This window comes from Urocitellus parryii, chromosome 1 (assembly GCF_045843805.1).
Source record: "Urocitellus parryii isolate mUroPar1 chromosome 1, mUroPar1.hap1, whole genome shotgun sequence".
Classification (NCBI taxonomy): Eukaryota; Metazoa; Chordata; class Mammalia; order Rodentia; family Sciuridae; genus Urocitellus; species Urocitellus parryii.
The window spans coordinates 165,026,859-165,171,037 of NC_135531.1; the positions used below are offsets into that span (position 1 = coordinate 165,026,859).

The 144,179-nt window shown below is 41.5% G+C and overlaps 3 protein-coding genes and 1 pseudogene across 3 annotated transcripts; all 4 read left to right on the forward strand.

Annotated features, from left to right (window-relative positions):
• Positions 1–3,442: 3,442 nt before the first annotated feature.
• On the forward strand, positions 3,443–22,479 carry LOC144256693 (zinc finger protein 124-like). The gene is made up of 5 exons (XM_077802107.1): positions 3,443–3,513; positions 6,290–6,429; positions 21,025–21,151; positions 21,412–21,472; positions 22,044–22,479. The coding sequence occupies exons 2-5, from the start codon at positions 6,382–6,384 to the stop codon at positions 22,417–22,419; spliced, it is 612 nt and encodes a 203-aa protein (XP_077658233.1). The 5' UTR covers positions 3,443–3,513; positions 6,290–6,381; the 3' UTR covers positions 22,420–22,479.
• An 18,056-nt stretch (positions 22,480–40,535) lies between these two features.
• Positions 40,536–62,604, forward strand: LOC113177262 (uncharacterized). Its single transcript, XM_077802102.1, has 5 exons — positions 40,536–40,697; positions 43,727–43,866; positions 58,368–58,494; positions 58,920–58,980; positions 59,545–62,604. Exons 2-5 carry the CDS (start codon positions 43,819–43,821, stop codon positions 61,343–61,345), a joined length of 2,037 nt encoding a protein of 678 aa, XP_077658228.1. The 5' UTR covers positions 40,536–40,697; positions 43,727–43,818; the 3' UTR covers positions 61,346–62,604.
• Positions 62,605–70,772: 8,168 nt separating this feature from the next.
• LOC113177261 (uncharacterized) lies at positions 70,773–91,510 on the forward strand. The gene is made up of 6 exons (XM_077798026.1): positions 70,773–70,910; positions 72,962–73,082; positions 77,331–77,450; positions 88,062–88,188; positions 88,452–88,512; positions 89,296–91,510. The coding sequence occupies exons 3-6, from the start codon at positions 77,421–77,423 to the stop codon at positions 90,629–90,631; spliced, it is 1,554 nt and encodes a 517-aa protein (XP_077654152.1). The 5' UTR covers positions 70,773–70,910; positions 72,962–73,082; positions 77,331–77,420; the 3' UTR covers positions 90,632–91,510.
• A 14,099-nt stretch (positions 91,511–105,609) lies between these two features.
• Positions 105,610–106,697, forward strand: LOC113177260 (poly(rC)-binding protein 2 pseudogene; annotated as a pseudogene).
• Positions 106,698–144,179: the final 37,482 nt, after the last annotated feature.

Sequence of the window (144,179 nt, forward strand, 5' to 3'; positions counted from 1 at the left end):
CTTTCAGCAAACATTCTTTCTCAACTGCCATGGAAGTCTAGAAAACGGAATACAACTTAGAAATACATCCCCAGATGGGAAAGTGATTAAAGTAAACTCAATAAGAAGTACAATATAGGGCTGGGGCTATAGCTTACTGGTAGAGCACTTGTCTCGCACATGTAAGGCACTAGGTTCAATCCTCAGCATCATATAAAAATAAATAAATAAAGGTATTAAATCCATCTACTACTAGAAAAATAAAAAAGAAGTACAATATATTAATAAACCTATAGGTAAAGAATTAGAATATATGAATGGAAGTATCACAGTGACATTCATTGGAGACATTCTCATAAAGAAAAGCCCAGACCCCAGTGAATTGTACTATAGTTGAATAAATTAATACCAATGCTTCAATGTTACCTCCAAAAAATAGAGAAGACAATAAAATATTGAGTATTGTGGCTGGGGTGAACTTTTGGGAGATGTTGGTTAAATCATAGAAAACTTCGGTTAGATGGGGAAATTCAAAAGATCTGTTGAGGTGATGACAGGTGATAAGGATGCAATTTTCTTTCTTTCTTTTTTTTTTGGTGCTGCCTTTTTATTTATTTATTTATTTTTATTGGTTAATTTTTTTTTCTTGAAAATCACCTAGAGAGTAGATTTTAGTGTTCTTAGCACAGAATTAACTATGTGAAGTAATGTATGGTTAATAAGATTGTTTTAGCAATATTATAATATGATGGTATTATGTTTCATCATATTTTATATTGAAAATACACATTTTGGCATTCAATAATTTTTTAATGGAAGAGAAAATTTACATATGTATTGTTTGCATAAAGTACTACCCAGATAACATGCAATAATCTTTCTTAAAGAAAACTATAAGCCTTTATCTATTATAAATGTAGATATATATCTTCAAAAGTACGGGCAAGTTGAATGAAGACATAATAACTATAAGAAATCAAGCAAGATTATCTCATAAACACAAATGTGATTTAGAGAAGAAAAGCAATATAACAAACTACCATAATGCCATAATGTAAACCAATTAATTTGACAGAGACTAACTGGATTTGTCTGACTATAGACCAATCCAGGCTTCCTCCAGGATAAAATCTGTAGCACTTGAGAGCTACAGGAGGGCTTCTTACACAAGCTAAAAGGCATCCATAGAATCAAATAGGTGACAGTGCCACCGAAGGTAAAAGCTGGGTGTTGTCTCAGGGAATGATGAGACAAAAGAGTGCTGACTTTGCTGTTTGTATTCATTATTTAACTGGAGGTTTGGATATTGAACAATGAATAGAAATTATATTGAAAGCATATGTAAAAATTTCTAAGGCATTCATACACACGTGAGTACACAACAATAGATTCAAACAGCTCAGCAAAGCTGCAATTGACAAGACAAACACAAAAATAGAAGCTTTTTATAATGGAAACAGTCTGAAAAATGAAAATAAGAAGCAATTCTATTCAAAATTGTACAAAAAATACATAGAAATAAATTTTACAACAGAGTGTTAAAACAGAAAGTTGAAAGTAATCAAAGAAGAGTTGAATAAATGGAAAGGTATCTAATATTCAAGCACAAAAAGTTCAACACTCTTAAGATTACATTTTCCTTATTTATTGCATCCAATAAAATACAACAAATATGACAGTGTATCATTGTGCATCTTGGATCTGAGCTATATCCCCATTCGAGCCGGGAATATAGCTCAGTTGGTAGAGTTGGTAGAGGGCTTGTTATAACACCCTGGGTTCAATCCCTAGCACCACCAAAAAAAAAAAGGTCCACGTGCTTGTCTTCTTACCAGATCCCTCCATCTCCATGAGCACAAAGACTAAGTTGCTGAAGGAGATACCATGGGGAGGAGAACCAAGGTGCCCCCTCAACAGCCAGTTCTCCCCCAGAAGCAGAGATGCCTGGTCAACACCTAGAACAGAGGTCTGAGTGGGCCCCACTGCACCAAGATTGCTGACCAGCCCACTCATGAGCTGGTAAGTTGTGGAGTGATTAGCAGCCTGACACATAGACCTAGTGCAGATGGGAGACCAGGGTTCAACAACACGTCCACTGGGAGTTACCTTGTTGTAGGGGACAGATGAGGCAAGGCACCAAAGATAGCAGGAAACAGTTTTATTTGGCTGCAGCCAGGTTCAGAGGGCACAGCTTTTGCTGTAATCAATCAATCCCCGTGAACCCTGAGTTCAGGAAGTTTCAGAGTTTAATATCCAGCATGTAAGGGGAGGGGCTCAGAAGCTCACAGTCTGCAGAAGTTCACATAAAAGCAGCTTTTTTCTTTCACTGTTCTAGGCAAGTTAACCTTTCAAGGACAACACCTGAGAAGGGGGAAGCTTCTTCTCTCCTTTCTTTCCTCCCCCTGTCAGCTGTTACCATGGAGCCCAACTGGTAACTTTCTTATCTTAGAAATGTAAACATCTCTATGAAGCCCAGCTCAAGGCCAGAGGCACATTTCTACAAACTACTATACTGGATGTTTATGAAAAACTAGTAAGGGGGTGTCTAGCACCTGGAGTGCTGGTATCTTCTGGGCCAGTGGCCAAGTAAAACAGGGCTACACAAAAATAGGAAGTTTAACTACATTGGACTCTTGCAGAGACTCCTTTGCTGACAGTACTAAAATCAGCCATGGTGAAGATTTCTGGAAAGGCCCAGTTAAGACTTTTCTGTGGAGAAAGGGGGTGCTACTACAGTATCAAAAAGACAAGTAGTTAATTAATAGTGACACCTCATTATACTGTTTGCATAGTTCATCAATGATATTTTACATATACTGCATTAAAGACATTACAACCAACCTCACCTGTGACTTTCTCTCTTGTCTTTTGAATCATCTTGTTTTTGCTGGGCTGGAACCCAGGGCCTCAATTTGCCAGAAAAGTACTGTATGGCTGAGCTGTGCCCGGTAGTTTCACCTGTTTCTTTGAACATTTTCACGTGGCCTTCAGAAAAGTCAAAGGTACTTATTGAGCACTTCATTTCAGTTGAACAGGCCTCCTTTCCAGGGCTCAGGCCCACCCTGAACCCAGGGCAGGAAGGTCATGTGACTTAAGGTCTTAACACGCTCCTCCGTGGCTCCCGTGTGCACAGCACCGAATTCTACATACCGCCGTCCCCGTGGGTCTTGTTCAGACGCCGTGGGCTGCCCCAGGTGCGCACAGGCGTTACCTGCGGGGTCAGGCCCCAGCCCGGGAGGAGGTGCTGCCTGAAAAGGGCTGGGCCTATTTCATCAGGGATTGGTTACTTTAGCTGTCCAATCAGGCGCGCAGCCAGGGCAAGGGCGGGCTTCCGCAGTCTCCCGCTTTCCTCGCTGGGCCACCCGGGTCCTTCTTCCTCAGGTCGCGGGTCTTGGGCACGGATTCTGGGCGACTCTGCGAAGCCAGAGAGCCCCACGAGCTCGGGTGGCCGAAGTTCCTTCGTGAGGACGGCGGGTGACCCCGGAGACCCAAACGGAGAGTGTGCGGCCAGGGCTGGCGGGACCCGACGGGCGGGTGAGCGTCGGAACGGGTCGAGTCCCGGCCGGCGGCTGGCCCTGGGGCCTGTCCCCTGGTTCCGCGGGGTGGGCTGGGAGGAGGGTCCCCGGTCAGCTGCAGAGCGTGTTAACGAGCCCCCTCGGATGGCCCTGGACCCCGGACCCTTGGTCCCTCGGGACGGACTGGGAGCTGGTCCTCAGGGTTCGCTGCGGAGGATGGCATTGTCCACGCTGGCGGGTGGCCCTGGGCCCTTTCCCCTGGTCCCGCGGGGAGGGCTGGCCTTCGGGTCCCTCGGTCAGCCCCAGAGCGTGGCCTCAGTGGCCAGGACCCTCATGTGCCTCCTGGTGGGTGCTTGGGTGAGAGTGAGAACCAAGGTCCCGCAGGAGGGAACATTCGACGCTGGGGAGAGAAGAGCACAGTGACCTTCCAGAACCAAATGTCCAGCTGCTTAGGTTCCCTCATTCCTAGGGAGCCACCTGGGCTGCATCCGCTGTGAGAGTGTCCCTGGGCTTGGGGATGTGTTTAGCCACCAAGCGGGGTTCCTGGAGAACTGGGGGGTGACAGGCTGCTTCCCTGCGCTGGTGCTTGTTGTTTCCTTTATCACATCTCGCTGCCAAGAAATTCCAGTTTGTCCCCAAGTATGTAAGAAGCTCATTCCTTGATTGAATTCCTTGATTTTATGTTATTGGTTAACGTTTAATTGGATACAGTAATGTGATGTAAAGAAGAAGAGAGTTCTTGAAATAATTTTTTTAATGCTCAGTTTAGTGGGAATCAAAACACCTGTATAACCCGCCCAAAGAGAGGTGAATGGGCCCTGGCCAGGCTGCCTCTCCCTGCTCTCCCCTACCTGTGCCTGGAGGGGAGCACAGTTCCAATTTTTTTTCTGTCATTCCTTGTACTTGAGCCATCTGTGAGGAGGCAGAATTTTAGTTGGTGCTTCTTATTTGAGTTTTCAATAACTTAATGTTGAAAGCACAAAATGAGGGGTGCAGACCTCAAAGATTCAGGAAGCTGTTTATTCCTCTTCAGGACCTCAGGCACCTGGGGACTTATTTTCTGAATATGTGAATGGCCATCAGTTACAGAGGGGATTTTGGTTTTATAGGGTACAGTTGTGCTGATTTCACCATTGGAACTTGTGAGTGTGCTGTTTGGACAGTCAGGGCTAGTTATGTAGGTGAAAACTTTTAACTTGGGAGGGCAGCTGTAAAAGGTTGAGACTCATTGTTACTAAGAGAGATAGGAGTCCAGATTGTGAGGGATGACTATTTCTTTTTCTGGAATTTGTTGTCTCCCAGAGATTCAGTATTTCTCTCCTTCCTTTGGGGCCCATGTTATCAGGAAAGGATTTACTGGAAGGTTAATGGAGGGCTAGTTTCCCCTCACTCCTACTGAGCTGCCTTGTGTCTCCACTTTTCTTTGAGGGCTATTTTGTAGGATTATTATTTTCCATAACTCTTCAAATGTTACTATTAGTACTCTATCACTGTGGTGCTGTAATGTGAATTGTTGGTTTCTCTGCCTCAGTTGCTTAGACTCGTATTACTATCTGTAGGCCTCCTGGTTCCCTTCCCTGTTCCTGCTTCAGGAACATCACTTGTTTCCAGTTTAATTTTTTAATTTTACGTTCTTGACCATTTCATTCTCTTTTAAAATTTGGTCCTCAAGTGCCCACACTTCATACGTTTTGTACATGTTGGGAAATCATTGTTAGGTTATAGATTGTGGATTAATTCAAATTACTAGAAAATTTCAGCGCAGTGTATATACACATGTGTATTCATCCCTTATACTATCTATCCTTGTTTACTTCCATGTGGCAATATATTGCTTTTTGCTGAATACCATTTATGAGAACATTTTTCTCTGTATTTCCATGTTCCTCTGGGCACAGAGTCACAAGCATTTGTGAGAAATTACATATCTGGTGTCCAAGGCAGCCAACCCTGAGTTCAGAGAACCCATATTCATTGAAAAGGTGTTTAGTCATTTTCTCATGTTTAATTCATTTGTGAAGTTAGTTTTTGTTTTGTCTTAACATACCCTCTACATGAATTCTTTTTTTTTTTTTTTTTGTAAAGACTGCAGACATTTCCTCTGAGGGAGGGCAGCCTTCTTTGACCCTATTGCAGTTTGATGGAGGAGTCTCTTTTTTAATAGATGTGAGTTTATCACTTTCTTCCTTTGGAAATTTTTTTATCTTCTTACATAAGAAAAACCTGTAGGATGGGGACATGTTGGGCTCCCAGAGGTAAATCCTTAGGTGGACCCTCCTGGCCGTGGAGTTCCAACCCCTCTGTGGTACATTTCAGCAGTCAAAGTCTGGCGCCCAGATAAGTTTTGTAAGCTTGGAAGTATGTATATACCTCTGCAAGTGGGTTTTCATTGAACTGTGGATGAAGCGGGCACCTTTCCTCAACTAGTTCATGTGATTGCTTTTCCTTTTAAATTATTTTTATTGCCATATAATTAGGTTTTCATGTATTTAATAACTATATTCCTTTGTTGTCTTTTCATTTTCTTGGCTGGAAATGAGTTGACTGAGAGTTAAAGTGTGAGGAGGCCTTGGCATACAGCCCCGACCTCTTCCCCAAGATGGATGCCTGTATCCCTCCTTTCCAGTATGTTGTGACCTGGCACCCACCATCTCCTGTCACTCAGAGTCCCAGGGTATACATATGTGGCTGGGGTGAGAGAAGGGTCTTGTGGAGTCCTGGCCAGTGAGGAGGCAGCTGGTAGGAGGGGGTGGCCTTCCACAGTCTAACAGGACTTTCTCTCTCACCCTGTGCAGCTCAGAATCCATCTCCAGGACTGTGTCTTCTCTGCTGTGTGAGGCCCAAGTGGCTCTGGCTCAGGTCTGTCTCCCTGTGAACTGCAGGTGCTATGAGGTCCACAGGAAGGATGTCAGGACTCCGCAGAAGGCAGGAAATGGTGAGTGTGTGGGGCCAGGACTGCTCAGGGAGGTGGGCTGTTTAGAACTGGTGGGAACCAGCTGTGGCTGGACTCTGGCCTCCTACTGTCAGTTCCAGAGTCGGCCAACCCAGATCTGAGCCATGGTGTGGGCTGGTGCAGGTGACAGAACCCTCTCTGCACATCCAGACCCCAGCCCTAGGCCCTCAGTGTGCAGTGAAGGCAGAGAGCCTCAGGGATCCTGCCTCAGGTGTGGGGCTCCTTCCTATGTGGAGGATTCTGGTCTGAGGGGGTCCATGTCCCTCCTTCTTCTGAAGAGTCATCTGGTTTTCCCCCACCTAGCCATTGTTAGGACGCTCATTAGATCCTTTAAATTCGAGCTCTTCACATTTTCAGACTTTGACTCCCCATCAAGTTCCCAGAATTATCCCCTCTTTGCTCCTTATACTGCATTCAGTGGGCACAGCCTCGTAGATTTGTTTATGTTTCTGAATTTGCCATGTAGTGAAAGCAGAGAAGAGTTACCTGGAACTCCACTATTAAAACTCTGTGCCTCTCTTCCTTTACCTTCCCTAGGCATAGACACCTTATCAGAATAACTTGTGCAGAGGTTTCCATTGGACCCTCCAGGGTCCTGTGTCCTCAGCCACTGTCCTTTCCTGTGGCTGCCACCTTGTCGCAGCCTGTGGAGGCTGCCCAGTGTCCTGCAAAGGGTAGGCAATTTCAGGCCCTGGGTCAGCACAGCCTGAGGTGTGGGATGCAGCCTCTCAGGGGAGCAGCTGGAGGTCCTGGAGCTGAGGAATCTCCTGGAATAGGCCTCATCTAGAGAGCTGCCATCTTGGGACATTGTTTTACCCACTCCCTGTTCCCATTTCTCTGATATCAGTGGACAGTTAGCCTGTAGATGCTGGTGCTGAGGGGCCAGGTCAGCAGTGATTCTTGCCCTTGCATTCTATCACAGTTGTGAAGGAGGAAAATTCTCCCAGAGCATAGGACCACCCACCCCAGTGCAGTGCTGTGCAAACCTGAAAAGCCTGGAGTCATGGTCTGGGTCTCCTGGGAGGGTGATCATGGAGTGTTTCAGTGAGCAGGACCAGGTAGGAGGATGCCCAGCTCACAGGGACCTTACCTGCTCCTTGAGCCTGACATGTCTGCTCCCTCAGCACAAGCCCTTTATTTATCAATTTGAAATGATCTGTCCCCTTATATGACAGCCAGATTTCCTTAAATGTGAATGTATTTATTTAGAGCTGAGCAAGGTAGAATATTTTAAAAGAGGTAAAAAAGAAGTAAATTTAAAAAGAGAACAGATTTTTTTTTTGTATATATAAAAATTCTTAAGTTACTTTTCTGATTTGTTTAGAACATGTAGAACATTTCTGAGACCTCACTTTTTTTTTTTTTTTTTAAATTTGATTTCAAATGGAGTTACATGTGGTAGGTTCATGAATGCTACTTTAGTGGCTGGGGTTGTGGCTTAGTGGCAGAGTGCTTGCCTAGCATGTGTGAAGCACTTGGTTTCTCAACACTGCATATAAATAAATTTTAAAAAGGTTCATTGACATCTAAAAAAATTTAAAAAAATAAAAGAATGCTACTTTAGAAAATGAAAAATCCGTGTGTCATTGTTGCTGTAGAAAATGTTTCATTTTCACAAAAGGTGTGGTAGGTAAATTTATACTGCGTGGATTCATGAGAATATTAGTTCCCTTGTATAATGTAGAACTTGTCACAGTGGATAACTGCTCTTTGCTTCCTGTTACCTGAACTTGGAAGATTACTACTAAATTTCACGGGACAAATATGGCAAAGTATGGTCATTTGTTTATGAATTGATGTAGTGTCATGGAAATTGTTATTAAATGTCATCTCTGTTGGCTGAACAAAACAGGTTTTCATGAGATTATTATAATTCATGAGCATCTTTCATGATCTTATCCGATTCCAAATGCCCCCTCCTAATGCCACCCAATGGGTGTTCACCTTTCACCTTGTGAATCTTGGGGTTGAAATAGACCTTCAATCTATAATATTACCTGATGGTATTCTCTACAAGGTATTGGAGACTCCTGGACATTTTGGCTACTCTTAGATATTTGTCTACTATTTCCACTTGTAGAAATAGTCTTCTGAATTTCCTCAACAAAGACATCCTGGTCTTGGATTTCACGGAATTTAAGAAATGAAGCTAGAGAATCAATTGAGCTGCTTCTCCATGGTTTAATAAAATTGCATGCAATTCATTTCTCCTTTTTTCATTATTGCTTAGTTGTAATTTTGCGAGGGTGCTGAATCCAGCCATCAGTGGTCCACGCAGGTTCCCTGGCTTGGCTGCCAGAAACTGTTAACATTGCAATATGTCATATAGGCTACACCTTGAGGAATGAGTTGGAAGTGTTACCTGCTTCCTCTTAGAGGGGATTAAGGGTAGTTTTCTTTGCCTCCTTAGTGTGGTGCAGAATCCACCATGACACCCCTGGGCCATGCCTTTCCTCTGATGACAGTTATTATCACTTCATTAACTTGTTCATGTTGTGTATTTCTCTTTTTGTGTGAGTTATGGTAGATTGTTTTTCTCCTGGAGTTGGTCCAGTTCATCTGAATTCTCAAATTGTGTCCGACAGTTATTCATAATATTCCTTTATGGTTCTTTTACTCTCCCTGAAAAATGGTGTCTTTCATTTCTACTGAGTAAGTTTTGTTTCTGTTTTCTTAGTTGTGCTATATCTGTTGCAAGCATGTCCACGAAACACCTGCTTTTTATTTTTTATTTTTTAATAGTTATAGATGGACAGCATGCCTTTATGCATGGGCTCTCTCTCACCTAGTGAGGAGGTCCATGGAATAGGTAGAGGAGAGTGTGGCTGCGGAGTTGGGAATCAAGACCTCCAGAGATCTCACAGGAAGCAGGTCTGATTTTATTGTGTAGTTACCATGTATATATACATGGCCAATAGTTAAGCAGATTTTAGGCAGCCACCAATACAATTTCTGGCCAACTGTCCTTGTAGCAACCAATTGAGGAGTGGCCGTAGAGCAGCACTGGGACCACAACATGTGACCTCATGCTCACACTACTCTGCCTAAGGAGTGAGCAGACTGCCTCTCAGGTGCCCTTAACATATGCCGTATATACAGTACTCCATGCACCTGTTCCCATACCTTTATTTGTTTAGTTTTTTATGCAGTGCTAAGGATTGAACCCAGTGCCTCACACATGCTAGGCAAGTGCTCTGCCTTTGAGCTACAGCCTCAGCGCTGAAGAGCTTGCTTTTGAGTCGATTCTCTATTGATTCCTATCACAGTTTCATTGATGTCTTTAATTATATGCTAGCATCAGATGTAGGTTCCCCTTGCTGTTTGTTCTTTAGTTCCTGAAGTGGAAGGATGAAGGGTTGATTTTTATTCTTTTGTAATGTAAGCCTTCAGCACCTCTAATTCTCCCTAAGCCCTGCCTGTGCTCTGTTCCACAAAGTTTCCTAAGATGCAGTTTCAGTTCTTTTCCTTTGAAATATTCAGACTGATCCTGAGACACCCTTGACCCATGTGTTGTTTAGAACTTTGGGATTTGACCTGCAGATATCTGGAGGTCACCCAGCTGTGTTTCTGTTACTGACGCCATAGTAATTCCAGTGTTCCTGGTGCCATGTTGGGATTTGGTAGCCTTCTGCACTAACGCCTGTCGTGGCTGAAGGTGGCTGGTCGTGGAGACTTCCCTGTGATATTGAGAAGGATGTGTGCTGGGCTGCTGTTGGCTAAGTGCCCTAGAGGTACCTGTGGTGGGTGTGCTGTTGAGCTAGACTGACACCACGACAGCTCTTCTGTGTGCTCCAGCTGTCACTCACTGTCAGACGATTGCCGCTGACTCCTTCTGTCACTGGATTTCACCGCGTGTCCATGTGAGTCTCTCAGTTGTTCTTCAGGTGTTTTGACCTGTTGTCGTACATCTTAAAAGATTCAGGCATTTGGTTTTAAGTCTTATTAGTGAGTCTTGTGTCCATGTTTTCTCAGTAGTGGTTTAACTCAAGCATGTTTTTCCTATTGGTGAGATGTACTTTGCTCTTTATATGTATTCCTTATTTTGTTGCTTTTGCAAATTGGGTATTTGAATATTATAATCGTTTCTCCTCTGAAATCAGTTTTTCCCTCTATTCATAGTTTGCCCTTGTTTGTTGAAGACTGTAGCCATTGTGTGTAGTGACTTTCCAGAGTATTTTTGGAGACAGTAGTTTAGTTGCTCAGTGTACTCAGAGGGTCTCTCTTAGCTTGTGTTGAGCTTGAGTTTTAATGGAGTTCCATGAGGAAATAGCTGGAAAGAAAACAAGAAACAGCAAGAGCTCAGCTCCTCCAGGGACTGTGGATAGTGGAGCTGGGGCTGCTGCTTTAACACATGGTCATGCTGTTTAAAACCCCTTCAGCCTCAGTTCTCTGCAGACCTGAGCCTGGAGAGCAGCCTGTGGTGAGCATATGGGTCTTGGTCCTCTCTGAAAAGGATTTCTCTTGGCCTGGGTGGGCTTCCACCCTGGTATACCAGGGTGCTGTGAACACTCATTTCTTCTTTTTTTCTGTAGTAGGGATTGAATACAGGGACAATCTACTACTGAGCTACATTCTCCAATCTTTTTTTTATTTTGAAGCAGGTTCTTGCTATGTACCCCTGCATAGACTGCGACATGTTATCCTCCCACCTCAGCTTCCTACATCCCTGCGATTTTAGCCACAGTGCCCATCTGAATACTCTAGATTTTTGTTTTTCTTTTTGGATATCAGGGATTGAACATGGTAGTGCCAAACCAGTGAGCAACATCCTCAGCTCTTTTTATTTTTTAGAGACAGGTTCTCTCTAAGTTACTTAGGACTTAGCCAAGTTCTAAGGCTGGCGTTGACTTGTGATCTTCCTACGTCAGCTTCCTAAATCACTAAGATTTGAGCTGTTCACCACCACACCTTGCCTGAATAGTGTAATTTCTGAGAATATATTTTATTGTACCTTTCTCTCTCACACTTCACATTGTGATTTTTTTGTTTTGTTTAAACAACCACATGTAGGATTGATTTTTTTTTTTTTTTTTGGGGGGGGGTACTGGAGATTGAACTCAGGGTCAGTCAACCATTGAGCCACATTGTATTTTGTATTTTATTAGAGACAGAGTCTCACTGAGTTCCTGAGCACCTCACCATTGCTGAGGCTGGCTCTGAACCTGTGATCCTCCTATCTCAGCCTTCCAAGGTGCTGAGTGAGGGAAGCAGTGGCAGTGGCTGTGGCAGCAATGGTGGTCATCAGGGCAATAATTCCATCGCTGATGAGGCTAATTGCACATCTTGTCTGGTATAGGATCTCATTCAGAAGGTTTTTCATCTCCATGTCCAATGGACTCCTCCACTGTCTGGACAGGTTCACTGGAAGCCAGATTTCTGGGGGCACTCTGAAGAAAAATATACGTTTAGCTTTCATAGCAGGGGTTAGACAATTTATTGACTGCACAAGGGATCTCTGTATGAGTGATATTTATGCCATCAGTATCATTGATTATTACCATGGCAAAAGGTGGCATAACACAAGCTTGTGCATAGTGGGTATGGGTATCATTTGGGATGAAGGTAAATCCATGGCTAGGACCTTGGTTCAACATCGACCCATTCATCCAGCCGTCTGCTGCCCATTTGATGGGTCTAGAAGCCAGTAATATTGGTGTGATATCCATCATGCCATATTGAATTTTGCATAACAGTTAGTAACAGATTGTCCCATGTAGCAGTTACTGCAGTAGCCCGTATGGCTTTTCGGCCTGTTAGATGAATTGCAGGGAGCTGTGCCCACCCAAGTGCACAGGTATTGTTCTTCCCTGGAGATGTTTCTCTTATCAAGTAGAAGAGGTCTAGATGTGATGCATTGGTTCCAGGGAGTGGTGTCATTATCTGAGGGGGACTTTCCAAAAAGCATCTTAGGACATGTTGGCAGTAAGTGTTTTTTTCATTTGCCATGGGGGAGTCTATGGCTCTAGGTAGCATTAACTATAACTCTAAGGTCAGTGAGAGACAGCCCAACATGTGACTTATTATAGTTATCTACAATAATTTCATTGGCAAAAGCAAAGCAAAGGGGGTTGTCCTGATTGTAGGTCTCATTATCAACTATGGAGAAACAAATGGGCAGAGCAGGCATGGAAATGCTGGTATTTCACTGCACAGTTAATTCAGGATTGATAAGATTAGAGTTATTGGAAAAAAGCGTAGGTAGGTCTCTTTCCCAGTTGGTCACCACTTTTAGTGGTGGCCTAGTGACCAAAGCCCAATTTACCTGACAGGAAGCTTCACTGTTAGCAGTGAACACTGTATACAATAGGACCACCATCATAGGCCCAGGGATGGGGTTGCCAGCAGGTGAAGGGGCCATTGTGGTGCCGTGGTCAACAAGACCTTTAATATCACCCCAGGTTACTTTACATGAGGTCCATTTGTGTTGTTGAGTCCTTTGCTTTCCTCCAGAGTTAGTTCCTTCATTTTCTTGGTTGGTAGTTCTGGGCGTCCAGGGCTGGACACTTCTGGCATGCACCCAGATGGGGTGAGGCGCCTATTCTGGAAAAACACCTGTAAACCCTTGACCCATGGTTAGGATGGGACCTGGACTATTCCATGCCCTTGTTATAAGATCCTTCCATGAGACCATAGGTAGATGCGGGGGGGCCCAGAAGGGGGGCCCAAAGCTTATGGGCTGCTGTTTCTATAGAAGATTTTGAAATGGTGAGAAAATTTAGAGTGAATAGGGTTTTGTTGGTAGCATCGTGTGGGGAGCTAGTGTAGTTTCCCCGCCTCTGCTTTTGGAGCATGGTCTTGAGTTCCCTGTGTATGTGTTCCACAATACCCTGAACCTAAGGATTATAGGGCAGGCCAGTTCCACATTTTATGTGCCAGGTAGAGCAAAATTTCGTGAAGATTTTGCTTGCATAGGCTGGGCCATTTTCAGTTTTTTTAGAGAAAGAAACTCTCATGATCCCAAAGCATTTAAGCAGATGGAAGATGATTTTTTTTCATGTTTTTTCCAGTAGAAGGTGTAGCCATAATAAAACCTGAGTAGGTATCAATGACTACGTGAACGTGTTTAAGGTTGCCAAAAGGCAAATACTGAGTTACAATCATCTGCCAAAAGGTGTTGGATTTGAGCCCTCAAGAGCTTACCCCTGTAGGTTGCAAGGATCTAATGGGGAGAAAAGGCACACAGTTTTTGCATCTCTGACTATCCTCTTTAGTCAGTTCTGAAAATAATCTAGAGGCTTTAGGCAGATTGGTGGAAATGTGTGTGTAACCCTTGAGTTTGCTCAGTTACAGTCAAGCCCAATGTCATCCCTTTTTGAATCTAGGGCAAATAGAAGGAGGTGCACGTGCTTTGCTAGGGCTATTTGGGCATTCTGGCTGGAGATGTCCTTTCCTCCATATCCCCAACAAGTGGAGCAACCTCTTTCTTTACTATTATTTTGTCCTTGCTTCAGTGCAACTGCCATGGCTGAGGCCAGCAGAGAGGCTTGAGCCGTTTTGTCTCCCAATGTCCTGGGTGGCCAAAATCCAGTCATCTGGGGTGTCATTGCACACTGGTGCGATGGCAGCCCTATGCTCCTTTTTAATCCTTCCCAGAGTAACTCTTTTGCTAGGGCTTCCCTAGCTCCTACATGGGATACCTTCCCTTCTACCACTTTTTTTACCCTACAGATAAACTGCGGCAAGTCTTTAGTGGCTTTCTGCCTTAGTCCCTGTATAGAAACTGTTCCTCCTCCAGCTGGTAACTTCCTGCAAGCTCTTAAGGCAGAGTTGCACCTGGTTGAAATAATTTGGCAGACCTGTAGCTTATACCACAAGGGAAGAGCAGATTCCCTCTCCCTGCAAGCATTTAGCTGGGAGGTTAACATCTGCGATGAGGTTGCAACCTACTTGCTGCTCATATTCATTATAGAAAAATGCCTTCCATTTTAGGTATGTGGATGGCTCAAGGGTGGCTCTTGCCAAGTCTTTCCAATCCTGTGGGCAGTCTACACTTAGGCTAAGGGTTTCAAGGACTTGTTCAGCAAAGGGACCCCTAGGTCTGTCTTCCTTCACTGCCTTCTTAAACTCCTTTAATATAGCTAGGACATGAGGATACCAGTGTAGTGGCCATTGAGGGGTGGGGTTCACATGGACTGGGAATGCAGTTGGTATCTCCTGTTCATAGGCACCCCATGCATGGTCCTATGTTCAACCTAAGACTGAGAATGGATTAGATTCTGACCTTGGAGGAGCGGCTACTGGCCAAGGTGGAAGGGGGCCTATAAGGCTCTCCCTTTTACCTTTTCTATCTGTAACTGTCCCATTAGATTTGACAAAGAGCAGTAAATTTTCTTTGGCTTAATCGTGTCTGGCCCCTTTTCTGTTTGTTGTGGTTCAAAGGACTTTGCATCAGAGCTTACCTGTGATTCTTCCTCCCTTTGTCTTGTTCTCCTTGTTCCCCTTCCTCTGATGCCATAACCAGACGGGTTACACCCTTTGTGCCGCAGAGATTGCTGTGTTGCTGTGACAATTGAAAAGGAATGAAGAGGCAGGGTATATCCCTGCCTAACTTCTGCTTGCCTTGCATTAACCATAATTCTTTCCCATATGCTTGGATCAAATACATCAGCTGCTTTCACCCAGGGATTGGTGTCAATTACCACATCCCCAAATTTGGGCTTCCTTTCTATTTAGTGTTAATCCTCTCATGCTAAGGAGGGTGCGCAGCAGCTGTGAGTCCTTAGTGGAGGTTGGTAAGTTGCCCATTTTTCCCTGTTTCCCTGGGGTCCAATACCTGCACTTACCTGCTTGCCTTAGGTCTCTCTGCAGGTGCCAAATGTGGGCTCTCTTGATCCAGCCAAAGCCCACCAAACACCTGAGGAGTGTGTGGTGACAGAGTTGAAAAGACCTCCAGAGACCAATTTCACAGAACTCGATCCACTTTATTATTGCATAGGCAAAGTTTTAATAATGATCCAATGAGCTACCAACATACTTATGAGGGGCAACCAATGGGCTAATAGGTCAGTGGCAGAAAAGCAGAAGGAAAGGAACATGCTGTGCATGGGGAGGACAATTATTATGGTGATGGGGCTGAGTTCAGTTAACTAACCATGGTATCTGGATTCAGTGTGCTGAACTCTGAGACCCCCCTCACATATGTAACATAGGCCGCTTTTCAACTCCTGGGCCCAACATATTTTATTTAGAGAAGTGTCTCCCTGAGTTGCTTAGTGCCTCGCCATTGCTGAGGTTGCTTTGAACTCCCGATCCTTCTCAGTCTCCCAAGCTCCTGGGATTACAAGTGTGCACCACCATGCCCACCTAGAAGTTGATTTTTGATTATTAGTTTATTTTCATTGAGTTTTGTATATGAATTTTTCACTGCTGACTTGGGGAACATATCTTGCTCATGGATACACGCAGTCTTTAGTGTACTGCTGCTATAAATATTGCAACACAGGATTTCGTGTGGATCTACATTGTGAACTTATTTGGGTTACCCCGACTTTGGGAAATGGCTTGGGTTCCAGGAGCCACCACTCTGACCTATTTGATGTGGTTGATCACTTCAGTCTGTGAAAGTTGAGGGGTCATGGGCCTGGTTTGTGTGAGACCTGTGTATATTTGAGTATGTGTTAAGAGCCCTGTGATTTATCAGGTATCCATCTACACCAATGTAACCGATTTTCTGGTAGGAGCAGCATCTGAAAAAACCCCATCCGATATCCTTGTCCACTTGCAGTAGACACTCTAGGAAGCAGGAATATAAATGAGATGTGCACTGTGTCAGGTGGTCAGTGTTGATGGGGAGAACCTCAGTGAAGGGTGCAGAGGCTGCACTTTCTCCTCCCGTCTTGGTGCCTGTGGCTGCTTTCTCTGCAGGTGATAGTCTGAGTCTGTGTTGTCTATGCCCACCTCCATCTGCTTGATTTTGTCCCACTGTGTGGGGCTTCGTGAGTTGGCTGAAGTCTGGAACACAGGGGTTTTTTTCCTGGCTTCCCAGGTAGCACTCCTCTTGCTGTGTTGTCTGGAAGTGGTGAGAGCAGGCATCCTTGACTTGTTTTTGTTTTCATGGAGACAGCCTTTCATCCTTCAGAGTAGCCTTCAGTGTAGGTTTTGTAGATCTCTGGCACTTTTTAAGGTGTTTCATTTTATTACAGTTAGGTTTGCATCCTTATGTCAGAAAGACTTTGAGCTTTGTTGGAAGGACTTGAGCTTTGTCAGCTGGTTTTTCTTCATTCTTTCAAGTTTTCAACTCCTTTCCAGATGCACAATGTGCAGGTATTTTCTACAGTTCCTTCCAGTGCCATTTCACCTGCTGAGGTGTTGTATGAAGGACAACATTTTCCTTTCTAATGCTGATTTACTTTTAAGTTGCACATGTGGATGAGGTGCAATGAGCTGGTTGCTCATCTGTTTCATTACATCTTAATCAGATCAGGTCACTAGCTCTTCCATTCCTAACATTTATCATTTCTTAGGGTCAGTGGACTGCTCCCCAGCTTTATTATGAAAACCACAGTGACATATTGTGCACTGTGGCCACCTACTGTGCTGGAGAGCAGAAGTGCTGGCTCCTCCTGAGTGGACTCTGGTACCTGATACCCAGCCCTGCTGTCCCCTCTCCTCTCTCCTCCTCATCTCTGCTGAATACCCTTGTACTTTCTGTGAAGCCAACTTGGAGCTTTGCTGTGTAAGAACACACAGTCGGTGTCTCTCTCTCTTCCTGACTTATTTCACTTAGGATGGTATTCAGTAGTCCTGGCTTCATTGCTGCAAATGAAAGGACTAAAAGCTATTTTTGGTGAAATTAGGTTTATCTATTATTTTCATGACTCAAATGGATGGTACTATATCCCAGAAACCATCCCCAAATCCAGTGTTGTGAGACATGTGGTCTGCATTTTCTTCTAAGAATTGGTGAGGTTCACGTCTTACTTCAGGACTTTGGTCCCCATGGATCTCATATATGCATGTGCTGTGAGGGGAGCATCTGACTTTAGGTGCTGCCATGAACATCCAGTTTCCCAGCCTTTCATTCTCCAGAGATCCTGGTCCCCTGGAATGACCCTGGCCCCTTGAGAGACATCATTTCCTTCTGTGTATCTTCATAGTCCTGGGTCCCCCTGTCCTCCTTCACTGCTCTGTGTGTCTGCCTTTAAACCAGTTCTACACTCCCTTTGTTACTCCTTTAAGCAGATTTTGAAATCACTTTACACTTTATTTTTCTTCTTCCATTATTGAGTTTCTTTCAATTCCACGTGAATCTTAGAGTAGTACTTCTTATTTTGTATTAAAATGTCATTGGTAATATGAAAAGCAGTGAATTGACCTCATGGTTGATTTTTAGGCAGATTTACAATTCTTTGAGCTCACAAAAGCTGGATATTCTTATGTGTATCATTTCTTTCAGAAATATTTTGTGGTTTTTGTTAAGTCTTCTTGGTAATTTCTAAATACTTTTACTCTTGATCTTCTGTGAAGGCTTTCAGGTTGCTCGTGTTTTAGTGGATGTAAGTGTGTGTTGTTTATTGTGGTGGTGTACATCTTGGCTTTATTTTTCAATTCCAGGTATTTGCATTTTCTTCTTCAGCGCATGCACAGTTTAGAATTTTCTACTTAGGAGATCATTTCATGGCTTTGTTTCTAAGAGCCTCAGCCCTTCCTCCTCCCTGACCTAGGCAGGAAGATTAGGGGGAGCTGGGCTCAGTGTTTCTTTTTCCCCACAAGTTTTTGCTGATAATGTCTTGGGTGACTCAGCCTTGGAGAAGTAGTTTCCTTTGAATGTAGGCTCAGGAAGATAGAGTTCTCTGGGTGTGCTGGAAGTGGCTCCTTTTCCTCCCTGTGGTGGCAGCAAAGGGCAGTTTTTTGTGATCTTGACTGTGTGAGCCTGGCAGCAGTTCAGGAAGTAAGACGTTGTGAATTTGTGAGGACCCCTAAGAATACACAGAAAAAGTCTCTGGGCTGCAGGTCATGGTAAATTTCAGGTGTGAGGAAATACCACTAGAGGGGCAGCCTCCCTGCTCTCCCCACTACCCACATCCTGACTGAGGGGCGCTGGGCCTGGAGTGGGTGTCAGTGCTCATTTGCTTGGCCTTCTCCTGGGCTTCTCTGCACCCAGAGGTGGTCCTTTCTCCATAGGCAGCTTTCACCTTCTGTCCCACATCTGGCTATTTCCCATTTGAGTCATATGTTGATTATTCTCACTCTGGGCCCTGGTGTGTGTGTGCATGTGCTCCATCTCTCTGTCTCTCTGTCTGTCTGTCTGTCTGTCTGTCTGTCTCTCTCTCTCTCTCTCTCTCTCTGTACCAGGGTTTGAACTTATGGTCGCTTAACCACTGAGCCACATCCCCAGCTTCTTCTAATATTTTATTTAGAGCCAGGTTGTTGCCCATTGGCTCAGGGCTTTGCTACGTTGCTGAGGCTGGCTTTGATCCTGCATTCGATTGTCCTGCCTCAGCCCCCTGAGCTGCGTGCTTGGCACCCTAACTCTCTGTGTCGCATATTGCAGGTGTCTCCCCTCTTGCAGATGTTTTCATCTTTTAATTCCTTTAATTTTAATGTCTGATTTTCTCATTCTTCATTACTGCTTATCTTGTTATGTGAAAATGTTTTCCCTATTCCTCTAGGAAAATATTTCCTGTAAGCTTCTGAAAGTGTTTTAGTTTTGTATTTCACATCAGAATCTGTAATGAATTTATATTTTGTCTATGGAATGGAGGGAAGTAATGTATGTTTTAAAAATTAGATACCAGTTTTTCTTGACTCCTCTTCTGAATTCCTTGTGAATGTCTCCACTTATATTCCTTACCTGTTATGTTATTACTCCCCTATATGAATTCCAAGGCACTGATTTTTTTCTTTTGTTCTCTCAGTTTATCGCTCTGCTAATTCTATGCTTTTTCCAATAGTATATCTTAGATGTTCTTTATTTATACTCACAATGTTTATGTGACACCAGACTATAAATAAAGAACATCTAAGATATTCTATTGGAAATTGCATAGGATTGGCAGAGAAATAATTGGATAATAAATGAGAAGAAATTATCAACTTAAAAATTCACTTTTTTTCTCACCATTGCACAAACACCAAAGTGTGTTTACACAGTCCTAGAAAGAATAGCCTATTACAGACCTAGGCTCTGTGGAGACGGTGCTTCCCAGGTACACCCTTGCACATCATCTTACTTTACAAGATACCAAAGGTGATCATGCATTATGTTTGTTTGTACCACCATCACTATAAGCACATCAGTTATCCCTTTACTAGTGATAACCATGTATATGTAGCCTATTATTAACCCCAAATGTCTTTGACCAAAACATAGTCATGTGGCACATGAGTATATATTGGAAAAGCCAACAGTCTGCTGTCTACCACATTTGGATAGGTGTTGCACATTTCTTATTTTCATTTGGCTTGGAAAAGTACTTTCTGGTGATTACTAGAAATTCTGTTTGTTAATGTCAGTAAAGGTATTTGACACTTATCCTACTGTATCTTGATATTAATCAGAAGAAATTATCAAACTGTTTATTGATCACTGTTGTTGCTTACTAGTTGGTTAAATTTGATGTTGAGTAAAGCACCTACAAATTCTACTTATTCTTTTGCTGTAGTCACACAGGATGAGCTCAATCCCCAATTACCATGTTGTGAGTACCTGGATGAAATGTGGTGTACTAGGGCAGTTCCTAGATTCTTTGCTCAGAGTGTTCTGTTTTGGTGGGAAGGACTTTGACTCTTTAGGTTCTAACATAAGAGTGGAACAAAATAATAGAATTTCCAAAGGAAAGTAAAGATTCAGTTTGCTGGGATCCTTTCCAAATTTTTAGTTCCCCCATCCATCAAAGATGCAACTTTGTCAGCAACCTTTTGTAAGGATAGACACTATCAGGACTAATACTGCCTCTCTTCCAACATGAGATAGTAGGGCTTCATTATTACTGGTGGTGTTAGACATGCACCCTATTAAGATGTTAGGGGTGTTCTGGGAACATACCTTATTATACCTTTGCCCCACAATGAGAAGGGTGTTTTTGCTCTGCTGATACTTTTATGGATCAGTTTAGATCTTATATTGGAATGCCTCTCTTTGAGGAAGTGAGTGTAGACAGAAAGCAGTTGGTTTTTTTTTTTTTTTTTGGTTGAAGACAGATATCATGCCTTATTTTATGTGTTTATTTTTGTGCCGTGCTAAGGCTTGAACCCAGTACCTCACAAATGCTATGCAAGTTCTCTGTCTCTGAGCTACAGTCCCAGCCCTGAGTACAAATATGGACTAAATACTTGGAGACCATAGAATCATGAGAACATCTCACATGTCTAGAATAGAGCCCTTATGTTTTCAGTCTCTCGTGGCCTGCCCTACATTTTTATTATTATTTTTTTAACTATTGATAGATCTTTATTTTATTATATGTGGTGCTGAGAATCGAACTCAGTGCCTCACACATACCAAGTAATGTGCTACTGCTGAGCCCCAGCCCAGCACCCCAGTTTTTAAAAATTTTTTAAAATTGTTGATAGACCTTTATTTTTTTCATTTATATGCTGCACCACTTTTTTTTTTTTTTTTTGGTGATATTTTAGACCTCAGTGTTCTTTGAAGATGTGGCTGTGAACTTCACCCAGGAGGAGTGGGCTTTGCTGGATCCTTCCCAGAAGAATCTCTACAGAGATGTGATGCAGGAAGTCCTTAGAAACCTGGCTTCTATAGGTAAGGATGATGTTTTATTACATATTGAAAGACAGAGCACCCGGGAGTCCCCCCACCCACCCACTCATGGATTTAGAAGGTGGAAAGGGAGTACTTTTAGGAAAAAATGGGGCCTAATGTCAGTGCACTGTACAGCATAAATACCATAATTCTTTTTTCCTCTTTTATTATTTTTATGTTTTAGTTATCCATATTATAAATCCCATAATCCATTCTGAAATTATGATGATTTTAATTACTTTTCTGGGTGTATGTTTTAGGATTCAGATTGGAGAACCAAAGTGCTGAAGATCAGAACACAAATCCTGGGATAGATCTAAGGTAACTTGTACTCATGAGAGGAAACAGAGAGCCCTGAAGGAATCCTAACATATCCTATAATTTTACAAACAAGCAAAGTAAGCAAGCATAGTATGAACTATATTTATTCTTTTTAAACCCAAAACATGAACTTTAATATAAGATACGCATTTAGTGTTTTGAAAATAATTGATTTTTTTGACAGAGCTAACAAAATGCATTTATAATACCACTGTTTTCATAGTAGCTAGGGAGAAACAGTCTCACAAAGTAGTCATGATATTGACTTTCAAACAGTTTAGACATGACAGAGAACCAGTACTTTCCCTGATATTAGTGTAAGTCCAATGCCTAAAAAATAAATATAATATTGTTAATTAGCCAACCATAAATTGTACTTGTAGTTGTTTTTTGTTTTTTTTTTTTTTGTTTGTTTTGTTTTACAGGAATCTTATGGTAGGCTCTGGAAAAATTTAAAAAGATATTTCAGGGAGATTCCAAATCTTAGTCTTAAAAGGACATTCCTGCTAGAAATTCCATGTGAAAGCAGTATGTGTGGACAGGTCTTCATATATAATGTTTTCCTAAACAGGGACATCATATCTCTCTCTGCAAACAAACCACATGAGGATGAGGAGTGTGGAGGAAAGCCATATGAATTTAAGCAGAACAGAAAATCCTTTATTTCTCTCACAAATGTTCAAAGACACGTGTCAGAGCACACTGTCAATGGATCGTATGGATGTTTGACCTGTGGAAAAGAGTTTATTTGTCCGAGGTGTATTGAAAAATCTCGACAATCTCATACTAGAGAGAAGATATATGGAGCCAAGCAATGTGGGAAAGCCTTCAGTACTTCAAATTATCTTCAGTTACATGCACAAACTCACATTGGAGAGGCGGCTTACAGATGTAAACAATGTGGAAATGCATTCATTAGTCTTAAAGTACATGAAGAATCTTACTAATTTACTAATCTTAAAGAAAGAATTTACTAATCTTAAAGTACATGAAGAATCTCATAATGGGGAGATTATGAGATGTAAACAATGTGGAAAAGCCTTCAGTTGTTCCAGTTCCCTTCAAAAACATGAACAAACTTATGCTGGAGAGAACCCTAATCAATGTGAACAAGATGGGAAAGCCTTTGTTATATCCTCTAAGCTATACACACCCGAACAAACACATAGAGGAAAGAAGCTATATGAATGTAAACAATGTGGAAAAGCCTTCACTAGTTCTTCTTATCTTCAGATTCATAAACGAACTCATACAGGAGAGAAGCTCAATGAATGTAAACAATGTGGTAAAGCCTACACTACTTCATCTTACCTTCAAAGACATGAACGAACTCATACAGGATTGAAGCCCTATGAATGTAAGCAGTGTGGCAAAGCCTTCACTCAGTCCAGTCACCTTCAAATACATAAAAGAACTCATGCAGTAAAGAAGCCCTATGAATGTATACAATGTGGAAAATCCTTCTGTAGTTTTTCTTACCTTCAAATACATGAACGAACTCATACTGGAGAGAAGCCCTATAAATGTGAACAATGTGGGAAAGCCTTCACTTTTTCCAGTCCCCTTAAAGTGCATGAACGAACTCATACTAGAGAGAAGCCCTATGAATGTAAACAATGTGGTAAAGCCTTTGCTACATCTGGTAACCTTCACTCACATGAACGAACTCATACAGGAAGAAAGCCCTGTGAATGTAAGCAATGTGGAAAAGCCTACAGTAGTTCTACTTGCCTTAAAATACATGAAAGGACTCATACTGGAGAGAAGCCCTATGATTGTAAGCAGTGTGGGAAAGCCTTTACCCAGTCCAGTCACCTTCTCTCACATGAACGAACTCATAGAGGAAAGAAGGCCAATGTGGGTAAACAATCTGGTAAAGCCTTCAGTTGTTCCACTTATCTTCCTGTGCATGAAAAGCCTCACACTGGAAATAAGCCCTATCAATGTAAATAGTATGGTAAAATTTTCATTTTTTTCCCTTTTCCTTTGAATACATGAACTATCTCTGTGGAGAAAGGCCCTATAAGTATAAATTGATGACCTTGGTTAAGCGTTCACTAGTTTGACTTATTATGAAAGATATGAAAAATCTCATACTGGGGAAAAACTTTATGGATATAAACAATGTGGGAAAGCCTTCACTTATACCTTTGGGCATAAAAATATTTATACAGGGGACGACCCTATGAATTTACATTCATGGTGTGTTAAATCCTTCACTGATTGTGCTTATTTTCATGTTGTGAATGAACTCATACTGGGGAGAGGCCTCAGTAATGTAAACAATGTGGTGCAACCTTTCCTTATTCCAATTCATTTTGAAAAACACTAGGGAACACACACTGGAGAGAGATTGTATGAATGTAAACAATCTGGAAAAACATTCAAGATTTCCACTCACCTTCAAGTGTATAAATGCACACATACTACAAAGAAACCTTATAAATATAAGCAATGAAGGAAAGGTTTCATATATTCTTATCAGATTCCAATCATAAATTCACACTGAATAGAAGCCTTATGAATGTCAACAATATGTGAAAGCCTTCAATTGATCTTCCTACCTTCAAATACAAGAACAAATGCTGGTTAGAAGCCCTTCAAGTATAAACAATGTAGAAAAGCCTTTATTTGTGGCAGTTACGACATGAAATAACTCACATAGGAACAAAGCTATACTAATATAACAAAGCTATACTAGTATAAACAATCAGAAATACCTTCTTTCCTTACTCCTAATAAGTATTAAATAAATGGTAATGTAGAAATGCCCTTTGAATGCAATAATTGTCACAAATCATTCAACTTTCCTGGTCATCTTCAAATACATGAGAGTATTCACACTACAGAAACTCTGAACATTAAAAATGTGGTAAATCAGTGCTCCCAGTTGCTTTAAAAGCCATTTCACACATAATGGAAAAGAAACCCTCTAAATATCTGATATTTACCTCCTATACTTGAAAGGTAATGGAGCAAAGAAATGTGTGAAAATGTTCAATTTCTTCAGGTCCTTTGAAGAACAATTGCACAGGGTGAGAAACTGAACCAGAAATCTGATAGAGTTTTCATAAATTCCAGTTTGATTTTTGTGTCAGATTTTCATTGCACTGATGAAAATACCAGAGAAAATTCAACTGAAGGGAGGGAAGATTTATTTTGGCTCATGGTTTTATAACATTCAGTCCATCATGGGCTGACTGCCTTGCTTTAGCCCCGAGGTCAAGCAGAACATGGGATGCAATGGTGAAGTGGGGTAGACCTACTTATCTCATGGCAGCTGGGAAGAAGAGAGAGAATATGAATTAAGTATATCACTAGTTACCTCACAGGTTTTATTGTGCAGACCTTAGTTGTGGTCTTTCTATTTTCTGTGGTGCTGCTTCCCTTGATACTGTAGTGTGCACTTGTGGTGGGGTTCACATCTTTGGTGCCTCATGGTCCAGGTACTGATTAGTAAAGGAATAGAAAACAATGATGATAGCTTCTAAGAAAACATGAGAGAGGCTACTTCCTTAAGTGTCGTGAGGGCAAAATCCCTAGTTAGCGTGTGGGTTTTCCTTAGCACTGCTGTCTACCAGCATTGCAAAGTTCTCATGAGAATAAGGTTTGATGACCTTGATGACCTTGGAGAAAATGACACTGCATTTTGTGCATTTCCTGAATATTGAGTTGGTGGCTTGCACTGTGGGTTATTGGATAGCTTAACTCTTTCATTTAACCACACAGAACATGACCACTATTGGGGATCAGATGAAGAGATTTCCTGTGTGACCTGCAAGTTTGCATGAATAACTACCCCAAATTTTTCAGAAGCACTTTATGTAGAGAGAAGAGTAGTTATGGGTAATCGGCTGTTCTAGCAACCTAATAACAAATGAAGTTGTTATTAGGGTCTGGCTAACCAAGACCCTTGAATACTACATGCTATGCATCCAGCTCAACAAGGGTGATAATCCCCTGGCATCAAGTACAGGATGTTCTTCAGTTGGTCTTCCCCAGTTCTTCCCTACCCCTCTTTGTTCGTTGTAAGTCTCAAGAATACATGTAGAATGTGGACTTAGAAGAAAGAAACGCAATCTCATGAGATGACAGGCCAAACTGTCTCTTGGAGAAGTATGGGAAGGCAAAAGTAAGAGGTGGCAGAATGGGAAGTGGAAAGAGACGGGGAGAGAACCCACTGACCATGTCCCTCCCTGGACTAGGGTCCAATACAATGGGATGGAGTCTTTAAAGGATTTGTCTCTTAAGGCCACATTAGAGTAAATGTCTCTGTTCTTATTTTCAATGAATCCCCAAAGGATAATTGAGAATAATATTAGGATGAGGTATTGGAGGAAAATTGTTGACATTCTCACATCTGGCAGGTAGGTGGAAGGAAGGCATGAATATTATTCACATATTTGACCTTGTGTTTTCAGTTTCCTGGTGTGGTCACTGAGGTTAAGGGAATGGGGAACAGTGTCTCAGAAAGCAAGATATGTTCAATTCCTGAATTCTAACTGCTAGTACTGTGGAATCTGCATAATATACTAACTTCCTTCCTATGTATTCAGAGGCAGACTATTATAAACAGAAATTGCATTAGGGGATGAGCAATTAGAAATTTATGTTGATTGACTAAATATGCTATATGGTCACATGATACATTTAATCGACATTTAAGTAATTTATTAATATGAAAATGAATCCTAAAGTTTGAAAGAGCTAACTACTAAAGAATAATAATACTTAAATTTACAAATTTGTAAATATGTCTCTGAAATTTGAGGATATTATGTTCTTAAAACATGAGCATGTTCCACCAGAGAAACAAGACAATAGATTACAATAGAATTCAAAGAGTTAAACCCACACACATTGTCATTTGCTCCTAGACAAGTGTGCCAAAAATATATTAGAGTAAGAACAGCCTTTAGTAAAAAAAAAAAAAAAAAATGTGCTGGGAAAACTTGTTATCCATTTGTAGAAGAATGAGACTGAATCCCTGTCCCTCACCTTGCACAAAATTCAATTCATGGATAAAAGGGCTATGAATTAGATAAGGTATGAATTCCTAGGAGAACACAGTCAACACTGCAACATGGTTTCAAGCAAGAATTTTCTCAGGAGAATTCCTGAATGTTGAGAACTAACTTGATGAATTAATAAATGGGATGACATCAAATTCAGAATTTTCTGCAAGGCAAAGCAAACAAAAATGTGGATAACCCATAGGAAGAGAATAAATTTTCTAAGAGAATAGTAGTATCCAGTATGCATAAAGAACTCCAGCATCTTATAATCAAAAATAACCCAATTAATAAAGAAGTGAATTAAGTAAACACTTATTAAAAGAAGAAATACATTTGACCATATTTATGTATGTATGTAGGGGTGTGTGTGTGTATATATATATATATATATATATACACACACACACATGCATATATAATGAGAAAAGATATATGTATTCAGATATAATACACACACACACATATATAATGATAAATTTACCATCTGTAGGAATTAGGGAAGTGAAAATCAAAACTACATTTCATGTCACTTTGTTTAGAATGCCAGTCATTTGAATACAAACAATAATAAATACTGGAGATATTGTGGAATGAAATTGATACATTCACACCCTTGGAGGGATTGCAACTGTGGAAATCAGTAGGAATTTCCTCAAAACACTAGGAATGAAAAACCACATGATATAGCTATATCATCACTTTGTATTTAACATAAAATATTGAAGTTAGGAATTTATAGTGATACATGCATGGCCAGATTTAAAGGAGCACAACTTAAAATATGAAAGTGGCCTCGATGTGTACCAGTAGATGTCTGGAGAAGAAAACATGGGGTAAATCCACAGTAGAAGCTCATTCAGTCATAAAGAAGGATGAAATTGTTATTTACAGGAGAATATATGAAGTGAAAAAAGTCAACTCAGAAAATCAAGGTTCATGTTTTCCCTCAAGTGTGGAAGCTACAAAGAAAGGAAATGTATAGAGGGAGCTCTTATGACAATCAGAGGGAGATCAGTAGAGGAAGGGACCAGGCACAAGGAGGAGGGAAGGATAAGGAAAAAGAAGAGATGCTGGGAGGGTAATGGCAAAGTTATATTGTTCTACTTTGTGCATGTGTGACTGCCTTATAACATCACAGCATTACATGTAAGTATCATGCACTAAGGAAAATGCAGGAAAAAAGAAAGGGTACAATCCAGCTAATCTGCAATCCCAGTGTCTGAAATTCTCTGCATCCTATTCCTCCCCTCCTGTTGGAGGCGACCCCAAGGAGGAGTTTCCCTCTCAGGGCCAGTGCCAACTGGGAATCACAGCATGCATGGGAAGGCAAGTAGAGAGTGAAGGTTGCAGGTTCCCTCTGGGGTACCTTCATCCTCAAATTTGGAAACAGTAGCCAGCTCCAGGAGAGTTGCTCCCTATGTGCATATCCTGACCTATGCTGGGTTATAATGTCCATCGGCTCCCCTACTGGACTGTGGCAACTCATGCTTGTGCTGTTATCATCCAGGCAGGTGTCCCAAGCCAGTCCTCACTACATAGGGCTCCTCATTGTTTCACAAGAGAAATTTTGAGAAAGTGGTGACACAAAATGATAACGTTGCTTTTAAGGAAATAAGAAATTATTTTATTCTGAGGCAAACTAAGAAATTAGTCTATTAGTTTTATCATGGCCTTGCTATTACACAGATTCATGTTACTGTTCATAATATGTTCCACCATGGAAGTGCTTTGATGAACTTTTATACCTGTGGAACAAAGACCATGAATCTGTAGGTTTAACAAATTCTTCACTGGGGTCCTTATGTAGGCAGGTAAGGAGACCTGCTTTATAGTTTTCAGAAATTATCTTGTAGAATTTGTAGCTTTAAGATTGATATAGGGAAGAGGTTGGCTAAGCTTAGTGATATATTTTCATAATATCACAAGTATGTTTGATGAGATTAAATAGTTGAAAATACACAGCTTTTTTTTTTTTTTTTTTGTATCGGGGATTGAGTTCAGGGGCACCCGACCACTGAGCCACATGCCCAGGCCTATTTTATATTTTATTTAGAGAAAGGGTCACACTGAGTTACTTAGCAACTCGCTTTTTGCTCAGGATCATTTTGAACTCATGATTCACTTGTCTCAGCCACCCAAGCTTGTGCCACCATGCCTGGCAAACACAGCTTTTGAAGGCATGAGATAGCCCAAAATACTTATGTTTCTTGTCATGTGCAATTTTCCTCCCTCCACAGTCATGAGGGTCTGCTTTATCAAGATCTTATACTGTGCAGCATCTCTAATACATATCCCGCTTCAGAGAAGTTCAGCTTTATAGTGGACCCTTTGGGCTAAGTATCAAAGTGTGCATACTGAGCTTGAAAGTCTCAATCATAGCATTTGATAGAGAGTCTGAGAGAAAGGAAGGTAGTCTTCAGGAAAAGGAAATAGTTCTAAAGCCTTCAAGGAAGCAATCCCTGCATGATGTTAGTGATACTAGCCATTGTGAGCTAGTACTCAGCTTTACTCATTTCCATCCTCTGCATCTGACAGCATTCCCCTCCAACATAAAATAGGTATAATATATCCAAAGTACACATGATCAAGATTATACTGTGAAGAAAATGGGTGAATGAATGGTTAGTCATCCAAACCAGGTCAGGATCTGTGAGACAGCATCTGGCAGTGAACCAATGGCCACAGGAGCCTTCTGTGGGAATAGGTGGTTTCTGACCTCAGGAGCAAATGAGACTTAGACAATAGGTCCCTCCTCAAGATATCTCTCTACTGTAGCACCTTGGAAATATTCTTCACCAAAACTTAATATATATAAAGAAAATTATTCTTTTCAGTTATAGTTGACAGTAGAGTGTGTTTGACATATTATATGTACGTGCAGTGTAACTTTCCATTCTTATAGTTGTACATGATGTGGAGTTACACTGTCATGTATTCATATATGAACATGGGAATGTCAAACCCCATTCATTCTACTGTCTTTGCCATTCCCATCTCTCCTCCCTTCCCTTCATTCTACTACTAAAACTGAGTTTAATAAAATAGTTGAACTCATGAATATTTTAGACCCTTTTTATATAGTTGTTTCCCTAACTATATAGTCTGATTAAAAGCACAAAGTAATATTTCTATAGAGTTGCAAGGTAACCAGAAAGTTTATTAGCCCTTAGTAAAACAGAATAAACAAAAACAACTTCATGGCCATTTGTGAAGCTTATTATTCTTCAATATTAAGAATACCATGCTTTTTTTTACCATGCACGGTGGCGCATGACTGTAATCTCAGTGCCTAGGCGTGTGGGGGCGAGGCTGGGGCAGGAGGATAGTGAGTTCAAAGCCAGCCTCAGCAATGGTGAGGTTCTAAGCAACTCAGTGAGACCCTGTCTATAAATAAAATACAAAATAGGGCTGGGGATGTGGCTCAGTGGTCAAGTGCCCTGAGTTCAATTCTGGGTACCTTCCCCAAAAAAGTATTCTGTTTTTGGCATACTAAAGCCTGTTCTTATTGTTTGTTTTGTTTTGGGTACCAGGGATTCAAACCAGGGATTCTCCTCCACTGAGCACATACCCAGTCCTTTTTATTTTGTATTTTGAGACAGTGTCTTGCTGAGTTGCACAGGGCCTTGCTGGATTGCTGAGGATTGCTTGGAACTTGTAATTCTCCTGCCTCAGCCTCCCAAGATGCTGGGATTACAGGTTTACACCACTGCACCCAACTTAAAGACTTTTTTAAAAAATTGAAATAGTTTTAAGTATCTCTAAACATAAAAGAAAACCAAAAATGATTAGAATATGCTGTATTAGTTTATGTTTGATTATGCTACTAGGTAAAATACTATGTAAATGAATACAGTAAATAGAAACATTAAAATAAGTAAACAACACCAGACATGGTGGTGCACACCTTTATCGCAATGGCTGTGGACACTGCTGAAGCAGGAGGACTTCAAGTTCAGAGCCAGGCTCAGGAACTTAATGGGGCACTGAGCAAGTCAGTGAGACTCTGTCTCTAAATGAAATTTAAAATATCATGGGTGATGTGCCTCAGTGGTTAAGCACCCTGATTCAATCCCTGGTACCACCCCAAAAAAAAAAAATTTCAATTTAAATACATCAGAAAGCTTTAAAATCCCTTTCACTAGTCTATAAGTTTGTGGTTTTCTGTATTTCATAACATTGATTTTTTTTATAACTGGAAACATCTGCTCTAATTTGTTGTGATTTCCTGACTTTGGACTAAAGTTCTGAGCAAAGAATGCTCCCAGCTCTATACTGGGCAACTTCCTGCTTCGCATCCTGAGAACTGTTGATGAAGTATTTTCCTAGGACATATCTGTCTGATCTCAGATTTTGTCAGCAACAGAAAATCAAAAATTAAGCCTTTCTTCAAAGCAAGTTCAAACCATGCCTATGTCTGCACTACTTTCAGAATTTGCTGCTGGCTTCCACACTTATTCTCCTGTGTTTTGAGTGTCTCCTGTAGAAGATACAGCATCTTTGTGCAGATTAAAAAAGTGTCCACCTTACAAACATATTTGGGATAAGGGATCTGAAGTCATAAAGTTAGGAGGTCTGAAAATTTGTGTCAGCCCTGGGAGTCAAGGGTTGTGGTTCATCAGAAAATTTAGTTTCACGATTGAATCATTTCAACTTCTTGGTATGTGTGCCTACACAGATGGAGTAATAAGTGATTTGGAATGTCTCTTCCTGCTGGTTCCTATATCATACCTGAAATGTACAGCTTAACTGAACTATGACCAATCCATGACTAAGCCTAACTTTGGTAACTCAGGAAATTAAATGAAACCACTTGTTAAACTAACTTCTTGTCCTTTGTTCTCTATAGAACCAGACCCTGTGGATACCATCTTAGGACACTGATTCTAAGCACCTGGAATTCCTGTTTTCCTGTTATCATCCTCAATATTGGCTCAAGTAACCAGCTTGTCTTACGTGGTTTTGTGAGATTGTGTTACAGTTTGACAAAACTTTCCTTGAGAAGATGCAGCCTTGAGACAGACCCTGCCTTGAAAGAAGAATGCAGGTGGCATTTCCTCCTAGGCTCCATCTGGTGAGACAGGAGCATTGACTGAGGGTGGAACTGACCACTCCCTTCCTTGGGCCACAGAGGATTGGGATGTGCACATGCCTTCCCGAGATACCTTCTTTAATTGTGGAAGTCCTGGTCCCCTCCTTCAGTCTCCTGTGCTGTTACTAACAGGGCTGTTCCACTTCACACTGGTGGGGCCAACTGATGAGGAAGGCAAGGTTGAGAGGCAGTAGTGACACAGCCAGCCTTGGTGCAGGTCTGAGTCAATGTCTTTATTGTCAGAAATGGTCCATACTTCAACTTAGGATGGACCACAGCCAGGGGGGGATACACACTCCTGAGAATACCTGCCTCAAAATCATCATTTCCCCTACTAAATTTGTGCTGTTGAAGTTAATAATAAAAAAAGAAAAACTAGGTTTATGATTTGATTGAGAAAACTCAGTGGTTTTCCTGGGGACACATTTTGGCATCTGAGTCATCAGCTTCCTTTTGAAAATAAGGGTTGGCTCACCAAGACTTGCCCAATAACACTTCAAATCTCTCCTCAATATATTCATCCCTCTGTGTTTCCAGATTAAAAACTAATTGTTGTGACCTTTGACCAGTGTTACTCACTTTATTCCATTAAAATCATGACTTCAACCCTTTAATGTCAGGTCTAAAATCCTATAACCATGCATCCACAATTCACTCTGTGAGTGTCTGTCAAAGTGACAGCCTCCAGGCTGAACTGCTTCCTGAGTGAAGGAGCATGAGTGATGAGTGAGCTCTGGATTAGAACACTACTTCTTAAAGTCTGACTTCTTAAACACTGACTATGATCCCAATCAGCATGTTTATCTGAACAATTTTAACAAGAGTCTTTAATGCACCTTGGTTTGAAACAACTGGATAGAAGAATGACTGTAGTTTTATCCCTGATGAAAAGTGGTTGCCCACGTGTGTGGCAATATCTCTGGTTATATAAAGTCTTTCATAAGAATGTAAAGAAAGTATTGATTTATTGTTCCAAGTGTAAAAAAAGAAGAAAGCCATCAAATATTTTCACACGATTCGTGCCTCTCCAAAAGGAGCATAAATAATGATGCTTGGATCTGATCCTGCCATGTCAGATTGGCTTTCTACAGGGTTTGGTGGGCCATGGCATAGCATCCTACTCTGCGTTCTTGTGTCAGAGAATCCTTCTGGAGTGGACACTGAAGCATTGGAAAGATACAGTGGCATCCCAGATGGGAATGCCATGTGAGTGCAAGATGGTGGATCATCGGCCTACCTGGGTGAGGTCTTCCATCGGCTTCAATGCACAGACCTGAAAGGAGGTCTGATAAGAAAAGTAATTGAATGGAGCATTTTTCTAAAAAATTTTGAAACTCTCAATTATATTTTACAACAAGCTGTAATCAGTTAAAGTAGATGAGGGGCCACAAAATTTTAGTGATTTTAGTGATCCTAGTCCTTCCTTTATCTGACCACTGAAGGCACTTTCCTGACCAAACAAAATGGGGTTTGTTCTAACCAGCCTAGTGGACTTCTAGATTCATAATTTTACCCAGTGATAGTTCATGAACATAAGCTCCCAGGTACAACACATTTTTTTAGTCATGAGGCTTCTTGTTTATTTAGTTTTATTAAGTTGTGCTACTGATGAAACCTAGTGCCTCACCTGTGCTAAGCAAGCACTCTACCACTGAGCTACAACCCCAGCCCCACAACACGTTTTTAACACAAAGATATCCCTGCATTTTCCTCTTTAGCATACTATCTTGTGTGTGTGTGTGTGTGTGTGTGTGTTTGTGTATGTAAATGGTGGTACCAGGGATTGAACTCAGGGGCACTCAACTGCTGAGTCACATCCCCAGCCCTATTTTGTATTTTATTTAGAGACAGGGTCTCACTGAGTTGCTTAGCACCTTACCTTGCTTTTTGCCGAGGGTGGATTTGAACTCATGATCCTCCTGCCTCAGCCTCGAAAGCTGCTGGATTGCAGGTGTGTGCCACTGCACCCAACACACCCAGTATATTTCTTTGCATGGAAATTATCTTTATCTTGGTGCAGTTTAAAAAATATAATTCATCCCTGATCAACCAAATCAGCAGCCAGGAGCATTGGCATTGCTCTATATCTCCTCCCCTCCTCCTCCAACCCCTCCACCTCTGCCTCCACTCCCCCTCCTCCAACTCCTCCTCCTAACCCCTCCCTCTCCCCTCCTCTACCCTTTCCTCCCCCTTCTCCATCCTCTTCCAATTCCTCCTCCCCTTCCTCCACCTCCACTCTCCCCTCCTTTTCCTCTTCTACCCCTCCTCCTACCCCTTCTTCCCCTGCTCCACTCAGTTCCTCCTTCTCCACTCCCTTCCTTCTCCCCTTCTTCCTCCTCTTCCAACTCCTTCCTCCTCCTTCCTCTTTCTTCTGCACCCCCTCCTTCTCCTGTACCCCAATTTTCCTTTAATAGAACAACCTGAATTAATTTCAGACAAGAAGCCTAAAAGAAACATAGAATAAAATGTTGAGTCCCAATACAATACTGACTCTAATTACATGGAAGGGGAAACTCTAAAATTATAGGCATTAAAGTTAAAACTCATTACTTACTTCCACTTAAATGCTACTGGATGTCTAACATGAAAACTCTGGTTTGTCACCTGACTTCCCAATCAGGAGGGTTGTGAGGACCCAAGAGAACAAGGAGTCAACCAGTATACACTCTGCAAAGAGAGTCACTGAAGAGGGAAGACACATGTGTTCAGCAAGAGCCTGACCCAACCTGGCAGATGGCACAACATGTAGAGGAAAGCTAAAGGAGCCAAGAAGGGCTGGTCATGGTGGCACTTACCTGTAATTCCAGTGGCTTAGGAGGCTGAGGCAGGAGGATTGCAAGTTCAAAGCCAGCCTCAGCAAAAGCAAGGTGCTAATAAACTCAGTGAGACCCTGTCTAAATAAAATACAAAACAGGGCTGGGGATGTGGCTCAGTGGTTGAGTGACCCTGAGTTCAATTTCCCAGTATCAAAAAGATAAAAAAAAAAAAAGCCAAGAGGCTTCTCACAACTTGCCAGTGAACCCTGAGGAATCTCACCTGACATTAACAATATAAGAACAAGGTCTGTTTTTTATGAACCTGATGTTAAGCACCTGGCAGTAATATATAACCAAAGCACAATCATATATGTACATTCAACAGGTAGTCAATATTTTTCTTTCTTCTTTTTAAAATTTTTTGTTTTAATTAGTTATATGTGACAGTAGAATGCATTTATGCACTTTGACATATCATGCATAGATGGGATATAATTTCTCATTTTTCTGATTGTACATGTTGCAGAATCATATTGGTCACACAGTCACATATATACATATAGTAATAATGTCTGATTCATTCTACTACCTTTTTAAAAATATATTTATTTTTTAGTTATAGGTGGACACAATATCTTTATTTTTATGTGGTGCTGAGGCTTGAACCTGGTGCCTCATGCATGGTAGGTGACCACTGTGCCTCTGAGCAGCAACCCCAGCCCTCATTCTACTATCTTTCCTATCCTCACATGCCCATCCCTCCCCTCCCATCATTTCCTGCTACATAATCTAAGATAATGTTATTCTTCCCTAGTGCCTCCTGCCTTACTGTGAATTAGCATCCACATATTAGAGAAAATATTTAGCCTTGGATTTTGTGGGATTGGCTTATTTCGCTTAGCATAATATTCTCCAACTTCAACCATTCACTCAAAAAAGACCAGAGACCCTACACCTAATAAAAAGTAGGCCTAAACCTTCACAATGTTGACTTCCTTAACAAAACTCCTAAAACACAAGAGGTAATATCAAGAATCAATAAATGAGATGGATTCAAACTAAAAAGTTTCTTCTCAGAAAGGAAACAATCAAAAAGTTGAAGCAAGAGCCTACATAGGGCTAGGGAGATAGCTCAGTTGGTAGAGTGCTTGTGTCACTTGCACAAGGCCCTAAGTTCAATCCTCAGCACCAAAAAAAAAAAAAAAAAAAAAAAAAAGAAAGAAAAATTGAAGACATAACCCTCAGAATGGGAGAAAATCTTTCCCACCCACAGAGAGCAAATTAATCTCTAGAGTATCTAAAGAACTCAAAAAATCTTAACACCAAAAAATCAAATAACCTAATCAATAAATGGGCTAATGAACTAAACAGACACTTCACAGTACAATATATGCAATCAATCAACAAACATGTAAAAACTGTTCAACATCTCTACCAATTACAGAATGCAAATCAAAACTAAGATTTCATCTCATTCCAGTCAGAATGGCATTCATCAAGAATACAAACAATAAAAAATGTTGCAAGGATGTGGGGGTGGTGAGGGCAGCAAGGTATACACTCATACATTCCTTGTGGGAATGAAAATTGGTGTAATTATTATGGAAAGCAGTTTGTAATTATTATGGAAAGCAGATTCCTCAGAAAACTTGAAATGGAACCACCATTGGATTCAGCTATCCCACTCCTCAGTTTATACCCTAAGGACTTAAAATCAGCATATTACCATGATGTAGCCACATCAGTGTTTATAGCAGGTCAACTCACAGTAGCTAAACTATGGAACCAATCTAGGTGCCCTTCAACACATGAATGGATTTAAAAATGTAGTTGTGTGTGTGTGTGTGTGTGTGTGTGTGTGTGTATATATATGTATATGATGAACTATTACTCAGCCTTAAAGAAGAATGAAATTATGGCATTTGTTGGTAAATGGATGGAATTGGAGAATATCATGCTAAGTAAGATAAGCCCATTCCCCCAAACCAAAGGCCCAGTGTTTTCTCTGATATGCAGATGTAATTCACAATGTGGGGGTAAGCTAGGGAAGAATAAAGTTACTTTAGGTAGAGGGGAATAAAGGAAGGGGAGAAGGTATGGGGGCAGGAAGGATAGTAGAAAGTATGAGACATTATTACCATATGTGTATATATGATTGTATGACTGGTGGGATTCTACATCATGTACAATCTGATGATCTATCAAAGTGCACTCTACTGTCATGTATTACTACTTAGGACAAATATTTTTAAAAAAGGTGTTTTACAGAATCCGATGACATTAGATTTCTATAGTTTAAGGGACACCTATGATTTTATTAAAATTATATGATGTGTACATGTTTCTCACGATTCTGAAAATCTTTCTAAAGCCTTAAATGGCTTCCACTCACAAATCAGTGGCATATGGCTCATCCCCGAAGCTTTCACGAGTTACTGTCTTCATTGTTTTCAGAGACTGGCCGATGGAACTGATTGCTTCTGTGCTGTCTGCAGACAATAGTGCTTTGTTGTGCTTTTTACTGTTGTCTTAGCATGATTCTTGCTCTACATGTGCCTCATGCACCAACATGAACCTCTGATGTTCCGCAGTGCTACATACCCTTCATGTTCCATGCCCTACCTGAGGAAGAACAAGGATGCGTGGTCACCTCTCCTAGGTTCACTTCCTTCAGCAGAAAGCAGCCAGATCATGCTGATGTGCAAATGTCTTGGAACAATCTGGGGGGATGCTGGGGATATAGTTCAGTTGGTAGATACAGCTCAGGTGCTTGCCTTGCATGCATAAGGCCCTGGACTCAATCCCTAGCACAACAGAAAACAATAGAATCCAGGACAGACTGTTAGGTGGCCAGTTGACCATGAATGGGTGAGCAGGAAGAGATCAAGAAGTGCGGCTGAGCCTCAGGAGCCTTATCTGAGTGGCAAACACCTGTAAGATGGGGGCCAGCTAGGTCAAAGCCTCCTCTAGCATTCATTGAGATAAACTATCATTTCTGGACCATGTCATCATTATTTCATGTAACCAAGCCTCCTGGCTCCTCCCTTATCTCCAAAACTAGGTCATAACGTATTAAAAGGTAATGAACTAATGAAAGGGCAGGAAATTGAGGCAAAAATAGGGAAATTCAATAAGAAACCCATTAGGGGATGGGGAAATTGAGACAAAACAATGAGACTCAATCTCCCTAAAAACTCCCAATTCTGAGCAGTACATCATCCTCTCTGGGAGGAAGTCCATGCAGCTCCTATGATGTAAGTCAAAAGGTGGCATGGACAGGACTCTGGAAACTTCCTGGACCTCCCAGTGAAACTGGAGAGCAGGAGGAGTGTGCTGTCCCTCTCCTTCCTGAGAGGACTCACTCTCTGTCTTCAGTGATCCTTTGCCACTTTCACGTGCATTCTAATGAGCTCACTTCTGTAACACTGAGAAACATGTCTGGAATCTTTCTGGCATGATTGAAAGTCTTGGGGTGAAGGGGGGCTCTTCATGCTGCCTCAATTGTGTGGAAGGCCTCATACCTGTAACATCACCATGGGGTGGGAAAGAGCTCCATGGTTCCAGAGCTGCTCCAGACACAGGCTGCACTGAGGGTGACATGAGCCGTGACTTGGCTCTGTCCGTCTGCCCACCCCTGGGGTACACAGCCTAAGTTGGTGTGGAGAGGGACTTTGCCACATCCTTTCTAGCTTGATTCCATGGGTACTTTAGTTTAAAGAGTTGTGGGGTGAAAATCCCTGTCATTGTCCTTGGGTGCACAGGAGGCCTGGGAGAAAGTGTCCCTGGCTCTGGCTCCAGCTTGCTCCCTGGTGGTAGAGGAAAGACCTGGCTGTCTTCCTGTCCCCAGGCATGCCAGCTAGGACATACCACAGTAGCAATAGAGGAGACCCTGAAATCTCCATGAGAGCAAGCTCACATCAGCCTGCTGGAGGAAGGCGCACCACAGGGAGGAAAGTGGAGGTGCCCCAGTACACAGCCAGCTCACCCCCAGAAGCAGAGCTGTCTGGTCAGCCATCCTAATGCTCACCTGAAGGAGCCCAGCTGAGCCTACCTGAGTCATAAACTAATGACTTTTGGAGTGATTTGTTTTGCAGCAGTAGGTAAGAAATACATAAAGAAATACATGCAGGTAAATTGAAAAGTTTCTCCGTTATGCAGGAGCTAATTAAAAATAAGAGAGGAGGGGTGGTAAAAAAAAAAAAAGGAAGAGAGAAAAAAGCACAGGAGAGGAAATATCAACAAAGTAGAGGAAACATGAATACAACAGACAAAGGGGACAGAGGAGGAGGAAGAAGGGATGGGAAAAGGAAGGAGCAGTGGAAGGGATCTTTCCTATATGCCTGGTCGGGGCATGGTGGATCCTGGCATCAGGCATATCCACAGGACACTAATGATTTTTTAAAAACTACACTGTAGATGAACTGAAGAGATCAGTGGAGTGGAGGGAGGGGTGAGGGGGCAGGGGGAAGTGCTGGGGACTGAACTGGTATAGGTTGATTTCATATCTTTATGAACATGTCAGGGCATATCCTGGTGTTGTATATAACTAAAAGAATAAATGTTTTTAAAAACAGAGAGGAGTGCCAGGGACCAAAGATAAACCCCAAAGGCAAGCTCACAGGACATACTTCCTCCAGCAGGCCCTGCCTGTTTACAGGTACCATCCAGTATAGTGGTTCTTTCAAATGATTAATCCATCAAGTGGATGAACCCACTGATGAAGTTGCAACTCTCAAAAAATAATCATTTTGATAGGAGCCGCGGACAGATGTGAATGGTGGAAACATGAGGTCAAGTGAATAATTCTCTAAAATGGGCCCACTGTTCTGCCCCTCCTCATGCTTTATTTTCCAAGAAGTAATTCATACACACTACTGCCTGGCCTCATATGTCACATTCTCCTCAACAAACTACCTGTTATCTGCAGGAGAAATGCAGGCCCAGAATAATGTCAATAAGATGAACTCAAGTTACTATGAGGGGGGACTTTTGTGACACTTTCCCAGATCAGATCCTAAAGCTCAGAGAGATATGGTTCATTCTCCTTAACTATAAAATTTGTAAGAACAGGTTCCAATCAGAACCAGTCACTGTGGACCAAAGTGACCTAGCACTGTCAAGACAGCGGGGAGCAAAAGTCTGATGTCATTTTATTGTCAGTCAAAAGTCAATATGTGTAACTTTGGAACTCTCCAGGAACTTCCCTGGGACCCCAATAAAACTGGAGGACTGGAAGTGCACAGGTCGCTCTCCTGAGAGGTCCCCCTGTCTCGAGAGAGAATGTCCCCTTTCTCCTTCCTATCCCTTCTAATAAACTCATGCCTATAATTCTGAGCAACTTGCCTGAGACCTTTGTTTTTCTAAAGAATTGGGGTCTGAAAGGGGAGGTCACACTGCCTCAGTTTCCTAGAAGGCCTCAGGCCTATAAAAATTTCACCTCCAAATGTTCCTGATGGGTGTCACATGTGAGCTCCTGGGGAACATCTCGTGTGCAATCCATATCAACATGAAAGGTGGCATATTCTGGACTGAAACGTACTGGAAGATCAGAATGCAGAGTAAATGTCAGAGCAGTCTCCACGAAAATACCCACTAATAAAAACCTACTGTATTGGGTTGATCACATGTTAAAAAAAAAAAAAAACACTGCACACATTCGTTGAGTAATTTATAATCAACTTCACCTGCTTGAACTTGGTCCCTGTGGCTTCAAGACCTGTGAACTATGCTTGTGGCACACATCAGGTCGCGACTGCAGGCTGCTGCCCTAGAAGCCGGACTCCCTTGGGCGTCCAAGCGGTCACAACAGTAGAGGTCAGGAAGGGTGCGCTCTGAACTGCTAAGGCAAAGCTCATGTCGCTTCAGGCAGGAGCAGCACATCTCTTCCTCTGCTTTGCTCCGTTCGTGACAACCATTTCTAAACTCTTCTGCCAGCTTCACAGCGAACGCGTCCCCACAGGGTCAGGTCTCAACGCAATCCCGAGGGTGAACCTGAAAAGAGATGGGTCAATACACCTGTCACTCTGGCCTCTGGCAGTCAGGGATTGGATGAGCTTAGCTGTCACTCACGACGGGGGCGTTGCCTAGATATTGTCCATCAGGGCGCTGGGGCGGAACTGTCCAGTCCAGCGCGCGAACGGACGGCAAGGGCGGGCTTCCGCAGTCTCGCGGGCTTTTCTTCTTCGTCTGCGGAGCTCCTTCCTCGCAGGCCCGCGTCCTCTGCTCCGGAAGCTCTGGAGGCTCTGCGTGGCCTGTGTCTCCCCGCTCGGGTTTTTAAAGATTCCTCGGGAGGTCAGCGAATCACTCAGCAGACCAGAGACGGTGGGTGTGCGGTCAAGACAGGCGGGACCCGATCAGCGCCCGGCGTGAGGTTCAGCTGCGGAGCGTGGGGCGGAGTCCGGGCTGGTGGGTGGCACAGGGCCCTGTCCTGGTGGGCTGGCGCGGGTCCCCGTTGGCGAGTGGCGCTGTCCCCTGTCTCCTGGGCCCGCGGAGTGGGCTAAGCGGCAGCGGGACCCTGGAGTCCAGCCTCTCCCTTTGGCGACCTCCGACCTCCATGGGGCAGTTCCCACAGCCTGCGGCTCCCAGGCACGCAGCGGCGGTGGTCTGTGGGAAGAACGCGCTTATCCGCGCGCCCGGTTCCCCGGGCGCAAGAAGCGGGTCCCAAATGCATTGCCATTCTAGAGCCTGGCTGCTCCTAGGGCGGCAGCAGTGCCTTCCAGGGGTCCCAGATGCAGCTGACTGCACCCTCTGGCGCGCACCTCCTGGACCGTCCGTTCTTAAGGCGACGTGCAGGTGACAGTGATTTAGTTGTGGTAGTTTCACCAAGTAATGGATGGCCTTTTTTTTTTACGAGGGTGAACATTTCTTTCCTAGGAGTGGAAAGCAGAGAGGAATGACCTGAACTTGAGATTAAGAAGCACTTATGACTCTTTATCTTCTCTAAGGACAGATGCCTCATAAATGCCTTTGGGCACAGGTATCTTTTGGCCACTTTACAGGATCCTGTGTCCCCAGCCACTATCCTGTTCTTTCATGGGGGTTGTCACAGAGTGTCTACAGCTGCTCCATGTCCTGCAAGATGCAGGGAATTTCAGGCCCTGGTCAGCTCCTCCTAGAGGACAGTTTGAGGTGTGGAGTGCAGCTTCTGAAGGGAGAAGCTGGAGGCCCTGGGGCTGAGGAATCGCTTGGAGAGGGATACTGTCTCCCCATAAGACCTGTTCCATTCTTTTTTTTTTTGTTCCACGTATTGAACCCAGGGGCACTTAATCTATGAGCCACATCCACAGCCTTTTTTAAATATTTGGAGACAAGAGTCTCACTTAGTTGCTGCTTAGGGCATCCCTAAGATGCTAAGGCTGGCTTTGAACTCACAATCCTCCTGCCTCAGCCTCCTGAGCTGCTGGGATTACAAGTATGTGCCACTGCACCTTGTCCATTCTTAGGGACCCGCTGGTCAGACAGTGGGATGCTGGTATGAAGGGAGAGGGACAGACATGATTCCTGTCCTCTGGATTCTAGAGTCATGAAGGGACAACAAGGATTCCAAAGCAGGGAAAACTGACCCCAGCAGTGTGGAGCAAAAACCTATAAACTTTTGGCCCAGCCTGTAATCCCAGCAAGCTTGGGAAGCTTAGGCAGGAGGATCACAGGTTTGAAACTGCTTTAGCAACACCCTGTCTCAAAATAAAAAATAAAATGAGCTGCAGATGAGTCTCAGTGATAACAACGACCACTACCACCCAAGAAACTACAAAGGCAACCTGAGGGGGTGGGAGGATGTGCCTGGTGACAGGTGGGCTGACCTGAAGCTGGAGTCTGACAGGTCAGTGTCCCCCTTCCCTGGGTTTGCTGCCTTGGAAAGACTTGCTCACTTCAATTACTCATTAGCTGCAAAATGCCATTTATTAGTAGACCTAAAAAAGATGAGAAAATATTTCTAGAGGGGGCAAGGAAGAAGGGTAATTCAGAAGAATAAGAAAAAGAAATATTTGGTCTAATATTCTGTCAAATAATGTGCCTGTAATTCTAGATACTCAGAAGGTTGAAACAGGATCACATAGTCCAGGCCAGCCTGAGCAAGTTAGACAGACCACGTGTTGAGAAAATAAAAGGGGGCTAGGGATGTGGCTCAGCGGTAGTGCGCTCGCCTGGCATGCGTGCGGCCCGGGTTCGATCCTCAGCACCATATACCAACGAAGATGTTGTGCAACGAAGATGTTGTGCAACGAAGATGTTGTGCAACGAAGATGTTGTGCAACGAAGATGTTGTGCAACGAAGATGTTGTGCAACGAAGATCTTGTGCAACGAAGATCTTGTGCAACGAAGATCTTGTGCAACGAAGATCTTGTGCAACGAAGATCTTGTGCAACGAAGATCTTGTGCATCGAAGATGTTGTGTCCGCCGAGAACTAAAAAAAATAAATAAATATTAAAAAATTCTCTCACTCTCTCTCTTAAAAAAAAAAAAAAAAAAACACGGCCTCTCTCTAAATAAAACTTTGTCTCAGTTTGACTGGCTTGTGTTTTTGTGCCCAACCGGGTTGCAAGATTGCAAGCCCGTGTGCACTGACAGCTCAGCAGGGGATCGCTCAGCAGGGGTGCCGCAGGCAGTGCTCGGCAGCAGGAGCGGGACTCAGCCGGCCCCGGGCAGTTTGCGGCACTTATGGGTGTGTGGAACCAGTCAGTTCTGCAAGCACCCACAGCTCCTGCAGAAAGGACTGCTTTCCTAGGGAGGGGCAAACAGGGTCAGGGAGAAGCTGGAGGGGAGAGCAGCGAGGAGGGGCCCAGGTCAGATCCCAGGTCAGAGAGTGTTTCCCCAGAAGTCAGCCTGTTCTCAAGAGGCACCAGGAAGAAGGGTTCTATGTTATTTCTAGCACCAGTGGGTCAGAGTCCAGGGTCCTGGAGGAAGGAGGGAAACTTGAGTTTGAGTACCAAGTATTTGTTCTGATTCCTGAAGAGGAAACTGTTCCCCTAATTGCTTATGAGGGGAAAAAAAGAGGGGAGGGATTTTCAGTATCAGAAGGTGTCTGCCATGCGTTAAAAAGATGGCAGTCGGCTGCCTTGGACACCAAGGCTGTAATTCCTCAAATATGTTTGTGACTTTGTGCCCAAAGGTGCAGAAGAACTTCGGGCCTGCTTTGGAAAGCCAGGACTCAGCTCTGCCTAAGTGGAAGTGTCCCCTGGTTGGGCAGGTCCCCTTGCAGGGAGGAAACCCTGCCTGAAAAGGGCTGTAGCCAAAACCCTGTCCTTCTGGCCTCATTTATCCAGGAGCCTGATACATCTCCTTTCACTCAGGCCCCAAAGTGTGCATATGTGGGCTGGGACAAGAGAGGGGTCTTCTGGAGCAGGTGGCTTTCTGTGGTCTCAGAGGCCTTCATCTCTCATGCTCTGCAGCTCAGAATCCATCTCCAGGACTGTGTCTTCTCTGCTGTGTGAGGCCCAAGTGGCTCTGGCTCAGGTCTATCTCCTTTTGACCTCCAGGTGCTATGAGGTCCACAGGAAGGAAGTCAGGACTCTCCAGAAGGCAGGAAATGGTGAGTGTGTGGGGCCAGGACTGTTCAGGGAGGTGGGCTGTTTAGAACTGGTGGTAACCAGCTGTGGCTGGATTCTGGCCTCCCACTGTCAGCTCCAGAGTCAGTCAGCCCAGACCTGAGTCTGATGCTGCTACAGCTCAGCCCTTGATGCCTTCAGGCCATGATGTGGGCTGGTGCAGGTGGGTTCCCAGTGTGCTGCCTGGTCTGCAGCCACTTTGGCAAAAACACTCTCTGTGCAGCTTGATGCCAGCCCAGCCCCTCAGTGTGCATTGAAGACAGTGGGCCTCAGGGGATCCTGCCTCAGGTGTGGGGCTCCTGTGTAGAGGATGCTGATCTGAGGAGTCCATGTCCATGCTCTTCACTAGGAGTCAACTTGCCCCCATCTCCCACACCTAATCCCTGCTAGAGCTTTTGATTGATCCTTATAATACCTACTTTGTCCTCACATTTCCAGACTCAACTTCCTGGTCCAGTTCAGACCATTATCCATTCTTTGCTCCTCACACTGCATTCAGTGGGCACAGCATCAAATATTTGTTTCTGTTTGTGAACATTTGCCAAGTGGTGAAAGCAGAGGACAGTCACCTGGAACTCCATTGTTACAACTCTTGCTATTTATTTCAGGGTGTGTGTGGGGGTACTAGGGATTGAACTCAGGGGCACTCAACAGCTGACCTATATCCCAGTTCTATTTTGTATTTTCATTAGAGACTGGGTCTCACTGAGTTGCTTAGTGCCTCACCAGTTGCTGAGGCTGGCTCTGAACTTGCGATCTTTCTGTGGGGATTACAGGAGTGCACCACCAGCTAGCCCCACTTCACAACTCTTTGGGTCTGTCTTCCTTTACCTTGCCCAGGCACAGAGGCTTAATGCCTTAAGGTAAAAGTTCCCTTTCGACTCTTCACAAGGTCCTGTGTACTAGGCCACTGCCCTTTCATGGGGCTGCCCCAAGGTGCCTATAGCTGACCTTTGTCCTACAGGGTACAGGCAATTTCAGGGTCAACTCCTCCTAGAGAACAGCCTGAGATGTGGGTTGCAGCTTCTCAGGGGAGAAGCTGGAGGCCCTGGGGCTGAGGAATCTCCTGGAATAGGCCTTATCTAGACAGCTGCCTCCTAGGGACACTGTCTCCCCCAAGCCCTGTTCCCATTCCTTGGAGACAGGTGGACAATCAGCCTGTGGATGCTGGTGCTGAGGGGCCAGATCAGCAGTGATTCCTGCCCTTGTAGTCTCTCACAGTTTTATAGGAGGAAAACTCTCCCAGAGCATAAGGACCACCCACCCCAGTGCAGTGCTGTGCAAACCTGAAAAGCCTCATAGACTGGAGTCATGGTCCAGGTCTCCTGGGAGGGTGATCATGGAGTGTTTCAGTGAGCAGGACCAGGCGGGACCTTACCCGCCTCTTGAGCCTGACACATCTATGCTCCCTCAGCACCAGCCCTTTCTGTGTTTTTCACTTTGAAATGATCTGCCCCCTTATTTAAGACCCAGTTTTAAATGTAGAATGTGTTTATTCAGAGCTCAGCAAAGTAAACTCTTCTAAAAGACTTAAAAAAAAGATTTCAAAAAAAGATAGTTTTTTTTTGTGTGTGTTTGAAAAAAATTCTTATTTACCTTTCTTCTTCCTCTTTCCACATGTAGAAAGTTTGTGAGACCTCACCTTTTTTTATAATTTGATTTCAAATGTAGTTATGTGTCTTAGGATCAAGAAGGCTACTAGAGAAAAAAAATATACAAATAAAAAAATCTGTCATTGTTGCTGCAGAAAATGATTGCATTTCCACAAAAGTTGTGGTAGATAAATTTGGACTACAAAGATTCGTGAGAATATTGGTTCCTTTGTATAATGAAGAACTCCTTACAGTGGACAGCTGCATTTTGCTTCCTGTTTTTTGAACTTGGAAGATAGAATAAATTTTATGGGACAAACATGGCAGTTACAAATCAATTCACTGTCATGGAAATTGTTTTTTTTTTTTTTTTTTTTTTTTTTTTTTTTTTTTAAAGAGAGAGTGAGAGAGAGGAGGGAGAGAGAGATTTTTTTTTTTTTAATATTTATTTTTTGGTTCTTGGCGGACACATCTTTGTTGGTATGTGGTGCTGAGGATCGAACCCGGGCCGCACGCATGCCAGGCAAGTGCGCTACCACTGAGCCACATCCCCAGCCCCGGAAATTGTTATTAAATGAAAATTCTGTTGTGTGAACAGAACAGATTTTCATGAGATTACTAATAATTCATGAGCATCTTTTATGATCTCATCTAATTCCAAGTCCCTCCCAGATGCCCCTTCCTAATGCCACCCACTGGGAGTTCACCTTGTACCTTGTGAATTTGGGGTTTACATGGATCTTCAGTCTATAATACTACCAGATATTTTTTTCTACAAACTGTTGGAGACTCCTGGACATTTTGGCTACTCTTAAATGTTTGTCCACTATTTCCACTTGTAGAAATAGTTTTCTGAAGTTCCTCAACAAACCAATCCTTGTCTTGGACTTCATAGAATTTAAGAAATGAAATTAAAGAAACAATCGAGCTGCTTCTCTGCAATTTGATCAAAGTACATGCAATTCATTTCTCCTTTTTATATTGATGCTTATTTTGTAATTTTGCCAGGGTGCTGAATCCATTCATCTGTGGTCCACGTAGGTTCCCTGGTCTGGCTGCCAGAAACTGTTCACATCACAGCATATCATATAGGCTACACCTTGAGGAATGAATTGGAAGTGTTACCTGCTTCCTCTTAGAGGGGATTAAGGGTAGTTTTCATTTCCTCCTTAGTGTGGTGCAGAATCCACCATGACACCCCTGGGCCATGCCTTTCCTCTGATGATGGTCATTATCATTTCATTAGCCTGCATGTTGTGTGTTCCTCCTCTGGTGTGAGTTGTGGTAGATTGTTTTCCTCCTGGAGTTGGTCCCATTCATCTAAGTTCTCAAATTGGGTCCAGACAGTTATTCATCATATTCCTTTATGGTTTTTTTTCTGCTGAGTAAGTTTTATGTCTCTTTTCTTAACTTAGCTGTGGTGTATCTGTTACAAGTATGTCCACAAAGAGCCTGCTTTTTTTTTTTTTTTAAAGAGAGAGTGAGAGAGGAGAGAGAGAGAGAGAGAGAATTTTTAATATTTATTTTTAGTTCTCGGCGGACACAACATCTTTGTTGGTATGTGGTGCTGAGGATCGAACCCGGGCCGCACGCATGCCAGGCGAGCGCGCTACCACTTGAGCCACATCCCCAGCCCAAGAGCCTGCTTTTGAGTTGATTCTCTTTTGATTTCCTCATCACAGTTTCATTGATGTCTTTAATTATATGATAGCATCAGATATAGGTTCTCCTTGCTGTTCGTTCTTTAGTTCCTGAAGTGGAAGGATGAAGGGTTGATTTTTATTCTTTTATAATGTAAACCTTCAGCACCTCTAATTCTCCCTAAGCCGTACCTGTGTTCTGTTTCACAAAGTTTTCTAAGATGCAGTTTCAGTTCTTTTCCTTTGAAAATTCAGACTGATCCTGAGACACCCTTGACCCATGTGTTGTTTAGAACTTTGGGATTTGACCTGCAGATATCTGGAGGTCCCCCAGCTGTGTTTCTGTTACTGACCCCATAGTAATTCCAGTGTTCCTGGTGCCATGTTGGGATTTGGTAGCCTTCTGCCCTAACGCCTGTCGTGGCTGAAGGTGGCTGGTCGTGGAGACTTCCCTGTGATGTTGAGAAGGATGTGTGCTGGGCTGCTGTTGGCTAAGTGCCCTAGAGGTACCTGTGGTGGGTGTGCTGCTGAGCTAGACACGACGACAGTTCTTCTGTGTGCTCCAGCTGTCACTCACTGTCAGACGATTGCCGCTGACTCCTTCTGTCACTGGATTTCACCGCGTGTCCATGTGAGTCTCTCAGTTGTTCATCAGGTGTTTTGACCTATTGTAGGTCGTACATCTTAAAAGATTCAGGCATTTGGTTTTAAGTCTTATTAGTGAGTCTAGTGTCCATGTTTTCTCAGTAGTGGTTTAACTCAAGCATTTTTTTCCCATTGGTGAGATGTACTTTGCTCTTTATGTGTATTCCTTATTTTGTTGCTTTTGCAAATTGGGTATTTGAATATTATAATCGTTTCTCCTCTGAAATCAGTTTTTCCCTCTATTCATAGTTTGCCCTTGTTTGTTAAAGACTGTAGCCATTGTGTGTAGTGACTTTCCAGAGTATTTTTGGAGACAGTAGTTTAGTTGCTCAGTGTACTCAGAGGGTCTCTCTTAGCTTGTGTTGAGCTTGAGTTTTAATGGAGTTCCATGAGGAAATAGCTGGAAAGAAAACAAGAAACAGCAAGAGCTCAGCTCCTCCAGGGACTGTGGATAGTGGAGCTGGGGCTGCTGCTTTAACACATGGTCATGCTGTTTAAAACCCCTTCAGCCTCAGTTCTCTGCAGACCTGAGCCTGGAGAGCAGCCTGTGGTGAGCATATGGGTCTTGGTCCTCTCTGAAAGGATTTCTCTTGGCCTGGGTGGGCTTCCACCCTGGTATACCAGGGTGCTGTGAACACTCATTTCTTCTTTTTTTCTGTAGTAGGGATTGAATACAGGGACAATCTAGTACTGAACTACATTCTCCAATCTTTTTTTATTTTTTATTTTTTTTAAATTTTAATATTTATGTTTTAGTTTTCGGCAGACACAACATCTTTGTTTGTATGTGGTGCTAAGGATCAAACCCGGGTCGCTCGCATGCCAGGCAAGCACGCTACCCGTTGAGCCACATCCCCAGCCCCTCTTTTTTTTAATTTTGAAGCAGGTTCTTGCTATGTACCCCTGCATAGACTGCGACATGTTATCCTCCCACCTCAGCTTCCTACATCCCTGCGATTTGAGCCACTGTGCCCATCTGAATACTCTAGATTTTTGTTTTTGTTTTTGGATATCAGGGATTGAACATGGTAGTGCCAAACCAGTGAGCAACATCCTCAGCTCTTTTTATTTTTTAGAGACAGGTTCTCGCTAAGTTGCTTAGGACTTAGCCAAGTTCTAAGGCTGGCGTTGACTTGTGATCTTCCTAATCAGCCTCCTAAATCACTAGGATTTGAGCTGTTCACCACCACACCTTGCCTGAATAGTGTAATTTCTGAGAATATATTTTATTGTACCTTTCTCTCTCACACTTCACATTGTGATTTTTTTGTTTTGTTTAAACAACCACATGTAGGATTGATTTTTTTTGGGGGGGGTACTGGCGATTGAACCTAGGGTCAGTCAACCACTGAGCCACATCCTATTTTGTATTTTATTAGAGACAGAGTCTCACTGAGTTGCTGAGCACCTCACATTGCTGAAGCTGGCTCTGAACCTGTGATCCTCCTGTCTCAGCCTTCCAAGGTGCTGAGTGAGGGAAGCAGTGGCAGTGGCTGTGGCAGCAATGGTGGTCATCAGAGCAAGAATTCCATCGCTGATGAGGCTAATTGCACATCTTGTCTGGTATAGGATCTCATTCAGAAGGTTCTTCATCTCCATGTCCCATGGACTCCTCCACTGTCTGGACAGGTTCACTGGAAGCCAGATTTCTGGGGGCACTCTGAAGAAAAATATATGTTTAGCTTTCATAGCAGGGGTTAGACAATTTATTGACTGCACAAGGGATCTCTGTATGAGTGATATTTATGCCATCAGTATCATTGATTATTACCATGGCAAAGGGTGGCATAACACAAGCTTGTGCATAGTGGGTACGGGTATCATTTGGGATGAAGGTAAATCCATGGCTAGGGCCTTGGTTCAGCATCGACCCATCATCCAGCCATCTGCTGCCCATGTGATGGGTCTAGCAGCCAACAGTATTGTTGTGATATCCATATTGAATTTCTGCGTAACAGTAACAGATTGTCCCATGTAGCAGTTACTGCAGTAGCCCGTATGGCTTTTCGGCCTGTTAGATGAATTGCAGGGAGCTGTGCCCACCCAAGTGCACAGGTATTGTTCTTCCCTGGAGATATTTCTCTTATCAAGTAGAAGAGGTCTAGATGTGATGCATAGATTCCAGGGAGTGGTGTCATTATCTGAGGGGGACTTCCCAAAAAGCATCTTAGGACATGTTGGCAGTAAGTGTTTTTTTCATTTGCCATGGGGGAGTCTATGGCTCTAGGTAGCATTAACTATAACTCTAAGGTCAGTGAGAGACAGCCCAACATGTGACTTATTATAGTTATCTACAATAGTTTAATTGGCAAAAGCAAAGCAAGCAAGGGGGTTGTCCTGATTGTAGGTCTCATTATCAACTATGGAGAAACAAATGGACAGAATAGGCATGGAAATGCTGGTATTTCACTGCACAGTTAATTCAGGATTGATAAGATTAGAGTTATTGGAAAAGAGCGTAGGTAGGTCTCTTTCCCAGTTGGTCACCACTTTTAGTGGTGGCCTAGTGACCAAAGCCCAATTTACCTGACAGGAAGCTTCACTGTTAGCAGTGAGCGCTGCATACAATAGGACCACCATCATAGGCCCAGGGATGGGGATGCCAGCAGGTGAAGGGGCCATTGTGGTGCCGTGGTCAACAAGACCTTTAATATCACCCCAGGTTACTTTACATGAGGTCCATTTGTGTTGTTGAGTCCTTTGCTTTCCTCCAGAGTTAGTTCCTTCATTTTCTTGGTTGGTAGTTCTGGGCGTCCAGGGCTTGACACTTCTGGCATGCACCCAGATGGGGTGAGGCGCCTATTCTGGAAAAACACCTGTAAACCCTTGACCCATGGTTAGGATGGGACCTGGACTATTCCATGCCCTTGTTATAAGATCCTTCCATGAGACCATAGGTACATGGGGGTCCCAGGAGGGGGGCCCAAAGCTTATGGGCTGCTGTTTCTATAGAAGATTTTGAAATGGTGAGAAAATTTAGAGTGAATAGGGTTTTGTTCATAACATCGTGGGGGAGCTAGTATAGTTTTCCCGCCTCTGCTTTTGGAGCATGGTCTTGAGTTCCCTGTGTATGTGTTCCACAATACCCTGAACCTAAGGATTATAGGGCAGGCTAGTTCCACATTTTATGTGCCAGGTTGAGCAAAATTTCGTGAAGATTTTGCTTGCATAGGCTGGGCCATTGTCAGTTTTTATAGAGAAAGAAACTCTCATGATCCCAAAGCATTTAAGCAGATGGAAGATGATTTTTTTCATGGTTTTTCCAGTAGAAGGTGTAGCTATAATAAAACCTGAGTAGGTATCAATGACTAAGTGAATGTGTTTATGGTTGCCAATAGGCAAATAATGAGTTACATTCATCTGCCAAAGGGTGTTGGACTTGAGCCCTCAAGAGCTTACCCCTGTAGGTTGCAAGGATCTGATGGGGAGAAAAGGCACACAGTTTTTGCATCTCTGACTAGCCTCTTCAATCAGTTCTGAAAATAATCTAGAGGCTTTAGGCAGATTGGTGGAAATGTGTGTGTAACCCTTGAGTTTGCTCAGTTACAGTCAAGCCCAATGTCATCCCTTTTTGAATCTAGGGCAAATAGAAGGAGGTGCACGTGCTTTGCTAGGGCTATTTGGGCATTCTGGCTGGAGATGTCCTTTCCTCCATATCCCCAACAAGTGGAGCAACCTCTTTCTTTACTGTTATTTTGTCCTTGCTTCAATGCAACTGCCATGGCTGAGGCCAGCAGAGAGGCTTGAGCCGTTTGTCTCCCTATGTCCTGGGTGGCCAAAATCCAGTCATCTGGGGTGTCATTGCACACTGGTGCGATGGCAGCCCTATGCTCCTTTTTAATCCTTCCCAGAGTAACTCTTTTGCTAGGGCTTCCCTAGCTCCTACATGGGATACCTTCCCTTCTACCACTTTTTTTACCCTACAGATAAACTGCGGCAAGTCCTTAGTGGCTTTCTGCCTTAGTCCCTGTATAGAAACTGTTCCTCCTCCAGCTGGTAACTTCCTGCAAGCTCTTAAGGCAGAGTTGCACCTGGTTGAAATAATTTGGCAGACCTGTAGCTTATACCACAAGGGAAGAGCAGATTCCCTCTCCCTGCAAGCATTTAGCTGGGAGGTTAACATCTGTGATGAGGTTGCAACCTCCTTGCTGCTCATATTTATTAGAGAAAAATGCCTTCCATTTTAGGTATGTGGATGGCTCAAGGGTGGCTCTTGCCAAGTCTTTCCAATCCTGTGGGCAGTCTACACTTAGGCTAAGAGTTTCAAGGACTTGTTCAGCAAAGGGACCCCTAGGTCCTTCTTCCTTCACTGCCTTCTTAAACTCTTTTAATATAGCTAAGACATGAAGATACCAATTTAGTGGCCTTTGAGGGGTGGGGTTCACATTGACTGGGAATGCAGTTGGTATCTCCTGTTCATAGGCACCCCATGCTTGGTCCTTTGATCAACCTAACTCTGAGAATGGATTAGATTCTGACCTTGGAGGAGCGGGTACTGGCCAAGGTGGAAGGGGGCCTATAAGGCTCTCCCTTTTACCTTTTCTATCTGTAACTGTCCCATTAGATTTGACAAAGAGCAGTAAATTTTCTTTGGCTTAATCGTGTCTGGCCCCTTTTCTGTTTGTTGTGGTTCAAAGGACTTTGCATCAGAGCTTACCTGTGATTCTTCCTCCCTTTGTCTTGTTCTCCTTGTTCCCCTTCCTCTGATGCCATAACCAGACGGGTTACACCCTTTGTGCCGCAGAGATTGCTGTGTTGCTGTGACAATTGAAAAGGAATGAAGAGGCAGGGTATATCCCTGCCTAACTTCTGCTTGCCTTGCATTAACCATAATTCTTTCCCATATGCTTGGATCAAATACATCAGCTGCTTTCACCCAGGGATTGGTGTCAATTACCACATCCCCAAATTTGGGCTTCCTTTCTATTTAGTGTTAATCCTCTCATGCTAAGGAGGGTGCGCAGCAGCTGTGAGTCCTTAGTGGAGGTTGGTAAGTTGCCCATTTTTCCCTGTTTCCCTGGGGTCCAATACCTGCACTTACCTGCTTGCCTTAGGTCTCTCTGCAGGTGCCAAATGTGGGCTCTCTTGATCCAGCCAAAGCCCACCAAACACCTGAGGAGTGTGTGGTGACAGAGTTGAAAAGACCTCCAGAGACCAATTTCACAGAACTCGATCCACTTTATTATTGCATAGGCAAAGTTTTAATAATGATCCAATGAGCTACCAACATACTTATGAGGGGCAGCCAATGGGCTAATAGGTCAGTGGCAGAAAAGCAGAAGGAAAGGAACATGCTGTGCATGGGGAGGACAATTATTATGGTGTTGGGGCTGAGTGCGGGTAACTAACCATGGTATCTGGATTCAGTGTGCTGAACTCTGAGACCCCCTGACATATGTAACATAGGCTGCTTTTCAACTCCTGGGCCCAACATATTTTATTTAGAGAAGTGTCTCCCTGAGTTGCTTAGTGCCTCGCCATTGCTGAGGTTGCTTTGAACTCCCGATCCTTCTCAGTCTCCCAAGCTCCTGGGATTACAAGTGTGCACCACCATGCCCACCTAGAAGTTGATTTTTGATTATTAGTTTATTTTCATTGAGTTTTGTATATGAATTTTTCACTGCTGACTTGGGGAACATATCTTGCTCATGGATACACGCAGTCTTTAGTGTACTGCTGCTATAAATATTGCAACACAGGATTTCATGTGGACCTACATTGTGAACTTATTTGGGTTACCCCGACTTTGGGAAATGGCTTGGGTTCCAGGAGCCACCACTCTGACCTATTTGATGTGGTTGATTACTTCAGTCTGTGAATGTTGAGGGGTCATGGGCCTGCCAGGAGGTTTGTGTGAGACCTGTGTGTATTTGAGTATATGTTAAGAGCCCTGCGATTTATCAGGTATCCATCTACACCAACGTAGCTGATTTTCTGGTAGGAGCAGCATCTGAAAAAACCCCATCCCATATCCTTGTCCACTTGCAGTAGACACTCTAGGAAGCAGGAATGCAAATGAGATGTGCACTGTGTCAGGTGGTCAGTGTTGATGGGGAGAACCTCAGTAAAGGGTGCAGAGGCTGCACTTTCTCCTCCCATCTTGGTGCCTGTGGCTGTTCTCTCTGAACGTGATAGTCTGAGTCTGAGTTGCCTATGCCCACCTCCATCTGCTTGATTTTGTCCCACTGTGTGGGGCTACGTGAGTTGGCTGAAGTCTGGAACACAGGGATTTTTTTCCTGGCTTCCCAGGTAGCACTCCTCTTGCTGTGTTGTCTGGAAGTGGTGAGAGCAGGCATCCTTGACTTGTTTTTGTTGTCATGGAGACAGCCTTTCATCCTTCAGAGTAGCCTTCAGTGTAGGTTTTGTAGATCTCTGGCACTTTTTAAGGTGTTTCATTTTATTACAGTTAGGTTTGCATCCTTATGTCAGAAAGACTTTGAGCTTTGTTGGAAGGACTTGAGCTTTGTCAGCTGGTTTTTCTTCATTCTTTCAAGTTTTCAACTCCTTTCCAGATGCACAATGTGCAGGTATTTTCTACAGTTCCTTCCAGTGCCATTTCACCTGCTGAGGTGTTGTATGAAGGACAACATTTTCCTTTCTAATGCTGATTTACTTTTAAGTTGCACATGTGGATGAGGTGCAATGAGCTGGTTGCTCATCTGTTTCATTACATCTTAATCAGATCAGGTCACTAGCTCTTCCATTCCTAACATTTATCATTTCTTAGGGTCAGTGGACTGCTCCCCAGCTTTATTATGAAAACCACAGTGACATATTGTGCACTGTGGCCACCTACTGTGCTGGAGAGCAGAAGTGCTGGCTCCTCCTGAGTGGACTCTGGTACCTGATACCCAGCCCTGCTGTCCCCTCTCCTCTCTCCTCCTCATCTCTGCTGAATACCCTTGTACTTTCTGTGAAGCCAACTTGGAGCTTTGCTGTGTAAGAACACACAGTCGGGGTGTCTCTGTCTTCCTGACTTATTTCACTTAGGATGGTATTCAGTAGTCCTGGCTTCATTGCTGCAAATGAAAGGACTAAAAGCCATTTTTGGTGAAATTAGGTTTATCTATTATTTTCATGACTCAAATGGATGGTACTATATCCCAGAAACCATCCCCAAATCCAGTGTTGTGAGACATGTGGTCTGCATTTTCTTCTAAGAATTGGTGAGGTTCACATCTTACTTCAGGACTTTGGTCCCCATGGATCTCATGTATGTGTGTGCTGTGAGGGTAGCATCTGACTTTAGGTGCTGCCATGAACATCCAGTTTCCCAGCCATTCATTCTCCAGAGATCCCGGTCCCCTGGAATGACCCTGGCCCCTTGAGAGACATCATTTCCTTCTGTGTATCTGCTTGGTCCTGGGTCCCCCTGTCCTCCTTCACTGCTCTGTGTGTCTGCCTTTAAACCAGTTCTACACTCCCTTTGTTACTCCTTTAAAGCAGGTTTTGAAATCACTTTACACTTTATTTTTCTTCTTCCATTGTTGAGTTTCTTTTAATTCCACGTGAATCTTAGAGTAGTACTTCTTATTTTGTATAAAAATGTCATTGGTAATATGAAAAGCAGTGAATTGACCTCATGGTTGATTTTTAAGCAGATTTACAATTCTTTGAGCTCACAAACGCTAGATATTTTTATGTGTATCATTTCTTTCAGAAACATTTTGTGGTTTTTGTTAAGTCTTCTTGGTAATTTCTAAATACTTTTACTCTTGATCTTCTGTGATGGCTTTCAGGTTGTTGGTGTTTTAGTGGATGTAAGTGTGTGTTGTTTATTGTGGTGGTGTACATCTTGGCTTTATTTTTCAGTTCCAGGTATTTGCATTTTCTTCTTCAGCGCATACACAGTTTAGAATTTTCTACTTAGGAGATCATTTCATGGCTTTGTTTCTAAGAGCCTCAGCCCTTCCTCCTCCCTGACCTAGGCAGGAAGATTAGGGGGAGCTGGGCTCAGTGTTTCTTTTTCCCCACAAGTTTTTGCTGATAATGTCTTGGGTGACTCAGCCTTGGAGAAGTAGTTTCCTTTGAATGTAGGCTCAGGAAGATAGAGTTCTCTGGGTGTGCTGGAAGTGGCTCCTTTTCCTCCCTGTGGTGGCAGCAAAGGGCAGTTTTTTGTGATCTTGACTGTGTGAGCCTGGCAGCAGTTCAGGAGGTAAGACGTTGTGAATTTGTGAGGACCCCTAAGAATACACAGAAAAAGTCTCTGGGCTGCAGGTCATGGTAAATTTCAGGTGTGAGGAAATACCACTAGAGGGGCAGGCAGCCTCCCTGCTCTCCCCACTACCCACATCCTGACTGAGGGGCGCTGGGCCTGGAGTGGGTGTCAGTGCTCATCTGCTTGGCCTTCTCCTGGGCTTCTCTGCACCCAGAGGCGATCCTTTCTCCATAGGCAGCTTTCACCTTCTGTCCCACATCTGGCTATTTCCCATTTGAGTCATATGTTGATTATTCTCACTCTGGGCCCTGGTGTGTGTGTGCATGTGCTCCATCTCTCTGTGTCTCTGTCTGTCTGTCTGTCTGTCTCTCTCTCTCTCTGTACCAGGGTTTGAACTTAGGGGCGCTTAACCACTGAGCCACATCCCCAGCTTCTTCTAATATTTTATTTAGAGCCAGGTTGTTGCCTATTTGCTCGGGGCTTTGCTACGTTGTTGAGGCTGGCTTTGATCCTGCATTCGATTGTCCTGCCTCAGCCCCCTGAGCGGCGTGCTCGGCACCCTAACTCTCTGTGTCGCATATTGCAGGTGTCTCCCCTCTTGCAGGTGTTTTCATCTTTTAATTCCTCTAATTTTAATGTCTGAATTTCTCATTCTTCATTACTGCTTACTCTTGTTATATAAAAATGTTTTCCCTATTCCTCTAGGAAAATATTTCCTGTAAGCTTCTGAAAGTGTTTTAGTTTTGTATTTCACATCAGAATCTGTAATGAATTTATATTTTGTCTATGGAATGGAGGGAAGTAATGCATTTTTAAAAAATGAGATACTAGTTTGTCTTGACTCATCTTCTGAATTGCTTGTGAATGGCTCCACTTGTATACCTTACCAGTTATATTATTACTCATCTATATGAATTCCAAGGCACTAATTTTTTTTCTTTTGTTCTCTCGGTTTATCACTCTGCTAATTCTATGCTGTTTCCAATAGTATGTCTTAGATGTTCTTTATTTATAGTCACAATGTTTAAGTGACACCAGATTATAAATAAAGAACATCTAAGATATACTATTGAAAATAGCATAGGATTAGCAGAGAAATAATTAGATAATTAATCAGAAGAAATTATCAACTTAAAAATTCATTTTCTTTCTCACCATTGTACAAACACCAAAGTGTGTTTACACAGTCCTAGAAGGAATAGCCTGTTACAGACCTAGGCTCTGTGGAGAAGGTGCTTCCTAGGCACAGCCTTGCACAGCATCTTACGTTACAAGATACCAAAGGTGATCATGCAGTATGTTTGTTTGTACCACCATCAGTATAAACACATCAGTTATCCCTTTACTACTGATAACCATATGTATGTAGCCCATTATTAACACCAAATGTCTTTGACCAAAACATACTCATGTGGCACCTGACTGTATATTGGAAAAACCAACAGTCTGCTGTCTACCACAGTTGGATAGGTGTTACACATTTCTTATTTTCATTTGGCTTGGAAAAGTAGTTTCTGGTGATTACTAGAAATTCTGTTTGTTAAATGTCAGTAAAGGTATTTGACAGTTACCCAACTGTATCTTGATATTAATCAGAAGAAATTATCAAATTGTTTATTGATCACTGTTGTTGCTTCCTAGTTGATTAAATTTGATGTTGATTAAAGCACCTCAAATTATACTTATTCTTTTGCTGTAGTCACACAGGATGAGCTCAATCCCCAGATACCATGTTGTGAGTACCTGGATGAAATGTCGCATACTAGGGAAGTTCCTAAAGTCTTTGCTCAGAGGATTCTGTTTTGGTAGGAAGGATTTTGAATTTTTTAAGTTCTAACATAAGATTGGAGCATAATAATAGAATTTCCAAAGGAAAGCAAAGTTTCACTAAATAGACTCTTACATTGTGATTCAGCCTTACTGCTTAGTTTGTTGGGATCCCTCTCCATCCTTTGTTCCCCTTCCAGCAAAGATGCAACTTTAGTCAGTAGGCATTTCTTACAGTAGTTCCTATCAGGACTAATATTAACTCTCTTCTGCACATGAGGTAGTGTGGCTTCATTATATCACTCAGTTGGTAGAATGTTTGCCTGGCATGCATAGTGCCCTGGGTTCAATCCCCAGCACCCTCAAGAAAGGAAAAAAAAATGATGTGCAGACATGCACCCTTTGAAGACATTATGGGTGACCCAGGAGCATACCTTACTCTTTGTTCTCCACAACAAGAAGGGTATTTTTGCTCTGCTCTTAATTTTCTAAGTACTTTCGTTCTTATATAAGAATTACTCTGTTTGAAGACTGAGTATGGATAGAGAATACAAGTTTTGATGACCAAATAATGAAAGAGAGATTGGAGACCACAAAATCATATGAACATCTTGCATGTAGAGAGTAGATTCTTCATGCTGTCAATCTCTCCTGGCCTGCACTGTACTTTTGTAATATTTTAGACCTCAGTGGCCTTTGAGGATGTGGCTGTGAACTTCACCCAGGAGGAGTGGGCTTTGTTGGATCCTTCCCAGAAGAATCTCCACAGGGATGTGATGCAGGAAGTCCTTAGAAATCTGGCTTCTATAGGTAAGAATGATAACATTTACATAATCAAATGCAGATTATGTGGACTTTTATTTTTCTTTTCACAAGTTAAGAATGTGTACTTTACTCTGGGAGCGAATCAGGCCAGATTTCATTGCACTTAGCAGTGTGATTCCTGTGATTTAGTCTTTTTTTTTCTTTTTTCTTTTTTTTGTGGGTACTGGGGATTGAACTCAGGGGGCTCGACCAGTGAGCCACAGTCCCGGCCCTATTTTGTACTTTATTTACCTACAGGGTCTCACTGAGTTGCTAAGTGCCTTGCTTTTGCTGACGCTGGCTTTGAAGTTGTGATTCCCCTGCCTCAGCCTCCCATGCCACTGGGATTATAGGTGTGCACCACTGCCGGGGTTGTAATTTATTCTTAAACTACATTAATTCATAATGATTATTCTGTGCCAACATTTTAGGAAACAAATGGGTGGACCAGAACGTTGAAGAACAGAACACAATTCCTGGGAGAGATCTAAGGTAATTTATGCTCCCAAGAGGAAGCAGAATCCCTTAAGGGAACTGTGCATGTCTTATACCTTAAAGAACTAGCTAACAAACCAAATAAACGCAAATGAAATATTTTTATTCCTGGAAATTCTGTATTGGAAATGTGAATACAAAATGAATAGGATTGAATTTTAGTATGTTCAATATAATTGATGTGCTGCCAGTACTGTTTGCTGCATTTGTGATACTACTCTTTCTGTAGTACCTGTGGGGAATCAGGGTTGCAGACTAATCAGTGCATTTACCTTCAAAGTTTAGACATGACTGTAAATCCAGACTCTCTGATGTTAGTAATGATATACTTCTAAGGCTTATTAATAAATACAAAAGAAATAAAGACCTAACCCTTAATATTGCTTGTAACTTTTTATAGAAATCATTGTAGGCTCTGGAAAATTAAAATTAGGTACTCAGTGTGGAAAAACCTTCCGTGAGATTTCAAATTTACTTTAAAAAAGGATATTCCTACTAGAGTAAGTCCATGTGAAAGCAGGTGTGTAGACACATCTTCATGTTTCTTTTTTATTTTAATAGCCACATCATACCATCTGAGAATGAGGAGAGTAGAAGGAAGCCATCTGAACTTAAACAGAAGAGAAAATCTTTAACTTCTCTCAAGAGTATTCAAAGACAAGTAGCAGTGCACACCGTAAGTGGACCTTATAAATGTTTGACATGCGGAAAAGAGTTCAGTTGTTCCAGGTCTTTTCGAAAACATGGACAATCTCACACAGGAGAGAAACCATATGGATGTGAACAATGTGGGAAAGCCTTCTCTTGTTATTTTTTCCTTCAAACACATGAGCGAACTCATACTGGAGAGAAGCCCTATGAATGTAAACAATGTGGGAAAGCCTTCACTAGTTCCTCTTACCTTCCAATACATGAAAGAACCCATACAGGAGAGAAGCCCTATGAATGTAAACAATGTGGGAAAGCCTTCATAAGTTCTGCTTACCTTCAAATACATAAACGGATTCATACAGGAGAGAAGCCCTATGAATGTAAACAATGTGGGAAAGCATTTAATAAGTACAGTAATCTACACACACATGAACAAACTCATACAGGAGAGAAGCCCTATCAGTGTAAACAGTGTGGGAAAGCCTTCACTAGTTCCAATTACCTTCTATTACATGAAAGAACTCATACAGGAGAGAAGCCCTATCACTGTAAACAATGTGGGAAAGCCTTCACCAAGTCCAGTCACCTCCACACACATGAGCGAACTCATACAGGAGAGAAGCCCTATCAATGTAAACAATGTGGGAAAGCCTTTGCTACATCCACTCACCTACACACACATGAACGAACTCATACTGGAGAGAAGCCCTATCAGTGTAAACAGTGTGGTAAAACCTTCACTAGTTCCAATTATCTTCCAGTACATGAACGAACTCACACTGGAGAGAAGCCTTATGAATGCAAGGAGTGTGGTAAAGTTTTCATTAGTTCTGCTTACCTTCAAATACATGAGCGAACTCATACTGGAGAGAAGCCCTATCAATGTAAACAGTGTGGCAAAGCTTTCAATACAGTTGGTCATCTTCATAAACATGAACGAACTCATACTGGGGAGAAACCCTTTGAGTGTAAACAATGTGGAAAATCCTTTACTAGTTCTTCCTACCTTCAAATACATCAACGAATTCATACTGGAGAGAAGCCCTATGAATGTAAACAATGTGGGAAAGCCTTCACTACATCCAGTCACCTCCACAAACATCACCGAAGTCATACTGGTGAGAAGCCCTATCAATGTATACAGTGTGGGAAAGCCTTCACTAATTCCACTCACCTTCATGCACATGAGCGAACTCATACAGGAGAGAAGCCCTATCAATGTAAACAATGTGGGAAAGCCTTCATTAGTTCTGCTAACCTTCAAACACATGAACAGACTCATACTGGAGAGAGGCCTTACCAATGTAAGGAATGTGGGAAAGCCTTCAGTAGTTCTGCTTACCTTCAAATACATGAACGAACTCATACTGGAGAGAAGCCCTATGAATGTAAACAATGTGAGAAAACCTTTATTAGTTCTGCTTACCTTCAAAAACATGAAAGAATTCACACTGGAGAGAAGCCCTATGAGTGTAAACAGTGTGGGAAAGCCTACACAACATCTAGTCACCTTCACACACATAAACGGACGCATACTGGAGAGAGGCCCTATGAATGTAAACAGTGTGGAAAAGCCTTTGCTAGGTCCACTCACCTTCATACACATGAACGGACTCATACAGGAGAGAAACCCTATCAGTGTAAACACTGTGGAAAAGCTTTCACTAAATCCAGCAACCTTCACATACATGAACAAACTCATACTGGATAGAAGTTCTGTGAATATAAACAGTGTGGTGAAACCTTCAGTTATTCATCTGCATAGACAATGAATGAACTCATACTGAAGAGAAGTCCTACAAATGAACTGGTAAAACCTTCAATAGGCCCATTCACCTTCAAAAATATGAACAAATTCATAAGGGAAAGAAGCCCTGTGTTTGTAAATGGAGTAATAAAGTCTTTATTCCAAAGCATCAACTCATACTAGACGGAAACCCTATTAGAGGAAAGAATGGAAAATGCCTTACATTATTAGTTCCCATTGTACGCATGAAAAAATTTGTACTGGAGAAAAGGCATTGAATGCAAAAAAAAAAAAATAGCAAATCATTTAGTATTTCTAGTCACCTTCAATGGCAAGAAAGGACTCACACTACAACAAATCTGAATGAGTATATGTAAGTTCTTAGTTGCCTTCAGAACCATTTCGCTTGCTCTGGCAAATAAACCTCCTGAATGTGTGGACATTCCATTTTCCTTCCTATGCATGAAAGTACTCATAATGGAGAAAAAGCCTTGAATGTGAAAATGGTCTGATTTCCCAGTTTTTTTGAAAGACAAAAGACAAAAAACAAAACAAAACAAAACCCAGTGAAAACCCTATGCAAGTAATGGATCTTATAATGGCATCTGGTGTTCCAGTTTTCTTCATGTTACTCAACCTTCTATTGCTGTGTCAAAACACGAGAAATTCAAGTTACAGGGGAGAAGATTTCCTTTGGCTCACAGATCACAGGTTTCAGTTCATCTTGGGGTGGCTCTTTGGTTTGGTCCGAGATGACTTAGAACACATTGTTGGAAGAGCAGAGCAGAGCTGTGTACGTAATGGCAGCGGGGAAAAGAGAGTGGAGGAAGAGGGCACCAGCAGCCAGATACCCAGTGACTGTTCTGTTTAAGGTTACTGTTTTCATAAGTTGTCTAAGTGCAATGGTTAAAAAAAAAATTAGGCATAAATAAATGTGACACATGCTTATGAATTATGTGATTTATAGGTCTCATATATATATGTATATTTATGTATCATAATATATTTCATTTATTTCTGAGTTAAAACACTGAATGTTTAACTGTTATCATGAGGTTGAAATTTATCCATTCTGGTTTTTTGTTTGTTTGTTTGGTTGGTTGGTTTTAATTTTGTGATAACAAAAAAGATTTGAATCTGGGGCTGGGGCTGTAGCTCAACAGTAGCACACTTGCTTGGCATGTGTGAGACACTAGATTTGATTATGAGCACCATAAATTAATAAATAAAATTATAAAGGTTTACAACAACTACTTAAAATGTTTCTCTTTTTTAAAAACAAATTGAATCTATTATTACTTGTGTCTGTTTTCACTTTAAAAATTGTTATGGGAGCACATAGGGTCCTAGAATTACATATTCTTAAATTTTTGGTATAAGACAAACTTAAAGTTTTGCCAATTTCGTAGGTTTTCACTACAAGTGAGAGTTGCTGAGACATAGAATTTCTAATTGATGTGTATGATTTTCTATACAAATTGTATGAGCATATAAAGTTGTGTTGATGCAACTATTAGAAATATGAACGATTTTAAAAAATTCAAAGAGTTTATGACATGGATATAAAAATAAAAAAGCAGAAGGAAAAGAGTGAGGTGAGAGGTCTAAAGGAATATGTAACTATGAGCATGTTCTTATAAGATCTATTGCATTTGATGAAGACAGGTTTTTTTGTTTTTTTTTTTTTAAGAAACAGATTTTCTCTTAAAGTAGAACTATGGATCGGGGCTGGAGCTGGAGAGCAGTGGCAAAGCCCTGGCCTAGCACCTGTGAGGCTCCACCATGTGTGGTTCAATCCTCAGCACCACATAAAAATAGATAAAGATACTTTGTGTTCATGTGCAACTAAATAGATACTAAAATAAATAAATAAATAAAAAAGTAGGATGGTGGATTATTCCTGAATGAGCTGTGGGCACTATGGGGCAGATCTGCTGGATTAAGCAAGTTATAGATCCAAATAAGTCATAAAACTTTAGAGGAAATTTTGAAGTATTCATGCAACATGAATTTTGTAAAAGGAATTTTCTTAGTAGCCATGTTGACTCTAAGTTAGAGGAAATTATATCTAGATTTTTCTAAAAATTTGAGCATTAATATTTTATATAAATCAGAATGTAATTCACTATACTAAAAATCACATAAGTTTTCTAGACCTAGTGTTAGGGGGAAAAAAGGATGGAAGATGTTTTTTAATTTGTATTTTTTTTAATTTCTGAAAGCTTTTTTTTTTTTTTTTTTTAATATTCAACCATGTCCTGGACAGCAGTTTTACAGTTTAGAGTAATATTTTCCTTCAATATAATCTGATTTTTCTTAATGTGTCTGTATTGTTCAGGGTAACTGGACAACTTTATTTTATTTTATTTTATTATTTTTTCTTGTTGTTGTTGCCTTGCTTTTTGTTTTTGTACCAGGGATTGAACTCTGGAGCACTTGGCCACTGAGCCACATTCCTGGCCCTATTTTGTGTTTTATGTAGAGATAGGTCTCACTGAGTTGCTTAGTGCCTTGCCGTTGCTGAAGCTGGCTTTGAACTCATGAAACTCCCGCCTCAGCCTCCCGAGCCACATTACAGGTGTTGCCATCACGTCTGGCCAACTTTGCTTCAATTTTTTCTAAGAGTCACATATGCCCTGTTCAATGCAATGATTTTCTTATATAACTCATAAACTTGGGCACAAATTCTTCTAGTATCTAATCAAGTTTAAATTACTTAATGTGTGAAGAGGGTTGTAGCAGCATGAGCACAGCAGTGCATGAGGGTTCCCCTTGCCCTGTGTCCTCACGGCATTTATATTGTCAGTGGATTTCACATTAGCCATTGCATAATGGCATTACATGCTAGTTAGAATTTGGATTCTACTCAAGAGTAATGTAGAACATGTTTCCATCATTCTTGGCCATTGTTTCTTTTAATGAAGCACCTAGTCTAATTTTTGCCCATTTTCCCCTACGAGTTGTTTATGTTTTTCTTACTTTTTTTTTTTTTTTTATTTCTTATTTAGAGAGCAGGGGTACATGTTCCATACATTCTTCAGGTCTGATTTGGAATCGATACCCTGGTATCGATATCCTTGATATCCTGGGCCCTGCTCCTCCATCCTCACTTGGGCCCATGTTCTCCACTTTCCCATGGGAGAGCATTCGTTTAGAGAAGGGAACTATAAATATGGGATAGAGAAGGAGAAGAAGCAAGATTTAAATCACGAAAGAATAAGACAAAAGAGGTCAAAGGCAACCCTTCTAAGAGCTAGTTCATCCATCCTCCTAACAACATTCCCAGAGGGTACTGACAGGAGCAGGAGGGTCCACGAGTTCCCCGGGTTCTTCTTGTGCCCTAGCAAAAGAGAAACAGAACTGGGTTTCTAGTGTCTACTTTCATGGAAACCTGAAACTAAGATGAGCATGTACACCCTGGTATAGACAGGGCTGCAGGAGATGAAGCTGTAGGCGCCTCCTGTACAAACTGGAGTGGGTTGTTACATGGGTATCATGTGACCATAAGTGAGGACCACTTTTCTTCATTGAGAACCCACTGTGCTCTGATTCCCTAAAAAGAGTGAGGCTCTGGTGAGACAGATTGCCAGAGCTCTTCCAGGCTCCATAACTGAAATAAATGTCTGCTGTTTATAAATCATGTAGGCTACAACACTTGGTTTCAGCAGCCAGAGTGAACTGAGACCAAAGTGATACCTTAGCATTTGTGCCATTGAGAAATGAGTCACTGAGCACTTGATGTCATGAGCCACTGGGGAGGCTGCCTACCATACTGCCTACAAAGACACATGGGTCAGATTCAAACTGCAGGGGGATGCATTGGAAATTTTATTGCTAGAGTATGACAATATCTGTATTTCATCTAATTTCAACCTACATCTCACTGATGCAGAAATGAAAATAAAACCCAGAAGGGAAGTGATCTGTCCAAGATCACACAGTTGGAACCAGGGTGGTTAATTTATTCCCTGCTTCCTTCCACTGGCTTGAAGTTCTTTATCTCTAACATTGTGAGTTGTCTAGTGTAACACCAAACCATGAGATTTAAATTTCATCTAATGGACACTTGAATTCCCTAGGAAGCCATTCACACTGTGGTCCCCTTCATACACGCTTGAGAAATTCACACAGACCAAGCCTCATTAGTGGCTCACAGGGAGGACCACCCAGTTACAGCTCTGGGGGGCTCTCAGCATGGTTGCTGTGGAGCATCCACTGGGCACTCACAGGTCTGTTTTCTGTCTATGCTGGGGATGGCTTCAAGAACTCAAGTGTTATGAGGCTCTTCATGCTGACTTTGAATACTGGTAAGTGCTGCTGATACACAGCTAACAAAACACTTTGAAGATGCTAATTGTTTTTTCGTCCTCTGTTCCACACATCAGATTTTATTTTGAATTTTTTTTCACCTTGTCCTTCACATACACAAATAGGAAATGTTGAGCCTTACTCGTTTGAATCCTGATCCTCATCCTCTTGTGGCTCATGGTGTTGTCACTAATTCTGTGTGCCTCTTGATCCTCTCCAGTGTGAAGCAAGTCTTCCATGAACCTCTAAAAGATCTGCATGGTGTGACCTTCCAGCCAGGCACAAGGAGACTTTGGTAGACTGGCTGGAACCATCGATTATGGTTTGGATGTGAGGTGTCCCCCAAAAGCTCACATGTAAGAAAATGCAAGGTTTGGAGGAGGAATTAACTTAGTGAGTTAATCCCTGATGGGATTAATTAGTGACTGGAGGTAGGTGGGGTGTGGCTGGAGAAAGTGGTTCAATGGAGACATGGCTATGGGGGATATATTTTATATCTGAAGAGTGGAGTCTCTCTTTACTTTCTGATCATCTTGTAAGCTGCTTCGCTCTGCCACACTCTTCCACCATGATGTACTTCCTCACCTCGGGCCCCAAGGAATGGAGCTGGTCTTCTATGGACTAAGACCTCTGAAATCATGAGCCCTCAAATAAATTTTCTTCCTATACAACTGTTTTGGTTTGTTCCTTTTGGCCCCGCAGTGAAAAAGCTGACTAAAACACCAAGATAGGACCATCTTCAATTCCTTCCTTTGCTCACACAGGGGCTTCATCACCGTCCCGTGTTCACCAGACCAGCACTTCAGTGGATGAAGTGATAGTAGTGACTGCCACCTTGTTACAGTGTAGATGTTAGGTGTGTCCTCCCAATGCTCATGTGTGACAGTACAAGAAAGTTTAGAGGTGAAATGAGTAGATTTCTGAGAGCCTTCACCCAATCAGCAAATTAATCCCTGATAGAGATTAATGGGTGGTAACTGTAGGCTGGTAAACTGTGGCTGGAGGAGTTGGGTCATGGGAGACATGGTTTTGAGTATGTATTTGTTGAGCTGAGGCTTAGTTTCTCTTTGCTTTGTGATCATGCCTTGACCTGATTTTCTCCAGGACATTCTTCCACCATGATGTTCTGCCTTACTTTGAGCGCTAAGGAATGTAACCAGCCATCTATGGATTGAGACTTCTAAAACAACGAGCCCCCAGCTTTCTCTCCTTTAAAATTGTTATGACATCTTTTGGTCACAGCAGCAAAAAACCTGACTAAAGCTCACCTATTTTCCATATGATGGGATTGTCATTGTTGCTATCTGACCATCAGTGTGCTCTTGTGAAATGTGTTTTGGTACAGGGTAAACTTCTTTTGAGTTTTTAAATGCACAAAATAGAATAAGACGTGACAAGCAGGGAGCAAAGTGCCTGACTTTGTGGGAAGGGCTGCTGGATGTATTATGGATAGGTATACTATACTTCCTTTAAAAAGTTCTCTGCCTAACAGTCCATGAATATCAATGTTTTAAAAATACATACACAAAAGCCTGTTTTCTTAGGTGTAAAAAAGGGTAGGGGGTGGGGGTGGGGGAAGGTAGGCTGATTAGAACTGGTGGGAACCAGCTGTGGCTGGACTCTGACCCCTCACTGTCAGCTCCAGAGTCAACCAACCCAGACCCAAGTTAGAGGCTGCTACACCTCAGCCCTTGAAGCCTTCAGGCCATGGTGTGGGCTGGTACATGGTAGGTTCCCAGTGTGCTGCAATCCCATGACTAGACAGGTCAAACTGTCTGTCTCTTGGAGAAGTGTGGGAAGGCAAAAGGTAAGAGGTGGCAAAATGGGAAGTGGAAAGAGATGGGGGGAGAGCCCACTGACTATGCCCCTCCGTGACTCAGGGGCCAGTACAATGGGATGGAGTCTTTAAAGTATTTGTCTTTTGAGGCAGCATCAGAGTAAATGTCTCTGTTCTTATAGGACAATTATTCTCAATTATTCTGAGGAATAATTGAGAATAATATTGGGGTAGGATATTGGAGAAAATTTTTGACAATCTCAAATCTGGGCAGCAGGTGGAGGGATGGTGTGGACATTATTCATATATGTGAGCTGGTTTTCAATATCCTGGTGTGATCACTGAGCTCAGAGCAATGGAGAACAGTATCTCAGAAGATGAGACCCACGTCCAAATCCTGAATGCTACTTGCTCAAACCATGGATTCTGGTTTGTATGCTAACTTCATTCCTGTATATTCAAAGGCAAACTTCTGTAAACAAAAATTGCATTTGGGGATGAGCAACAAGGAATTTGTTGAGGGACTAAATATGCTATATGATCAGATGATTCATTTAATCCACATTTCAGTAATTTATTAACATGAAAAATGAATCATTAGGTTTGAAATGAGCTAACTACTGAAGAAATAATAATACTTTAATTAGTTTAAGAAATTTGTAAAGTAAATCTCAGAAATTTGAGGCTATAATGTTCTTAAAACAGGAACACATTCAACCAGAGAAGTGAGACAAACCAATGGATCAGAATAGAATTCAAAGAGACAAACCCACACAGATTGTTATTTGATCCTGTACAAGTGTGCCAAATGCATTAGAAAAAGGACATCCTTTATTTTTTTTTTAAAAAACAAACTATGCTTAGGAAACTTGTTATTATCCATTTGTAGATCCCTGTCTCTGACTTGTACAGAGTGAATTCAAAATGGATGAAAGGCTATGTAATTCCTAGGAGAAAAGAATCAACTCTTAACAGAGTTGCAAGGAACTATTTTCTCAGATTTCTATAAATTCCTCTTTATTCAGAGATGGTGTCAATAGGTCAAATACCTGCTGTGGTTCATTTTTGGGTGGGTGGGGGGTGGTGCCTATTGGCTAAAGGAAGGGTCTATGTTTTATTGCTGATTCATTAGGGTGGCACTGTAGTGTGGATAGGGAATTTCCTGTGGCTTGTGTTGAGGTTAGCTGACCTAGTAGGGTGGAGTGGTCAGGTGCCTGTCAGGTGTGAGTTCCTTTTGTGTTCCTTCCCTTTGTCTGAGGTTTAGGCTTTTAAATGACATAAGCTTCAATTTTACCCCAGAGAAGGCAGGTGTGGGAACAGCTGCAGAGGAGGGGAATGTATCCTTGGACTTATTCTTCATATCCTTCAGGAAGTATACCTTTATTTATTTATTTATTTATTTATGGCACTGGGGATTGAACTCAGTGCCACTGTCATGATGGGTGAAAGGTGCCACTTATGCAGTTGAGGAGGAGAAATAAAGAATGTCCACTGCTTCTGCCCTTTTCAATGCTTTATTCACTCAAATCACTCAATACAATTTCACTCTATAGGTTCTTAATCAAGAAAATGACAATCCTTAATGCTAGGCACTGCAATAGACATAATCAATTCAAAGCAAACAATTCTAAACACTGCAAACACACCTCATCACGGCAGACTTATTACAGACATTCCCCCTGTGTGCTAAGCTTGAGTGTCAGATCAAAAGTCTGAAGTCTTAGGCTTTAAGTCCAGAAGATGTACTCACTCAGACAACAGTGATCAGGTCACGAACCAAGGCAGGCTTCTCCTGGGGTGGAGCTGATGGCTGCCTGAGGAGGCTGTCACAGAGAGGTGTCCTTTTCTCACCAGAGTCCAGAGACCGCTGTAGAGTTTGAAAGAGGTGAGAATAATGCAGAAGATCAGGCAGATGAGAAGAGCTGGGATGTCAGTCCAGGTCCTCACCAGGCTCTCAGACTTGTGTGCATCAGTGTCAGCTGGCTGAATGTCTGTTCATTTGCTCCGTCATTTATACAAAGTTTTGGGGCTTCTGACCATCTGTCAATCCCTATATCAGCTGCTACCAGATTTTTCAGTGATGTCATTCCTCCTGAGGTTGAAGCATCTGGTCTGGTGGTCCCCACCCTGATATTCTTGCTTCTTGCTCTTATCAGGCAGAGGGCAACATGCCAAAGAGTTCACTCTGAGTTTGTCAGGGTGGGGAGAAGTGACTTGTTTGGGTCTGAGGGCCATACTGGAGGGCTCCCTGGGTGTGCTGGTGAGACTACAGGTTTCAAACTAGAGTTTTAAAATGGAGTTGCCTAGGCTAAGGCCTAAGGCCACCCTTACAGCCACTTAGCCCCTGAGCCACATCCCCAGCCCTATTGTATTTTATTTAGAGACAGGGTTTCACTGAGTTGCTTAGGGCCTCACTTTTGCTGAGGCTGGCTTTGAACTCTCAATCCTGTCTCAGCCTCCTGAGCCGCTGGGATTCCAGGTATGGGCCTCTGCGCAGGGCACTACCTATACCTTTAAACTTTGGAGGTCGACAGTGGATACAGCTGAAGATTTAGGGTTCCCGTAGTAAGGTCCTTGCTTAGCACCTGGATGACCATCTTAAGTGACAGCCACCACGTTAAGAAAAAGTTTCCTTCCCACCTGAAAAAGGCTCACCACCCGCTCACACTACCCCACCCTCCACCGCCCACATTCCTTCCAGCCCGAGGGCGATCAGCACTATCCCATTCCAGCCCCACCCTTCACCGCGTGGAAGCACCCGCCCAGCTCGGATCCTCGAGCCTGCCCCCAGAAGTCCCGAACCCCAGCTGCATCTTCCCCGTCCGTGGGGAGGTGGCCTTCACTTATCAGCGCTGACAAACACGCTCCGTGTGAGTCGGCCCGGTCGCGTCTTTCATTGCTCGCTCGCCCTGCCCGGTCCCTCGCCTCCCTTTCGGGTGGGCAGGGAACAGACGGCAGCTGGCTAAATGGGAAGCTCTCAGTGGGACAGCTGCGGACTGGGCGGGCGCCGCGGAGCAGCCCAGGGCGCTCCTCAGATCCTGTCTTCCACGCCCGGTGGGGTCCCAGAGCTACTGCCGCGCTCAGGTCCCGGCACTGCAAGGAAGTCCCGTCTGGAAAGGGGGCTGGACCAAGAACCTGTCATTTGGGCCGAGTGCAGCACCGATTGGGTGACGTAAGTTGTCACTCAAAACTAGGGCGGTGCGCGGAGCCTGGCAATCGGGAGCGCCAGGGAGGAACTGTCCAATGAGGTGCGCAGAAGGCGGGGAGGGGCGGGTTTCCGCATTCTCGCGGGGTTTTCCTCCTTGCTCGCTGAGTTCTTCGCCCACTGCTTCCGCGTCTTCTTCCCGAATCCCCTGGTGCTCCGCGTAGCCTGAGTCCCCGACGAGCTCGGGTACCCGGGATATTCCTCCGGAGGACGGCGGGTTACCCCGGTGGCCCCAAACGGTGAGTGTGCGGCCAGGACTGGCGGGACCCGGTCACCACCTGCCTCGGGGACCCGAGTGGTGTGAGCTACGGAGCGTGGGGGCGGATTCCCCACTGTCGGGTGGCTCTGGGCTCACGGGATGAGTTGGATGACAGGTCTCTGAGGTTAGCTGCGGAGCGTGCTCGAGTCTGCGTTGGCGGGTGGCCCTGGATCCTGGGTCTGCGGGTGAGTTTGGTGGCGTGTCCCTAAGGTAAGCTGCAGAGCGCGGCCGAGTTCTCTGTGGCAGGTCGCCCTGGGCCCCTGTCCCATGGGTGGGCTGGGCAACAGATCCTTGTCCTCTATTTCGCCTCCCTGTTGGCGACATCCCTGGGTCAGCTCTGGCCAGCTCATGTGGCCTGATGCTCCCAGGGTGTGTGGTGAGCCGGGGAGGGTGTCAGAGTTCTGGACTCAGGTGTGTTCTGACTGTGTTAGCCTTAGGGGTCCCCGCCTGTCCCTGTTTCTCCCCAGGATTAACCTGTGCGTCCTACAGACACATACTCCTAAATGTGCAGGAAACAGGGTATCAAGTCCATTTTCCATTCAAAGCCTGGCTCCTTCCAAGACTGGCAGCAGAAACCTGAAATTCCAGTTCCCTCCCGCATTCCCAGATGCCAGCTGCACCCTCCAGTGCATGCTTTGCCAACTATTTGTTTCATAGTGTTTTAATTGTGGTAGTTTCTCCTATTAATGAATGGCACGTTTAAAATATTTTATTTTAAAAATATGGGTAAACATTTCCCAGGAGTGGAAAACAGAGAGAAATTACCTGGAACTTGTGTTTAAAAGGTACTTATGCCTTCCTTTATCTTGGCTGTGCCTTGTCTTTGGGCATAGGTGTCCTTTGGCCACTACATTGTGACCTATGTCTTCAATCACTGCCCTGTTCTTTTCTGGTATTGCTGCAAGTTGCCCACAGCTACCCTGTACCCTGCAGGGTGCAGGCAATTTCAGACCTTGGGTCACCTCCTCCTACAGGGCAGCCTGAGGTGTGGGGTGCAGCCTCTCAGGGGAGCAGCTGGAGATATACAGGTCTGGCAGTGAGATGCTGGTGTTCAGGTAACATGACAGACATGGTTCCTCCCCTCCGGATGCACTCAGAGCTTTGAAGGAAAACAGTTATTCCAAAGAGCAGGGGAAACTGATCCCAGCAAGGTGGAGCAAAATTCTACAAAGCTCTTCAGCAGCAAGTGGGGGTTGGGAGGATGTGCCTGGTGACAAATGGCCTGACCTGAAGCTAGAGTCTGACAGGTCAGTGTTCAGTGGTGCTGCAGCTCCCTGGGTTTGTTGCCTTGGAAAGACTTGCCCACTTATTTTAGTGTCAGTTTTTCAGTAATTGTAAAGTGTAGCTTATTAGTAGAGCTGATTAGAAAATATTTCCAAAGGAAAAGCTAGAGGTATAAGGCAGGGGGGAAAAGATAGAAAAAAACAGAAAACAAACAAATATTAGGTCTTATATTACCCTCTCTAAAAATTTTTACGTACTGTTTTTCTTCCCCAGAGTGAGTTCACTGCGTTTCTTAGATGACTTCTATTTTTTTGCTGGGGAGCATGTTGCAAATTTAAATTAGAACTGCAGGCCTTTGCTTTGGGAATGATACCTGGGAATAGAATCAGTGAAAACCTTTGTTTCAGTGTGGTTGTAGAAATGCGTGCATTCCCAGATGAAAGTGTGGTAGAGAAATTGGTATATACATATATATGTATATATCAATTTGTTGTGTATATATATATTTTTAAGTTATAGATGGGCACAGTATCTTAATTTATTTTAGTGTGGTGCTGAGGATCGAACCCAGTGCCTTACACTTGCAAGGCAGTGCTTCCCCACTGTGCTACAATCCCAGCCCCAAGAAGTTGGTATTTTTATCACAAAGATTTAACCTCACTAAGTTGCTGAAGGCCTTGCTAATTGCTGAGGCTGGTTTTGAACTTGGATTCTTATGTCATCCTCTGGAGTCACTGGGATTACAGGCCTGCACTATAGCACCTGGCTAGTCAAAAATTTTTATGTACATTTTTTTTCTCTCTTTAGATGTGTTCTTTTTTGCAATGGGGATGGAAGAGTGGTTTAAAATATAATTCCAGGGCTTGGCCTTTTGGATGCTACCTGGAAAAAGAAACAGGGAAGATTTCTTCTAATATGGTTGCAGAAAGTGAGTATATTTCCCCAACCCATTGTGGTAGATGAATTGGCTCATTACAAAGATTCACCAAAACATCCACTCCTGTAGTTTGCAGTGGTTTGGCAGTGGATGGGTCTGTTCTGTACCCTGTGAACTGCAGGTGAATGTTTAACACTGATTCTGTTGACCAAAACTAGTCAATTCCTAATAATAGTCACCTGTGATGATTATCAAATATTATCTTGGATATAGCATTGAGTAACATGTTTATTGTCTGAAAAGGAATAATTTTGGTTTTCCTGTTGAAGTATTTAAATGTGAGTGTTTAAAATTGTTCCTCCTATAAACACAGACATAAAGTTTGAGTGATTTTACTGGGTTCTCTAAACACCAAGTCTCTTCTGATTGAAAACTTGACTGAGGGGCTGGGGGTTGTGGCTTAGCAGTAGAGCACTCACCTAGCATATGTGAGGCCCCTGGGTTCGATCCTCAGCACCACAAAAAATAAATAAATGAATAAATAAATGTTAAAAAAGAAAGAAAGAAAACTTGACTGAGAAGAAAAGTTCTTGATCCCAGTGACTGTAACCCAAGGCCAGACTTCCTTCTGCAAAAGGAGGTCATTGAAGGTCCAGTCAGAGCTTTCTGGGCAGCCTTTCCTGCAGAGGCCCAGGCTGCTCACACCAACCCTGGAAGGCTCCCTTATACGGAAAAGCTACAGAGCTCTGGAAAGCTGGGGATCCTCAGGCAGATGTGGTGGGGGACTGGATGGGAAGGCTAAAGGGAGCCCCTTTCTGAGGGTGCATATTGATCCCAGAGTGTGCAATGAAACAAATGCAGATTTGGGTGAGAAGCAACTTATCTAAAGGAGCAGGAGGGGGGAGAACCACAGGTGAGCTCTGCAAGCACCCACAGCTCTTGCAGAAAAGGGCTGCTTCGTAGAGAGGGGCAAACAGGGTTAGGAAGAAGCTGGAGGGGAGGACTGCGAGGAGTCAGCCTGTTCTTAAGAGGCACCAGGAAGAAGGGTCCTATGTTGTCTCCAGGTGCCAGTGGGTCAGAGTTCAGGATCCTAGAGGAAGGAGGGAAACTTGAGTCAAGTTTGATTAACAAGTATTTGTTCTGATTCCTGAAGAGAAAACTGTTCCCCTAATTGCTTATGAGGGGGAAAAAATAGGGGAGGGATTTTTAGTATCAGAGTTTGAGTTAAAAAGGGAGCATCTTTATGGGGCTGAGATTGTGGCTCAGTGGTAGAGTGCTGCCTGGCACTTGTGAGGCAGTGTGTTCGATCCTCAACACCACATAAAAATAAATAAATAAAATAATTTTTTTTTTTTTAAAAAAAGGGGAGCATCTTCAAAGTCAGGATGGGAAAGGGGTCTCTGTGCAGAATTGCTATAGCAGAATGCAGAGGAAGAGTTTTTCTTCATTCATAGGTCTTTCCCAGAATTCTCTTTGACTCTTCCATTTTTTTTAACATATCTTTTTATTTTGGCCAATCCTAAGCTGTATCCTTTATAGTAAGGTGAATATAAGCAATGTGTTTTGCTAAAATCAAATCATTGAACTTGAGGAGGGGGGTGATGGAAGTCCCCAGTTTGTAGTTCTTTGCTTGCAGCAGTGTGGCTGTCTGCCTTGCACCTGGCATCCATACTGGGGCAGTGGAGCTGACCCTGAACCAGGGTTTGTGCTGACCCTGGTGGTGTTAGAATTAACTGTTGAATGACCAGTGGTTTTGGAGAATGGATTGGTGTTCATCAGACTCACGTTTTAGGTGTCAGAAGGGGTTTCAGGGAAAAGGCCTCACAGGTAAGGGCCCTCATGTGCCTGCTGGTGAGTGCTTGAGTGTCAGTGAAAACTGAGGTCCTGCAGGATGGAACATTTCACTCTGGGGAGAGGAGAGCACAGTGTGACCTTCCAGAACCAAATGTCCAGCTGCTCAGGTTTCCTCATTCCCTAGGAGGAGCAACCTAGACTGCATCCACTGTGAGAGTTGTCCCCATGCTTGGGAATGTGTTTAGCTACCAAGCGGGGTTCCTGGAGAACTGGGGGTGACAGGCTGCTTATCTGAACTTGCTTCTGATGTAGCCTTTATCAACTCTTACTGCCACAAAATTCCAGTTTTCCCCCAAGTACTTAGGAACCTTTTTTTTTTTTTTTTCCCTCCTCTAGGGTACTGGGGATAGAATTCAGGGGCACTCAACCTTTGATCGACATCCTCAGCACCTTTAAAAATATTTTTTTTGTATTTTTTGATTTAGACACAGAGTCTCACTGAGTTGCTTAGTACCTCCCTTTTGCTGAGGCCGACTTTAGCTCATGATCTCCTGCCTCAGCCTCAGTAGCTGCTGGGATTATAGGTGTGCCCTACCATGCCTGACCAGGAATTTCATTTCTTCATTGAACTTAGTATTTTTATGTTCTTGGTTAACATTTATTTGGATAGAGTAATTTGATGTAAAGAAGAACTGAGAGTTCTTGATATAATTGTGTGTGTGTGTGTATGTGTGTGGTGCTGGTGGGGATTCAAACTAAGGCCTCCTGCATGTGAGGCAAGCACTCTACCAACTGAGCTGTATCCCCAGCCCTTTGAAATATATTTTTAATGCTCAGTGTAGTCAGATTCTAAACTCCCATATATCCCTACCCAAATAGAGATGACTTGGCCCTGGGCAGGCTGCCCTGGTCTCTGCTACCTCTGCCTGGAGGTGCGGACAGTGCCGATTCTTTCTATCATTCCTGGTTGTTTACCCATGTGTGAGGAAGCAGAATGTTACTTGGTTTTGTCTTATTTGAGTTTTCAATAACTTTGTGTTACCATTAGTACTCTATTACTGTGGGACCGTAACATGTAGTATGTAGTCTCTGTCTCAGTTGGTTAGACTCATGTTGCTGTTTTAGGCTGTGGTTCCCCCAGGTCCCTCCACTGTTTCTGCTTTGGGACCCTGACTTGTTTTGAGTGTAATTTTTATGTTCTTGATAATTCCATCCTTTTTAAAAATTTGGCCCCTAAGTATGCACACTTTATGTTGTACACATCGGAAAATCATCAGGCTATTGATTATGGATAAACTACATTGCACTATATGGATCAGCTCTCTGGTCTTTAATCCTTGTGTGTATATCTCTAATACATGTCTGTTCTTGTTTACTTCCATGTGGATGTACATTACTTTTTACTGAATACTATTTCTATGAGCATTTTTTTTGTGTATTTTCATGTTCTTGGAAAGGTTTTCAGTAATTTTCTAAAATTTAATTCAGTTAAAACTCAATTCAAATTTAATTCATTTGTGAGGTAATTTCTTCTTTTCTTTAATATTCCCTCAACATGAATTTATTTTTCTTTGTAAAGACTGTAGACATTTCCCCTGAGGTAGGGCAACCTTCTTGTACCCTATTGTTGTTTCATGCAGGAGCCTCATTTTTCATAGATGTGAGTGTATCAATCTCTTTCTTTGGAATTTCTTTGTCTTCTTATTCAGAAAACCTATAGGACAGGGGGCATGATGGGTTTCAAGAGAGAAATACTTAGTTGTTCCCTCCTGGCCACCAAGGAATGAGTCCTTCTGGGGCCAGCTGTCAGAGCCTGGCTCCCAACTTGGGAATGTGCTTACCTCTCTGCAAGTGGGTTTTCATTCTGTACTGTGGGTGAAGCAGGCTCCTTACATGAGGTGGTTCAAGGGCTTGCTTTCTATTCATTGAATTCTTTTTATTATTGCCATATAATTAGTTTTTCATGCACTTAACTAATTGTATTTCCTGATTGTCTTTTTATTTTCTTGAGTGGAAAAGAGTTAATTGAGAGTGAAAGTGTGAGGAGGCCTTAGCCATGCAACCTTGGCTTCTTCTCAAGTGATGGATGCGTGTCTCCCTCCCTTCCATTCTGGCCAGACCTGGCACCTACCTTCTCGGCTGCCTTGGACACCAAGGCTGTAATTCCTCATACATGCTTGTGTTTCTGTGCCCAGAGGAACAGGAAGACAACAGAGCTGGCTGTAGAGAGCTGTCTCAGCCCTGCTTAAGTGGAAATGTCCCCCTGATGGGGCAGGACCCCTTGCAGGGAGGAAATGCTGTCTGAGAAGGACTTTTGCCAAGACTCTGTCTTTCTGGCCTATTTACCCAGAACTACATCTCCTGTCACTCAGGGCCCCAAGTTTGTATATGTGGCTGGGGTATACAGGGGTCTTATGAACCCTGGGCAGGTAGCAGGCAGCTGGTGGGAGGGGGTGGTCTTCCACAGTCTCAGAGGCCTTCATCTCTCACCCTGTGTATCTCCAGGACTGTGTCTTCTCTGCTGCATGAGGCCCAAGTGGCTGTGTCTCAGATCTGTCTCCCTGTGACCTACACCTGCTGAGATCCATAGGAAGGATGTCTGGTCTCCTCAGAAGGCAGGAAGTGGTGAGTGTGTGGGGCCCAGTCAGATCACAGGGGTGGTGGGTGGGGGAAGGTGGGCTGTTTAGAACTGGTGGGAATCATCTGTGGCTGGACTCTGGCTTCCCAACTGTCAGCTCCAGAGTCAGCCAAGCCATACCTGAGTCAGATGCTGCTACAGCTCAGCCCTTGATGCCTTCAGCTCATGGTATGGGCTGGTCCATGGTGGGTTCCCAGTGTGCTGCCTGGTCTGCCTGATCTTTGGAAGAACCCTCTATGCCCACCCAGCCCCTTAGTGTGCAGTGAAGGTAGAGGACCTCATGGATCCTGCCTCAGGTGTGGGTCTCCTGTGTGAAGGATGCTGGTTTGAGGGGTCCCTGTCCTTCTTTCCCCAGGAGTCACCCTGCTTTCCCCCATCTAGGGCCTGCTAGGACTCTCAGTAGATCTTTAAAATTTCTGCTCTTTGATGACATTGCTGGAATCCACATTCTTCTCCAGCTCAAAGCATTATCAACTTTCTGCTCCTCACACTATATTCAAGTGGGCACAGCCTCAAAGATGTGTCTTCTGTTGATGAGTTTGCCCTGTGGTGAGAGCAGAGCAGAGTCACCCGGAGCTCCACTGTGAAACAACTTCCTGTCTCTCTTCCTTTACCTTCCCCACCAGAGATGCCAGGATGTCTTTGTGTAGGAGTTTCTTTTGTACTCTTCTGGGGTCCTGTTTCTTTAGCCACTGTCCTCTCCTTTTCTGGGGCTACCTCTGGGTACCAAAAGCTGCCCTGTGTCCTGCAGGGTGCAGGGAATTTTAGGCCCTGGGTCACCTCCTTCTAAAGGGCAACCTGAGGTATGGGGTACAGACTCTCAGGAGAGTAGCTGGAGGGCCCATTGGCTGAGGAATGTGCTGGAACAGGCCTCATCTAGACAGATCCCTCCTAGGGATATTGTCTCCCCCAAGCCCTGTTCTCATTCCTTGGAGACAGGTGGACAATGAGCCTGTGGATGCTGGTGCTCAGGGGCCAGGTCAGCAGTGATTCCTGCCTTTGCATTCTCTCTCAGTTGTGAAGGAGGAAAACTCTCCCAGAGCATAAGGACCACCCACCCCAGTGCAGTGCTGTGCAAACCTGAAAAGCCTCATAGACTGGAGTCATGGTCCAGGTCTCCTGGATCATGGAGTGTTTGAGTGAGCAGGACCAGGTGTGAGGATGCCCAGCTCATAGGGACCTTACCTGCTCCTTGAACCTGAGACATCTGTGTTCCCTCAGCCCCAGCCTTTTCTGTGTTCCTCACTTTGAAATGAATGCTTCCTTATTTGAGACAGGTTTTCCTTAAATGTGAAACGTATTTATTCAGAGGTGAGCAAGGTGAAATATTCTTTTTTTTTTTAAGTCTTTTCTATGTCATCATTTCATTCATCGAACATATTTTGGGAATTTGGGGAAAAAAGTTCCTAATAGGCTATGGTGTCTTTTTCATGTCCTTGAGTGTCATACCCAGGGCATTGCTTACACTAGTATTTTCTCAAATTATACCCTTCTTTGGCTATTTTCTTTCTCATTTTATTAGTAGATTAGTTATATATAATATTGGGGTTTGTTTTATTTATTTATCTCTTTGCCAACAGGGATTGAATGAACTCTTTACCACTGAGCCCCATTGCCAGCCCTTTGTGTTTTTAATTTTGAGGCTGTCTCAGTAAATTGTTTAGGACCTTTCTACTTTGCTGAGGGTCATCTCAAACCTTCATCCTCTGCTTCAGCCTCCTGGGTTGCTAGGATTGCAGCTGTGCACCACTGTGCCTGGCTAATGCTGTGGTTCAGTTTTTACATAACATGCAAGCATGGGATGTAATGTTCTCCACTTCAGATGCCAGTAACTCCTCTTTCTCTCTCCTACTCTCTTCCTGTTTCCTTTCCTCTATGCTACTGGCCTTCCTCCTATTTATTTATAGTTTTTTTTTTTCAAATTAATGCCTTATAGATAAACATAATGGAATTTTCTGTTATATATTCCTACATGCACACAGCATAATTTGTTCAGTTTTATTCTACTCTTACTCTATTTTCCTGACCCTCCTCCTTTTCTCTCAGTCTCCTTGGTCTACTGTATTGATCTCTCTTCTACTTTCATGAGATCCCTCATACCCCACTTCTTCCCTGATTCTGCTCTAGCTGCCACATATGGGAGAAAACATTCAATAGCTGGCTTTCTGACTCTCATTTTTTGCACTCAGCATGTTGTCTTCCAGTTCCACCCATTTTCATGCCAGTGGCATAAGTTCATTCTTTAGCACTGAGTGAAATTCCATTGTGTTTGTGTACCACATGTTCTTTATCCTTTTATCTGTTGATGGGCACCTGGTTTGGCTCAATACTGTGCATATTGTGGATTGTGATGACTGTCACTGTAGAGTGTTGATGTTACATTGGGCACTCCGGCTGCTGTCTGCAGGATGGTGCTGAGTCCCCAGGTTTGCAGCAAGGACAGGTAAGACCTCCACGAAGCTTCCAGCCGTGTTTCACTGAGGTGCATCCTGCAGTTATGTGAGATTTGATGCTGTTGTAGCATCACAGTGGTCCTGCAGGTTTTCCTGGGTTTCTATGTGGTGCTGCTCCACTGCTGTTTTGGTGACCTCCTGCTCCCCACAACTGTTGTCATTCGTCATCTACATGGTGTTCCTGGTGTGATTACTGCACCTTGGTTACTGTTGACTTGAAGTAAGTTTTGTGCTCATGATGTGCTACTCAAAGTGCTCTTCTCTTTTTCAAAGTTGTTTGCTATTCTCGGTCCCTTGCAATGTCATATGATGTTTTCAATTTCTAAAAAGAAATCTTCACTTAGGATTTCATTGGTAAATAGAATCTGTAGATTATTTTGAAGGTATCACCACATTAATAATGTTAAAACTTTGGTCCATGAGCATGGGATGGTTTTTCTTTTGTTTGCATCTTGAGCTTCTTCCAACAAGTGTTTCGATTTAGGAAATAAGTTTTATACTTTTCTGTTGTGTTAGTTATTATGTATGTATTGTATGTTCTTATGTTATTATTCTATATTTATTCTTGTGGTGCTATTGTAAATGAAGTTTTGTGTTAATTGCATTTCAGTATTTCATGTGTACAGAAGTTGACTTTTTTATTTTAAATTGATTTTTATTGAAATTTGTGTATTAATTTTTCACTGCTGACCTTGGGAACAGATCTACCTCTTGGGTGTTTACAGGTTTTCAAAATCATTTATATTTCTACTGTAAACTTTGCAGTAAAGGATTTCATGAGAGCCTCCATTGTGAAGTCACTTGGATTACCCCAACTTTGTGAAGTGATTTGGGATCTTGGAGCCACAGTGTGACATGGGAGATGGGCTTGGTCACTTAAACCTGTGAAAGTTGAGTGGATGTGAGCTGTGAGGACATTTGTGGGAGGCTTCCCTCTGTGCCTTTGTGTGTGTCAGAGCCCCACCACTTCTGAGGTACTCATCTCCGCCCTGTAGCAGGCTTTCTGGTAGGCACTGCAGTGATGAAAGCCCATCCGATGTCCCCTTCCACTTGCAGTAGAGGTTTTAGGGAGCAGGAATCCAGCAAAACCAGTCAGTTGGGCACCATGTCTGGTGTTCACTGTTGATGGGGAGAGAGGTGATACAGGGCACAGAGTGTGCTGTCTCCTCCCATCTTGGTGCCTGTGGCTGCTGTGTCTTCCGGCGAGTGTGTCTGGATCTGAGCCTGAGCCTGTGCCCACCTCTGTGTGCTTGGTGAAGTCCTTGATTTTGCTCAGTGTCTGGGGCTGTGTGAGTTGGCCCTGAGGTCTAGAATACCTTGGTGTTCTTCCTGGCTTCCCTGGGAGCACCTCTGCTGTGTTGTCAGAAGTGGTGAGAGCAGCCTTCCTTGACTTTTTCTTTTTGTCACGGTGAGAGCCTTTCATCCTGCAGTGGAGCCTCACATTTTCTAGATCCCTGTGGCTTTCTTCAGGGTGTTGTATTCTTTGCCAGGTATGTGTGTGTTTATGTCCTGAAGATGGGTTGAGCTTTGTCAGTGGCTTGTTCTTCATTCATTCCAGGAATTAACACCTCTCCAGAGGCTCGATGCACAGGTATTTTCTACAATTCCTTGGGGTGCCATTTTACTCTTCAGATGGTGTCCATGGAGGACACCATTTTTCCTTTCTATGCTGATGCACTTTTAAGTTACACATATGGACGAGGAGCAGTGAGCTAGTCGCGCACTTGTTCCAGTGTGCCGTGATCAGATCAGGGCGTCAGCTCTTCCATCTGTTAACATCTGCCATTTCTTGGTGTCTGTGGACTGCTCCCCAGCTGAATTATGAAAACCACAGTGGCATACTGTACACCATGGCCACCCTACTGTGCCAGAGAGCGGAAGTGCTGGCCTCTGAGTGTATCCTGTCACCTGAGACCCAGCCTCCTCCCCCAGCCCTGCTGTCCCCTCTCCTCTCTTCCTCATATCTGGTGAGTACTCAGTGCTTTCTGTGACATCAGCTAGCAGCTTCCCTGTGTGAGGACACGCAGTGTGTCCCTCTGTGCTGCCTTCTTCCACTTAGCATGGCATTGTAGTTCCAGTCTCATTGCTGCAGTGACAGGACTGAAGATATTTTTGGTGAAATTCAGTTTACCTATTCTTTCATGAATCTCATAGATGGTATAATATCCCAGAAACCATTTCCAAATTCAGTGTTGTGAGACGTGTGCTCTGTGTTTTCTTGTAGGAATTGTGAGGCTCACATCTTACTTCATGACTTTGTTCCATGTGGATTTCAAGTATGCATGTGCTGAGGTGGGGTCTGACTTCTGGTATTGATGTGAACATACAGTTTTTCCAGCCGTTCATTCCCCAGGGTTCTTTACACTTGGAAAGATCTGGCTCCTTCTGTATGGGTCAGCACTTCCTGGGTCCCCCATTCTCCTCCATTGCCATATGTGTCTGCATTTAAACCTGTGCTACTATGTCTTTGTTTGTTTGTTTGTTTTAAATTTCTTTTTATTATGATTTGTTGTATATGACATGGAATGTATTACAATTCATATCACACATATAGAGCACAATTTTTCATGTCTCTGGTTGTATAAAAAGTATATTCACACTATTCATGTCTTCATACATGTACTCTGCATAATCATGTCCATCGCATTCCACCATCATTTCTAACCCCCTGCCCCCTCCCTTCTCCTTCCCCTTTTCCCTATCTAGTGTTTGTCTGTTGCTCCCATGCTCCCCCTCCCTATCCAACTATGAAACAGCTTGATGCTGGTTGTTTTTATCTTTCTTTCTTTCCTTTCTTTCGTTTCTTTAATTTATTTTGGGGGTACCAGGGATTGAACTCAGGGACAGTTGAGCATTTAGCCACATCCTTAGCCCCATTTTGAATATTATTAGAGACAGGGTCTCACTGAGTTGCTTAGGGCCTGGCTAAATTCCTGAGGCTGGCTGTGAACTTTCGATCCTCCTGCCTTTGCCTCCCATGCCACTGGGATTACAGGTGTGTGCGATGCTGGTTGTTTTACTGACTCATAATAATAGCCATTTTATCAGGTGGTTAGTATGTGCCTAATCCTGTTAAGATACTTCACGACCTAGATTTCTTTTTAAAGTCGTGTTTGTTGACTTTAAATATATGGTACAATTTGCCCTATTTAGTTTTAAATTTATATGAATTTTGATAACACAAATATAAAAAATGACTATATATAGATAGATACATAGATAGTATTACAGTCAAGATACAGAATGTTACTTTTTAATTTTAATATATTTTCATTTAACCCAATGATTACCAACATAATTTGCAAGGAAAATAATTTTTAGTAAGATATTTCATGTTCATTTCTTTGTCCTAGTAATTCTGTGGAATTGAATGTCTATTTAACACATAGCACACCTCAATTTAGAGTAGACACATTTCAGATACTCACTGGCCTCATGTCACCAATGCCTGTCATATTGGCTCCTTTCTTCATCTTTCTCCTTTTAGCGATTCATGATGTAGGCTGCATGATAAGTCTCCTTGTGATGTGGTTTCTTGTTGAGTTCCATCAGAGAGGGATACCAAGAGATGAACTTAGAATATACAAGAGTAGAGCATGGTGCTTTATTCTCCCTATAAGACTATTTTAGACTGTGAGTTGGTTTCTATGTGCTTTTGGTGGGAATAGCTTTAGTTAGGTCACCTTCTCCTACAAGTTTTTCATAATGGCTCTCTCTTCTTTCACCTCCTACCTCTCCAAGTTTACAGAAGGAAAGGTGCTTCACAAAATTTGTTAGTTTCCCTCAACCTTGCCCTTATCTTTTATAAATGCCTTATTAAACAATTTTTACTCTGATTGATCTTTTTCATCCTTAAATCTTTGACTACTGGATTTTAAATTATAAGAGGGTAAAATATACCTCATCTCATATCACAGGCACTGTATATATGATGCCAGATTAATTATATATTAAAATATAACATATAAAATACTAAATGTTTTAAAGAACATATTTGTATAACTTTGTGAAGATAAATGGAAAACAAAAAATATGAGATAAACAAAAACTTGAAAAATTAAATGATATCATACTTAAAATTTTTATGTGTAAACATTTATCAAAAAGAGTTGAAAGAGACATGAATTGTATTACAGGTCATTTTTGTTTATTTTTGATATTTAACTTGACTTGGTTCCTCCTTCGGTTGGTGTTTTCTTTATTGTAGTTCTTCCCTTTGCAGATTTTCATCATTGTTTTTAATTTCCTCCTCATGGAATATTTTGCCTACAATGTTCTGTAGTGCAGGCTTTCTTGCTGTAAATTCTTTTAGTTTTTTTTTTTTTTAATCATGGAAGGTTTCATTTCATCATCAAATTTGAAGCTTAATTTTGCTGGATATAAGATTCTTGGTTGGTATCCATTATCTTTTAGAACTTGGTATATGTTGTTCCAGGATCTCCTAGCTTTAAGAGTCTTGAGTTGAAAAATCTTCTGAGATCCAAATTGGTCTTCCTTTATAGGTAATGTGATTTTTATCTCTTGCAGCCTTTAAAATTCTAACCTTTTTCTGTATGCTAGGCATTTTCATTATAATGTGTCTTGTTGTAGATCTTTTGTAATTTTATACATTTGGTGTCCTATAGGCCTCTTTTATTCGGTTTTCCAGTTTATTCTTCATGCTTGGGAAATTTTCTGCTATTATTTCATTTAAACGATTGTGTATTCCTTTGGTTTGAATCTCTGAACCTTCCTCTATCCCAGTAAATCTTAAATTTGGTCTTTTGATGGTATCTCATAATTCTTGGATATTCTGTTCATGGTTTCTTACTATCTTCACTGTGAGGCCAACTGTATTCTCAAGATTGTATATTTTTTCTTCATTGTCTGAGGGCCTCATTTCCAAGTGATCTAATCTGATGGTGATGCTATCAAGTTTTTTAATTAGCTTATTGTTTCTTTCATTTTGAGGATTTATATTTTTTTTTCAGTTTCCTTTTCTCTTTCTTAAAGTAATCTCTTGCAACTTATATTTGCACTCTCATCTCTTTGTTGGAGTGATTGATTTTTGCCTGTATCTGCTCACTTAGGTTGTTCTTTAATTCCCAGATCATTTTAGTTATGTATATTCCAAACTCCTTCTCTGATACATCATCTATGGTGCTATCTATGGATCCTATTGTTGTGGTATCTTGGTTTGTTTGGGGCACTTTCCTCTCTTGTTTTTTTTTTTATGATGTCTATGTGTCTCCCTCTCTTGATGTGTAGATCTGAGGTATGACAGCTTCTTCCCTATTGTCTTATAGTGTTCCTATAAGTTACCAGTACCTCACCTTTAAGGGGGAGATCAATATTACAGCACTTAATGTACCTAATGTGCAGCCATAGATCAGTTAGCTTCTATTTTTATATTTACAGTTTTGTCACTATAGTCAGAAATGATGAGTTTGGGTATCTTCTACCATATAGTCAATAGGTTTCTGTAATAGTTTACAGTTTCTAATGGTAGAAGAGAGGGTGGGGCTTGGCTGAGATGTTTATGAGGTAGGATGTGAGAGTATGGAGGTATTAGATTATATGACTAATGAGAGGGTAATCATTAGTAGGAGAAACAAGAGATAGGGAACCCCATGCAAGACTCCCTGTCACCTCGGCAACAGGATAACTGTTATCACCCATAGTAGAGATACCTTTGGTGCAGCTGGGACCACAGGGACCTTGGTGATGTCTTACCAGGTCTTTATTGTTGTTCCTTGATAGAAGCGGCGATATCTCAGTTTTGTGGTGGTGGCAGCCTCAAGCCTATACGTACCCTGATGTTGGGCTTTGGAGCCATGCTTTGGTGAATAAGGAACCACAGCATGAGGTGCCTTACCACGTATCTCTGGGCCTGGGACAGGTCTCTCCTCCGGATCTCCAGGCCTCAGTGTGGAGGTCAGGCCTTTCCTCCAGATCTCTGGCTGTGCTGTGACCTGCTCTGTCTTTGATACTGTAGTTTGAGCAGATTTTGAAATTACGAAGTGTTATGCTTCTTCTTTTTTCTTCTTCTTTCATTATTGAGTGTCTTGCAATTCCATGTGAACATTAGAAGAATATCTCTTCTTTTTGTATAAAAATGTCTTTGGTATTTGGAAAGTGATTGAACTGACTTCATGGTTAATGTTTGGGGAGATTTACAATTCTGTATGCTGGCAAATACCAGTTATCGTTAAAATGCATCATTTCCTTCAGAAGTATTTTTTAGTTTTTGTTGTGTAAGACTTTGCAGATAGTTTGTAACCGTTTTTATGCGGCTTTCACCTTCTGTCCCCCTCCTGGCTATTTTCCATTTTAGTTGTGCTTTTATGTATCTCAAAATGTGCTGTGGCACTCTGATGTCCCATGGATTACAGGCTTCTCCTCCACTCGTTCTCATTGTTAATTCCACATAATTTTAATACTTTTAATTTCCCATTCTTCTTCCTGAAAACTAAAAATGTTTTCCCTTTTTTCTAGCAAAAAAAAGTTGTTTTAATTTTATTTTCACAGCAGAATCTAATATCAATTAATGTCTGCCCGTGGAATTGAGGAAAACAATGCATTTTTTCAATTAGATACCAGTCTGTCTTGATTCATCTTTTTTTTTTTTTTTTGGTGCCTGATATTGACCTCAGGGGCACTCAATTACTGAGCCATATCTCCAGCCCTATATTGTATTTTATTTAGAGACAGGGCCTCACTGAGTTGCTTCGCACCTTGCTTTTTTTTGAAGGCGGCTTTGAATTTATGATCTTCCTGCCTCAGCCTCCGGAGACTCTGGGATTACAGGTATATAATGCCTCAGAGCCCAGCCTTGACTCATACTTTAACTTGCATGTGAATGTTTCCACTTCTCCACAGTACCTTCTATCTCTTTAGTCAATTTCCATATGAATTTGAAATTTTCTTTTCTCTTGGTCTGTCTCTTGGTTCAACTTTCTGCTAATCTTATGCTGTGTTTAATAATATAATTTAAAAGTTTCTTATTTTTAGTCAAGTGTCACTTAACATTCTGGGTGTTCTTTAGGCTGCCTCATAATTGCACAAACACCACAGTGTATTTACAGAGTCCTAAAAGGAACAGCCTATTACATGCCTAGACTCTATTGTTTCAAGGCTTCCTAGGCTACAGCCCTGCACAACATTAGACTTTACAAGATATCAAAGGTGATCATGCAGTAGGTGTTTTTGAACAATCATTCCTACAAACACATTGCTTTTTTCTTTACTACTGATAACCATGTGTATGTAGTCCATTATTAACCAAAAATGTCTTTGACCAAAACATTGTTATGTGGCACATGACTGTATATTATATAAACCAAAGGTCTGCTGTCTAGAACATATTGATAGGTATTACTTTTTAAAAATATTCTTATTTTTCTTGGACAAATATTTTCTCTTGATGAAGCACCTGAAAATTCTACTTTATTTTCTTGGTGTTATCACACAGGATAAGCTTTATCTCCAGTTTCTATGTTTTGACCACTTCAATTAAATATTGTCTACTAGGGAAGCTCTGAGATTCTTTGTTCAGAGGGTTCTTTTTCTTTTTGAGGGGTTGGGGGACTTTAATCCTTGAAGTTCTAATTTAAGAGTGGAACAAAATAACAGGATATCTGAAGGTAAGCAAATATTCAGTAAGTCCTACGTTGCTTATGTACCCTCTAAAGCACTCTGACTCAGTGTAAATGCTTAGTTTGGTATGATCCTTCCCAAATTCTTAGCTCCCCCTACCCACTAAAGTACCACTTTGTCAGTAGGCATTTTTCAGAATAGGTACTGTCAGGAGGACTAATATTAGTTCTCTTCTTCACATGAGTTAGTAGGGCTTTATTATTCCATGTATTAGACATGCACCCTAGAAAGACCTTAGGGGTGACCCAGGAGCATGCCTTATTCCTTGGACTCCACCAGGAGAAGGGTGTTTTTGCTCTGCTGCTACATTTCTAGATAGAAAAGTAGCTATTACATTGGAATGCTTGTTTGGGAAGTGAGTGCAGATATAGAGTACAAGTTTCAAAAACCATATCATGACATAAATATTTGGAGACCACAGAAATGTGAGAACATCTCACATGTTGAGAATAGAGCCCTCATGTTGTCAGTCTCTCCTGGTCTGCACTATATGTTTGTGGCATATTTTAGACCTCAGTGGCCTTTGAGGATGTGGCTGTGAACTTCACCCAGGAGGAGTGGGCTCTGCTTGATCTTTCCCAGAAGAATCTCCACAGAGATGTGATGCAGGAAGTACTTAGAAACCTGGCTTCTATAGGTAAGCATGATGTTTCATTACATAATGAAAGACAGAGCACCTGGGAGGTATACTTTGCTCATGCATGTGGAATGTGGAAAAGGGAGTAACTGGGGAATAAATTGGGCCCAATGTCATTGTACTCAACAGCATGAATATCATAATTCTTTTTTCTTTTTTTCCATCTTTTTAATTAGTGCATGATAGTTGTCCAAATTGTAAATCTCAAAATGCATTCTGATTTCACGATGATCCATAATGACTGTTCTGGGTCTACATTTTAGGAGTCAGATGGGAGGACCAAAATGTTGAAGATCAGAACACAAATCCTGGGAGAGATGTAAGGTAATTTGTACTCATAAGAAGAATCAGAGCCCTGAGGGAATTCTTTTCCTATAATTTAACAAACAAACAAAGAAAACAAGCATGATATGAGTAATGTTTATTCTTTTTTTTTTAACCAAAATTAACCTTAATGTAAAATACATGTTTAGTGTTTTCAAAATAATTGACTTTTTGATGGTGCTAACAACCTGTGTTTAATAGCACTGCTTTATTAGCAGCTGTGGAGGAGCAGTTTTGCAAAGTAATTGTTACATTGACTTTCAAACAGAATACAATGTAGACATGACAGAAAACCAGTACTTTCCCTGACATGGGTAATAGTGTAAGTCCAATGCCTGTTAATAAATATAAGAGTATTAATGAGCCAGCCATAAACTGTGCTTGTAATTTTTATACAGAAATCATATGGTAGGCTCTGGAACAAATTTGAAAGGTGCTCAGTTTGGAAAAAAACCCTCAGTGAGATTCCATATCTTAGAGGTTTTTTTTGGTACTCATGATTGAACCTCTGGGGCACTTGACAACTGAGCCACATCCCCATCCCTATTTTTGTGTTTTTATTTAGAGACAGGGTCTCATTGAGCTGCTTAGCACCTCGTTTTTTGCTGAAGCTGGATTTGAACTCGAGATCCTTCTGCCTCAGTCTCCTCAGTCACTTGGATTACAGGTGTGAACCACTGTGCCTGGCTCCAAATCTTAGTCTTAAAGGATATTTCTGGTAGAAAGTTTATGTGAAAGCAATATGTGTGGACAGATCTTCATATATTATGTTTTCCTTAATAGGCATATCATATCTCACTGTGCAAACAAATCATATAAGAATGAGGAGTGTGGAGGGAAGCCATATGAAGTTAAACAGAACAGGAATTCCTTCATTTCTTTCACAAGTGTTCAAAGACAAGTGTCAGTGCATGATGTCAATGGACCTTATGGATATTTGACGTGCAGAAAAGAGTTCAATTGTTTCAGGAGTTTTGAAAAATGTGGACAATCTCATACTGGGGAGAAGATATATGGAAGTAAGCAACCTGGGGAAGACTTAACTTGTTCCAGTTCCCTTCGAAAGTATAATAGAACACATACTGGAGAGAATCCTTACCAATGTGAAAAGTGCGGGAAAGCCTTTGCTAGATCCAGTCACCTTTGTTCACATAAAAAAACTTATACTCTAAAGAAGCCCTATGAATGTAAACAATGTGGAAAAACCTTCCCCTGGCCCTCTTCCCTTCAAGTACATGAACGAACTCATACTGGAGAGAAGCCTTTTAAATGTAAACAGTGTGGGAAAGCCTTTGCTAGATCCAGTCACCTTCGTGCACATGAAGAAACTCATACTGCAGAGAAGCCCTATGAATGTAAACAGTGTGGGAAAGCCTTTGCTACATCCAGTCGCCTTCATGCACATGAAAAAACTCATACGGTAAAGAAGCCCTATGAATGCAAAGAATGTGGAAAAGCCTTCGCTTGGCCGTCTTCCCTTCAAATACATAAACGAACTCATACTGGAGAGAAGCCTTTTAAATGTAAACAATGTGGGAAAGCGTTTGCTACATCCCGTCACCTTCCCTCACATGAAGAAACTCATACTGCAGAGAAGCCCTATGAATGTAAACAGTGTGGGAAAGCCTTTGCTGCATCTAGTCATCTTCATGCACATGAAAAAACTCATACTATAAAGAAACCCTATGAATGCAAACAATGTGGAAAAGCCTTCCGTTGGCCCTATTCCCTTCAAATACATAAACGAACTCATACTGGAGAGAAGCCCTATAAATGTAAACAATGTGGGAAAGCCTTTGGTAGATCTAGTTACCTTCGCTCACATGAAGAAACTCATACTGTAGAGAAGCCCTATGAATGTAAACAATGTGGGAAAGCCTTTGCTACATCCAGTCACCTTCACTCACATGAAAAATATCATAGTATAAAGAAGCCCTATGAATGCAAACAATGTGGGAAAGCCTTCCCCTGGCCCTCTTCCCTTCAAATACATGAACGAACTCATACTGGAGAGAAACCCTATGAATGTAAACAGTGTGGTAAAGCCTTTAGTTGTTCCACTTATCTTCATGTGCATGAACAGACTCACATTGGAATGAAGCCCTATAAATGTAAATAATGTTTAAAAGCCTTCACTTCTTCCTCTTCCCTTCAAATACATAAACAAACTCGTATTGGAGAGAAGCCCTATGAATGTAAACAATGTGGAAAAGCCTTCCCCTGGCCCTTTTCCCTTCAAACATGTGAACAAACTCCTATAAATGTATACAAATATAAATAAATGTAAACGAAGCCTTTATTTTACCCCTATCTTCATGTGCATGAACAGGTTTACATTGGAAAGAAGCCCTATGAATTAAACAATGTGGGAACACCTTCACCTGGTCCTCTCACCTTCAAATACGTAAATACTCATACTGGAGAGAAGCCCTATCAGGGTAAACAATGTGGGAAAGACTGCATCATCCAGTTACTTTCACTCACATGAAATAACTCATACTGTAAGGCAGCCCTATGAATGTAAACAATGTAGGAAAGACTTTGTGTTAAGCTCTCAGCTTCACAAACATAAAAGAACTCATATAGGAAAGAAGCCCTATGTATGTAAACAACCTTGAAGAGGTTTGGCTACATTCAGTCAGCTTCACTCACATGAATGAACTTATATAGGAAATGAGACCTATGAATGTAAACAAAGTGAGAAAGCATTCACTAGGTCCTTTTACCTTCAAATACATAATTAAACTCATACTGGAGAGAAGCCCTATGAATTTAAGCAGTGTGGCAAAGCCTTCATGCAGTCCATTCCACTTCACCCACGTGAACGAATTCATACAGGAAAGAATGCTATGAATGTAAACAACATGGGAAAGGCTTTGCTTCATTTGATGGCTTTCAGTCCCATGAAAAAACTGATACTGGAGAGAAGCCTCATGTATGTAAACATTGTGGTCAAACTTAGTTTTACCATTCATCTTCACATGCATGAACAGACTTACCCTGGAGAGAAGCTCTATGAAGATAAATAATGTATTAAAATTTTCATATTTTCTCCCTTTTCCTAAAATATAAGTGAACAATCTCATAGAGGAGAAAGGCCCTATGACATAAGTGTTGTGGTATTAATTTCAATAGTTTGGCTTCTTCAAATACATAAGAAAACTCAATGGGAAAAAACATTATGAATGTATACAAGGAAAGCCTTTACTTCTTCCTGTGGGTTTTACATACATATATTTATTCTAAAGAAGAGTCATTTGAACGTAAACAGTAGGGCAATACATTTACAAGTTGTGATTATCTTCATGTACATGAAATAAATCATACTGGAGAGAGGCCTCTTGAATATAAACAGTGTGGTACACCCTTTGCTTATTCTAATTCAGTGTGAAAACACCAGAGAACTCATACTGCAGAGAGCCTGTATGAATGTAAACAGCCTGGAAAAGTTTAGTACTTCCACTCACCTTCAAGAACGGATGCACTTATACTGCTGAGCAAGTATAATGTAAGCAATGCCGGAAAGGTTTCACTTATTCTTATCAGCTTTAAATCATAAATTCATACTGGATAGAAGTATTATGGCTGTCAAAATGTGTGAAAGCCTTTAATTGATCTTTCTACCTTCAAATACAAGAACAAACACACTGGTGAGTGTTATGGTTTGAGTCTAATCAATATAGATTATAGATTGTAGATATAAGATACTGATAAGCAGAATAAATAAGATAAAATTAAAAAAAATAAGTACTATGGGATAAATAATGTTAAATTGCCCTGTAATAAGTTAGAAGTAAGCATAAAACATAAGTTCATTAGGAGTAAGCCTAAGTAATAGTAGTAAATCGTGTAACTGTAAGATTTAGGATTTAAGCTACAGGACATAAAATATAGAACAGTGTGAGGTGATAAATCAGTAGGCCAGTAGAGTTATAGATAAATATAGGCTAATTGATTAACAGATATAGATAAGGTTAAATCAATATAGCCATAGACAAATAGATTGGTATAGCCATAATGACTCAATTTTTATAATTCCTCTATGAACTCTCATATAAGTTATTTTTCAGATGCTAAAAAAAGTTTGTTTTTCTGTACTTGAGCACAGGATGTAAACCCATAAATGTTCTCGAACCCAGGATGTAGTTGTCTGTTTTTGCTCCCTGCTTTCTCAGCACTTGTATCCTGCTTGCTTACAACTTGCAGATTCTGTAGGATGTGGTTTTCTTCCTTAAATACTCTGGCCACAGACAATTTGAAGCTGTTCTCCCATAGGGTTGCTTGGACTCTGTGAGGGGTCTCTGGCCAGATAATAAAGACTCTCAAATTTTCTTTAAATTTGGAGTTTTCTGAGTGATCATCCCATAACAGTGAGAAGCCCTTTGAATATAAACAAGGTAGTGAAAACTTCATATGCTGCAGTTACATTCAAAATCAAGAAGTAACTCCTATTAGAATAACACTATACTAATATAAAGAATCAGAAAAGTGGTGCAGTTCCCTAATAAGCCTTAAAGAAATGGTAATGTAGAAATGCACTTTGCATGCAAAAATTGTGGCAAATTTTTCAGTTTCCCTGGTCATCTTCAAATACATGAAAGGATTCACATGACAGAAACTCTGAACATTAAAACATGGTAAGTTAGTTTCCCCACTTGCTTTCAAAGCCATTTCACTCACAGTAGGGAGAAAACCTTCTAAATGTGTGATATTTACTTCCTATACATGAAAGGTAATGGATCAAAGAAATGTGTGTAAATGTCCAATTTTGCCAATTCTTTTGAAGAACATAAAACAATTTGCACAGGGTGATAAATTCTGAAACAGAAATCGGATAGAGTCTTCACATGTTCCAGTTTGATTTATGTGTCAGACTGGATTTCCACTGAATTGACAATAATAGCAGAGAAAAATCAACCTCAGGGAGGGAAGATTTATTTTGGTCCATGACTGGCTGACTGCTTTGCTTTAGGCCTGAGGTGGAGCAGAACATAATATGGAATGGTGTAGGAGGGTAGACCTACTTACCTCATGGCAGCTGGGGAGGAGGGTGAGAGTGAACCAAACCCATCCCTAGTTGTCTAACAGGTTTGGATTATGCAGAGTGCAGCTGTGGCCTTTCTATTTTCTGTGCGTCTGCTTCCCTTGATACTGTAGTGTATAGCCTTGATGGGGTTTATATCCTTGGTGCCTGATGTTCCAGGTACTGATTGATAAAGGAAGAGGAAACAATGGTGTTTGCTTCCAATAAAGCATGGGAGAGGCTACCCCCAGTGTTCTGAGGGCGAACTCCTTTGTCAGTGTGGGTTTCCTTGGCACTGCTGTTTGCCATCATTTCAGAAGTCCAATAAGAAAAAGTTTTGATGTCCTTGGAGAAAATGACATTGCATTGTGTACTATCCTGAACAAGAATAAATCACATTTCCTGAAGATTGACATGATGACTTCCATTGTAGGTTACTGAGCAGCTAAACTCTTTCACTTAACCACACAGAACATGAGCATTAGTGGGGATCAGATGAAGATAACCTGTGCAACCTGCAAGTTTGCATGAGTAACTACCCCCAATTTTCAGAAGCAATTTGTGTAGAAAGAAGAGGAGACAGAGGGCTGGAGTGTAGTTCAGATAGTAGAGTGTTTTGTCTCCCATGCATGCACAAGGCCCTGGGTTCAATCCCTGGCACACACAAAAAAGTAGTTATGTGTAACATGCAGTTCTAGCAACCTAATAACAACTGACCTGCTCACCAAGACCCTTGAGTACAACATGCTATGCTTACAGCTCAACAAGTGTGCTGATCCTCTGGTATCAGATACTGGATGGCTCTTCAGTTGGTCTTGAACCAGCCCACTTCCTCCCCACCCCTCTTTGTTGCTTGTAAATCTCAAGAATACATGTAGAATGTGTACGTAGAAGAATGAAAAGCAATCCCATGAGATGACAGGCCAAATTGTCTCTTGGAGAAGGAGAAGTGTGGGAAGGCAAAAGGTAAGAGGCGGCAGAATGGGAAGTGGAAAGAGATGGGGGGAGAGCCCACTGACCATGCCCCTCCGTGACTCAGGGGCCAGTACAATGGGATGGAATCTTTAAAGGATTTGTCTTTTGAGGCAGCATCAGAGTAAATGTCTCTGTTCTTATAGGACAATTATTCTCAATTATTCTGAGGAATAATTGAGAATAACATTGGGGTAGGATATTGGAGAAGATTTTTGACAATCTCGAATCTGGGCAGCAGGTGGAAGGATGGTGTGGACATTATTCATATATGTGAGCTGGTTTTCAATATCCTGGTGTGATCACTGAGCTCAGAGCAATGGAGAACAATATCTCAGAAGATGAGACCCACGTCCAAATCCTGAATGCTACTTGCTCAAACCATGGATTCTGGTTTGTATGCTAACTTCATTCCTGTATATTCAAAGGCAAACTACTGTAAACAAAAATTGCATTTGGGGATGAGCAACAAGGAATTTGTTGAGGGACTAAATATGCTATATGATCAGGTGATTCATTTAATCCACATTTCAGTAATTTATTAACATGAAAAATGAATCATTAGGTTTGAAATGAGCTAACTACTGAAGAAATAATAATACTTTAATTAGTTTAAGAAATTTGTAAAGTAAATCTCAGAAATTTGAGGATATAATGTCTTAAAACAGGAACACATTCAACCAGAGAAGTGAGACAAACCAGTGGTTCAGAATAGAATTTAAAGAGACAAACCCACACAGATTGTTATTTGATCCTGGATAAGTGTACTAAAAAACATATTGGAGTAAGGACAGCCTTTATAAAAAAATTGTGGAAAATCATATGATGAGCTATACCACTTTTTGGTATTTACTGTAAAATATTGATGTTTGGATAGTATAGTGATACCTGCATGTCCAGGACCATAGCAGCACAATTTAAAATATGGAACTGGCATCAGTGTGTATCAGTGGATGAATTAATACAAAAAATATGGGGTAAATTCACAGTAGAATCTTATTCAGTCATAAAGAAGGATGAAATTGTTATCTGTAGGAGAATGTATGGAACAGGAGAATATATGTGAAGTGAAAAAAGTCAACTCAGAAAGTCAAGGCTCATGTTTTCTCTGGGGTTGAAGTTACAAAGAAAGGAAAAGAAGGGGGCTGGGGATACAGCTCATTTGGTAGAGTGCCTGCCTTGCATGTCCAAGGCCCTGCATTTAGTTCCCAGCACCAAAAAAAAAAAAAAAAAAAAAAAAAGTAAAAGAAATGTATAGAAGGAGATCGTAAGAGAATCTGAGATCAGTAGAGGAAAGGACCAGGCACAAGGAGGAGGGAAGGATAAGGAAAAAGAAGAGTTGCTGGGAGGGTAATGGCAAAGTTATATTGTTCTACTTTGTGCATGTGTGACTGCCTTATAACATCACAGCATTATGTGTAAGTATCATGCACTAAGGAAAATGCAGGAAAAAAGAAAGGGTACAATCCAGCTAATCTGCAATCCCAGTGTCTGAAGTTCTCTGTATCCTATTCCTCCCCTTCTGTTGGAGGCGACCCCAAGGAGGAGTTTCCATCTCAGGGCCAGTGCCAACTGGGAATCAAGCGTGCATGGGAAGGCAAGTAGAGAGTGAAGGTTGCAGGTTCCTTTTGGAGTACCTTCATCTCCGTATTTGCGAAAACTAGTCAGCTCCAGGAGAGTTGCTCCCTATGTGCATATCCTGACCTTTGCTGGGTTGTGTTGTTCATCAACTTCCTCTATTAGACTGCGGCAACTCGTGGTTGTGCTATTAGCATCCAAGCCTATGTCCCAAGCCAGTCCTCATTACATAGGGCACCTGATTGTTTCACAAGAGAAATATTGAGAAAATGGTGATATAAAATGTTAACATTGTTTTGAGGGAAATAAGAAATTACTTTATTCTGAGGCAAATGTGAATGACTGTGGCCTTGACACACAGATTCATATTACGCTTAAAGATTTGTTCCTCCATTGAAGAGTTTTGATGAACTTCCTTACCCATGGAACAAAGATGTCTGTGAATCAGTAGGTTTACCAGATTTTTCCTTGGGGTCCTTACATAGGCAGGCGAGGAAACCTGCTTATAATTTTCAGAAATAATCTTGTAGAATTTGTAGCTTTAAGATTGATATTGGGAAGAGGTTGGCTAAAATTAGTGATACACTTTCATAACAGGGATTTTAGATAAGATATAAAGGTTGAAAATAAACAGATTTTAAAGGCTCTAAGATAGCCCAAAATAATTTTGGTTCTTGGCATGCAATATTCCTCTCCTAAGTCATGAGGGTCTGCTCAATCAAGGCTTTACACTGTGCAAGATCTCCAATACATTTGCAGCTTCAGAGAAGTTCAGCTTCACAGTGGACCCTTTGGGCTAAGTACCACAGTGTGCATGCGGAGCTTGAAAGGCTCAATCATAGCGTTTGATAGAGAGTCTGAGAGAAAAGATCGTAGTCTTCAGGAAAAGGAAATAGTTCTAAAGGCATCAAGGAAGCAATCCCTGAATGATGTTAGTGATACTAGCCATTGTGAGCTCGTTCTCAGCTTTAATCATTTCCATCCTCTGCATCTGACAGCATTTCCCTCCAACATAAAATAGGTCTACTGTATCTTAAAAAGTGCCAATGATCAAGATTATATTGTGAAGAAAATGTGAATGAGTGGTCCAAACCAACCCCCAAATCCTCTCTGTATATCATCATACTTTAATCAGACTGACAATGTTTTTCCCCTGTATGTACAACTACCTGTACTTGATGAATTATTTATTTGATGTTTGGAGTATTTAAAATAATTTATTATTTATTATTTATTGGTTCTATTTTTTTCCTGTCCAATTTGAGTCTGCATTCATACTTAGCTAGTTCTAAGAAAGGTTCATCTTTCTTTAATATCCAAATCATTTTAATTCTTATTCATTCTATATGTGTAATTTTTGTAAGATTAGGTTCAAAATCTTTGGGAATCCCATATGACAGCAGAGTAGAAGTGACAGTGAGGTGGTAGAAGTCTGAATGTGTCATAGTGCTCCCAAGCATTTTCTGCATCTGATGATAGTATTTATATCATCTAGAATTTTGAATCCACCAATTTGTCCTGTAAATAGTAGTTCACTTTGGTGATTGGGTTCACGTAGGGTTAGAGCCCAGACTTTGGGATGTGTGCAACAATGATAAGGAGTAGATGTCAGGACAGTTTTGTTGCATTGGGAAACAGGTTGAGCTACAAGAAATTAACCATTATACTTGTCACATGAAATTTGTCATTATACTCTCCAGGATAAAACATGCATACTTCCTTTTTTCCTTTCAATAGGAAGAAAGTTTGTTTGGGCTGGAAAGGTTTGGTGTATGAAATAAAGGTATTTCCAAAGGGGATTTGTTATGGTTTGGATCCGTGGTGTGCCCCAAAAGTTTCTGTTAATGCAGGAATATCCAGAGGTGAAATGATTAGATTATGAGAGCTGGGATCTTATCAGTCCATTCTAGTTTGGATGGACTGACTGGGTGGTAAAAGCAGATAGGTGGGATATGGATAGGTATGATGGGTCATTGGGCGCATGTCCTGGAAGTATTATTCGTCCTGCAGCCACCCCATTTCTTTAATCCACAGTTGACTCTTACACCCAATTGTGCTGCCTCACCTTGAGCCCAGAGCAAGGCAGTCAGCCTTCTGAAAATTAGACCACTGAAACCAGGAACCCCAAATCAACCTTTATGTTGTTTTTGATGAATATTTTGGTCACAGTGATGCAGAAACTGACCAAAATATAGTTCCTTTCTCTAGATGTGATTTAGATTTGTGATGTTCCACATAAGCTCACATGTGTGACACTGGAAGAAAGTTTAGAGGTGAAATGATGGGGTGATGAGCAGTTTTACCTGATCAGCTCACTAATCCACTTTAATGGATTACCTTGGTGGCAACTTAGGAGGTAGGGTGTGGCTGGTGGAGATAGGTAGCTGGGGATGTGGCTTTGCAGGCTATATTTTGTCCTTGGTGAAAGCAGCCCTCTCTTTCTGCTTCCTGACTGCTATATGCTGAGCTGCTTTTCTTCTCCATGCCCTTCTGACAGTGTTCTGCCTCACATTGGGCCCAGAGCAAGGGAGTCAGCTGTCCATGGACTCAGACCTCTGAAACCATGAGCAGCAAATACACTACCTGCTCTAAAGTTGTTGTCAGATCTTCTAGTCATGGCAGCAAAAAAGCTGATTAAAGTGGTAGATTTAAAATGTGGTTTTACCAAGCTAAAACCTGGATTTTTTCTTTAAATGTAATAATGAGGGAATTATTACCTGGGGTTAATGTAAACTTTGAATCTTTCAAAGTTTCAGTTTTTGTCTCAGTAAAGTAGAAGATTTGAGTTAAAAAAAACAACACACATTTGTAAAAACACATGATTAATGTGGATATAATGTTATAATTTGTAGTTAATTGAAGCTGTTGTTTATCATCATTCTAAGAAAAGATGAGGGATTGGGGTTGTGGCTCAGTGTAGAGCTTGCCTAGTATGTGTGAGACCTTGGGTTCTATTCTCAGCACCACATAGAAATGAATAAGATAGAGATGTTGTGTCCATCTACAACACACACACACACACACACACACACACACACACTCTCTCTCTCTCTCTCTCTCTCTCTCTCTGTTCATACACACACACACACACACACGTGCATCTAAGTTGACACATTTTCCATTCTTTAGTGTTCCAGTCATCTTTCCTCTCCTGAGACTGAGAGACACACTCTATAAATGGAAATTTCCCTTATAGACATCATTTTTAAAACAAAAGGGTCTCAAACTGAAAATAGTAGTTTTTGAAATCTTATTTTCATAGATCATTGATTTTCCAATCATTTTTTGGTACCAGGAAGGAACTCAGGGGCACTTGGCCACTGAGCCACACCCCCAGTCCTATATTGTATTTTATTTAGAGATAGGGTCTCACTGAGTTGCTTAGCCCTCACTTTTTGCTGAGGCTGGCTGTGAACTCATGGTCCTTCTGCCTCAGCCTCCTGGGCTGCTGGGATTGCAGGCATGTACCACCGGGCCTAGCTATAATCTGTTTTTTAACTCTGTTAAGAAATGAGGCCCATTTTGCCTGCCACAGTAGACCAATCCCTGGAATGATGAGCTGTGCAAATAAGAGAGAACTCATCCAAGCAGAGTTCAGATGTGAGAAGATAGGAGCAGCCTTCATTCTGTCTCTGGAGGATGGGGGAGTTGAGGTCATTGTGGTGTGCTGTCATCCTGACTCTTTATATTGTGTGTTCAAGAAATGGCAGCATTAGCATGAGCTACAGATTGCTTTTGACACTCTGGTGTGAACAGTTCACTCACTGGACACACATGCAGGCCCAACTGAAGAACTATTGATTTTTACTAATTTGAGATAGATAGAGTAAAGAGGGACTGCTTGGCTAAAAGCCATGACCCTTTACTTCTGCCTAAAGATGTCCTGTGGGTAACTGAGCAAGATAAAGATTGCTGTATCTACCTTCATTTTGTATCTTTTCTCTTTGTTACTGTAAACATTGGGTCAGATTCCTGTTGAGTTCTTCATATAGGCATGCTTATCGTTTAAGGAGTACTCACAAAACCTAGCTATGTAAGGTTTATCAACTCCAAATTTAGCTAATCTTTCTATTCCCCCTCAAGATGGGCAAAATTTGTGGTTTCCCATTTCAGACCCCTGGAGTAGCCTCTAGAGATTTTAAATTTTTGTCATAAAATTTCAAGAATGATGCAAGGGAGGCAGATCACCCACAGTGGGACCCTTCCTTAAGCAGGAGCTGTCCTCTCATGCAGATTGAATTGCCTCTTCCAGGATCACAGGTCTGATAGACAAGCATCCTGAGCATCAAGGGGGCAGTTTTCCCTTAAGCAATATCATTCTCTTGAGGAAGCCTCCTCACAGAAGCAGGACTGAGAGGTGATCCATGACTGCTTAAGTATGCAGACCTCTCAGCTCTGCCCCCGTCCTTCCTCCACACCTGAAGCTCATCTCAGCAACTGGAGGACAGATCTGAGATGCTGGTTTCCTTTTGATTTCCCATTGTGACCATGTTGATTAGTTGTCTTTCCAGCTTTGCACAATTACACTTTCTTTTTTGGTCGTGAGTGGCCGTGTGTAATTAGTTAGGGCTCCCAGAATGAGGCATCTGGTCTAAGACTCCCATGACACAATTTCAGGAAAACAACTGGGTAGACCACTACTATTGTGACCCTTATGTTAGAGGTATCATCTACAGCAAAGTCAATAGGATTATACCCTCAGCCTGATGACCTCTAGAACAGAGTATAATAACATTGTTGGTGAAAGAAGATTTATTTGTTTTTCCTCAATTTCAACTCCATTAATGGTATTCATGGTGAATACCATTGTATTCGCTGAGTACTTTGTATGCTTGGAGTCAACATGAGTACTTATAATATTGCCTTCTAGTAAGATACTAATTTGTTCTTTCACACTGTCTTCTTCCCAAAAAGAAGTTTGCAGTATAGTAAAAAACAGAATAAGAAACAGGTCAACAGTGTTAGCAGAGCACGTGGTCAGCAGGTCTTCCAGAAGAGAGGGCTCATGATAGATATGGGAAAGTAGCCAACAATTAGCTATTACTTTTATTAATGGGGAGTTTGGGACATTTTATAAACTCCAACCAGAGACATACTCTTTAGAAGGGGAGCAGTCTAGTTGAAAAGTAGATTCCCTCAGAAGGCTAGTATGAGAGTGAAGAGTTTATCTTCCAGTGCTTGGGTGATTTACAATGGAGGTAGCTTCTCAAAAAACAGAAGACTCTTTAGTTTGTGGCCTAAAATTTTGGTTTAAAAATGTATAGGCTGGTGATGTGGCTCAAGCGGTAGCGCACTGGCCTGGTATGCGTGTTGCCCGGGTTCGATCCTCAGCACCACATACCAACAAAGATGTTGTGTCTGCCGAGAACTAAAAAATAAATATTAAAAAAATTCTCTCTCTCTCTCTCCTCTCTCACTCTCTCTTTAAAAAAAATAAAATAAAATAAAAATGTATGAGGTGGTCCTCTTAATCCCTCTAGCCATCTCAGTCGTTAGTATATATGTGTGTTAAAAGCAAGAAGGTGTGTGTATAGGGGTACTTTTCTCACCTTTGTTAGTAGTTTTTTTTGTTGTTGTTTGTTTTTTTAGAGAGATGACATTTGTTTAGTCTTTTAGAAGAAAAATTCACCTCATTGATTTTGAGGCATTTGTTATCTCTTTTATTTTCTCAAATGCAGTCTACATATTTACAACATTTTTAGGGTAAAACATCTCCAACCTGACACTAAAATTCTATGTAATCTTTAGTAAGACTGACTTCATTCTGTGGCAATGCACAGGTTCCACAATGGAGAAGATTTGGAATTTTTTCATTCATATATATGAATGCTTATATATGTATAATTATTCCTGTCTTCCTAGACTTTATCTATCTGAGACCTGCTGCTATGTACAGTCCAGTTTCTGTCAGGCCCAGTCTGACTGACATTGAGCTCAAATCAACTTTCTGGCATAACCTGAATTTTAAATATTCATATAAATTCAGAACTCATGAAAAGTTTTGCAGCTGAGATTTGAGAGAAACTTCTGTGACATTTCAATATATAATGAGAAAGCATATATATATATATATATATATATATATATATATATATATATATATATATATATATATAGTGAGCTTATGGACTCCCCAGGTTCCCCATGCCTGGTTATTTGAGCTAATAATAGCAATTCACAAATGAGACAGAACCAACCTGTTAGTGATTTAGGGATCTAGCAAGGGGTTACACAAGGAATATTTAAAAGGTGTGTCCAGAAGAAAAGCAAATTAATATTTAATTCTCTAGGAAGTCCTTGGTGGTTAATTAGGGTTTGGAATTAAGGTAACCTGGTTTGAATTTTGGCTTTGTAATGTAGAAATGAGAACACAGCCCACTAGACACAAAAGCTGGTAATCTCCACAGGATGTTGTATTATCTGCCCCCGTGGCCTCCCCTGGATAGGGAAGCCTCCTTTTCCATTGTACCAAGATGGAAGATTCCAGGGTTCACTTAAACACAAGCTGACTTTGGAACTGAAAGAAGGCCTTGTGTCTACATGGAAGCGTGGGTTGCCATCTAGACAGTGGGTGGGGAAGCAATGACAGTCATGCCACGTCTTCTTCCTATAAGGCTGAGTTTAGGAGGCTGCTCCTGTGAAAAAGAGGGAGACACCTTGTGGAGACCATCTCAGGACACTGATTCTGGGCAACAGAAGCACCTGTTTTCCATGTTTTCATCCTCCATAGTGGCTCAAATGACTTGCTTGTCTTACGTGGTTGTGTGAGATTGTGTTTCAGTTTGATAGAATTTTCCTTGAGAAGATGCAGCATTGAGACAGGCCCTGCCTTGGAAGAAGAATGCAGGTAGCATTTCCTCCTAGGCTCCATCTGGTGAGACAGGAGCATTGGTGGAGGGTGGAAATGACCCCTCCATTCCCAAGGCCACAGAGGATTGGAATGTGCACATGCCTTCCCGAGATACCTTCTTTAATTGTGGAAGTCCTGGTCCCCTCCTTCAGTCTCCTGTGCTGTTACTAACAGGGCTGTTCCATTTCACACTGGTGCGGCCAATTGATGAGGAAGGGAAGGTTGAGAGGCAGTAGTGACACAGCCAACCTTGGTGCAGGTCTGAGTCAATCTCTTTATTGTCAGAAATGGTCCATGCTTCAACTTAGGATGGACCACAGCCAGGGGGGGATACACACTCCTGAGAACACTTGCCTCAAAATTATCATTTCCCCTACTAAATTTGTGCTGTTGAAGTTAATAATGAAAAAAGAAAAACTAGGTTTATGATTTGATTGAGAAAACTCAGTGGTTTTCCTGGGGACACATTTTGGCATGTGAGTCATCAGCCTCATTTTGAAAATAAGGGTTGGCTCACCAAGACTTGCCCAATAACACTTCAAATCTCTCCTCAATATATTCATCCCTCTGTGTTCCCAGATTCAAAACTGTTTTGACCTTTGACCAGTGTTACTCACTTTATTCCATTAAAATCATGACTTCAACCCTTTAATGTCAGGTCTAAAATCCTGTAACCATGCATCTGCAATTCACTCTGTGAGTGTCTGTCAAAGTGACATTCTCCAGGCTGAACTGCTTCCTGAGTGACATCCCCCATGCTGAACTGCTTCCTGAGTGAAGGAGCATGAGTGATGAGTGAGCTCTGGATTAGAACACCACTTCTTAAAGTCTGACTTCTTAAACACTGACTATGATCCCAATCAGCATGTTTATCTGAACAATTTTAACAAGAGTCTTTAATGCACCTTGGTTTGAAACAACTGGATAGAAGAATGACTGTAGTTTTATCCCTGATGAAAAGTGGTTGCCCACATGTGTGGCAATATCTCTGGTTATATAAGGTCTTTCATAAGAATGTAAAGAAAGTATCGATTCATTGTTCCAAGCATAAAAAAAGAAGAAAGCCAGCAAATATTTTGACACGATTTGTGCCTATCCAAAAGAGCATAAATAATGATGCTTGGAGCTGATCCCGCCATGTCAGATTGGCTTTCTACAGGGTCTGACAGGCCATGGCGCACAGCATCCTACTCTGCGTTCATGTGTCAGAGAATCCTTCTGGAGTGGACACTGAAGCATTGGAAAGATACAGTGGCATCCCAGATGGGAATGCCATGTGAGTGCAAGATGGTGGTACTCCCTTGAGAATGAATCATCGGCCTACCTGGGTGAGGTCTTCCATCGGCTTCAATGCACAGACCTGAAAGGAGGTCTGAAAAGAAAAGTAATTGAATGGAGCATTTTTCTAAAAAATTTTGAAAGTCTCAATTATATTTTACAACAAGCTGTAATCAGTTAAAGTAGATGAGGGGCCACAAAATTTTAGTGATCCTAGTCCTTCCTTTATCTGACCACTGAAGGCACTTTCCTGACCAAACAAAATGGGGTTTGTTCTAATCAGCCTAGTGAACTTCTAGATTCATAATTTTACCCAGTGATAGTTCATGAACATAAGCTCCCAGGTACAACACATTTTTTTAAGTTATGAGTCTTCTTGTTTATTTAGTTTTATTAAGTTGTGCTAGTGATCAAACCTAGTGCCTCACCTGTGCTAAGCAAGCACTCTACCACTGAGCCACAACCCCAGCCCCACAACACGTTTTTAACACAAAGATATCCCTGCATTTTCCTCTTTAGCATACTACCTTGTGTGTGTGTGTGTGTGTGTGTGTGTGTGTGCGCGCACATGTGTGTGTTTGTGTATGTAAATATATTTTTTGGGGGGTGGTACCAGGGATTGAACTCAGGGGCACTCAGCCGCTGAGTCACATCCCCAGCCCTATTTTGTATTTTATTTAGAGACAGGGTCTCACTGAGTTGCTTAGCACCTTACCTTGCTTTTTGCTGAGGGTGGATTTGAACTCATGATCCTCCTGCCTCAACCTCCCAAGCTGCTGGGATTGCAGGTGTGTGCCACTGCACCCAACACACCCAGCATATTTCTTTGCATGTACATTATCTTTATTTTGGTACAGTTTAAAAAATATAATTCATCCCTGACCAACCAAATCAGCAGCCAAGAACATTGGCATTGCTCTATATCTCCTCCCCTCCTCCTCCAACCCCTCCACCTCTGCCTCCACTCCCCCTCCTCCAACTCCTCCTCCCAACCCTTCCCTCTCCCCTCCTCTACCCTTTTCTTCCCCCTTCTCCATCCTCCTCCAATTCCTCCTCCCCTTCCTCCACCTCCACTCTCCCCTCCTTTTACTCCTCCACCCCTCCTCCTCCCCCTTCTTCCCCTTCTCCACTCAGTTCCTCCTTCTCCACTCCCTTTCTTCTCCCCTTCTTCCTCCTCTTCCACCTCCTTCCTCCTCCTCCCTCTTTCTTCTTCACCCCCTACTTCTCCTGTACCCCATTTTTCCTCTGCATTGCCCTATCCTTGGATCCCAGCTTTTCCCTACCCCTTCCTGCCCACTGTCTTTTCCCTAGGTAGCCTCACTCCTGCAGGGTTTCCCTTCACCCCCACCAGTGGCCAAAGACTTGAACAGTCCAGCTCCCTATAACCCTGCTCAACATGGACACCAGTGTGATGGAAGGAGGATTAAATGTCACTCTCAGCAAAGGATGGAAAGGATGATGCATTATCATTGGAAAGGAAGGAGAATCAGTTAAGATGTGGGAGGAGAGTGCTTCACATATGAACTTTGCTGAGGGAACTGTCCTGAGAGAATGGTCACTATGGCTGGACACATGAATGTCACCTTCAAAGCTTTGCTATGATCATTGACCAACTAGACATTAGCAGTTTTGTGACAAGTAGCATAGCTGCCCATAGACCCTGGTGGTGGTCCCTGCTAGTCAGTGTGGCTCCCTCATTGGAAAAGGTGGTTGTTAGATGAAGGAGATTCGAGAGAACATAGGGGCTCAAGCCCTGGTGTCAAAGATATGCTCCCCCAATGCAGCAGGGTGGGCATCCCACAATCCATCAATGAGTGTCAAACAGATGTGCACCATCATGTTGGAGTTCCCCCATGGTGTTGGTAATCTCATATGCCCAAGCTGCCACCTTCTGCAGTCCTCTTTGCAAGAGGTCAGGACAGATACAGCACAGGCAGTGACAGTGTGAGCTTTCCCCATAGTACCCTGTTTATGTGCTTCAACCCTGATATGGAGGGACCCTTGTAGAGACCTGTGCCATTCAAGGACAGTCTGCCATTCCAGAGGCAGCTAAGCTGTACCAGTTGGCAATGCAACAGTCTCATTGTCCTCTGATGTGTGGCAACACCAGATTCAGTGGCATTGAATCCATTTCTCCAGAGATGAAAGACTATCAGGCAGGTTTGCATGCACTTGTTCAGGTTACTCATAAACTCAGTGTCCCAAACAACTTGATTGGCTGCCCAATCAGGTTGCAGGGTGCCAGAATATTTGAGATGCTTCAGATGTCTGGAGCACAGATGAAAATTCTGAGCCCAGTGGAAGGATCTGCTGATTGGCAGGTTAACATCCATCACTGTATCTGCTGCCAGCATTAGCCTGGCTCAGTATCTCATCAACCTCAGGCTTTCCTCAGAGAGGAAGTTGTATGGGGAGCTGCTTGAACAATGTAGATTGACCCCTAATCCTTTTCAGTTGTTCACCACCACCCATGATCCAGTGTAGTTTCTGAACAGTCAGCAATTCCAGGATTTATAGTTTGTAAATCTTCAGTTTCTATACACTTTATCAACCACTCATGATTTATTTTATTTGTTCTAATTAGTCATGCATGACAGCAGAATGTTTTTAACTCACTGTACACAGATGGAGCACAACTTACCATTTCCCTGGTTGTACATGATGTAGAATCACCCATTCACGCAATCATATATGTAGCTAGGGTAATAATGTCCATCCCATTTCACTATCTTTTCTATCCCCTTTCCCCCTCCCCTCTTCTCCCTCCCTTTTGCTCAATCCAGGGATTGAACCCAAGGGTGTTTAACTACTGAGCCACATCCTCAGCCCTTTTTTACATTTTATTTAAAGACAAGGTCTGAGTTAATTAGGGCCTAGCTAAGTTGCTGAGACTGGCTTTGAACTGTCAATCCTCCTGCTTCAGGGTACTTAGCCACTGCGATTAGAGGCATGTACCACTGCATCCAGCTGACACCTGTATGTCCCATCCAAATAGAGGTGAATGGGCCCTGGGCAGGTGCCCTCTCTCCCTGATCTCCCCTACCTCTGCCTGGAAGGGAGTGCACTACCAAATATTTCTGTCATTCCTTATAGTTTGACCATCTTGGGGAACCAGAATTTTACTTGTTTCTGTCATTGAGTTTTCAGTAACTTAGTGTTACCATTAATGCTCTGTTACTGTAATGCTGTAACGTGTTTTGTGTGGTTTCTCTGCCTCAGTTGATAAGACTCCTATTGCTGTCTGAGTTGGTGAGTCTCAGTTCCCTCCCACGTTCCTGCTTCGGGAACCTAACTTGTTTCCAGTTTAATTTTTAATTTCTTAACCATTTTTTCTTTTAAAATTTTTGTCCCCAAGTGCACACACTTCATGAATGTACACATTGAAAAAACATTGTCAGGTTATAGATTATGGATTAATTCAAATTACTAGAAAATTCCAGTACAGTACAGTACATCTTACTGTTAATACATGTGTGTTTATCCCTTATTGTGGTTTGTCTGGTCACTGGTATGGTTCACTTGGTCACTCGGCTACCTCAGTCGTGGGGGGTAGAGACGCAGAGTCAACACACAGACTCCGGGAGCTGGTGAGAGAGCTGGCAGGTGGCAACCTCAGTGACCTCTAGCAGCTCATTTAATGCGGAAGTGATTGCAATTGATATAGAATGCATCTTCCAATCATACATAAGCAAGCAGGTTATGCAACATCTAGAAACCAATCATCTTATGTCTAATGTAGCCATACTATGAGGAAGTGCTAAATATTGCTATGCAGTGGAAGGCAGATTGGTAGGGTCTTTGTCCCTTTGAGAGGGGGTCTTATGAGTTGGGGTTTCATGCCCTGAAGCACCCGACTCTTGGTTTCCTAGCCTTGTATCCTGGCAACGCTGACCTCAAGCACTGAGGATGTGGTTTCACAGATGGCTCACTAGGGCAGAGTGCCCCATCCTGCAGGTGTTCCTGTCAGGCCTATAGGAGCGAAGGTTTTCCTAGCATTCTGAGCTGCTCATAGCTGCTAGCTGCAAACCGAAAGTTATTCCAACATACTGTCTATCCTTATTTATTTCCATGTGCCTATATATTGCTTTTTACTGAATACCATTTGCATGAGCATTTTTCCAAGTATTTCTATGTTTTTGGAAATGTTTTTTAAATAATTTTCTCATGTTTAATTTATTTGTGAGGTTATTTCTTTTTCCATTTAATATTCCCTGCATATGATTTCATTTTTCTTTGCAAAGACTTCAGACATTTCCCCCAAGGTAAGGCAGCCTTCTTGCACAGAATTGCAGTTTGATGGAGGGACCTCATTTTTAATAGATGTGAGTGTATCACTCACTTCTTTGGAATTCTTTAATCTTCTTATTAAGAAACCTACAGGACAAGGGACATGGTGGGTTCTGAGAGATAAATCATTAAGTGTCCCCTCCTGGCCACCGGGGAATGAGCCCTTCTGAGGCCACATTTCAGCAGTCAGATTATGGAGCCAAACTTGGAATATGTTTACCCCTTTGCAAGTTGGTTTTTATTCTGAACAGTGGGAGAAGCAAGCTTCTTACCTAAGCTGTTCAAGTGCTTGCATTTTTTTCACTGACTTCTTTTTATTATTGCCATATAATTACTTTTCATGCACTTAATAATTATATTTCCTGATATCTTTTTATTTTCTTGACTGGAAATGTGTTGACAGAGTTAAAGTGTGAGGAGGACTTGGCCATGCAGCCCCAGTCATGAATTCCCAAGTATTGTATGCCTGGCTCTCTCCTTTCCATTCTGGCCAGACCTGGCACCCACCTTCTCTGATGTCAGCATTGGCTTCCTTGGACACCAAGGCTGAAATGTCTCAACATGCTTGTAACTCTGTGCCTAGAAGAGCAGGAAGCCAACCAGGCCTGTTTTGGTAAGGAAAGCTCAGTGCTACGTAAGTGGAAATGTCCCCCCAGTGGGGCAGGTCCCTTTGCAGGGTGGAAATAGTGCCTGAAAAAGAGCTTTTGCAAAGACCCTGTCCTTCTGGCTTATTTATCCAGGAGGCTGATACATCTTCTGTCTCTCAGGTTCCAGAGTGTGCATATGTGAGCTGGGGTGAGAAAGGGGTCATATGGAGCCCTGGCCACTCTGTAGGCAGCTGGTGAGAGATGGTACATATACACAGTCTCAGAGGCCTTCATCTCTCATCCTCTGCAGCTCAAAATCCATCTCCAGGACTGTGTCTTCTCTGTTGCATGAGGCCCAAGTGGCTCTGGCTCAGGTATCCCTGTGACCTGTAGGTGCTATGAGATCCTTAGGGAGGATGTCAGGACTCCCCAGAAGGTAGGAAATGATGAGTGTGTGGGGCCAGGACTGCTCAGGGAGGTGGGCTGATTAGACCTGGTGGGAACCAGCTGTGGCTGGACTCTGGCCTCCCACTGTCAGCTCCAGAGTCAGCCAAGCCAGACCTGAGTCAGATGCTGCTACAGCTCAGTCGTTGGTGCCTTCAGGCCATGGTGTTGGCTGGTGCAGGTGGGTTCCTAGTGTGCTGCCTGGTCTGCAGCCCCTTTGGCAGAACCCACTCTGTGCAGCTTGATGCCAGCCCAGCACCTCAGTGAGCATTGAAGACAGAGGGCCTCAGGGGATCCTGCCTCAGGTGTGGGCTCCTATGTGGAGGGTGCTGACCCACGGGGTCCATGCTCCTCTTTCTTTCCAGTAGTCCCCCTGCTTTCACCAACCTAGCCCTTGCTGTGGCTGTCAGTAAGTCCTTAAAATTCTTGCTCTGTCCTCACCTTTACAGAATCCACCTCCCCAGAATCACCAATTCTTTGCTCTTCACACTGCATTCACCTGGGCACAGCATCAGAGATGGTTTTTTTTTGGCGAATGTGCCCTGTGGTAAGAGCAGAGAACACCTACCTGGAACTCCAGTGTTGAAAGAGTTTGTGCCTCTCTTCCATTATCTTCTCCAGGCATACGTGATGTAATGTCTTTAGGTAGAAATTTCCTTTGATAATTCAGAGGGTCCTGTCTCCTCAGCCACTTTCCTATTCTTTCCTAGGGCTGCCCAAAGGTGCCCACAGATGCCTTGTGTCCTATAGGTTACAGGGAATTTCACTTCCTAGGTCAGCTCCTCCTAGAAGACAGTCTGAGGTATGGGGTGCAGACTCTTAGGGGAGAAGTTGGGGTCCCTGGGTGGGCCTGAGGAATCTCCAGGAGCAAGACTCATCTAGACATATCCCTCCTTGAAACATTGTCTCCCCAAGCCCTGACCCCATTTCTTGGAGACAGGTGGACAATGAGCCTGTGGATGCTGGTGCTGAGGGGCCAGGTCAGCAGTGATTCCTGCCCTTGCATTCTCTCACAGTTGTGTAGGAGGAAAATTCTCCCAGAGCATAAGGACCACCCACCTCCAGTGCAGTACTGTGCAAACCTGAAAGTCTCATAGACTGGAGTCATGGTCTAGGTCTCCTGGGAGGGTGATCATGGAGTGTTTCAGTGAGCAGGACCAGGTGAGAGATGTCCAGCTGGCAGGGACCTTACCTGCCTTTGAGTCTGACATGTCGATGCTCCCTCAGCACCAGCCCTTTCTGTTTATCACTTTGAAATAATCTGCTCACTTATTAGAGACACAGATTTTCCTTAAATGTGAAATGAGCAAGGTAAAATATTCTAAAGGAGTAAAAAAATGTAGATTTCAAAAAAATACTTATTTTTTTTCTATTTGATACAAATTCTTATGTACCAATTTGCTTCCTCTGAGCATTTGTAGAAAGTTTCTGAGACCTCACCCCTTTTTATAATTTGATTTCAAATGGAATTGCAGGTCTTTACTCAGGAATGCTACTAGAGAAAAGAGAAAAAAGCCCATCTGTCATTGTTGCTGAAGAAAGTGATTATATATCCACAAAAGGTTGGTAGTAAGTTCAGACTACAAAGATCCATGAGAGTATTGGTTGCTTTGTGCAGTAAAGAACTCCTCCTGATGGTGAATAAGTCTATTTTGCTTCCTGTTTTCTGAACTTGGAAGATTAACACTAGATTCTATGTGACAAACATGGCAATATCAAAATATGATTATTTGTTTACGAATTGATTCAGTATCATAGAATTTATTGATTCTCTATCATTGATATTAAATCATATCTCTGTTGTCTGAACAGAACAGGTTTTTATGAGAACACTAATAACATTCTAATAAAACATTCAGGTATCTTTCATGATCTCATCTAATTCCAATTCTCTCTCATATGCCCCCTCCTAATAGTATCCCACTGAGAGTTGACCTTGTACCTTGTGAATTTGGGGGTTTACATAGACCTCAGTCTATACTTCCTGATACTGTTCTCTACAAGCTGTTGGAGACTCCTGGACATTTTGGCTACTCTTAGATATTTGTCTACTATTTCCACTTGTAGAAATACTTTTCTGAATTTCCTCAACAAAGCCAACCTGGTCTTGGATTTCACAGAATATAAGAAATTAAGCTAGAAAAACAATTGAGCTACTTTTCCACAATTTAATCAAAATGTATGCAATTTATTTCTGCTTTTTTCATTGTCGCTTATTTCCTATTTAGCCAGGGTGCTCAATCCAGCCATCTGTGGTCCAGGCAGTTTCCCTGGTCTGGCTGCCAAAAACTGTTCACATCATGGCATATCATATAGGCTACACCTCGAGGAATGAGTTGGAATTGTTTCGTGATTCCTTTTAGAGGGATTAAGGACAGTTTTCTTTTTTCTTTTTTTTTTTTTTTAGATGGACACAATACCTTTATTTTATTTATTTTTATGTGGTTCCGGGGATCGAACCCAGTGCTTCATGCATGCTAGGCAAGCACTCTAACACTGAGCCACAACCCCAGCCCAAGGACAGTTTTCATTTCCTCCTTAGTGTGGTGCAGAATCCATCATGACACCCCTGGGCCATGCCTTTCCTCTGATGATGGTCATTATCACTTCATTAGCCTGTTCACTGTTCCCATCGTGTGTGAGTTGTGGTAGACTGTTTTCCTCCAGGAGTTGGTCCACTATATCTGAGTTCACAAATTGTGTTCAGAGAGTTATTCATAATATTCCTGGATAGTTCTTTTACTCTCTGTAGGATTAATAATGGTGTCTTTCATTTCTAAGTTTGTGTCTTTTTTCTTTTCTTTTTTAAAAATTAAATTATTTATTCTAATTTGTTATACATGATGGCAGAATGCATTCTATATTGTTATACATATAGAGCACAATTTTTCAAGTCACTGATTATACACAAAGTATGTTCACACCACTTGTGTCTTCATACATGTACTTAGGGTAATGTTGTCTAACTCATTCCATCATCATTCCTCCTCCCTTTTCCTCTCCCTTCCCCTCCCTCCCCTTTCCCCTGAGTTCCTCCATTCTTCACATGCTCCCCCCATCCCCAATGACATTATGAGTCAGCACCCTCATAGCAAATAAAACATTCAACCTTTGGGTTTTTTGGGAATGGCTTACTTCACTTAGCATTATATTATCCCAGCTCCATCCATTTACCTGCAAATGCCATGATTTTCTTCTCTTTTAATGCTGATTAATGTTCCGTTGTGTATATATACACTGACTTTCCCTATCCATTCATCTACTGAAGGGCATCTGGGATGGCTCCATAATTTAGCTATTGTGAATTATGCTGCTATCAACATTGATGTGTCCCAGTAGTATACTGTTTTTAAGTCCTTTGGGTATAAACCAAGGAGTGGGACAGCTGGGTCAAATGATGGTCTCATTCCAAGTTTTCCCAGGAATCTCCATACTGCTTTCCAGAGTGGTTACAACAATTTGCAGTCCCACCAGCAATGTATGTGTGTGCCTTTTCCCCCACATCCACACCAACACTTATTGTTGTTTGTATTCTTGATAGCTGCCATTCTGACTGGAGTGAGATAAAATCTTAGAGTAAGTTTGATATACATTTCTCTAATTGCTAGAGAGTGTCTTTTTTCTTAAGTGTATCTGTTACAAGCATGTTAATGAAGAACCTGCTTTTGATTTTGATTCTCTATTGATTTCCTCATCACAGTTTCATTGATGTCTTTAATTATATGATAGCATCAGATGTAGGTTCTCCTTGCTGTTCGTTCTTTAGTTCCTGAAGTGGAGGGATGAAGGGTTGATTTTAGTTCTTCTTTTGTAATGTAAGCCTTCAGCACCTCTAATTCCCCCTAAGCCCTGCCTGTGCTCTGTTCCACAAAGTTTCTAAGATACAGTTTCAGTTCTTTTCCTTTGAAATATTCAGACTGATTCTGAGACACCCTTGACCCATGTGTTGTTTAGAACTTTGGGATTTGACCTGCAGATATCTGGAGGTCACCCAGCTGTGTTTCTGTTACTGATGCCATGGTAATTCCAGTGTTCCTGGTGCCATGTTGGGATTTGGTAGACTTCTGCACTAACGCCTGTCGTGGCTGAAGGTGGCTGGTCATGGAGACTTCCCTGTGATTTTGAGAAGGATGTGTGCTGGGCTGCTGTTGGTAGTGTTGTGGTGGGTGTGCTGTTGAGCTAGACTGACACCACGCTCTTCTGTGTGCTCCAGCTGTCACTCACTGTCAGACGATTGCCACTGACTCCTCCTGTCACTGGATTTCACCGTGTGTCCATGTGAGTCTCTCAGTTGTTTATCAGGTGTTTTGACCTGTTGTAGGTGGTGTGCCGAATGCCAACGTCTCGGCTTGGCACAGAATCACGAGCCACCACACAGCTTTGTAGGTTCAAACAGCAATTCTTTATTCCGGATCTCACACCAGCCTCCACACACATTCAGGGGAAATTCTCCTATCTCCCCCACAATACACGTCCTAAATACTTTTTCTCCACAAGGACTCAGCGGGAACTCCGGCAGCAGGCACGCCCTACTCCCAGCAGCCATAATCTTCAACCTCTAACTTCCCTAAAACTCCTATTGTCACGCCCTAAACCCAAGGACCCGGATACTTCCTGCAGGAATACACCCTAATCCTGGATCCACCCTGATGATTGAGCAGGCTCACCTCTCTCAAACACACAAGCAAGGTCGCAGCAAATTTCCAAGGCAAGTCCATTTAACATGGGATACACTGGCAAGGATTACGATGCGTCATACCTACTTGGTAATGGCCCTCAGCAGTGGTGCATCTTAAAGATTCAGGCAGTTGGTTTTAAGTCTTGTTAGTGAGTCTAGTGTCCATGTTTTCTCAGGAGTGGTTTAACTCAAGCATTTTTTCTATTCATGAGATGTATTTTTCTATTTCTGTGTATTCCTTATTTTGCTGCTTTTAAAAAGTGGTTATTTGAATATTTTAATAATTGCTTCTCTGAAATCAGTTTCTCCCTCTATTCAGAGTTTCTTTTGTTTGATGAAAGCTATAGCCACTGTATGCAGTGACTTGTAGATAGTTTTTGCAGACAGTAGTTTCATTATTCAATGTTCTCAGAGGGTCTCTCTTAGCTTGTGTTGACCCTGAGTTTTGATGGAGTTCCGTGAGGAAATAGCTGGAAAGAAAACAGAAGAAATAACAAGGGCTCATCTCCTCCTGTTTCTGTGGACATTTGTGCTGAGGCTGCACATGGTCGTGCTGTTTAAATCTCCTTCAGCCTCAGTTCTCTGCAGACCTGAGCCTGGAGAGAAGGCAGTGCTGAGCATTGGGTCTTGGTCCTATCTGAAAGGATTTCTCTTGGCCTGGGTGGGCTTCCTCAGTTCCCTGGTACACCTGGGTGCTGGTGAACACTCATTTTTTTTTTCTATAGTAGGAATTAAACTCATGGATGCTCCTCCATGAGCTATATCCCTAGGTCTTTTTATTTTTTATTTTGAGGCAGGTTCTCACTATGTAGCTCAGGTTAGAATGCAACATATACTCCTTGCACCTCAGCCTCCCAAATACCTGGGATTTGAGCCATGCACCACTGTGCCCACCTGAATACTTTTTTTTAATATCAGAGATTGAACCTGGTGGTGCTTAATCACTAAACTAAAACCATAGCTTTTTATTTTTCTAGAGACAAATTCTCACTAAGTTGCTTAAGAAGTATCTAATTTCTAAGACTGGCTTTGAACTTGTGATCCTCCTACGTGAGCCTGCCAAATCGCTGGAATTGGAGCCATGTGCCCTCATGCCCAACCTGAATACTCTAATTTTTTTCTTTCATTTTGGTGGTGCTGGTTTTTGAACCAAGGGTCTTGTGCATGTGAGGCAAGCATTCTACCAACTGAGCTATATCCCCAGCCTTGAATAGTCTAATTTCTGAGAATGGTTTTTAAGTTTTTATTCTAATTTGTTATATGTGACAGCAGAATGTATTACAACTCATATAACACATATAGAGCACAATGTTTTAATATCTCTGGTTGTATTCAGTGTATATTCACATCATTCATGTCTTCATACATGTACTTAGGGTAATGATGTCCATCTCATTGCACCATCGTTTTTACCCCCTCACCCCCTCCCTTCCCCTCACTCCCCTTTGCCCTATCTAGAGTTTGTCTATTCCTCCCTTGCTCCCCCTCCCAACCCCATTGTGAATCAGCCTCTTTCTATCAGAGAAAACATTCAGCATTTGGTTTTTTGAGATTGGCTAACTTCACTTAGCATTATGTTCTCTAACTCCATCCATTTACCTGAAAATGCCATGATTTTATTCTCTTTTATTGCTGAGTAATATTCCATTGTGTATATATGCCACATTTTTTTATCCTTTCATCTATTGAAGGGCATTTAAGTTGGTTCCACAGTTTAGCTATTGCAAATTGTGCTGCTGTAAACACTGATGTGGCTGTGTCCCTGTAGTATGCTATTTTTAAGTCCTTTGGTTATAGACCGAGGAGAGGGATAGCTGGGTCTAAAGGTGGTTACATTCCCAGTTTTTTAAGGAATCTCTATACTGCTTTCCATATTGGCTGCATCAATTTGCAGTCCCACTAGCAATGTATGAGTGTGCCTTTTCCCCACATCCTCGCCAACACTTATTGTTGTTTGTGTTCTTAATAGCTACCATTCTGACTGGAGTGAGATGAAATCTTAGAGTAGTTTTGATTTGCATTTCTCTAATTACTAGAGATGATGAATATTTTTTCATGTGTTTGTTGATTGATTGTATATCCTCTTCTGAGAGGTGTTTGTTCAGTTTCTTGTCCCATGTACTGATTGGGTTATCAGTTATTCTTGGTGTTTACCTCTTTTAGTCCTTTATATCCCTTTGTCTAAAATAACATAATTGTAATTATGTGGGTTAGTCTCTGTGTCCTCTCTTCTGTATCACTGGTCTACAAGTCTATTTTGGTGCCAGTACCATGCCTGTTTTGTCCCTATTACTCTGTAGTATAGTTTAAGATCTGGTATTGTGATACCTCCTGCTTCACTCTTCCTGCTAAGGGTTGCTTTGGCTATTCTGGGTCTCTTATTTTTCCAGATGAATGTCATTACTTTTTGCTTTTTCTATTTCTATGAGGAATGTCATTGGGATTTTGATTGGAATTACATTAAATTGTATAATGCTTTTGGTAATATGGTCATTTTGACAATATTAATTCTGCCTATTCAAGAACATGGGAGATATTTTCATATTCTAAGATCTTCTTTAATGTCTTTCTTTAGTGTTCTGTAGTTTTCAGGTCTTTCCCTATTTTGTTAGGTTGACTCCCAACTATTTCATTTTTTGTGAGACTATTGTAAATGTGGTGGTTTTCCTAGTTTCTCTTTCAGAGAATTTGTCACTGACATATAGAAATGCCTTTGATTTAAGGGTGTTCATTTTGTATCCTGCTACTTTGCTGAATTTACTTACTAGTTCTAGAAGTTTTCTGATGGAGATTTTTGGGTCTTCTAGGTATAGAATCATATCTTTGGCAAATTGTGCTAATTTAAGTTCTTCTTTTTCTATGTGTATCCCTTTAATTTCTTTCATCTGTCTAATTGCTCTGGCCAGTGTTTCAAGAACTGTGTTAAACAGAAGTGGTGCAAGAGGGCATCCCTGTCTTGTTCTAGTTTTTAGAGGAAATGCTTTCAATTTGTCTCCATCTAGAATGATGTTGGCCTGGAGCTTAGCATAGATAGCTTTTACAGTGTTGAGATATGCTCCTGTTATCTCTAGTTTTTCTAGTGTTTTGAACATGAAGTGGTGCTGTATTTTGTCAAATGCTTTTTATGCATCTATTGAGATGATCATATGATTCTTATCTCTAAGTCTATTGATGTGATGAATTACACTTATTATTTCTGAATGTTGCATCCCTGGGATGAACCCCACTTGATTGTGGTGTACTATCTTTTTTATATGATTTTGTATTTGAGTTTTCAGAATTTTATTGAGAATTTTTGCATCTATGTTCATTAAAGATATTTGTCTGAATTTTTCTTATTTTGATGTGCCTTGGCCTGATTTTGGAATCAGGGTGATATTGGCCTCATAGAATGAGTTTGGAAGTGCTCCCTCTTTCTCTATTTCCTGAAATAAATTGAAAAGTATCAGTATTAGTTCTTCTTTAAAGGTCTTGTAGAACTCGGCTGTGTATCCATCCAGTCTTGGGATTTTTTTGGTTGGTAGGCTTCTGATGGCAACTTCTATTTCATTGCTTGAAATTGATCTGTTTAAATTGTGTATATCATCCTGATTCAATATGGGCAAATCATAGGACTCTAGAAATTTGTCAATGCCTTTGATAAATTATTTTCTATTTTATTGAGTTCAAGTTTTCAAAATAATTTCTGATTATCTTCTGTATTTGTGTAGTGTCTCTTGTGATATTTCCTTTTTTATCACGTATATTAATAATTTGAGTTTTCTTTTTCCTTCTCATCATTAGCATGGCTAATGGTCTATCAGTTTCATTTATTTTTTCAAAGAATCAAATTTTGTGGTCTGGGAAGATGGCGGCGGGGAATGAGTGAGCCGCTCTGTGCTCCGCGCCACCGCCGCAGCAGCGTATGTTGCTGCTTCTTAAAAGAAGAAGTAAAGATCATTAAATGAGATCTGTCGACAAGGAGTCAGCACCGTGTCATGAAAAGGGCCTAGATGGAGTGAATCCGCCACGACTTCAGCGCTAGCAGTAAGGCTGCAGCCCCCGAGCTGCCGGGCTCCCTGGGCCCCTTCTCACTCCCCTCTCCGCCTCTCCGCTTCGCTTCTCCCCCGCCATCTCTCCTCCCACGCTCACTCCCTAAATCTAGATCTCAATCTCTTTCCCCCACCCCACCCGCTCTCTCGCGTGCCCAGTACCCGGCCCGCGCGGGCCCCGAGGCGCTGCCTTCCCTCCCCCAGCCCGCACCCCCTCCACGGGGGTCCCGAAGGCCACAGCTTTGCCGCCACCGCCGCTGCCGCCACCGCTTTCCGCGGAGCACCTTAGAACAGACTCTTAACCGAGTAAAATGGAACAGCTGATAAGATGAGTGACAATTTAAAATCTAAATGATCCAACATGGCGGCGGACGCGGAGAGATCAAGTCTCTAACCCCTTCAGCTGCACGGGCATAGGGAGAAGTAAACTGTCAAAATACTGTTCGCTCAGGACCACTAGGCACGGTTGAGCTGAAGTAGACCCCGGGCAAACGGTCTAGCCTTCTCAGAACACACCGAGCCCGAATTGGCTGCATTCTAGCTCAGGTTCGCCTGCTTCATGGACTCAACACTAATGATCCCGCTGAAATAACTAGTCGGCCCGCCTGAACTCAAAGAGGTAAAAGCCAACTGAGCACCACAGCCAGACCCAGGGAATCAGGAGTGACGCAGGACTAGCGGCGCAGGACTCCCAGCTACTGCTATCACCAGTGCTGACAACAGGTCCCTTGCACCAGCTATCAGGGGAGTTGCTGCTACCTGAGGGCAAACAAATTCGCTGGGGGCCCTCAGCCCCAAGCCCTACAAACTTAGGGTCTGAGGGAGGCAAACAGAAAGGGTGTGCCCAGGCACCCATGAAAACAGGGCTCCCAGGAGCAGCAGACCTGGCGTGTAGTCAGTATTGTGGTGAGTGTCACAGGTGAGCGGGGCCTGGCTTGAGGAACCACAAGAGAAGGCCCTAGGCACTCAGGATTAGAGACCCACACAGTCTGGGAAGAAGAGCTGAGGCACAGTGATTGGTTCCCACCTATCAAGAAGAAAAGCCTGGCCCAGTGGGCATAGCTCCACCAACTGGAGGAGAAGTTAATCGAGCTATATGACTGCATTTATTATTATTATTATTTTTTTTTAATGATTATTATTAGTATTTTTTTTTAATTTTATTTTCACTTTTTGTTGTTGATGTAGTTGTTGTTCTTTAACGTTCCTATTAATGGTTTCAATTTTTTTAAATTCTTTTTATTTTATTAGTATTACTATTATTTTTTAAACTTTAATTTCCATTTTTTTACTATCATTAAAAAATTTTTTCTTTTCTCTTTTTTTTTTTTGGTTTTAAATTTTTATTTTTTTTCGTTTCTTCTTTCTTTCTTTTCATTTTTTTTTCTTTTGTCTTCTCACTTCTTTCAATTTTCCTATTCCACCTTCCTTGAATTCTACCTGCCTACACTCATTCTCTTTAGTGACTTCTTCCCTCCCCTTCCTAATATCTCTCCTCCCCAGTATCACACTAATTGGAGGAGGATCACAGCCACTACCTGCCCTGAAAGGGTGATTTTTCAACTATACAAGAGCAATATAATTAAATAGAGGGGGAAAATATCAAAGACACAACAATTTCACCAAGCAGAAAGAAACGCCAGCAGTATGAAACGACAAGGAAAGAAAGGACCACAGGCAATGCAGGTCAACTCAACTTTAGAAGAGGTAATAGCTGCAACAGATGGAATGTCAGATAGAGAGCTCAGGACATACATGCTTCAGATGATCTGGAGTCTCAAGGAAGACATGAGACAGCAAAATCAGACAAAGAAAGATCATATTGACAAACAAATCCAGGAAGTAAAAGATCAATTTCACAGGGAGATAGAGGTAATAAAAAACAAACAAATAGAAATACTAGAGATGCAGGAAACAATAAACCAACTTAAAAACTCAATTGAGAATACTACCAGCAGAGTTGATCACTTAGAAGATAGAACATCAGACAATGAAGACAGAATATTTCAACTTGAAAAGAACATAGATAGCTCAGCAAGTCTACTAAGAAACCATGAGCAGAACATTCAAGAGCTATGGGATAATATCAAAAGACCAAACTTAAGAGTCATTGGGATACAGGAAGGCACAGAGCTCCAAACCAAAGGATTAAGCAATCTATTCAGTGAAATAATACAAGAAAACTTCCCAGACTTGAAGAATGAGACAGAATCCCAAATCCTAGAAGCCTACAGGATGCCGAATGTGCAAAATCATAAGAGATCCACACCTAGACACATTATAATGAAGATGTCCAACATACAGAATAAGGAGAGAATTTTAAAAGCTACAAGGGAAAGGAAGCAGATTACATTTAGGGGTAAACCAATCAGGATAACAGCTGATCTCTCAACACAGACTCTAAAAGCTAGAAGATCCTGGAATAACATATTTCAAACGCTTAAAGAAAATGGATTCCAACCAAGAATCGTGTATCCGGTGAAATTAAGCTTCAGATTAGAAGATGAAATTAAAACCTTCCACGATAAACAAAAGTTAAAAGAATTCGCAGCTAGAAAACCATCTCTTCAAAAAATCCTTGGCAAAACATTACAGGAAGAGGAAATGGAAAATAACATTGATAACCAACAATGGGAGGTAGGACAGTAAAGGGGGGAAAGTAGTCAAAGAGGATAACAAATCAGGTTTAGTAACATCAATAAACAAATATGGATAGAAGAACAAACCATATCTCAATAATAACCCTAAATGTTAATGGCTTAAACTCACCAATTAAGAGACACAGGCTAGTAGAATGGATCACAAAACAAGACCCAACAATATGCTGTCTACAGGAGACGCATTTGATAGGAAAAGATGTACATAGACTGAAGGTGAAAGGTTGGGAAAAATCATATCACTCATATGGACCACGGAAACAAGCAGGAGTGTCCATACTCATATCTAATAAAATAGATTTCAAGCCAAAGCTAATCAAAAGGGATAAAGAAGGACACTTCATACTGCTCAAGGGAACCATACACCAACAAGACATAACAATCATAAATATATATGCCCCAAATAATGGTGCAGCCGTGTTTATCAAGCAAACTCTTCTCAAGTTCAAGAGTCTAATAGACCACCATACAATAATCATGGGAGACTTCAACACACCTCTCTCACCACTGGACAGATCTTCCAAACAAAAGTTAAATAAGGAAACTATAGAACTCAATAACACAATTAACAACCTAGACTTAATTGACATATATAGACTATACCACCCAACATCAAGTTGCTACACTTTTTTCTCAGCAGCACATGGAACCTTCTCAAAAATAGACCATATACTATGTCACAGGGCAACTCTTAGACAATACAAAGAGGTAGAGATAATACCATGCATCTTGTCTGATCATAATGGAATGAAACTGAAAATCAATGATAAAAGAAGAAAGGATAAATCAAGCATCACCTGGAGAATGAACAATAGGTTGCTGAGTGATCAATGGGTTTTAGAAGACATCAAGGAGGAAATTAAAAAATTCCTAGAGTTAAATGAAAACACAGACACAACATATCGGAATCTATGGGACACATTGAAAGCAGTTCTAAGAGGAAAATTCATTGCTTGGAGTTCATTCCTCAAAAAAAGAAAAAACCAACAAATAAATGATCTCATACTTCATCTCAAAATCCTAGAAAAAGAAGAGCAAAACAACAGCAAAAGAAGTAGAAGGCAAGAAATAATTAAAATCAGAGCTGAAATTAATGAAATTGAAACAAAAGAAACAATTGAAAAAATTGACAAAACTAAAAGCTGGTTCTTTGAAAAAATAAATAAAATTGACAGACCCTTAGCCATGCTAACGAAGAGAAGAAGAGAGAGAACCCAAATTACTAGCATACGGGATGAAAAAGGCAATATCACAACAGACACTTCAGAAATACAGAAGATAATAAGAAAGTACTTTGAATCCTTATACTCCAATAAAATAGAAGATAGTGAAGGCATAGATAAATTCCTTGAGTCTTATGATCTGCCCAGATTGAGCCAGGAGGATATAGACAACCTAAACAGACCAATAACAATAGAGGAAATAGAAGAAACCATCAAAAGATTACCAACTAAGAAAAGCCCAGGACCGGATGGGTATACAGCAGAGTTTTACAAAACCTTTAAAGAGGAACTAACACCAATACTTTTTAAGCTATTTCAGGAAATAGAAAAAGAGGGAGAACTTCCAAATTCATTCTACGAGGCCAACATCACCCTGATTCCGAAACCAGACAAAGACACTTCAAAGAAAGAAAACTACAGACCAATATCTCTAATGAACCTTGATGCAAAAATCCTCAATAAAATTCTGGCGAATCGGATTCAAATACATATCAAAAAAATTATACACCATGATCAAGTAGGATTCATCCCTGGTATGCAAGGTTGGTTCAATATACGGAAATCAATAAATGTTATCCACCACATCAATAGACTTAAAAACAAGAACCATATGATCATCTCGATAGATGCAGAAAAAGCTTTCGACAAAGTACAGCATCCCTTTATGTTCAAAACTCTAGAAAAATTAGGGATAACTGGATCATACCTCAACATTGTAAAAGCAATCTATGATAAGCCACAGGCCAGCATCATTCTGAATGGAGAAAAATTGAAGGCATTCCCTCTAAGATCTGGTACAAGACAGGGATGCCCTCTCTCGCCACTTCTGTTCAACATAGTCCTTGAAACACTGGCCAGAGCAATTAGGCAGACGAAAGAAATTAAAGGGATAAAAATTGGAAAAGAAGAACTTAAATTATCACTATTTGCAGATGATATGATTCTATACCTAGCAGACCCAAAAGGGTCCACAAAGAAGCTATTAGAGCTAATAAATGAATTCAGCAAAGTGGCAGGATATAAGATCAACACGCATAAATCAAAGGCATTCCTGTATATGAGCGACAAATCCTCTGAAACGGAAATGAGGACAACTACTCCATTCACAATATCCCCCCAAAAAATAAAATACTTGGGAATCAACCTAACAAAAGAGGTGAAAGATTTATACAATGAAAATTACAGAACCCTAAAGAAAGACATAGAAGAAGACCTTAGAAGATGGAAAAATATACCCTGCTCATGGATAGGCAGAACTAACATCATCAAAATGGCGATATTACCAAAAGTCCTCTATAAGTTCAATGCAATGCCAATCAAAATCCCAACAGCATATCTTATAGAAATCGATAAAAGAATCATGAAATTCATATGGAATAATAAAAGACCCAGAATAGCAAAAACAATACTAAGCAGGAAGTGTGAATCAGGCGGTATAGCGATACCAGACTTCAAACTATAATACAGAGCAATAGTAACAAAAACAGCATGGTACTGGTACCAAAACAGGCGGGTGGACCAATGGTACAGAATAGAGGACACAGTAACCAATCCACAAAACTACAACTATCTTATATTTGATAAAGGGGCTAAAAGCATGCAATGGAGGAAGGATAGCATCTTCAACAAATGGTGCTGGGAAAACTGGAAATCCATTTGCACCAAAATGAATCTGAATCCCTATCTCTCGCCGTGCACAAAAGTTAACTCAAAATGGATCAAGGAGCTTGATATTAAATCAGAGACATGGCATCTGATAGAAGAAAAAGTTGGTTATGATCTACACGCTGTGGGATCGGGCTCCAAATTCCTCAATAGGACACCCATAGCGCTAGAGTTAACAAATAGAATCAACAAATGGGACTTACTCAAACTAAAAAGTTTTTTTCTCAGCAAAAGAAACAATAAGAGAGATAAACAGGGAGCCTACATCCTGGGAACAAATCTTTACTCCACACACTTCAGATAGAGCCCTAATAACCAGAATATACAAAGAACTCAAAAAATTAGACAATAAGATAACAAATAACCCAATCAATAAATGGGCCAAGGACCTGAACAGACACTTCTCAGAGGAGGACATACAATCAATCAACACGTACATGAAAAAATGCTCACCATCGCTAGCAGTCAGAGAAATGCAAATCAAAACTACCCTAAGATACCATCTCACTCCAGTAAGACTGGCAGCCACTAGGAAGTCAAACAACAATAAGTGCTGGAGAGGATGCGGGGAAAAGGGCACTCTTGTTCATTGCTGGTGGGACTGCAAATTGGTGCAGCCAATTTGGAAAGCAGTATGGAGATTTCTTGGAAAGCTGGGAATGGAACCACCATTCGACTCAGCTATTCCCCTTCTCGGTCTATTCCCTAAAGCCCTAACAAGAGCATGCTACAGGGACACTGCTACATCGATGTTCATAGCAGCTCAATTCACGATAGCAAGACTGTGGAACCAGCCTAGATGCCCTTCAATAGATGAATGGATAAAAAAAATGTGGCATTTATATACTATGGAGTATTATTCTGCATTAAAAAATGACAAAATCATAGAATTTGGAGGGAAATGGATGGCATTAGAGCAGATTATGCTAAGTGAAGCTAGTCAATCTTTAAAAAACAAATACCAAATGACTCCTTTGATATAAGGGGAGTAAACAAGGACAGGGTAGGGACGAAGAGCTTGAGAAGAAGATTTACATTAAACAGGGATGAGAGGTGGGAGGGAAAGGGAGTGAGAAGGGAAATTGCACGGAAATGGAAGGCGATCCTCAGGGATATACAAAATGTCATACAAGAGGAAAGGAGGGGTAAGACAAGATAATACAAATGGAAGAAATGATTTACAGTAGAAGGGGTAGAGAGAGAAAAGGGGAGCGGAGGGGAGGGGAGGGGAGGGGAGGGGGGATAGTAGAGAATAGGACAGACATCAGAATACATCAGACACTAGAAAGGCAATATGTCAATCAATGGAAGGGAAACTGATGTGATACAGCAATTTGTATACGGGGTAAAAGGGGGAGTTCATAATCCACGTGAATCAAACCGTGTAATATGATGTATTAAGAACTATGTAATGTTATGAACGACCAATTTAAAAAAAAAAAAAAACTTTTTGTTTTGTCAATGTTTTCAATTGTTTCTTTTGTTTCAATTTAATTGATTTTTAGCTCTGATTTTAATTATTTTTCTGTCTTCTACAACTTTTGATGTTGATTTGTTCTTTTTCTAGGGTTTTGAGATATAATGTTATATGTTTATAACTATAAGTTATAGTCATTTATTTGTAGTCATTTAAGTCATTTATTTGTAGACTTTTTTTTCTTTGAAGGAATGAACTCCATGCAATGAACTTTCCTCTTAGTACTGCCTTCATGGTGTCCCAGAAATTTCGATACTTTGTATCTGTGTTCTCATTTACTTCTAAAAACTTTTTAAATTCTCCTTTATGTCTTCTGCAACCCATTGTTCATTCAGTAGCATATTATTTAGTCTCCAGGTGTTGGAGTAGCTTTTATTTTTTATTTTATCATTGATTTCTAATTTCATTCCATTATGATCTGATAGAATGCAAGGTAGTATCTATACTATTTTATTTTTGCTTAGAGTTGCTTTGTGGCATAATGTAAGGTCTATTTTAGAGAAGGATCCATGTGCTGCTGAAAAGGAAGTGAATTATTTTATTGAAGGATGAAATATTCTATATATGTCAGTTAGATCTAAGTGATTGATTATGTTTTTGAATTCTATAGCTTCTTTGGCTTTTGTTTGGAAGATCCAGTTGTTAAAGAGATATGTTAAAGTCACCCATAATTATTGTGTTGTGGTCTATTTGAACTTGAAAGAGTTTGTTTGATAAATGTAGAAGCTCCATTGTTGGGGCATATACATTTATTATTATTATGTCTTGTTGATGAATGGTTCCCCTAAGCAGTATAAAATATCCTTTTTTATCTCTTTTGCTTAACTTTGGCTTGAAGTCTACTTTATTTGATATGAGGATGGAAACCCCTGCTTGCTTCCGCAGTCCATGTGAGTGGTATGATTTTTACCAACCCTTCACCTTCAGTCTGTGGATGTCTTTTCCTATAAAATGAGTCTCTTGGAGGCAGAATATTTTTAAAAATATTTTTTTAGACATTAATGGACCTTTATTTTGTTAATTTATTTATATGTGGTGCTGAGAATCAAACGCAGTACCTCACACATGCCAGGCACACACTCTATCACTGAGCCACAACCCCAGCTATCTTGGAGGCAGCATATTGTTGGGTCTTGTTATTTAATCCAGTCTGCCAGTCTATGTCTTTTGATTGGTGAGTTTAGGCCATTAACATTCAGGGTTATTATTGAGACATGATTTGTGTTCCCAGCCATTTTTGTTATATAAGTAGACTTGGTTTCTTCTTTGATTAGTTTTTTCTTTAGTGTAATACCTCCCTTTTTTCATTTTTGTTGTTGTTTTTCAATTTCTCTTCATGGAATATTTTGCTGAGGATGTTCTATTGTATAGGCTTTTGAGTTGTAAATTCTTTTAACTTTTGTTTATCATGGAAGGTTTTTATTTCATTGCCAAATTAAAGCTTAATTTTGCTGGATATAAGATTCTTGCTTGGCATCATTTTTTTTCCAGAGCTTGATATATGTTGTTCTAGGATATTCTAGCTTCCAGGGTCTAGGTTGAAAAATCTGCACAAAATCTAATTGGTTTCTTCCTATATATAATTTTATTTCTTTCTTCAGGGCTTTTAATATTCTCTCCTTATTCTTTATGTTTGTCATTTTCATTATAATGTGTCTTGATGTGGATCTGTTGTGATTTTGTACCTTTGGCTACCTGAAAGGCTCTTGAATTTGTTTTTTTTAACTCATTCTTCATATTTGGGAAATTTTTTGATATTATTTTGTTGAATAAATTGTTCATTCCTTTGGTTTGGAACTCTATGCCTTCCTCTATCCCAATAACTCTAATTTTGGTCTCTTTATGCTATCCCATATTTCCTGAATGTTCTGCTCATGGTCTCTTACCATTTTCCCTGTGTGGTCTACATTGTTTTCAAGATTCTATATTTTGTCTTCATTGTCCGAGGTCCTGTCTTCCAAGTGGTCTAATCTGTTCATGATGTTTTCAATTGAACTTTTAATTTAGTTTATTGTTTTTTTTTCATTTTAAGGATTTCTGTTTTGTTTTGTTTTTAGAACCTCTGTCTCCCTATTAAAGTTGTCTTTTGCTTCCTCTATTTGTTTGTGTAGCTCTTTGTCAAAATCATCTTTTCCTGCCTGTATTTGCTCTCTTATAACATCCTTTAATTCACAGAACATTTTAATTATGAATTCCTGAACTCCTTCTCTGTCATTCCTTCTGCTATGCTGGCCATGGGTTCAAATCACGTGGCATCTTGATTTGTTTGGGGCACTCTCTTCCCTTGTCTTTCCATGTTGCTGTGTGTCTTCCTTCTAACTCTGTGGATCTTAGATGTTATTCTTTTCCCTGTAGGCTTATCTCCTGTAGGGATACTACTCCTTTGAGGTGAAGGACAATGTTATCAGATCCTAGTATAAAAAATATACACCCTAAAAACTGATGCTTGCCATTAAGACATTTACAGTTTGGTCACAATGTACAGAAATGGTGAATTCAATTGTTATCTACAATATACTCAGTAGATTTGTAAAAGGGTTTACAGTTTCTGATGGACAAAAAACCAAGGGTGAGGAATAGGATGATATGCTGAGGAGGTAGGGGGTGAGGAGATAGAGTTGTTGTATCTTAGGAAGTGTGAAAGAAAAATCTAAAGAGGAAGGTTAGTAACAGGAGAAGGGAGAGGAAGTAAATTTGGGTAGACAAGTAAGTGGGAAGACAGTAGAGTACATAAAACAAACACACATATATATTAAGAAAAATAAAAATGCTAAAATAATAGAAATTGGTGGAGAAAAAGAAAAAAGAAGGAATATACATTACAACTGTAATATACTATTCAGACATCCCAAAATTCTAATTCATGCAAAGTACTTGCTTTTACATTATGTTGAGGATGTGAGGGCGGGGGAATATATATATATCTATCTTGAAGGAAGAAAGAGGTATTGTTTTGGTGGATATCAGTATCTTTCTTGCTTCCCTCTCATCTAATAGGTGGGGTTGTCTGTTGTTAGCTGTTATCTCCTCCCTCAGGATGGTGAAGGTTACCAGGGTGTCACTGTGCCGGGATAATGGCTGCTGAGGAGAGGGGGCAGTTAGAAACTGGATATCTGGCCAGCCAGAATTCCAATCTGGGAGTTGCCCCCCACTGAAGATGGTGATGAAGGTGACCCAAGAGGGAGGTGCCTGCTTTCAGAGGTAGGGTGTCGGGTCGGGTTGGGGGAGCCAAGTGATGATGTTGGACGATGAATTCAGAGATGAGCTCTGTGGCTGTTGGCTGATTTCAGAGCCTCTGTGAAGTTCTTGGGTGCAGGAAGGCTACTGCATGTAGGGTACTATCTCTGCTGCTGCAGAGTTCCAAGATGGTGGTGATGTGGGAGCCCCACATTGATTGATGGGGGTCCACCTGGGAGTGGCAGCCAGAATTCCTGCATGGGAGTGGCATTGGTGATTTCTACTTGGGTGGGTGGCCAAATGTTCTGTGCAGGTGATGGTGGTCCCACTGGGTACCTGTTAGTCCTGCATGGATGAGTAGTTGGGAGACCTAGTCTGATGCTGAGGCCTGGAGGCCTGGATAGGCATGGTGGGCAGTGATTCCTGCATGGGAGCAGGAATATCACTCAAAGAGAAACAGTATTCTCACTACTTGAATCCCAGTTCACAGAGTAACACAGAATGCTGCCTCCCTCTAGCCCACCATCTTGGATCCTCGATAGTTTTTATTATACCCTTTTCTCTTACACTCCACATTGTGATTTTTTTGTATAAACCTTCAGCCAGATGCAGGATTTTGTTTCCTTAAAATGTGCTTAATCACTTTTCACTGATTTTCTCAACAGTTGTCTTCTCATTAGGCAAAGCTGTGAGAGGCTTTTTTCAGACCTCAGACCACACTAGTTCCAATGTGATGTGCAAATGCAGTAATGTTAAACCACTACAGAAAGAAAAGACTACCAACTGCAATTTAAACCAAATTAAAGCAAGCTTGTGATTCTGACCAGCCAGGGCTGTCTCTCCTGAAACCTGTGGGAATAGAAGGCAGCACCCCAGCTCTCTAGGAGCACAGCTTTATAGCACAGAAAGTTGAAAAATGGGGGGGGGGTCTTGAGAACTTACAGATAACAGGATTTTGACAAACATAACACAAAGGCAGATTGTAGGTTGATAGTCCAGCACTTAGGGAGTAAATTTAGATCCCAATATCAGAATTTATGAGATGCCACTAAAGTTTCAGAGAGGGTTGTTATCTGGTCAGGGAAAGCCATGCATGGGTGAGTTCAAGGCACAGGCAGACATTCTAAGCAAGTTTAGAAATCACAGTAATTTATAGTAAAGATGAAATTAACTTTTCATGCCTTTGTGATGAGATGGCTCCCAATCTTAAGAGGGAATTAGGCTGGGTTTATCATTCCCCCTTTTCTTATGTGTCACTTTCAAATCTTTGATAAGGTAGGGGAAGAGCTCTGAAGGAATTTTAATCCTTCAGGTAATAGTTCCCAACTTCTCAAACTCACCAAAAACAAGTCTCCCTGATCTGACCTGACTCAATTTACCCATTTATATTGACTGTCTATCTATTTCTTGCACCATTGTTGTAAAGAAAAGGGGCGGTGCTCATTCTGGCTTCCTCTGAGCTGAGAAGGGTTGATGTGGCAGTTCAGGTTAGATTGAAGTCTGGTTGGGGAAGAACAGGTTGTAAAGTCCTGTGCGGATGGGTGTTTTCTATGAAAGAAACAGAAAACATGAGTACTGAACAAATATTGCCACCTCTGGAACATGACAATGAATATCATGAAGGTGGCAGAAGTTAATATTTTTTCCCCCAGGAGGTGTGAAGATTGAGACGCTGTCCCCATAATAAGGCCAGAGTGGACAAGACCTTTATATAGGAATGTAAATCTTTAACATCTTTAGAGTTATTAGGAATGTTAACACAACATTTAATTTTAATGTTGCAGATATCCATCTTCATGAGATGTAGTTAAGTTACTCAATGTCATCTTATAAAATGTTGCTGGTATGACCTCTGTGTCCAGTAGAGATCCCTTTATTTCTGTTATTTAGGCTGGATAATTATACTAGCAAACATCAAGCCTACCTGTGTAAGTTAGAAATATCTGTAGGCATTAAATTAACTAAAAACTTCTGACTCTGGAAGTTCCTCTTGATAGTCTCTTTTGGTAGTTATCAGGCATTCCTGCCTGAGAATCCCTCTTTGTAGCCTCCAGTCTTACTTATTTGGGGGCTAACATAAGTGTATATCTTAATATTTAACTATGATTATCTATTTTGAAATGCCCAGGAGTGGCTGTTTTGGTTTTAACTGTTTTTGCTAGGTGTTTAAGATAAAGCAAGTCAAACTGACTTTTGTTTCTATTATTAAGAGTCAGCTGAGTTTCCATGGGAGTCACTCTTGGGGAACTTGAGAGCAATTTCTTAGTTCTGCTAGTGCCATTTGGTCTAGGAGGGGTCCAGGTCTTGCTGACCACGTGGCTTCCCTTGGAAGCACCAGGGATGTCTTCCATCTGCAAAAACCCTCCTCTTCATGGCAAGTGCATAGATTGGCTCTCTGTTCTCCAGTGGTCTCATTAATCTCTCTGATCAGGAGGTTATGTGGCCCAGAGTTGCAAAGCTCTTTAGAGAAATTCCCTGTCCCCTGGGTTTACACTGACTCAGAGGCCAAGAGCCAAATATTGGTTCTTGGTCCCTTTTAATTTAACTTTACTTTTTAAGACTTGATCTTGAACACCTAGTAAGTCAATCTCTCCAGTCTCAAATTAAGAATACTGGGCTTTAGCTTTAATGTCTATAACCTCAAATCAACTGGGATCTGTGCTATCCTATCTGTCCTTTAAGTGATGGCTTATTATCTTAAATTAACCCAGGTTGTGTGTTCTTGAAGCAATACCTCTGTAAATCATTAACAGGCAACATTTAGACAGTTTATAAAAAAAATACAAAATAAAATTAACTAGAGTAGGGCTGGGATTGTGGCTCAGCAGTAGAGCGTGTGCCTAGCATGGGCGGGACCCAGGTTCAATTCTCAGCACCACATAAAAATAAAGACATTATGTTGTGTCCATCTACAAAAAAAAAAAATTAACTAGAGTAAAAACGTATTTAGTTTGTGTAATATCTACCTTCAATTTTGACTGAGTTATATTATAACCCCCATTTGAGATCCTACTAATCTTAGCAATGAAAATCAATCTTTTCAATACAACTTTAAATGAACTGAAGTCTGGCCTGCTGTGGAGTCATTCTGACATGTATTAAAATGGGAGGCAGAGCCTTATCTCAGGTAAGGCAGGGTTCTTCATAAATCTTTATAAATCTTAAGTAAACTTTTCTAGTTTTGAAGCTGATTTTTGTTTCTTAAATATTATTTTATAAAGTTTACATATATTGTTGCTTGAGGTCACATGAATATTAGCTAACAAAATATGATATTACATTTCAACATGAATTACAGAAAGACTGAGAACTTTTAACCTTCGTGGAAAAGTTGCAAAATATTTGTGTTCTACAATATTAACCTTTACATACATTAGGCTCTCCTTAACTTAAAATACATTTAAATTGCACCCCAGTATAAAAGGTAACATAAAACTCTAGATCTTATTGATAACAGTTCTGGTTATAGAATATTAAATAGTATAAATAAATCTCCAATAAAGTTTATCATCTTTATAAGCCCAAAGTTACCATAAAACTTTAGTTCAGAGAACACCATCTTGATATAATATTCTTTTAAAGTTTATACCTTAAAAACTTGTATACCTGGAAGATATGAACATATTTAATATACAAAAAATAGTAATAGCATCATAATTACCATGATGTTTTTATATTAATTAAACTTAGCTCTTAAGGAAATAACATATTACAATATTTTAAAATAATAGTTGTTTTTTAACCACAATTGTATAATCCTTAATTTCTTTAAGATTACTTGCTCAAAAAATACAAGACTTAATAAACACAATGTTATGAGTAAATCAAGGGTTTAAGACATCCTAGTTTTTAACATACAGATTAAACTTTGACCTTAAGGAAAAACTTCAAATAGCCTTGACTAATCATTTTATATATATAAAACCAACTCATAGAACTTTTAATTTTTCTTTTTTATCTGTTATTCCCCTTTTGTTCACAATATGAAACACTCCTTATAAATTTTTGAGTTTAGACAAATTATTTCATTTTAATAAAAAGAAATACTTTATGTTGTTTACATAACTCTTAATTGAAACAGTTGAAACTTTTGCACCTTTGCATATAAAAATCTTTAATAAACCTTTGAATATAGAATTACATCTGTTTACCATTTTATGAAAACACAATATTTAAGTATATAGAATTATGTCCGTTGGGACTTTAAATTTTTAGTAAAACCTTTTTTTTTTAGTGCTGATAAAGTAACTTTAAACCCTTTCTTTCATTTATCATTTTATGAAAACTTCAATAATGTTACCCAATGGAATTGAAGGAGTTAAGAGTACTTGATAGTATATTTAACAGTTAGCATTTTAATCTTGTAAATTAATCAGATGTCTAACAAACAAAATTACTGATGAATATGAGTAATCCCATGTTAAATCTACTTTACTTATTTTACTAAAATATCAGACAAGTAAATTGAACAGTATTAGCCATTTTCCTTGTTGAAGGAAATTTATGGAGCCAAGTTGGACAGGTTTGTATTCTAAAATTATGATACTTACATGTTATAGACATTAATATTTATTAATTTTTTGACCACCTAGAGAGACTTGTGAGTTAAGTTTAATTTTAAAGACATATTCAGTTTCATCTGTTTACCCAATTTAAATTGAACCTTTTTAAATCATGTGAATTAAAGGTATTTGGATTCAATTTTTAATTTTATGAGTGCTCCTTATATATCTGCTAATTTTCATGTCATGTACATGATATATGGACATTTGCAAATATAGATATACAACATGTAACACAAGTGTGCACACATAACACAATAGTAATGGCCTTGTAGCTTTTTGCAGGTAAAATTTCCATTGCACTGTTTAAAAACTCCATAGTTGAATAAAAAATAGGGCTGAATGGAAAAACATTAACCCAGGTCTGTAGGATCAAAATTATGAACTCAAAAAATACAGACTCTAAGTAAAAGCAAGAATCCTAAAAAAATGACCAGCCAGTAATTAGTAAAGTTTTCTACAATTTACTTTTTGGTTTAGTCTAATATAAATTCAGGTAAAGAACTCTTTTACTTTCCTTTTTTAAGATTTGAGATCAGTCTCCTACTGAGCTTTCATTTGCATTTCATTGTAAGTCCTGGCTTAGGTCAGGAAGGAGCTAGGAAAACTGCTGTTCTGAGCAGAAACCTCATGCCTAAGGCGTTTTAACCATTTTTTTTTCTTTTTAGTCCATAGTTGGACAGGTTTGGATGTCTATAATTATGATACTTACTTTCTATTAACTTTGGGAACAAAGCTATGATGTTAAGTTCCTTACTAAGATAAGCCATTTGCTGTGGAGCAGGTCCACTTCTTTGTGTGGCCATTCCTAGGTTTCGTCTTTCTCTCTGAGTGACAAACAGGATAAATCTTGCTCTAAAGCCTGCTCATAACTCAGGGGGAGTAGACCTTTTAGTAATAGGCTGTTTAGATATTTTTGAGAGGTCTAAGGTAAAAGGTGAGAACAGAAAAGCTGATGTTTCTATTCAAGGGGATATTGACTTTTGGTCCCTTACAGAGAAGCAGGAGAAGCATAGTAGGGGCATTTGAGGCTAAAGTTTGGCTAAGGTTACCTCCACACATCTAAGGCAGATCAGAACTTGGAACACTGTGTACTCAGGTTCTCTAGGCCTAGACAGAAAAGTAGGAAACGGCCTCAGCAGGTAGAGCCCAACATGCCTGCTCTGTATTGAACAGTGATTGAGAGCTACCAAGGCTGGGAAACCTTTCACCCAAATTTTGAAGAGTTGCAGATGCATTAGAAGCATTTAAGTAGCCGTTGGGTGCTCATATCATCCTCCAGAAAGAAAGAAAGTGGCATGGCGACACTGCAGTGAGAGGATAAAGAGGAGCTGAAGAAAGGGGAGGGTCTTCCTGAGAGTCCTGCTGTGTTCATGCATTAGAGGCAGCACTTTTTCAGCCAAGATCATTCCAAAGAAACAGTCAATAATATCAACACATTATTGCCCATGTCTTAAAGGGCCAGAAACAGATACAAAGACACAATGGCAGACAGACAGATAGGAGCTCCAGACTAATGCCAACACACAGGAACAGACAGACCAGATAAGGGGAAAAATCTCCCCAAGTTTCCAATGCCCATTTAATTATGACTCCTAAAAACCAGTGGTACTACACATGTCCCCATGAGTGGACCAGATGTTCTCACAGAGGGGCAACCAGAAGTGTAAAATCAAGGGTCTCAGTGTGGCGACTTTATTGCATTCATTCCCCGCCCCACACACACACAATTTTTTTTTTTTAAGTAGACAGGTGGAGCAATCCTTACAGTGCAGGGAAGGAAGGTGGGAGTTTCCTGAAGCAAAAGGGGCTTTGGTAGCTGCTGGGAGTCCCTTAGACCCTCCTTTTACTTACAGGATTAGCTCCTGTTGTTAGATTTGACCTTAGGCACTCTCAATATCTCCTAACTTTCCAGCAGTCAGCTCTCAAAAAGTTTATCTTATATTCTTGGCATGCAGTTGTTTGGAGTGCTAGGCTTCCCCAAGAAAGTGGAGTGGGGGCTCCTCTGGAGTACCCCTGGGGTGTCAAAATTTGTAACTGAAAGTAAGGTTTCTATTCTCAAAGCCAATTTAATAATGAGGACAGGGTTTTGAGAAAAAGGAAAAGGGAAGTTTATTGCTTTGCTAACAAAGAATAAACACAAGGGACTCCTGTCCCAAAGGTTGTGACTCTCTTGATCTAGAGGGACAAGGGGTTTTAAAGGAATTTTCAAGAGTTAATTTTGGTAGGGTTTCCCAGGGTGCCTGATGGCAGGTTATATTCACTTGTTAATTTGGGAGATATTCAGTTCTTAGATTCCCCAGCAGGCATTTTCCTTTGCAGTGGGATGTACTCAAGGTGACCAACTAGGGGAAGAAAATATTGCTTCCCTAATCCTGCTTAACAAAGGAGGGGTAAAGTTTATCAAAGTTCTTTAAAACACAGCTTAAAGTGGTGTCAGGCTTATTTGCTTTATTACTCATTTTGATGTTCAATTGTCTTAAGTTTCTATTAGAGAGGACACACAACAAAAGGCAGAAAAAACATATAGAACACAGAACAAGTCATATGAAAATGAGGCCCACGCACCAAAACCAAGGAGCAGTGCAATGTCTTGATAATGCTCCAGGACAGGAGTGTGTAGTACCCCATCAGGTACCTCTCTGTCCTTCCAGAGGAATTCCTTACCAAACCAGTACAAGATGACAGAATGTTTGTTACTGTCCTGGACAGGAGTATATGTGCCTCACCAGACAACCTCTCTGTCTTCAGAAGAGATCTCCCTTAACTGAATACCAGATGTTATAAGGGTGCCACTTACCTATGGAGGCCTCCTCCATCAAATGCTTGTGAATTGTTTTAATGTGGTAGTTCACTCCAGCAATCTGATAAATCCAAGGCATGTCTTGGGATGTCTCAAGGTGTGCACCCCCTAGAGCAGCTCTCCAGCCCAGAGTTCTGGAGCAAAGGTTTGGCTTCAGATTTTGGCAGTCTTAGCTCTCTGGGGCCTCCAAATGTTAAACCATGATGAAAAAAAAAAAAAAATCACCAACTCCAATTTAAACCAAATTAAAGCAAGCTTGTAATTCCAATGGGCTGGGCCTGTCTCTCCTGAAACCTGTGGGAACAGAAGACAGCACTCCAGCTCTCTAGGAGCACAGCTTTATAGCACAGAAAGTTGGAAAAAGGTGAAGTGTCTTGAGAACTTACAGATAACAGGATTTTGACAAGCATAACCCAAAGGCAGGTAGTCCAGAACTTAGGGAGTAAATTTAGATCCCAACGTCAGAATTTATGAGGCGCTGCCAGAGTTTCAGAGAGGGTTATTATCTGGCCAGGGAAAGCCACAATTTGTGAGGTGCCATTAGGGTTTCAGAGAGGGTTGTTATCTGGTCAGGGAAAGCCAGGCATGGGTGAGTTCAAGGCATGGGCAGGCATTCCAAGCAAGTTTAGAAATCACTGTAATTTACAGAAAAGCTGAAATTAACTTTTCATGTCTTTGTGGTGAGATGGCTCCCAATCTTAAGAGGGAATTAGGCTGGGTTTATCAGTAATTCACAGGTAAGCCCTTCCCTGTTCCTTCTGGGGTCTGTGACCAGTACCCCACACAGTGTACTCAGCATTTCAGTCATCTTTTTTGCCACTGTGACTAAAGGACCCAATGAAACAATTGTAGAGAAGGAAAAGTTTATTTGAGGGCCACGGTTTCAGAGGTCTTAGTCCATAGAAGGCAGGCTCCATTCTTCATGGCTCTGGATGAGGTAGAACAGCAAGAGGGACACTCTCAGGCAGCACATCATGGGGGAAAGTGTGGCAGAGCTAAGCAGTTCACATGGTGATGAAGCAAAGAGGTCTCCACTCACCAGATACAAATATTTACCCTACAGCCACTCCTTCAATGAAGCACTTCCTCCAGCCACAGGCTACCTGCCTCCAGTGACCCTGCAGTTAATCCCATCAGGGACTAATTTACCCATTTTTTTAAGGCTACTACACAATCAGTTCTCCTCCAAACTGTGTTGCATTTTCTCATGAGCTTTTGGGGGACCCATCACATCCAAACTGTAATACTCAATCTGCTGTTTTACATATTGTTATGTATATATTGATTTTTTTTTTTTGGTGCTGGGGATCAAACCCAGGGCTTTGTGCATGACAGGCAAGCACTCTACCAACTGAACTATATTCCCAGCCCATTTTAATTGATTTTTATTGAGTTTTGTGCCTTACTTTTTCACTGCTGTACTTGGGCACACATCTTCCTATTTATTGGGTGCTTCCAGGTTTTGAGCACCACTTGTCCTACTGGTATAAACTTACAGTGGGGTGTTGAATGTGGACCTACCTGTGGACTCATTTGGGTTACATCAATTTTGGGAAATGGCTTGGGGTCCAGGAGCCACTGCTGTGACATATGACATGGAGATGGTCACTTCAGCCTTTGAAAATTGAGCGGTCATGGCCCTGTGAGGAGGTTTGTGTGAGGTCTCTGTGTATGTGTGGGTGTACTGGAGACCCACAAATTCTCAGGTTCTGATCTCCCACTGTGAGCAAGCTTTCTGGTAGGAGGAGCAGTGAAGGAGCAACCTCAAATGTCCCTGTTCTTTTGTAGTAGAGACTCTAGGGAGCAGGAAGCCAGAAATAAGTCAAATGCACACTGTGTGAGCTGTGGATGATGGAAAGAGGTGATGGGTGCAGAGGCTGCTCTGTCTCCTCCCATCTTGGGGCCTATGGATGCTGCCTCTGTGGGTGAGTCTGAATCTGAGTCACCTGCACCCACCTGTATCTGAATGGTAAAGTCCTTGATTTTGTCCCACTGTCTGGGGCTATGTGAGTTGGCTGAAGTCTGGAACACAGGGATTTTCTTCCTGTTTTTCCTGGTAGCACTCCTCTTGCTGGGTTGTCTGGAAATGGTGAGAGCATGCATCCTTCACTTGTTTTTATCATGATGGAGGGAGCCTTTTGTTCTTCAGCCTCAACTATCATGTTAGGCTCATGTATTGTAGACCTGTGGCCTATTAGGGATTTTCATTCTTTCCAGGTATGTGCATGTTTGTGTCATGCCAATGGCTTGAGCTTTGTCAGCTGTTTTTTCTTCATTCTTTCCATGTGTTTTCACCTTTCCAGATGCTTGATGTGTGGGTGTTTTCTACAGTTCCTTGGGGGCCACTTCACTCTGATTGTGTCCTAAAAAGGACAACATTTTCCTTTTTAGTGTTGATTCACATTTAAGTTGCACATGTTGATGAGGAGCAATGAGCTAGTTGCACACCTGTTCCAGTGTGTCATGATCAGATCAGGGCATTAGCTCTTTCATCTCTTAACATTTATCATTTCTTGGTGTTTGTGGACTGCTCCCAGCTTCATTATGAAATACACAGGGACATTCTGTGCACCCTGGTCACCTACTGTGGTGGTGGGCAGTACTGCTGGCCACTCCTGAGGTATTCTTGTACCTGATACCCAGCCTCCTTCCTCAGGCCCACCCTGTCCTCCCTTCCCTCTCTTCCTCCCTCTGGTAACTACTCGTGTACTTTCTGTGAAATCACCTTGTAGCTCACCCTGTGAGTGGAACACACAAGTAGCCTTGTGTGCTGCATTATTTCACTGAACTTGGTGCCATAGTCCCAGCCTCATTGCTGCAAATAACAGGACTGAAAGCTATTTTTGGTGAAATCAAATTGGTCTGTTATGCTTTCATTAATCTCATGGATAGTACAACATCCCAGAAATCATTCCCAAATCTAGTGTTGTGAGACTTGTGCTCTGCATGTTCTTCTAAGAATTGGTGAGATTTACATTTTATATTCTAATCCTAGGGGAAAGCATTTCTTTTTTTCACCATAGATCATGATGGTCCTCTCTGCTTTCCAGGTATTACTTAATTTATGTTGGAGTTATCCCCTTCTAGACCTCATTTGTTGTATACTTTTTATTGTAAAAGCATGTAATCTTTTTCAAATTTTTTTTTCTGCAGCAACTAAGATGGTTGTGTGTTTTAGGCATGTTGCTAATCCTGTGTCACGTCAGTTGATATTCACGTGTCAGACCATCTTGCAGTTCAGTTTCTTTGTCTACATGTATATTCTTTATATAAACCTCCTGTGATTGTATCTTGGTATTTATTTGAGAGTTTTTGCATTAGCACTCATGAAAGACTTTATCTGAAATTTTTTTTTGTTCATAATCAGCACAATTTTAGCCTCAAAGAGTGAGACTTGAAATGGTTCTTCCTCTTCAGTTTTTAGAAAGGATTTGAAGGACATACGTAGTAATGGTTATGAACATTTGTGAGATTTCAGCAGTGAACTGCCGCTCCTGGGTTTTCATTCACTGAGGTTAATTCACTCTGTCCATGTCTAGAACTGTTCATATTTTCTCTTTCTTCCATACATGATGTGTTTCTCAACTTCTGTCCACTTCCTCTGTGTCACTCCATCTGTTGTACCCTGGGGACTTGTTAACTGAGGTGTGACCTACAGTTCCTTCAGCCATGCTGTTGTGATGGAGGTATTCTGTTGGTATTCTGCTGGTCTTGTGGAGGGCATTCTCTTGACTGGGCCTTGCCCTGGTCTTCAGGACACTCAGGCTCCCAGGGCCATTCTTCATGAGCACTTCTCAGCCCTTCTTCCTCCTGATCTATGCAGGGAGAGTAGGAGAAGATGGGCTGGGTGATTCTCTTTCCCCAGACTTGTTGGCTCAGAACGTCTCAGGGGAATGTAGGGCTCAGGAAGGATGGGGTTCTCTTGGCAAACTGGAAAATGCTATCTTTTTTGTCCCCATGCCTTAACCAGTGAGCTTGAGGTGGGGCAGTATGTACGCATGCATGTGTGCAGGATCATGAAGGAGCTAGTGAGGGAGGGAGGGAGGGAGGGAGAGAGAATCTTCATGTGATATACTGGCAGTGTTTCTGGGGGAAAAACATTATGAATTTGTAGGAATAGTCAGGAAAACCCCTGGGCTGCAGGTCGTGGTAAATTTCACAAGAGGCAATACTGCTGCAGTGGTAGCCTCCTGCTCTCCCCAGTCCTCTGTCCTGACCCAAGGGTCCTGGGCCTGCAGTGGGTGTCAACGCCCATGTACTTGCGGTTCTCCTGGGCCTTCCTCTTCCCTGAGGTGGTCCTCTCTCCACACATGGCTTTCACCTAATGTTCCTCATCCTGGCTGTGTTCCATTTCAATTGTGCATTTATTCCTCTCACTCTGTGACCTTGCTCTGTTTTGTCTCATGTACTGCAAGTTTCTCCTCCATTTTTATCTTTTATTCCCTTTATTTTAATGTATTTGAATTTCTCATTTTTCCACAATATTGTGTACTCTTTTTATGTGAAAAAGTTTTTTGTATCCTGTAAGACATTTTTTTATAAACATCTGAAAGTGTTTAGTTTTATCTTTCATATGAGAATCTCAAATGAACCACAGTCTATGAAATAGAGAGGAAAACAGTGCCTGTTTGCAATTAGATACCAGTTAGTCTTGGCCCCTGTTTCATATTGCTTGTGATTTTTCTCCCTGTATAATACCTGTTATGTCATTAATCAGCTTTTCCTATAAATGCTAGCCCACCAAAAAATTTCCTCTGTCCTCATTCATTCTTACACTCTCTGCTGATTCTGTGCTATTTGGAGTATCATAATTGGAAAGTCCTTTATGAACATCATATGTCACATAAATACAGGGATACATTCTGGAGGAGCATTTTTAGGCTGCCTCACCATTGCACAAACATCGTTCTGTATTCCCCAAATCCTGGATGGCACAGCCTCTTGCACACTTAGGCTCTATGGTGTCTGTGGTTCCTGGGCTACAAACCTTCCCAGCATATTGCTTTACCAAATCCTGCAGTTGACAGTGCATTAGGTTTGTTTATACCAGAAGCATGGTGCACACACATGGAGTCCCTTTATTATAGACAACTTTAGTATATAATGACCTATTATTAACCCAAAACACCTTTGAGCAAAACATTGTTATGAGGCACATGACTGTAGACTAGATAAGCCAACAGCCTGCTGCATTTACACATTCATTATTCCTAATAGGCTTGGAAAAGTAGCTTCTACTGACTACTACTAAGTGTTTTTGAGATATATAAAGTTTTATATAGGCATCATGTTGAAGAATGACATCTTGGGGACATTGAATTTTCCTTAATATTTATGTTATATTTCTATTATCCCATTCTGTTTTGATATTAACCAATAGAAATAATCAACTTGTTCTATTTGTTGATCATTTGGCCTGTGGAAATCTGTTCAAACACCCAATGGTTCTCTTGGTGTAGTCCCACAGGATGAGCTCAATCCCCAGTTAACACATTGTGACCACCTGGATGAAATATTGTCTACCAGGAAAGCTCATCAGAGACTCTTTGCCTGCTCAGGGGCTTATTAATCTTTTTTGGTTGGCAGGAGGTGGTGGTCCTGATCCTTTATGGTCTTACCCTAAGAGTACAATTAAATTATAGGCTTTCTGAAAGAAAGCAGAGTTTAGAATATAGCATGTTGTTTCCCTGCACTCTCAGCACTATTTACTAGTGTTAATGCTTAGTTTGGTGGGATCCCTCCTAAATCCTTAGCTCCCCCTACAAGCAAATGTCCAGCTTTGTCAGCAGGCCTTTCTAAGAGAGTTCTGTCAGGAGGATTAATCTTAACTGTCTTCTGCACACGAGGTAGCAGGGCTTCATTATTCCATATATTAGACATGCACCTACAAAGATGTTAGGGATGACCCAGGAGCATGCCTTACTTCCTGGGCTTCACGAGAAGGGTGTTTTGGATTTTCTATTTCTTTTCTGAGTAGTTTATTTCTAATATTAGAATGGATATATTTGAGGAAGTGAATTCCAACAGTTTGAGTTTTTCTGAACAAATCATGGAATAAATATTGGAGACTCCAGAATCATGTGGACATCTTGCATATAGAGAAGAGATCTCTCATGCTTTCAATCTCTCCTGAAAGCATGAGAAATCTCTTCTCTATATGCAAAATGTCCACCACACTTTTGTGTGATAATTTAGAAATCAGTGTTCTTTGAGGATGTGGGTGTGAATTTCACCAGGAAAAGTGGGTTTTCCTGCATCTTTACCTAAAGAATCTCTACAGAGATTTGATGCATGAAGTCCTCAGAATCCTGGCTTCTATAGATAAAGATGATGTTTCTTTACTTAATCAAATAAGTATTTGTTCTTTTTTGTTTTGTTGTATTTGTTTGTTTTTCCTGATTTATTTCCCCTCGTGAACTTAGAATGTGTAAAGAGAATATTTGAGGAATTAATCAAACCTTGTGTGACTGCACAGTGCAGCATAAATCTCATTTTTTTCATAATTCACTATCCATAATGATTTTATGGTTTTCTTTTAGGAAGCAAATGGAACATTAAAGATGAGAACAAAAATCCAAGGGGAAATCTAAGGTGATTATAATCAGAAGAAGCAGCAGAGTCCCTTGAATTCTAGCAAATCCTGTAAGCTTACAAACAACCAAACAGATGAAATAAGTACAATATAAAACATGTTTATTCTTGACAATTTTTCACCAGGAATGTAAGATTTAATGAAGATATACATGTTTAATGTTTTCATAAAAATTGATTTGCTGACATTAATTATACTACTTTTTATGTTTATTAGTTATTGATGGACCTTTATTTATTTATTTGTTTATATGTGGTGTTGAGAATCAGACCCAGTGCCATATACATGCTAGGCAAGCACTGAACCAACTGAGCCACAACTCCAGCCCTATACTGATACCACATTTTTGTTACCATAGTTTTTTTTTTTTTTTTTGGCAGGGGTACCAGAGATTTAACTCAGGGGCACTCAACCACTGAGCCACATCACCAGCCCTATTCTTGCTGAATTGCTTAGAAACTCACTTTTTTTGTTACTGCATTGAATTCACAATCCTCCTTCCTCCCAAGCCTTTGGTATTATAGGCGTGTACCACTTTGCCTGACCCACAGTTTTGATGATAGCTATGCTGAAGCAGTTTTTCAAAATAATCAGTTAATTTACTTGAAAATGATTTAGGCATGACAAAAACCTGTGCTTTTTCTGGTATTATTAATAATGACAGGCTAAGATTTATTAAAAAACAATTAAAGAACTAATAATAAATATGTGCTTGTCTTTTCTCACAGAAGTCCCAATTTTGGATGTCCCAAAATTAAAAAAAAATATATTCATTGTGGAAAAACCTTTAATGAGGTTCCAAATCTTAATTTAAAAGAAGACATCCCTACTTGAGTAAATCAATATGACTACAGTATATGTGGAAATATCTTCATATTTCCTTTTCTTTCTTAATAGGCACATCAGAGTTCACTCTGCAAACAAACCAGATGAACATGAGAAGTGTGGTGGTAAGACATATGACCTTCAGCAGTATAGGAAACCCTTCATTTCTCTCCCAAATATTCAAAGGAAGTGATAAAGCACACTGGAAATGGACCTTATGAGTATAAATGTGGAAAAGGGTTCAGTTGTTCCAGGAGTTTTCAAAAACATGGACCATCTCACACTGGATTAGAGTCCTAAGAATGTAAGCTATGTGGAAAAGCCTTTGCTTACTTCAGTTCCATTTGAAAGCACCAGAAAATACTACTGGAGAAAAGCCCTATGAATGTTAACAGTGTTGGAAAGTTTTGCTAGATTCGATTATCTTCAAATACACATTAGAGAAATGTCTGATGACTAAGAAATCTGGAAATGCTTTCAGTTTTCCAGTTTTCTTTGAAAAGAAGGAAGGATTCACACTGGAGAAATGTGGTAAATGAATGTAAGAAATGCCACCAGGCCTTCAGTTGTTCTAAGTTCATTCAGACACACAACAGAACTCATTAATGCATTTTCATCTGGGCACCCTCCTGGTTGCTTTGTGTAGAGTTGTGAAGATTTTTAATGGACACTCTTGGGAGAAGCCCAGGGAAACCTGTCAAAGATGTTGAAACTGGTTTGAAACATGAGATTCGATCAACAGTAAAATAATATTCATTCAATGTTTTTCAGCTTTGAAAGACAAGGTGACAGTGCCTATGGAATCAACCTGAGCAAGGTTGATCCTGAAGGCTGAGGTGGTGTCTTCCCCTTACTACCAGTGATCAGGTGGAGACACAGGACTGGTGAAACCTGCAAGCTGATCAGTGGAAACCCAAAACATTCTAAACCACTGTTGGTAAAGAAGAGGAAAGCTGTC

What these genes read in the sequence shown, in the direction of transcription:
- LOC113177261 (XM_077798026.1), top strand. Translation starts at nt 77,421, where the DNA reads ATGTCTGGTCTCCTCAGAAGGCAGGAAGTG. An exon ending in TCCTCAGAAGGCAGGAAGTG is followed by an intron (nt 77,451 to 88,061) that starts GTGAGTGTGTGG and finishes GGCATATTTTAG; the next exon opens with ACCTCAGTGGCCTTTGAGGA. An exon ending in TAGAAACCTGGCTTCTATAG is followed by an intron (nt 88,189 to 88,451) that starts GTAAGCATGATG and finishes TCTACATTTTAG; the next exon opens with GAGTCAGATGGGAGGACCAA.
- LOC113177262 (XM_077802102.1), top strand. Translation starts at nt 43,819, where the DNA reads ATGAGGTCCACAGGAAGGAAGTCAGGACTCTCCAGAAGGCAGGAAATG. An exon ending in TAGAAATCTGGCTTCTATAG is followed by an intron (nt 58,495 to 58,919) that starts GTAAGAATGATA and finishes CCAACATTTTAG; the next exon opens with GAAACAAATGGGTGGACCAG. An exon ending in ATTCCTGGGAGAGATCTAAG is followed by an intron (nt 58,981 to 59,544) that starts GTAATTTATGCT and finishes TTATTTTAATAG; the next exon opens with CCACATCATACCATCTGAGA.
- LOC144256693 (XM_077802107.1), top strand. Translation starts at nt 6,382, where the DNA reads ATGAGGTCCACAGGAAGGATGTCAGGACTCCGCAGAAGGCAGGAAATG. An exon ending in TCCGCAGAAGGCAGGAAATG is followed by an intron (nt 6,430 to 21,024) that starts GTGAGTGTGTGG and finishes GTGATATTTTAG; the next exon opens with ACCTCAGTGTTCTTTGAAGA. An exon ending in AATCCTGGGATAGATCTAAG is followed by an intron (nt 21,473 to 22,043) that starts GTAACTTGTACT and finishes TTTCCTAAACAG; the next exon opens with GGACATCATATCTCTCTCTG.